The sequence below is a fragment of the Rutilus rutilus genome (genome assembly GCF_951802725.1).
Source record: "Rutilus rutilus genome assembly, chromosome: 8".
Classification (NCBI taxonomy): domain Eukaryota; kingdom Metazoa; phylum Chordata; class Actinopteri; order Cypriniformes; family Leuciscidae; genus Rutilus; species Rutilus rutilus.
The window spans coordinates 2,104,988-2,249,166 of NC_140222.1; the positions used below are offsets into that span (position 1 = coordinate 2,104,988).

A 144,179-nucleotide genomic window follows, 5' to 3' on the forward strand; every position below is an offset into this window, starting at 1 on the left:
GAGGGGATGGCCCGAACCTCCCGGTCTACCCAGCTCCGGAACAGCTCGCGGTCTTCATGCTGGGATCAGAGGAGCGCCTCGAAGCGTTTGTCTTGCTCCTCCTTGATCGCCAGCAGATGTTGGTGTTGCTCTTGGTGAAGACCGGCGAGCGACTGGATGATGTCCGCAAATGGCGTACCTGGCGGGGACTGTATGGCGGCGGCGATCTTCTTCCTTCCCGGGTTTCAGCACCAGTGTGATGAGGTTCAGTTCAGTATTAGTAAGGAAGGAAGAAGACTGGGGTCGGCTTGAGCTGGGACTCTCGCTTTATTCACGTTTCTTATAAAATAAACAAAAGGTGCGCACAAAGCGCGTTCACTGAATTCTTTCGGTGATTCTCTCCAGCTCTCAGCAGCACACAACGAGGTCCCAGCTCGTCTCTCTCTCTCCCTCTCTGTCTCGCTCCGGCTTATATCCGGTCTCTCCACGCCAATTACTGAAATCAGACACAGGTGTTCATCATCTGCACTTGACCTACTTACGCTCCGCTCTGCTCCGTCCTCTCTCTCCCGCTACAGACTCAGCAAAACCACGCCCCCCTCGCCACACTGTTGTTCCCAATTGGTTCCACTTTCTTATAATACCACTATCAGTTGATCATGGAATATTTAGTAGTGTGGAAATTTCACGAATGGACTTATTGCACAGGAGGCAACCTATCCCGGTCCCACGCTTGAATTCACTGAGCTGAGAGCGACCCATTCTTTCACAGATGTTTGTAGGAGCGTCTGCATGCCTAGTGCTTGATTTATACACCTGTGCCATGGAAGTGATTGGAACACTTTTGGAGTGGTGTCCCAACACTTTTGGCAATATAATAACTTTTTTTATTTTTATTATCTGTTTCTTGTTGTTGTCATTCTGTCTGTGCACTGAAAGCTTCTGTCACCAGGACAAATTCATTGTGTGTGTAAGCATACTTAGCAATAAAGATCTTTCTGATTCCGATAGAATATACAGTTTGTACAGAATAAAAGTCATTGTCAATGGAAAGACATGAAACCCTGATGTGTGTGTGTGTGTGTGTGTGTGTGCTCTTTTTCAGCGAGAGATCTGAGGATTGTTCTGCTAGGAAAGCATGTATCAGAAAACAACCAAGTGGAAAATGTAATCCAGGGTAATTCAGCGTTTGACAGGGAAGCTCCTTCATCTTATTCACAGCAGCAAAGTGAGAGAAACATCACAGTCATCAACACTCCTCACCTGCTCCAGCCACAGCTCTCACCGTATCAGATCACACAGAGAGTGAGAGAGTGTGTGTCTCAATCTGCTCCAGGACCTCATGTGATCTTACTCGTACTGCAGTTTAATGACTTCAGTGATGAGGATCTGAGAAGAGTGAAAACTGTGCTGAACATCTTCAGTGAGAAGGCCATTAAACACACTATAGTGTTGACTACTGATGAAGAGACACCCACATCCAAATTGACTTCTAAGATATGGGTTAACCCTATTCATAATTTAATAAAGGAGTGTGGAGGAAGACATCTTCAGTTTGATGCAAGAAACCCAGGATGGCGCTCTGAGATGATCAGAAGGACAGAGAAGATACTCCAGGAAGAACATGAAGAATTTCTCATCTGTAACATGTATGAGGCTGGAGGTGATTCAGTGGATGGAGATTCAGAGAATTTTGGGGAGAATCACAAAGGGGGTGAACAATTCTATCAGAGCACAAAAACAGGAGGTGGAGGAGGAGGTTTGTCAAATACTTTTTTTCAGGATAATACTAAGAATATGATCATGGACTACTTTTTTGTCCTTTAATTGTTATAGTACAGTACAGACTGTACTACTGCATGACTTGAACTATTATTTATTCTCTTTACTAATCTGTTTTGTTTTGGTTGGGAAAACTCAAAAGAAAAATGAGATATTTTTGTAAGGAGTATTGAAACATTGACAGAAAGATAAGCTATGCAGCTGAATATAGTGTTCAGACACAGTTTTAGTAATAATGTCATTTTTCACCTAAGGCATTTTACAATATAATATTGTTTAAGAAGTCTACATTTGGTATCAAAGCTAAACTGAGTCTAATGTCTCTTAATTTATGTTTCAGTGACTACTTCTGGCAAAACAAACCTGAACATTGTACTGTGTGGAAGTAATACAACCTTCAAGAACTCAGTGTCTAAAATATTTAGAGGGGTAACGAGTAAACCTCAGAACGAGATGAGTAAAGTGTGTGTGAAGAGAGAGGGGAAGATTCATGGACGGCAGATTACTGTAATAGAGCTTCCAGCTCTCACTCGGCTCTCTGAGGAGGAAGTGATGCGGGAGACTCTCAACTGTCTGATTCTCTGTGATCCTGGAGTTCATCATTTCATCTTTGTTACTCCTGTCAGTCCACTTACTTATGAAGACAAAGCAGAAATGGAGAAGATTAAAAGAATATTTAACTCTAATGAGCACTTCATGGTGCTTTTCACTACTGATCTCACTGTTGACCGAAGTGTGTCAGATTTTGTATTATCCACAGAATCTCAGAAGGTCGTGAGTCTCTATGGGAGCTGGTACAGTGTGATGGGGTTAAAGGACCATAGAAACTCCGGACAGATCTCAAAGATTCTAAATGGTATAGATGTCATTAAGATTGAACCCTATTCACTTCAGATGTATATGAGAGCTCAAAAGAGAAGAATCCGCCAAGAAGTAGAGGAGAAACTGAGTGCGAAAGGTAATGAAATCAAAGAGTTACAGGTTACAAGTAAAAGTATTTTATTTTTTTCTGAATAAAGAATTTTTGTGAGAATACAGTAATAAGCTTACAGTACAGTACATCTAGTGAACTGTACATTAAGAAACACCGTTTTTATACATAAGCTACCTATTTCAAGGAGATTTTTTTTATTTTTTTATTGTTGAATTGTTTGCAATTAATGACTGGAAAAAAGCTGTAATCCCAGACAACAAAGAGCTGGATCAAAACAAGACATCTCTCTATTGCATGCTTACTTAAAAACATTGTTAATTAATAACAAAAAAATATGAAAAAAAAAAACAATTTAGAAGGACACTAGAAGATGTCCTGTGTGAACGGCACACCCATAAACACTTCCTCCAAATTACAGTACAGTAAATTACAATACAGTCGTAATTACAAATATTCCTATGTGATGTGAATGCAGCATTAATCTAACTTTCACATTGAATCTTATTGTTAAACTAATTTATTCCTCTTGCAGAGAGTGTGAAACTGAACTTGGTTCTGTGTGGGAATGAAAAATCCCTTATATCAAACCTGATCCTGAACCAGAGCAAGAGAGGATCAGCGCTCAACACAGAGTATATGAGGAGGCAAGTGGAGCTTCATGGACGTCTGATCAATCTACTGGAGCTTCCAGCTCTCACTCGGCTCTCAGAGGAGGAAGTGATGCGTCAGACGCTCCGCTGTGTGTCTCTCTGTGATCCTGGAGTTCATGTGTTCCTCCTCATCATTCCTGATGCTCCACTTGATAATGAAGACAGAGCAGAAATGGAGAAGATCCAGAAGATATTCAGCTCAAGCATCAACAAACACACCATGATCCTCATATACCAGAATTCAGAAGACAGGACAGCAAAACTAAATGAAGAAACACAGTCTGTCATTGAGAGTTTTGGAGGACGACATCATTTCATTGGCCCTGACACAGAAGTGTCCATGTTGGTGGAGAAATTGGAGCAGATGGTGAAAGAAAACAGACAAGAGTTTTTCTCCACAGAGACATTTCTGGAGTCACAGATGGAAAAACTCTTGAAATTTGAAGAAATGAATAGGAGAATCCATTCACAAGGTAACTATCAGAAAATCTGCATGAATTAAAAAAATTTCATAACTGCAAAAGCCTAGACTTGTAAGACAAAAAAATGACATTATTTGCAAAATTCAGAACAAATAATGAGTAGCACATTATGCTTAAGCATAATTTACACACAATATTCTCTTATCACCTAGATGGTTGACAATAGGCCTTTATCACACAGGATTGTTGTGATTTATTTATGTAAAATTCAGCACAAATACTTACGTTATTTATATAGATAAAAACACACCAACCCTTACGATCATTATTTGGGTTAAATGGAACAGCAACAAAAAATGGTGTCATGATATTCCAACACATATTTCATGATTTAAATGGACAATGGCCTTCATTTACGACAATGTATGACAAAAAACGTCTCGTGTTACAATTGTAACCCTTGTTCCCGGAGAAGGGAACGAGACACTGCGTCGGTAACAACACTTTGGGGAAAGCCCCCAGCATAACGCCTCTGATGTATGAATGAAAATAATCGCGTCATGACGTAATGTGTGACGGCATACACAGAAGTCGCTCCCAGGCAGGGGGAAGCGTGGCAAAGGGATGCAGTGTCTCGTGCCCTTCTCAGGGAACAAGGGTTACAGTCGTAACCCGAGACATTCCATTTTGAGGAAACTCACACTGCGTCGGTAACGACACTTTGGGAAATGAATACCCACTATGCCACAACAAACCCTGCCTGTCCTTGTGTGATGCTGTCTCAGGCACAACTTAGCCCAACTTGTCACCCGGTGTAGATGGGAGGTCCAGACTGTAAAATCTTATGAACATGTGCGGAGTGGCCCAGTCAGCCACATCACACACCTCTTGGATAGGGGCCCCTGAAAGGAGGGCTCTAGAGGACACCATGCCTGGTCAAGGCAGACTGCACACCTGATAGGCCAGGGAAATAGCTTGAACTATTTAATTACTGATATGCTTAGAAGCAGGGAACCCATTCCTAGGTGACCCAAAACATACCAACAACTGAGCTGACTTCTTCCACTGAGATGACTTCTGAATGTAGATATTAAGCGCTCTGACAGGACAAAGCAGGTGAAGTCTCTCATCTTCCGCCATCAGATTAGGTGGAGGATGAAAAGCCTGCAGAACCATAGACTGTGCCATGCTAGAAGGCACCTTATTCCCATAGCCCGGTCTGGGATGCAAGATAGCCTTAACTCTACCAGGATCAAACTCCAGGCACTCAGGATATAAAGAGGGCCTGGAGATCTCCCACTCTTTTAAGAGAAGTGATGGCTAGGAGAAAAGCTACCTTGAGTGTGAGGTTCTTGGCCGCAGTCCAATGACCTTCCATTTCAGGCCGTACAATTTCCTCGTGGATGGAGCTCTGGAGCTGTGTATGGTCTCGACCACTCCTTCCGACAGACCGGCCTCTAGGTACTGGGCCCCCTCAAGGGGCAGACCCACAGTTTCCACAGCTCTGGGAAAACCCCTTGGCTTTTAACCACCACTGCAGGGCCCTCATGTGCAGCAGGCCAAAAGATATCGAGTTAGACGCAGCTGCCATGAGCCCTAATAGCCTCTGAAACTGTTTTACAGTGATGGCACAGCCTAGATTTATCCTGGTCAACATGGCCAGGATGGACTCGATATGCACAGGAGACATTTGTGCCCGCATCGTAGTCGAGTCCCAAACCACCCCCAGGAACATAGTTTGCTGGGAGGGTGACAACACTCTCTTCTTCGTGTTGAGTCTCAATACCAAATTTTGAATGTGACTAAGGACGACATCTCGATGTTGAACCACCGACTCTTGAGATTGAGCAAAAAGGAGCCAGTTGCAGATGCCCCGATTGTCTCTCTGCCTTTAGGGCAGACAGAGCAACATGTGTTCGCTGGAAACCAATGTGTCCCAAAGCGCACTTGACAGCGGTATACAGACACCGGCTTTCTGAGGGCTCCAAGGAGGAGGAGGGGCACCTTCAGAGGTTCTAGCACAACCTCTCACAACCAATATGGACATGAGCGTTGACTACAATCAAATACCTTGACTAATAGGTGCTCAAACTTCATTGGTTGTTGACGGCCTTGTTTTTTCGAGATAAGCAAAATGTCCTCATAGACTTTCATTGCACCTTGGACAAAGACACTGCATGCCAATTTAGTCAACCAAGTTAGTGGGTAATACCATCCATCAAAGCTTCAAGTTTCTGCGACTTACGGTTTGATCTGCCCTATCACTTTTAGGGCAGAATGTTGATCACTGAAAATTCTAACAAAAGTAATAGGATTTTAGTGCTACGCACTTGAACACCTAAAAAAATTAAAACATTCCAATTATTCCTCTGGCAGTAACTTGAACAGCATACTGCTATCCATTCACCACAGGCAGCGCTGACAATTGCTCAGATAATGAGCACATAAAAATGCACATGCACAAAAGACGATGCACATGTTGGGGAATAATGTAAGACTAAATAAAACAGTTTTGAATATTGAAGTTTATTGTTAAGTTCAACTAAATTTGTTACATTTTCTTATTAAAACGGACTATCTTCCATTGACAGTAATACAGGAGGAAAATCTTTTACATTACTAATCGCAGCTAGATGTGAGACTGTGAGAACACGCAGACTGTGAGAAAAGCCTAACTTCAATTAAAAATTCAGTATATTGTTTTTTAATTTTCATTTGATCTATCTTCAGATTCCAAAGAGGGAGCAGATGATCTGAGGATTGTTCTTCTGGGTAAAACTGGAGCTGGGAAGAGTGCAACAGGAAACACCATCTTAGGAAGAAACATGTTTACAGCAGAATCATCTCATGAATCAGTTACTGAAGAGTGTAAGAGTGAATCAGCTGAAATCAGTGACAGACACATTACTGTGATTGACACTCCAGGACTGTTTGATACTAAACTTAATAATGAGGAGATCCAGAGAGAAATCAGCAACTGCATCCCCATGATCCTGCCTGGACCACACGTGTTTCTCTTAATAATAGCACTGGGACGATTCACTCAAGAAGAAGCAACAGCAGTGAAGATCATTCAAGAGACTTTTGGTGAAAACTCTTTAATGTTTACTTTTGTACTCTTCACCAGAGGAGATGATCTGGATAATAAATCCATTGAACAGTGGCTTGGAAAACCTGGATCAGCTTTGAAGCAGCTGATTGAAGCGTGTGGAAACAGATACCATGTGTTCAATAATAAGAAAACTGGAGACCGAACACAGGTGACTGATCTACTGCAGAAGATAGACCACATGGTGAAAGCAAACGGAGATAGTTACTACTCATGTAAGATGTTCAGAGAGATGGAAAGAGGAATACAAGAACAACAAAAGAAAATGCTGACAGATACAGTGGAGCAACTGAAGAGAGAAAGAAAAGAACTGATGAACAAACATGAAGAAGAAACAAAGAAAGTGAAGATGATGATGGAGGAAGAAATACAAAATCAAAGAAAGAGAAGAGAAGAAGAGTTTAGAGAGAGAGAAGAACGATATAAAAGAGACATTAAAGAAAGAGAGGAACAAGAGAAAAAGATACAAGAAGAGCTGAAGAGAGAACGAGAGGAATGGGAGAGACAGAAACAACAGGAAAAACGAAGAAGAGAAGGAGAGGATGAAAAAAGAAGAGCAAAAGAGCAGGCAATGAGGGATGAATATAATCAAAGACTGGAACAAGAGAGAGAAAGAAGACTGAGAGAGAGAGAAGAAATTCAGTTTAAATACAAAGAAGAGAAAGGAAAACTTAAAATAATGATGAAGGAATTTAGAGAGAGAGAAGAACAATATAAAGGAGACATTAAAGACATAGAGGATCATGAGAGAAATATGCGAGAGGAGATGAAGACCGAACGAGAGGAATGGGAGAGACAGAAACAACAGGAAAGACGAAGAGATGAAGAGGAGAAAGAAACACGTAGATCTAATGAACTTAATATGGGAACTCCAGAGGGTCAGCTCACAAACAGTAAGTCCAAACAATAACCAGCTTATTATGAAATTAATTTACCAAAAAATAAATAATTGCTTGTAAACAATACCCTGCTTCGATTAGTCACAGAAATTATGAGCAACTTAAAACTTGTTTAAAATCTATATTTGCATGTGAAGCTGGATTGGTTGCTGATGAAGAAACTATGAAAGATACTTGTAATACTAATATGTTGTGCAGCTATCAACATATCATATACATGATCATTTTGATCTTCAAAATACCAATTTATAGAGACCAAACATTGTACAGGTGAGGTTACATTGACCATTGATTCTATTGTAAAATACACAGTATCAAAACATTTAAAGTATTAAAAAGCATTACACAAGATAGTAAATCATTCACAAAATGTTCTGGGATGCATGTTCATTTATAGATCAGTTTGGTGGTAAATTAATGCAGGAAAGTCTGTTTTAAAAAGGTTACAATTACAACAATTCAAGTGTAATCTTTCTTTGTAAAATCTAAAGTATACATTTTATCATACATATTTCAAAGTTAAGGATTCATTACTTGAATATAGCCTAGGCAACATTGGAACAAACACTATAACATATTATTTGATGACTTTATTTTTGACAAAACATACTATATTTAACATACAAGCAAAAATTGGCAAACAAAAGCTTATTTGAGGTGGCAGGTATTTTACACACTGCAAAAAATGCTTTTCTTACTTAGTATTTTTGTCTTGTTTTCAGTCCAAATATCTAAAAATTCTTAAATCAAGATGCATTTACTAGATAAGTAAAATTAGATAAGATATTATGTCTTGTTTTCCGGGGGAATTAATCAAAATTAAGTGTGTTTTTGCTTAAAACAAGCAAAATTATCTGTCCATGGGCTAAGAAAAATAATCTTGTTTTCTGTTTGAATTAAGATTATTTGTCTTACCCCATGGACAGATAATTTTGCTTGTTTTAAGCAAAAACACACTTAATTTTGATTAATTCCCCCGGAAAACAAGACATAATATCTTATCTAATTTTACTTATCTAGTAAATGCATCTTGATTTAAGAATTTTTAGATATTTGGACTGGAAACCAGACAAAAATATTAAGTAAGAAAAGCATTTTTTGCAGTGCAGTAAAAATGTATAATCTATCCAAAACTAGTCAACGAAATGTTGTCTTTCATATGTCTGTAACATGTCTTTCGTTTATATAAGAAATATAAATGTTAATTTGCAGTTTAATACGTTGTTTATACAAATACATTTTATTTCAACATATTTCAGTCGATTTTTACTCATCTCAGTATAGCAATACAGTTTGCTAAAAGCGGATCATTCATTCACACACAGAAACGCGATTCAAATTTAAACCGTCTTTTTGCGAGCTGTGGTAAACAGCGCCTCTCTGCCGTTCATTCATTCACACACACAGAAACGATTCACTTGAGAATGAAAAAAAACTTACTACAGTATTCCTCAGCTCAGCTGAATCCGTTGCTCCTCGAAATACCAGCACTTCTGAGGTACATTTTCCATTATTACTATAGTATTATTCCTCACAGCGCTGCGAGACGGTGTAAACAAGTACAATGATCTGAATAAACTTGATGTGTTTTCTCGAGCTGATATGGGGGCGTTCACAGTTTGCATGGATTGCCTCAGTCATTTGCGTTTGAATAGCGCGCGCTCTCCGTGGGCGGGATCACATTAAAAATAATGAGCTGAGAAGAGAACGACTGACGTCTCTCTCTTTTCATACATATTACATAAACTGAGAATATTTGTTTTTTATATAAATACTTCATTCAAAAGAAGAGAATTCAAGCTTCATGCCTGTGTGTCTGTATGCCTGTTTGACTGAGTATTCGCTGAGTTATGGTTCATTTTCGGACGTGTTTCAGAATGGACTTAACTGACAGAGAGAAAGCAGAACTCGTTTCGTGTTTGTTTTTCTTTATTTGGCAAAAAGCACAACACTTTGTTTTTATTGTGAGTATACACAAAAATAATACACACTTAACAGGATCTATTGATGTATGAAACTGGTTTGTAAAATCAAAGTCAACAGAGTATTTGGAGTCTCGTTTAAACTGATAAGAAAAAAGCGAGTAAATCACGCCGGCGTGATTGTCGACCCCAGGGGGTTAAGGTCTGTAGGTCTTTCCTATGGCCTAGGTCTTGACCACATTACCACATTTTTCACAGCAATAAAGACTTATCTGAACGTCGCCCTGGTGACTGAAATCTTTCCTGCTATGTTATGTGTCTGATTGTCTCAGTCGTTACATGGATTTAGACATATATTGTATTTATATAAAGCGTTTACTGAGAAATTTACTTTATGTATTTCCCCGGCGTCGAAATCTGGCACATATACATTTCAGGAAACACGATTACTGCTGTATGTAAATATCCATGGATTACTGGATCTTTGGCAAGTTGTAAGGAACACTATATCGAGTCCAAACTTTAGTTTAAACTGATACTCGCGATTTCGCAGTTTCCCCTTTTAAATCCAGTCACACAGAAGCTCTTCTGCCACTCAGTCGAGTGCTGATGGAGTGTATTCCCGTGCGAAAGTGACGTCCGTGCATACCCTCTATACCCCGCATTTTGAAAGTGGCTCCCTGATGCATGCGAATATCTCTCTATATGAAAGCTATCTTAGGCTAGTGTTTCTACTGCAATTCCAAGCGTGTTTGGATCCTCTTTCTCCCATGTCCTGGTTCTCTTGATTCTCTACCTGTTCCCTCGTATTTCCCTATTTGCCTGTGCCCCTGTGACCCTGTTATTGTTTGGACTGATTTTTCCTGTTACGGGCATCACCATCCGCTTAAGGACAAGTTAATGCACAATGCTCCTTGAGGGTCGTTCAATGACTTTTTGGATTATGCCCTGCTTTTGTGTGGTTCCTCCTTCACTGTTGGGGAGGTTGAGGAGGACATGTCTCCTAAACGATTTTTGGGGAGGGGCATCACACTCCAAGATCCAGTGGCCACGGAGCTTGGCCCACCACAATCACCAGCATGCCCAGGTCTCAGGCGAGCCTGAGCTTCTATACGTCATGCCTGCCGAGCCTGAGCTTCTTCACGTCATGCCTGCCGAGCCTGAGCTTTTTCCGGTCAAGGTCGCCCTTCCAGAGTCCTGAATGGGAGCATCTACGCCTGTGTCTTCGGACAAGATGGCAGCATCTATGCCTGTGTCTTTGGACAAGATGACAGGCTCCCTGAACAATCGCATCCGCCCTGGCCCCCTGAAGCATCCGATCCACCCTGGTCCCATGAACCATCTACACCTGCTCCGCCCTGGCCCCCTGAACCATCGGATCCGCCCTTGCCCCCTGAACAGTCGCATCCGCCCTGGCCCCCTGAAGCGTCAGATCCACCCTAGCCCCCTGAACGGTCTGCACCTGCTCTGCCCTGGCCCCCTGAACCGTCCGTGCCTGCTTCGCCCTGGCCCCCTGAACCGTCCGTGCCTGCTTCGCCCTGGCCCCCTGAACCGTCGGATCCGCCCTGGTGCCCTGAACCGTCCGCGCCTGCTCCGCCCTGAACCGTCTGCACCTGCTCCGCCCTGAACCGTCTGCGCCTGCTCCGCCCTGACCCTCTGAAGCGTCGGATCTGCCCTGGTCCCCTGAAGCGTTACATCCGTCCTGGCCCCCTGAAGCGTCGGATCCACCCTAGCCCCCTGAACCGTCCACACCTGCTCTGCCCTGGCCCCCTGAACTGTCCGCGCCTGCTCCGCCCTGGCCCCCTGAACCGTCGGATCCACCCTGGTGCCCTGAACCGTCCGCACCTGCTCTGCCCTGACCCCCTGAAACGTCGGATCTGCCCTGGCCCCCGAAGCGTCGCATCCGTCCTGGCTCCCTGAAGCGTCGGATCCACCCTGGCCCCCTGAACCGTCGCATCCGTCCTAGCCCCCTGAAGCGTCGGATCCGCCCTGGCCTCTTGAACCGTCCGCGCCTGCTCCGCCCTGGCCCTCTGATCCGTCGCATCCGCCCTGGCCACCTGAAGCGGCGGATCCGCCCTGGCCCCCTGATCCGTTGCATCCGCCCTGGCTCCCTGAACCATCGGATCCACCCTGGCCCCCTAAACAGTTGCATCTGCCCTGGCCCCCTGAACAGTTGCATCTGCCCTGGCCCCCTGAAGCATCGGCTCCGGCCTGGTCCCCTGAACTGTCCGTGCCTGCTCCGCCCTTGCCCCCGAAGCATCTGCACCTGCTCCGCCCTGGCCCCCTGAAGCATCGGATCCGCTCTGGCTCCCTGAACCGTCTGCGCCTGCTCTGCCCTGGTCCCCTGAACCGTCTGCGCCTGCTCCGCCCTGGTCCCCTGAACCGTTGGATCCGGCCTGGTCCCCTGAACTGTCCGTGCCTGCTCCGCCCTTGCCCCCGAAGCATCTGCACCTGCTCCGCCCTGGCCCCCTGAAGCATCGGATCCGCTCTGGCTCCCTGAACCGTCTGGGCCTGCTCTGCCCTTGTCCCCTGAACCGTCTGCACCTGCTCCACCCTGAACTGTCCGCGCCTGCTCCGCCCTGAACCGTCTGCGCCTGCTTCGCCCTGGTCCCCTGAACCGTTGGATCCGCCCTGGTGCCCTGAACCGTCCGCTCCTGCTCCGCCCTAAACTGTCTGCACCTGCTCCTCCCTGAACCGTCCGCGCCTTCTCCGCCCTGAACCGTCTGCGCCTGCTCCGCCCTGGCCCCCTGAACCGTCGGATCTGCACTTGCGCCCTGAACCGTCTGTGCCTGCTCCGCCCTGAACCGTCTGCACCTTCTCCGCCCTGAACTGTCTGCGCCTGCTCCGCCCTGGACTCCTGAACTGTCGGATCTGCCCTGGCCCCCTGAACCGTCTGCACCTGCTCCTCCCTGGCCCCCTGAACCATCGGATCCGCCCTGGCCCCCTGAACTGTCCGCGCCTGCTCCGCCCTGACTCCCTAAACCGTCAGATCCGCCCTGGTCCTCTGAACAGTCGTATCCGCCCTGGCCCTCTGAAGCATCCACGCCTGCTCTGCCCTGGCCCCCTGAACCGTCGGATCCGCCCTGACCCTCTGAACAGTCGTATCCGCCCTGGCCCCCTGAACCGTCTGTGCCTGCTCCGCCCTGGCCCCCTGAACCGTCGGATCCGCCCTGACCCTCTGAACAGTCGTATCCGCCTTGGCCCCCTGAAGCGTCTGCGCCTGCTCCGCCCTGGCCCCCTGAAGTGTCGGATCCGCCCTGGCCCTCTGAACAGTCGTATCCGCCCTGGCCCCCTGAAGCATCCACGCCTGCTCCACCCTGGCCCCCTGAACCTTCGGATCCGCCCTGGCCCTCTGAACAGTCGTATCCGCCCTGGCCCTTTGAACAGTCGTATCCGCCTTGGCCCCCTGAAGCATCTGCGCCTGCTCCGCCCTGGCCCCCTGAAGCGTCGGATCCGCCCTGGCCCCCTGAACAGTCGTATCCGCCCTGGTCCCCTGAAGCATCCACGCCTGCTCCGCCCTGGCCCCCTGAACCTTCGGATCCGCCCTGGCCCTCTGAACAGTCGTATCCGCCCTGGTCCCCTGAAGCATCCACGCCTGCTCCGCCCTGGCCCCCTGAACCTTCGGATCCGCCCTGGCCCCCTGAACAGTCGTATCCGCCCTGGTCCCCTGAAGCATCCACGCCTGCTCCGCCCTGGCCCCCTGAACCTTCGGATCCGCCCTGGCCCCCTGAACAGTCGTATCCGCCCTGGTCCCCTGAAGCATCCACGCCTGCTCCGCCCTGGCCCCCTGAACAGTCGTATCCGCCCTGGCCCTTTGAACAGTCGTATCCGCCCTGGCCCCCTGAAGCGTCTGCACCTGCTCCTCCCTGGCCCCCTGAACCGTCGCATCCGCCCTGGCAACCTGAACCGTCAGCGCCTTCTCAGCCCTGGCCCCCTGAACCATCGGATCCACCCTGGCTCCCTGCCCTATCTCCGTCTCCAGTCTTTCCTCTCTCCACTGACCTGGCCCTCCATCCCGCCCCCTTGTCCGTCTCCGCTCTGCCTCCCTCCTGGACTTCTCTATGTTAGGAGCGTCTGGGAGCTGCTCCTTAGGAGAGGGGCTGTGTAACGGTCACCAGCTGGAGTCATTCCCTCACAAACTACATCTCCCATAATTCTTTGCCTGGACTCATCAGCACTTATTGTATCCACCTGTATGTAATTATCTTGTTTATTCACCCTATATAAGCCCGGTTCTTTCTGTCATTCCTGCAAAGTCTTGTTTAGTCTACTGCAATTCCAAGCGTGTTTGTATCCTGTTTCCCCCGTTTCCTGGTTCTCTTGATTCTCTGCCTGTTCCCCCGGATTTCCATATTTGCCTGTGCCACTGTGACCCTGTTATTATTTGGACTGATAACCTGGCCTTTTTGACCATTTGCCTGTTTTCTAGATTACGTCTTTGGATTACCCTCTGTTCAATAAAACTGTGTTTGGATCCTCAACCTTCTTGTCTCAGAGCAGTACGTGACACTGTGTTATTAATTTTTATTTATACTGATTTTATATCTATGATCAATTTGTGGAAAGGAGTTCAGTTAGGATGTCAAAAGTTTTAGAAGCTCATAAATCACGTACAGTTCTAAGGTCAGAAGAGACTCATGAAATCAGGATAGAAAAAATCTGGGGACCCAAAAACTTGGAGAACCACTGAGGTGGACTGTTATAAATAGTTTAAATTTTAGGATTCAGTTGAACACCTTTTGCTCAGGATCCCATATTGAATAAGTTGTTATTAATCTCTAAACCCTATTATTGTCATTTTCAGATGATGAAGATTCACCATCAGATCCAGGATGTTTGAGAATCTTGCTGTTTGGGAGGACAGGAAATGGGAAGAGCGCCACAGGAAACACTATCCTCGGAAACAACACAGAGTTTCACAGTGAAGCCAGTTCAGATCCAGTGACCACTCTTTGTAAAAAAGGAGTTGTTGAAGTTGATGGTAAATCAGTAACTGTTATTGATACTCCAGGACTCTTTGACACCTCGCTGGAAAATGAAAAAATGGTTGAAGAAATAATGAAGTGTGTTTCACTGTCCGCACCTGGACCTCATGTGTTCATCATTGTGTTGAGTTTGGGAAGAATCAACCAAGAGAAGAAAGAAACTTTAGACATGATAAAGAAGATATTTGGCCCAAAAGCAGCAGATTTCAGCATTGTTCTCTTCACTAAAGGAGATGAACTGAAAAAACAAACAATAGAACAATATGTGGAAAAAAGTAAAAATGATGAACTCAAGAAACTGATCAGAGAATGTAGAAACAGATTCCTGGCTTTCAACAACACAGAAACACAAGACCGGAAGCAAGTTACTGAGCTGATAAACATGATTGAAGAGGTGAAGAAGTCTAATGAGGGCCGATACTTCACTAATGAGATGTTTGAGGAGGCAGCGATCTCCACTGAAAACAGAAGCAAAATTCTAGAAGAGAATAAAAGAAAAAATCAGGATCAAGTTGAAGAATTAGAAGCCAAATATGACCTGGAAGTCAAACTCATGACAAATAGACTGGAGGAGAAAAAACAAAAGACAGATGAGGTGAGAGAGAGGCTGGAGAACAAGTTCAGAGAAAAAGAGGAAACACTGAGGAGAGAGTTTGAGGAGAAAGAAAAATCAGACCAGAAGAAACGAGAAATGGAGGAGGATCGGGAACGATTAGAAGAGGAAGAACAGCGAAGAGCTGAATATGATCAAACAATAGATGAGATGGAGAGAGAGATTGAAAATCATAATGAAAAACAAAAAAAAGAGAGAGAAGAGAGAGAAGGCAAATACAGACAAGATCAAGAAAAGATGAAAAGTGAGCAGGAACACATCATGGCAGAGTTAAGAAGAAAACAGGAAGATGAAATAAATAAGAGAGATTTAGAGGAAAAGATGAGGAAGGAACAAGAAGAGGAAGAGAGAGAAGAGTGGAAGAGAAAAATAAAAGAGGCTGAAGATGAAAAGATTCAAGAGGGAATTAAACAACAGCAGAGAGAATGGGAGGAAGAGAAGAAAAGACAGATGAGAGAACGAGAGGAAGAGGAAAGAAAGATAAAAGAGAAACACAAGGAACAACTGAGAGAAAAACAAGAAGAACTGGAGAGATTTGAAACTGAGAGAGAAGAAGAAGAACAAAAACATATAAGAGAGAGTGAAGAAAAAGAGAGAGAATATGAAGACAAGAAAGCTGAAATAAAGAGACGTTATGATCAGCTGGAGCGAGAGAGAAAAGAGGAGTGGAAGAGGATAAAACGAGAGGATGAAGAGAGAAGAACAGAGAAGAGAAAGAGATGGGAGAAAATGATGGAAGATCTGAAACTAGAGCAAGAAGAAGAGATCGAGAGAAGAGAAAGAGAGGAGAGAGAAGGAATAGACAGAGAAGAAAAAGAGTTTGATGAAATGAAGCAGAAACATAAAAAGGAAATAGAGAAGATGAAGAAGAAACATGAAGATGAAGCCAGAAAACAAGAAGAAGAACTGAATGAGTTTGAAGAGAGAAAAACAAAGCATATTGAGGAGTTCAAGGGGAGGCTTGAAGAAGAACTAGAAAGAGTGAAAAAGTTAAGAGAAGAGCTAAAAGGAAAATGGTGTCTTGTCATGTGAAACAGTTTTCAACATTATTGATGAGCCTGATAAATGGCACTTGTCTTTTGTAGTGAAGGGTTTTCTGTATTTCTCTTTCTTTCTAGCGTAAGTGAGCTACTGTACTGTTACTCTTCAGATCAGCTCCTGTAACCCTGCACTTACACACCTAACACTCATTAAGAGCTTAATCAGTAAGACCTCGATGAAGCTGTTTAAGAACAGGAGCAGATTTGAATAGACCTGTACTAAAGCAATCATACAAAATGCATTTTCTCTTGGTAGATTTTGATGAAACAACATGAATCATAAAAGACCTTAAAACAGACCTTAAAAGAAAGGAAGATTGTTTAAGATGAATGTTATTATATTTTCCTTTGTTTTCTGTTTGTTCAGTATATTTGATCAGATCAGTTATTTAATGAGAGCAAACATTGTGAAAGTTAGTAATGGACTTCCATAAAGACCCGGAGTTGGACAGCTGTCCTCACATCCATAAATATGATAAATATAACCTGGTGAACATGCGTCTGAAAGAGTCTCTTTGCTCACCAAGGCTGCATTTATTTGATCAAAAAAACTTTAAAACTCTTATAACTTTTACTGTATTTTTAACTGTTCTGTATTTCTTTTTATTAGTTTTTCATTTACTTTGGATATTGTTTTTATTTAAATATTTTTTAACATGTTTATTGTAGTCTGAACATTATTCTAAAACTACACTGTACTTTCACATATTCAGTTATGTACTAGTGACAAATAAAAATAAAATTCCTCATTTACACAGATCATGTGATGCTGTAAGTCCTTCACTGAGATTCGGAAGAAAATGTACAACAGTAACAAAATAATACATATTAAAAACCATTTAAATTATTTCAATCATGACAACTCTCTGAATAGTTTTACTGTAGCATGTTCTTGAATATGGCGATGTTAATGTGTTCGGTCACGGTGGACTAGATCTGCTACACACACACACACACACTGCAAATTATTTGGTTCTTACCAAGATAAAAAACAAAGATTTAGAAGTGTTAGATAATTTATCTTGTTTTAAGAGTGAATTTCTTATTTCAAGTGTTCAACTTTATACTATAATCTTAAATCGAGCACAACCTTATCTTTTTTTGTCTCAAATAGGCAGGAAATCTTAAAATGAGGTAAATAACTGTTAAAATAAGATATATTACATCTCAACTATGTGTAAGACTTTGTAAAGTAAGTAGTTAAACATAAATCCCCCAACAACGCAGGAACAAGAAGAATGACACAATATAAGCCTACACACACCCTCTGGTGCGAAGTACTTAATGGGTCACGAAACCCCAAAACACATTTTTGTTACATAATACTTATATTTTATAACTGTCTTGTATGTACAGGTTGCACATGACTGAAAACACTAAAAGCACTCAAATTTTACCAAGAAGTGGAAATTGGTTATTTTTGTATTTTTCTGTCACGCGAGAACACAAGATCCAGTTACAAATTTAAAGACAGTTTATTAATTAAACAGAGAATATGAGCAAGGCTGGATGGTCTGATGCAGAGGTGCAGGACTGAGTTCAGGTCTTTGGCAGCGAGGAGACTGCAATTGGCTGAGGTCCGACGATCCACCTAGAAAATCCCAGAATTATCAAAGCAATGAGAGTCTAAACTCCAGCAGGAACTGGAGACTGAGAAAAACACTGAATAACAAAGTGACAAGACATGAACACCAGATCGATCTGACAATGAACACAAGACTATATTAGGAAACAATAACGAGCCACACATGCGGCTGATCTGATTAGCTTGTCAGCGCAGTTGGTAATTAGGCAACGCTGATAGGCAATCAGACCAGGACAGTACACACAAACTGTCTGAAAGAACTGGCAAACCTGCAAACCGTGACATTTTCAGAGCAATTTCGTTCTTCCGGGTTGAAAAGCAAAGTCGAGGAAACGTCAGGGAATGTGAGGTAGAAGCGTGCTTTCGGAGCGTGTGATTGGCTGCAGGTACGATTCTATGTCAGCTGACCCTAGAGCTAATCTGCATTTATTCATGAGAAAAAGCTTGTTTAATCCAATCACTTAGCTCAGGGGCGGATTAAGGTGGTCAAGGGCCCCTAGGCTGCTCTTTGTGTTTCGCGCGATAGTCAGCTCCCAAATATATTTTTAGGTTGCACAGATTAAATTTCAGGAGCATATGCGACCAAAATGGTCGCAATTTCGAGCCTTGTTGTTTATGTTTCTTGTAATGTTAGCCATAGTTATTTATTTCTTACCTTGATTTTGGTGTCTGCGTTTCAAAGCCATCTCCCGCGGGGACGTTTTTGGTGGAGCTGTTCGTTTAATTATATCTTTCAGTATTCTATGTCAAAGATTGCATCAGTCACGGAGAATGTATGTTATATTAATGTTAAAATGGGTTCTTTTTTTATTAGATTATGCAAGAACTTGCAGTGTAAGGACAGATCAGCAGGTGGCACCACTCTTCAGGATGGATAGATGCACTGTTATGATGGACAGATGCACTTTTATGGACTTCAAAACAGAACCGGCAATTCACTGCCATTATAAAGCTTGGAAGAGCCAGGACATTTTTTTAATATAACTCCAATTGTATTTGTCTGAAAGAAGAGTGTCATATACACCTAGGGTGACTTGAGGGAGAGTAAATCATGGTGTAATTTAAATTTTTGGGTGAACTATCCCTTAAAGCCTGATTTGTTACACCTGTATTTTGCCCTGTATTAGTGTGTTTGTTTACTTCATCATTTCAGTCTTGAGCTTACGTTTCCAGTTTCCAGCTACAAGCTAGACATCTATGTAGAAGCATAATTGTCATGTTAAGAAAAATCTATTTGAAAGGGGATTCCCAATTGGATATGAATGCAAGGCTGTACAAGAAAACTCAATGTTAAAACTGTAGCGCCCCCTGCCTGTCTCTCTTGTAATCAAGTAGGACAGTTCACCAGATTCATGAACTATATGCCTAAAGATGTTGAAGTTAGGCCCATCTGGTGTCACTAAATTAATTAATTCTCCTGTAGAAAATTACTTATAATAAAATCTACACTCACATTTATGATTAAACTGTCATCTATTAACTCTTTTGAAAGAATAAAACTCTTTGAAAGTAACAAAATGTAAAGGATTGAATTAGTATAAAATAAAAGAGGAAAATTATCTAAAATAAACAAATAATCAGAATTTGATTAATCAACAGTCACATCTCTTTTTTTTTTCATTACTGCATTTGTCTCTGTTACACAAATACACTTTAAATGAATGGTAACTCACTTAAAGGATAATTCCGGTATTTAGCACTTTGAGGGCCCTATCTCACACCCAGCGCAATTGACTTTGTACATGACGCATGTATCATTCCTATTTCTCACCCGCGCACAGCGGACTTTTCCCTCCACAGACGCATGTCGGTAAATTAGGGAATGAACTTGCGCTCCCGGGGGCGGTTCAGCGAAGAGGCGTGATCCGGCACAAACGTTCCCTGGTGCTATTTTGCAGTTTCAGAAAACAATTCCGCCACAGACCAGGAGAAACCTCGTCTAAAGTCAGTGGTGCGCATGTTATTCAGATGCTATTTTAAGGACGCATGCTTGGCCATAATCAATGTAGCGTGTGCACAACGCGCATACACTTTGCTTCTCTCATCTACACAGCAGCAGCAGTTTTCATTTTTGCAAATCATACATTATTATGATAGATAGATAGATAGATAGATAGACAGTTTATTATAAAAGCATACATCTAGCTTACACATTTACCCAAATTATTATACGCCTGTTTAACCGAAGCTAATTTGGGTGTGTTTCTCCATCCCCAATGTCACTTCTCTGTGTTTTACGGCCCTGACGAGAGCGTCGGTCTCCTCGGCTGTGAACCGCTCCTGGCGAATCCGCCGTTATAATAGCAAACCGCCATGGTACAAGCGCGCCTGCTCTTAAAGGGAATGTGAGATGACGCTCTGATTGGTTTATTTCACGTTACGCCCAAACCACACCTATGAGTAATGAAGCTACTTCAGACCAACACATTTTAGATTAGATACCCGCCCACAAAGTTACTTGCGTTTCGCGCTTGATACTTGCATTTCAGATCGTTAAAATAGGGCCCTGAGTCTCTTTTCTGGTTTGTTTTGGATGAACTAGAGTGGTGGACACAGAAATTTTGACGATGGTCCTGTCTCGACTTTTTGACTCGTTTAGAATCGCCTTTGACCGCTTCAGAGTGACTGGCTACCGGCATGCACAAACATGTCCTTAAACAAACCCTTAACGTTTGTTTCCAAAACTGTGCAACTCACCGAGTGGTTAGTGGTGTTCGTTAACCTTTAAAATTAACCTTCTTAATTTCTTCTTAACCTCGTTCTGACGTTAGCAGATACCCGCCAGTCCTGAGATCTCTCTCGCACATAATAATTGTATTATTTAATAATTGTATTATATAGCCTAATTTTATACATGGATTATATAATACAATTACTGCACCATACTTTCAATTTAATTATGGTTGTGTTAGAATGAAACATAACTTCTTAACACGATTATAAGGCCGTACACTACAGAGTAAGTGCTTTTTGCGTTTGTGTGGTTTCAGTTGTTCCTATATTTTTTCGTAAATTTAGAATAAATTATATTATGAAATTTTTTATGAATCAGCTTTGTTCTTATAATTGTTCGTATATGCACATTTAATGCACACATTTGTACGTATGCATGCTTCGTGAATGAGGCCCAATGACTATGAATTTCTTTACTTAAAAGATTAATACTTTTAGAAAGAAAATATTAACCATGCAAACATCTAATACAGTATCAAAATATGATTGGGGAATAATTGTATAAACTGGTCAAATCATCAAAATCAACTAAGTAAGTGAGTAAACTTTATTTATATAGCACCTATCACAGATATAATTTATGTATGAGATTATGTATGTATGTTTCTTTACAAACAGAACAAATTGCTGAACATATCTGCATGTATTGTTAAACTGTTTGTAGAATGTATTATCTGGTTACTGTTCAGAATAACAGCATCACACGATCTGTGTGAATGACACATTTTGTGCTTGTCACCAGTAAATTACTGAATATGTGAAAGTAAAGTGTAATTTCCAAAATAACGTTCAGATTACAGTGAATAACGTTCAGATTCAGTGAATAACGTTCAGATTACAGTGAATAACATTCAGATTACAGTGAATAACGTTCAGATTACAGTGAATAACGTTCAGATTACAGTGAATAACATTCAGATTACAGTGAATAACATTCAGATTACAGTGAATAACGTTCAGATTACAGTGAATAACATTACAGTGAATAACGTTCAGATTACAGTGAATAACGTTCAGATTACAGTGAATAACGTTCAGATTACAGTGAATAACATTCAGATTACAGTGAATAACATTCAGATTACAGTGAATAACATTCAGATTACAGTGAATAACGTTCAGATTACAGTGAATAACATTCAGATTACAGTGAATAACATTCAGATTACAGTGAATAACGTTCAGATTACAGTGAATAACATTCAGATTACAGTGAATAACGTTCAGATTACAGTGAATAACGTTCAGATTACAGTGAATAACGTTCAGATTACAGTGAATAATGTTCAGATCATGTTACAAATAATTAAATGAAAACAACATCCAAAGTAAATAATAACTTCCTTTATCTCTCAAAATAGTTATGATTTCTAAGTATCAGTTGTGATCAGTGTTTGATCGAGTCCGCCCATCAGAAATATTAGATCCGTCTGACAGAGAAAGCCATGAAATACCAGAAAGCAGGGATGAAGCTTGAGGCTCGAATGTTGTTGGCTTAGTCTGAACTTTATTTACTTCGTCTGAGTGTAGTCAGAACCTCGACTGTCCAGCATGCATCCAACAATCTTGTTTTACCAAAGCAAAATCAATGCTTCACAACACTGAAACGGAGACATTCTTCTCTTATCTCTGAATTTTGAAGACAAATATCCCTTGAGAACACACAATCGTAAGATTAAACAACAATAGCAAGTACAAGAGCAAGGAAAATGATACGTACGATTAAATGGTTCAAATGTATAATGAATGGTTTTATAATTAAATTGAATAATTAAATGAAAATTATTGTATGATTAGAAATTAACAAAAACATGAAATAAAATAAAATGTGTTTTCTCTCAGTAATTACTGATCTGATGAAAAATAGAGAGAATAAAAAGGAACAGCATAATGGATTAAGAAGGGTCAGATTACGCATGATATTAATAGCAGACTTTGAGTTTGTTTCTTTCTTTTCTGTCTTTTTTTGTCTTTTAAGGTCTGCTATAATTCATGTTGTTTCATCATGTTTTAAAATCTACCAAGAGAAAATGAATTCCGCATGATCACTTTAGTTCAGCTCTGTTAAACTCTGCGGGACAGGAGCGAATGTCAAGAGCCCTGATTAAGTGAATGGAGAGAAAGAGAAATACAGAAACCCTTCACATTCACTACAGAAGACAAGAGCCATCTATCATCTATCCATCCATCTATCATCTATCCATCCATCTATCATCTATCCATCCATCTATCATCTATCCATCCATCCTCTATCTGGCTCATCAATGATGATTAAAGCTGTTTCACATGACAAGACACCGTTTATCTTTCAGCTCCTTTTGAGACCTTTTCACTTCATATAGTTTTTCAAGCCTCTCCTTGAGCTGCTCTTTTCTCTCACTGATATCATTCAATTCTTTTTCTTGTTTTCTGGCTTCATCTTGATGTTTCTTTTTCATCTTCTCTATTTCCTCTTTATGTTTCTGTTTCATTTCATCACACTCTTTTTCTTCTCTTCTAATTATTTCTCTTTCCTCTCTTTCTCTTCTCTTGATCTCTACTTCTAGCTCTCGTTTCAGATCTTCCATCATTTTCTCCCATCTCTTTCTCTTCTCCATTCTTCTGTCTTCAACCTCTTGTTTTCTCCTCTCCCACTCCTCTTTTCTCTCTTGCTCCAGCTGATCATAATGTCTTTTCATTTCAGTTTTCTTGTCTTCATGTTCTCTGTCTTTTTCTTCTCTCTCTCTTCTCTGTTTTTCTCTCTCATCCTCTATCATCTGTTCTTCTTCTTCTCTCTTGGTTTCAAATCTCTTTCTCATTTTCTCCAGTTCTTCTTGTTTTTCTCTCAGTTGTTCCTCACATCTCTCTTTTATCTTTCTTTCCTCTTCCTCTCGTTCTTTCATTTGTCGTTTCTTCTCTTCCTCCCATTCTCTCTGCTGTCGTTTAATTTCCTCTTGAATCTCTTCATCATCTTCAGCCTCTTTTATTTTTCTCATCCATTCTTCTCTCTCTTTCTCTTCTTGTCCCTTCTTCATTTGTTCCTCTAAATCTCTCTTTTTTATCTCATCTTCCTGTTTTCTTCTTAACTCTGCCATGATGTGTTCCTGCTCACTTTTCATTTTTTCCTGATCTTGTTTATATTCCTCTTCTCTCTTGCTATCTTCTTCTTTTCTTTCTTTTTGCTGTTTTTCATACTGTAATCTCTGATTTTCTATCTCATCTATTCTCTGATCATATTCAGCTCTTCGCTGTTCTTCCTCTTCTGATCGTTTCTGATCCTCCATCTCTTGTTTCTTCTGCTCTGATTTTTCTTTCTCCTCAAACTCTTTCCTCAGTGTTTCCTCTTTTTGACTGAACTTGTTCTCCAGACTCACTCTCACATCATCTATCTTTTGTTTCTTATCCTCCAGTCTCTTTGTCATGCTGTTGACTTCCATCTTATAGTTGTTTTCTAATTCTTTAACTTGATCCTGATTTGTTCTTTTATTCTCTTCTAGAATTTTCCTTCTCTTTTGAATGGAGATCACCGCCTCCTCAAACATCTCATTAGTGAAGTATCGGCCCTCATTAGACTTCTTCACCTCTTCTATCTTCTTTATCAGCTCAGTAACTTGCTTCTGGTCTTTTGTTTCTGTGTTGTTAAAAGCCAGGAATCTGTTTCCACATTCTCCTATCAGTTTCTTGAGTTGATCATTTTTGCTTGTCTCTACATACTGTTCTATTGTTTGTTTCTTCAGAGCATCTTCTTTAGTGAAGAGAACAATACTGAAATCTGCTGCTTTTGGGCCAAAGATCATCTTTATCATGTCTAAAGTGTCTCTCTCCTCTTGAGTGATTCTTCCCAAACTCAACACAATGATGAACACATGAGGTCCAGGTGCGGACAGTGAAACACACTTCATTATTTCTTCAACCACTTTTTCATTTGCCAGTGAAGGGTCAAAGAGTCCTGGAGTATCAACAATAGTTACTGATTTACCATCAACTTTACCAACTCCTTTCTTACAAGTAGTGGTCACCAACTGCGAAATGGCTTCAGTGTGAAACTCGTTGTTTCCGAGGATAGTGTTTCCTGTGACGCTCTTTCCATTTCCTGTCCTCCCAAACAGCAAGATTCTCAAACATCCTGGATCTTCTTCATCTGAAAATGACAATAATAGAGTTTAGAGATTAACAACTGATTACATTTGGGACCATAAGAAGCATGTGTTGAACTCAATCCTAAAATGTAAACTATTTGCAACAGTCCAACCCAGTGTTTCTCAATGTTTATTTTTTTTGGCCAGCACCCACGTATAATAATAATAATAATAATAATAATAATAAATTTAATTTGTAATGCACTTTATATTTAAGAAAATCTCAAAGTGCTACATGATAAAAAAAAGGATAAAACAGAAAAAGGGAGTTCAATCAAAAGCTCTCTTAAAAAGGTGGGTTTTAAGGCCTCGTTTAAAAGCATCCAAAGTCTGTGGTGTCCTCAGGTAGTCAGGGAGAGCATTCCACAGACTAGGGGCAGCTGAGCAGAAAGCCCGATCTCCCATTGTACGAAGCTTGGTCCTGGGAGGTTTCAGGAGATACGCAGAGGCAGATCGGAGGGCACGTGTTGAGGTCTGTGGAGTAAGGAGTTCCTTGAGGTAGGGGGGGGGGGGGGGGGGCTTCACCATGGATGCACTGATAGGTAAGTAGAGAGACCTTGTACTCAATCCTGAGTGAGACAGGAAGCCAGTGGAGTGATTTGAGGATGGGGGTGATGTGGTCATATTTGCGTACCCTCAGCAGGATCCTAGCGGCGCTGTTCTGGATGTTCTGTAGCTTCTGAAGGCTTTTTTCAGAGATCCCGGTAAGGAGCGCATTACAGTAATCCAGCCTGGAGGAAATAAAGGCGTGGACAAGCTTTTCAGCATCTGCAGAGGTGAGTATGGAACGAAGTTTGGCAATGTTCCTGAGGTGGAAGAAGGAGGTCTTGCAGAGATGTTTAATGTGAGGCTCAAATGTCAGATGGGAGTCCATTTTAACACCCAGGTTTGTGGCTGATGTTAAAAGTGGAATATTTTGGCCAGAGAAGGTGATGCTGGTAATGTCAGATGACCGAACCTGGTGTGGAGTGCCAACTAAGATGGCTTCAGTCTTCGTGCTGTTTAGCTGCAGAAAGTTTTGTTTCATCCACGCCTCTACCTCCTCCAGGCAGGTGGTCAGAGTGGATGATATCAAGGCGGAAGAGGAAGTTGGGCTTGTCCTGATGTAAAGTTGAGTGTCATCAGCATAGCAATGGAATGAAATTCTGTGTCGGCTGATGACGTGGCCAAGGGGGAGCATGTAAAGAATGAACAGGGTGGGGCTGAGCACTGAACCTTGAGGGACACCACAGGTGACATTGTGTGACAGAGATTTAGTATTTCCCAAGGCGACATGCTCAGTTCTCCCAGTAAGGTAAGATGATAACCACTCAAGGGCAGAGTCAGAGACACCGATAACAGAATTTAGCCGGTGGAGGAGGATGTTGTGGTCCACAGTGTCAAATGCTGCAGTCAAGTCTAGGAGGATGAGAAGAGATGAAGAGCCAGAGTCAGCAGTCATCAGCAGGTCATTTGTGACCCTGACCAGGGCTGTTTCTGTGCTGTGGCCAGGGCGGAAACCAGACTGAAACTTTTCGAATAGGTTGTTTTGTTTTAGATGGTCCTGGAGCTGCGCGGCAACTACTTTTTCCATCACCTTAGAGAGAAATGGAAGGTTGGAGATAGGCCTGTAGTTGGCGAAGACTTCTGGGTCTAGAGTGGGTTTTTTGAGAACTGGCCTGATGACAGCGGTTTTCAGTGTTGATGGGACAAAGCCAGCCCGGAGGGAGTGGTTAATGACCTTTGTGATCAGGGGACTTATGGCATGGGAGTTGGATTTTACCAGAGCTGTGGGGAAGGGGTCCAGGGCACAGGTGGATGGTTTCATCTTTTTAATAATGTCCTCAACCTCTCGCTGTGAAATGGCCAAAAAACAACAGAGATGTTGGGAAATCTCGGGCTGTGGTTCAGCGGTCGGGGCAGGCAGTGTGGAGAAACTAGATAGCAGGGAGCGAATGGTGTCTACTTTTTTTCTGAAGAAAGTAATGAATTTGTTACACCTCTCCTCTGTTGCTTCTGAATGAAAGTGAGTTTGCGGTTTGAGGATGCCATGTATGGTAGAGAAAAGTTGCTTGGAGTTTCCAGGGCTGTTGTTGATAATGTTGGAAAAGAACAGTGAACGTGCATTTCTCAAGGACCTTGCATAGGACCTCTGATGTTCTCTGTAGGCCTGCTTATGAACATTGAGTTCTGAGGTCTTGAGACGACGCTCAAGGACATGCCCAGCTGTTTTCATTTGCCGGAGTTCATTGGTGTACCAGGGGGCTGAGCGTAAGAAGCTTACAGTTTTAGTTTTGACAGGGGCGTGGAGATCTAGGAGACTGCCTAGAGATTTGTTGTAGAAGTCAGCTGACTCAGTGGCTGAAGAGAAGTCGGCAGAGGAGAGATGTTGGAGGTCGATGGTCAAGGTGTCCAGGTTGATCTTTCTCAGGTCCCTATAACAGATTTGACGCCTGACTTTGTTGTGTGGGGACAGTATTGACAGCTCCATTGAGATGGCCTTATGGTCAGATACACCCAAATCATACACCAGAAGGTTGCTAATAGGGGCGGAGTTCGAAATGACCAGGTCCAGTATGTGCCCCCTGGAGTGTGTGGGGACATCGACATGTTGTTGGAGGTTGAGGCAATCTAGTACTTGCAGAAACTCAGCTGTAAAGTGGCAGGAGGGGTTGTCTACATGAATATTAATATCCCCAAGTATAGTAATATTGGTAGAGGTGGTGCAGAGTGTTGTGAGAAGGTCACGTATCTCTGGGATGAAAGCTGAGTTTGGTTTGGGGGGCCGGTAGATCAGAAGTATTGTCATGGGGAAGGGAGGTTGACATTTAAATGCAAGGCATTCAAATGAGGACAATGTAGGCAGGGGGAGGGGGGACAGCTCCAAGTTTTGTTGGTGTATGACAGCTAGGCCGCCACCCCGACCAGTGCTGCGTGCTCTCTCCAGGTAGCTGTAACCGGGGGGGCAGGCTTCATTTAGCGCTGAGTAAACCCTTGGCTGGTGCCATGTTTCTGTCAGACACATTAAGTCTAATCCCTTTTCCATGATGTGGTCTTGTATGAAAGCTGCTTTATTTGTAAGGGATTGTGTATTGAATAGTTCTATTTTGAGTGTTGATGCTGTAGTGGATCTTTGTAGAGGCCGTAGTACACCAGGATCCACTCCACGTTTTCTGTCCAACTTAATGTGGAGAGATCTCGCGATGTTTTCCGTGCTGCTCAGCTGAGCGTTCTGAGAGCTCGCGATGTTTCCAGTGTTGTTAGCACCGAGAGTGGCACTGCTCTGATGACGCGGTAGACGTGCACCAGTGGTCCAGAAGGAGGGAATGTTTGAAGCAGAATTGCCAGGCTGGTGGTAAACAAACTTTCGACGGGAACTTCTGTGGATGTATCGCGGATGGCGCTGAAGTCCAAGTTCTTTGATGGCTGCAATAGGCGTTGGAATGAAGCAGTTGTTGAGAGTTAGCAGCTGTGAGATAGAATACTCGAGCTTCATGCCGGTCGCCGAAAGTGTTTGCCTGGAGCTAGTCGCTAACCAAACACAGAGATGGAAGACTGACAGACTGTGGAAGACTGTCAAGCAAAGAGAGAAGATGGTGCATATCATTGCAACGCGGTGTTGTAGCAACGCTGGAACGACAGAGAAGTCCGGTTGTTCACCACTGACAGCGGGAGTGGACCGTCAATCCGTTGAGGTTGGAGAAGATGTCAGTAGGTAAGTAAAGCTTTCAGTTTCGTATGAATCCGTGCAAAACTCAAGAGAAAACGAGAAGTATCCATTATCTAGGTCTTTTACCTAATAATTATACCCTATTAAATAAAATGTAGGCTAACTGTCTTCCCTGAATATTCCTTGTTTATAATAATAATAATAGTAATTGTTATTATTGTTATTATTAATATTTATAATATATTATTATAATATCTTTCAAAATGTATTTGTCATTGAATGTCAAGATAATAATGAGTCAATATATGACTGAGCAGTTGGTATAGTATCAGTTTCACAGGGAGCCAAAAAACATTCCATGTGAATAGAAATGATACTTACGGGTGTTAAAGAAATGCAACTATTAGAAATTTGACATTTAAAGTTTAATTAGGTAGCTTATCACAAACAGCAGCCAATCAGCAAACAAGAAGCATTATTATTCCAATGTGAAAAAAGAACAAGAAAAAAGCAGTAGCCTAATATTTTTTTGTAACCTAATATTTAATGTTATCTGTTCTTCTGTCATACATTTCCCATTGAAGTTACTCATAAATCAGCTGTTTGCTATTTTGTATGCATTTTGTCATGTGGCAGGTGTCTGGATATAGTTAGTTTGGTTATAGTGTGTGTCTGGATGCTAGAGGTTAAGTTGTTTTCACTAGAAGTCCAACAGCTGTGCTACAGAAAGCTGACGGAAACACTGAAGTGAAGAGTCCTTGCTATGGAAATGATACACATCCCATTTAGTTGCATTGATGTAAACTGTCAGGTTTTCGAATGTTGCATTTTCTTTTCAAGCAGTTACACGTTTCAGCTTATCTCATTGTGAATCTTTGGCGTAAACTCACCTGAAACAAACGCCCCACGAAAACACCTCAATGCTCCCTTTAAAAATATTGTTTCCTGGTTTCTGAATGCCCCAGTTAAAAAAAAAATGGAGGTCTTTGCCAAAGAAACAAAAGTAAGTAAACAAGACTAAGCTGACTAATCAGTGATGCAAATTAAACTATATGAGGTTTTATTAACAAAGTTCGGGAAGAGCACGTTCAGATAATTAACACAAGTGAAGAGCACTCAGCAATCAATGGTAAGAGGTATACACTCGGCAGTCTCACCTCAATCCATTGACAGTTTTGCAGCAGTTTAGTAGCTTCTTGGTTCTCAGCTCTGCTAACCTTACCATGTCTCAACGACTAAGCTCTTCATCTGATGAAGAAGTAAACATCGCCAGGGATGCACCTTCTCTGCCGGTCCCACGACCATTCCTCCTACGCCGGACGTCGCACCTGAGCCCCAGGCTTCTTCACGCGGCCGCACACCGGCCCGAACAGCCCTACGCTCACCAAGACGCCAAGGCCAATCTTCGCCGCCCCCGGCAAGACTTCCACCTTCTTCCCCGGCCTCCTCCTACCACTCGGCCGTCCCGACGATCCCACCTATCAGGAAATGGACCGTAGCTGATTGAGGCAAGCGCTGGGCAACTCAGACATACAGGCTTCGCGAAAAATGAACAAAGCGGAGCTGTATGATCTGTACGTTTCCTTACAGTCAAATCCCAAGACGACCCACAGGCAGAGCAAAGCCCGCAGGGCCCAAAATTCACCTGCCCAGTCACCACCGTCGTTTTCCCGCACAGGATCCAGCTCGCTTCGCCCATCGAGCCGCAGCAACAGGCCTTCAGCGAGCCTGGGCCGGGCCCCAGATTCCGCCATGGCACTCTCCCCTCTCGATGAGGCCCAGTCCTCCACCACGGCTTCTACTGTCGCAGCGCCGCATGCAGCCGGGCCCAGCGGCCTCCCCACAGCCGCTCAGTTTTATAATCCCGCTGTTCATAACCCTTTTCCTTTTCAGTGGCCTCCAGCTCCCGTAGCAGACACTAGCGCGAGGCTATCGCCGCTAGCAACACAGGCCCAACCATGTCAACAGTTACAACCCCGCCCACTTCCAGTGGCCTGCAGCTCCAGTAGCTCAAATAAGTGCGGGCCCGCCTCCGCTTGCAGCTCAAGCCCACACTTCATCCTATCATCTTTTCCCTTCCTTCATATCCTCCAACTAACTTTCCTTTTCAAGCCACAGCGGCTCATCCAAGCGTGAGTCCGCCGCTGACATTCGCAGCCCTGGATTATACCCTTCCCAGCTCTCTCATACAAACTAAATCACCATATTCTCTCTTCACAGCAACTTCGATGCCCGTTCCGTCCAACGCAGTCGCCATGGAACCACCACCAGTATCCTAAAATATCCGCGCACAGATCCTCTCAGGTGCGGATGTAGACCTTTCTACTCTTCTCTCTCTACTCCCCGCAGCTGAACCAGACCGCCAAATAGATTGCGGTGATTTCTCAGTTACCCTGAAAAATACAAACACTCACTTCAATTGCTTTTTCCCGTTTCACTGAAATCATCTGTTCAGCTTTCCCCCACAGGCGGCGCGAACTGAACGATTATCAAGCAATCATAGCCGAGCTTGCGCTGTCCTATGGGGGTGGGCATTTCTACACGTACCATAAACTTTTTTCAGCCAAAAGTGCTGTGCGAGTCGCACAGTGGAACCAGTGCACATACTGGGGCACTCAACTCAGATCTCCACAGCAGGGTGTTTTTAGGTTGCAAAAACATTACTTGTGCAGTTTGAAGGTCAGTGACGCACTCAACTGCATCGTGCCCACAGGTTAACCCTTCCTCTCTTCCCTACGCGGGAACAAGCACCGCTAAATCCACCAGCTATGTGCCGCGTGCAGCAACCACCAACGCAAACCAGGACTCCTCTTTCGACGAAAGCAGACAGCCCTGTAATCATTTTAACGCGGGTAAATGTAACAGAGCACGCTGCCGGTTTATACACATCTGTTGCTTCTGTGGCGGCGCTCATGCCCGCATTGTATGTCCAGTTTACAAATGAAGCTAAATACTTGGTGTCTTGTAGTCATTTTAAAATTTTACTACATAACCTTGAGAGTAAATGAATGGTGTGTTTTAACTTTGATGTATAATTGTATATGCAAACTTGGCTGCCTATTTTGGCCAGGACACTCCTGAAAAAGAGATTTTAATCTCAGTGAGTCTTTTTTTCTCCTGGTTAAATAAAGGTAAATAAAAAATAATAATAACAGAAAGAAAGAAAAATGAAACCAAAAGAAAAGAAACTTGGTAAGACCATGACAGTGGTTATAGATGCCCCATATCTAAAGTTTATACATACAGTATCGCCCCAAATCTAAAGTCTATACAAATGTATACATTATTTGACAAATTAACACCGCTCCATGTACAGATTGTCTCAATCTACAATGTGTTAAGATAACACTGTAGCAGTTAATAAGATAATTATAGCTTTCCAACCCATTGCGGTGGCTCATCAGGATGATCTTGCTTAGCTACGTGATTCAGTTCGCCAGGCGTCAGCCTAGATACAGCATGTGCTCCACACCTAAGTGCAAGCCGAGAGCGCGGCTGTCCTTCAGGCGGAAATTATGGTCCTTCTGAGGATGGACGTCATAAATCCAGTCACTCTAGCCAAGATGAAAAAGGGGTTTTAAGCTGTTTGCCTTCCAGGAATCCTCCCATTGTGCTCTGTGGTATTCCCTGACCCAGGCTCACATCAGCACAGATACAGTTGCACACAGCTGTCCCCCAGACCTGCATAAGTACGCATTTCCCCCAGTGGGACAGGAATTCTAATTGTTGCGCCCTACTGGCCCAAACAGACTTGGTTCTCAGAGGTCATGCTGATGGCATCGGCCCCTCCGTGGCAAATTCCCCTGAAAAAAGGGAATTTCACATGTAAACACAACACTGACGTCTTCACTTCCAGGTCAAGCATCTGTCAATCAAAAACTCAGTAGCCAATGAGAACACACCGCTGTTAGCCGCGCCCCCACGAGAGTTATGTGCCTGAATGGCGAACGAAAACTCAGGGAGCATGAACGAAATCTTCAGAAGCGTAAACGAAAACTCTGGAAGCACATTTGTAAGTACAGATCAGCGAAAGAAAAAAGAGAAAACAATTAGTAAAACATGCAGTGTATTAAAAACGAAGTCAACATTTTTGCCTGCGAATATTTTTTTTCCAGTTTCAAAGACATTATATTAAGTTTCAATTTATATTTTCATTAATTTTTCATTGATAAAATCTCAAATCTTAGGCCCCAGATGATAACCACTTATAATGACCCTCTTGTTGTTATTCACCCATTAGCCTCTTGGGTGGCCTTCGATCCCATTTCTCTACAATCTCTAACTGAAAACTGAACGCAGTGCTGAAGTGCCAACTAGTCTCTCCCTATGGAGGATCCCTTTACCACTCTACAGATAAAGCGTCGTCGGGAAACTCAATTCGCGCATCTACCCCGAATTGATAAAATAAAATAAAATAAAATTCTGTATCAAAAATTATAAGGAAACACCAGTACTTTGTTTAGGTTTGGTCTGTAGGGAATTCCAAACCTGCGCACGTATATTCAAACGCACATAACTATAGAACCCGTTCTTAATGCGCATCTGACCGCCATCAGCGTTTCTCACAGGTTCGCGTTTAAAGTCTGTGTAGAGAGAATGGTGTCGTCTTAGCGGCCCCTAATTTAATAACAAATGATTGTTGCGACGGAAGCGAATCAATCAAAACTAACTTTAGCTGGAAAATAACTTTATTAAAGAACCGCTATAAAGCCAAAACAATCTCTGTTACCTTAAATTATACAGCATCCCTAAAATTGGCCTCTGTTACTCTTTTGTCCAAGAAGCCTTGCTTAGACACGTCCGTTTTAAATGACTACCAACCTATTTCTGTGGTTGTTGGAGAATTTCCCTTGTACATGTAAAAGTCTGAATGCAGTAATACCAAGCAGAAAATAGGTCACCGGGATAAGAGAATGGAAAAGTACCCAAAAATCTGTAGATGCAGGTGTTGGGATGCACTGGAAGAAAAACATGTTATATAAGATGTTTTTGAGATGTTCCACCAATAGAAGAAGGTCTAGGAGAAATGTTTCTAATGGTGGCAAGGCCACAAGGAGTGGCAAAGAAGAAGAGATAGATATGAGGGTGCCCATTGGGCACCTAGAGATAAGAAAAAGGTATAAGACATGAGGACTGGGAATGGTAACTTTAGATGGCCAGCTGGCATCTCACTTTGTTGCTTGTCAATAAAGTTAATTCTTCTGAGACCTGGAACTTCGACTCTGAAAGATTTCTTTGAGACCCGAACCAAAAAGACTTTGAATTTGCCACAACATTTTAGTTCCTTTTATGTTAATGGCGATTTCCTCCATTGTCCTGTGTGTGTGGGTAGCGTGTGTGTGTCGCGTAGAAGATTATGTCACGGCAGTTTCCTGCGGCGTCGCTATGACAACCAGGTACTATTGTGGAGGTACTATCTGCAATGGAAAACTGAGCAAAAAGCGAGCCGAGACGAGTCGAGTCGAGTTGAGCTGGTACTGGTAATGGAAAAAAGCCATAAGGTACTAGAAAAGGTTGTGTTGTGCCAACTACAGTCTTTTCTAAACACAAACCATATTTCTGAAAATTTTCAGTCAGGTTTTAAATTTTGTCATAGCACTGATATTTTAGTTACTTCCGACACAAGTGACTCAAGTGATTTGAGTGCTTTTAGACCTTACTGCTGCCTTTGACACTGCCAATCACTCTGTCTAGATTAGAATTCTATGTAGGCCTAAAAGGATCAGTCTTGAATTGGTTTAAATCTTATTGAACTGAGAGATATTTTTCTGTCAGGATTGGCAATTTTATCTCCTCTGCTGCTCATCTCGAATCTGGACTTCTGTAGTGCTCTATTTGGGCATCTTTGCTTTTTTATCTCTACATGCTTCCTTTAGGCTTGATTCTGAGAAGGCATGTTGTATCCCTCCATTTTTATGCGGATGATACCCAGATCTAGCTGCCTCTAAAAAGAAATCACCCTTCTGCAATTCAGTCTTTATTTGCATGTCTTGATGAGGTAAAGCTCTGGTTGGCAAATAACTTTTTAACGTTAAATGACTCAAAGACTGAGGTTGTAGTCTTTGGCCCATCTGACAAATTCGAAATTTAATAACTCTACTTTAGAAAGTCTGTGGCCTTTTTATTCAAAGTCTGTACGGAACCTTGGTTCTCTTCTTGGCAGTCGGCTAACACTAATGGCTAATATTTCCTCGGTAGTTGCCTCTAGCTTCTTCCAGCTCCATCTTCTTTCAAAAATGACAAATTTTCTGCCTGGAAGTCCCTTGAGATAGCTATACATGCTTTTATAACCTCTCGACTGGACTGTTGTAATTATCTGCACTCTGGCATTTCTAAGTCCCAGGTTGCTCATTTACAATTGGTTCAAAATGCTGCAGCCACATTTTTAAAGAATGATCATAAGTATGATCACACCACTCCCATTTTGCGAGCTCTTCATTGGCTTCCAGTTCATTTTAGGATTGATTTTAAAATTCTACTATTTGTGTACAAATGTCTACACAACCTTGCTCCACGTTACCTATCTGAACTGCTGCATCCCTACAGTCCTTCCAGAGACTTAAGATCTGGTTATCAAAACTTACTCATGGTTCCCTGTACAAGGCTGAAACACAGAGGAGATAGAGCCTTTTTGGTGGTGGGATCCAAGTTGTGGAACAGCCTGCCTGCACAACTTAAAGTAAACAAATATGTTTTGAAGAGAGATTTAAAAAATGATATGGAAGGAACAGCTGCTCCTTTCATATCAGTTTTTTAATCTCTCTTGAAAACTTATTTGTTTTCTTTAGCTTTTAAAATATGTTGATGATCTTATGTTATTTTTGTTTTGATTACTTGACTTTGTACAGCACTGTGACTGTTTTTAAATGTGCTTTATGAATAAAAGAACAAGAAGAACTTATAAACTTCAACACCAGGACTGATTCAGAACATTTGCAAGGATGTTCTTCCTGGATTTAGTTCCGCCTTCAATACCATCCAACCAGGAAGGCTGATTGTGAAGTTGACAGACCTCGGGATCCCATCTCCCACCTGTAACTGGATTTTGGACTTTCTTACTGATATACCACAGGTGGTGAGGATGGGTGGCAGGGTATCTCTGGGTATCTCCAGGTACCCCCCCCCCCCAAAAAAAAAAAAAAAAAAAAAAATAAAAAAAATAATAAAAGCATGGTATTGTTTGCACCCAGATAATTTTTTTTTGTGCAAAATAAACTGATTATTATATTGACTTACTGTTTGTGTGCTGAACCTCTGGAGTTCCTGTATAAAGTTCATTAGATCTATGCTTTTTTTTATTCTCTTCCTCTTCTTCTCTTTCCTTTTTTTTCTTTTTTTCCCAGTCGTCTCGTTCTCTCTTCATCTCCTTTCGCATCTCTGTTTCATGGTCCGCTATGAATTGTCTTTCTTCCTCCATCATCATCTTCACTCTCTTCATCTCTTCTTCATGTTTGACCTGAAGATAATCTCTCTCTCTCTGTCTTGTTTCTCTCTCTTGTTTTAGTTTCTGATAATATTCATCCCATGTTTCATGTTCTATCTTTCTCCTTCTCTCATCCTCCTCTTCTCTTCTCTTTCTCTCTTTGTCATGATTCAGTCGTTCTTCCTTCATCATTTCCTTCATTCTATTGTTCTCTTGTTGAAGTCTCTGAGTATATTCATTCCAAAATTCCTGTTCTTTGTTTCTTCTTCTCTCATCATCTTCATTTATTTTTTGTATTTCCTGTTGTTTCTGTCTCTCCCATTCCTCTCGTTCCCTCTTCATCTTTTCTTCATGTTTGTTCAATAGTTCCTCTCTCTCTTTGTTCAGTTTTTCCACTTCCTCCGTCAGGATCTTCATCTGCTGTTCTTGTTTCTCTCTTTCCAACTCTCTGAACATCTTACATGAGTAGTAACTATCTCCGTTTGCTTTCACCATGTCGTCTATCTTCTGCAGTAGATCAGTCACCTGTGTTCGGTCTCCAGTCTTATTATTGAACACATGGAATCTGTTTCCACACGTTTCAATCAGCTTCATCAAAGGAGATCCAGGTTTTCCCAAACACTGTTCAAGAGTTTTATTGTTAAGATCATCTCCTCTGGTGAAGAGCACCATTGTGAACATTAAAGAGTTTTCACCGAATGTCTCTTGGATGATCTTCACTGCTGTTGCTTCTTCTTGAGTGAATCGTTGTCCTAAATTGAGCACAATGATGAACACGTGTGGTCCAGGCAGGATCATGGGGATGCAGTTGCTGATTTCTCTCTGGATCGCCTCATTAGTAAGTTCAGTATCAAACAGTCCTGGAGTGTCGATCACAGTAACGTGTCGGCTGTTGATTTCAGATGTTTTTTTCAGACTCTCTTTAGTGACTGATTGTTGAGATGTTTCTGCTTTAAATGCTTCTTTTCCTAAAATGGTGTTTCCGGTTGAACTCTTCCCAACTCCAGTTTTTCCCACCAGCACAATCCTCAGTTCATCCGCACTCTCCCTTGAATCTAAAGATAGATCAAATAAAAATTAAAAACAATATATTAAACTTCACGTGAAGATTGCCAATCATCCAGGTCATCAGAGAATATTGTGTTTAATTTATACTGAAGCATCATGTGCTAATCATAGTATTTCATCTGAACTCTGCATGTAATGTTAAGGTTTTGTCTCACAAATCTAAGTAGACTTTTACAATCATAAAAAGTGTTTAAACATTCAGATTTTCTGATCATTACCTTTTGGCTGAAACCACGTCTCTAATGAATGGATTCTCTTCTTCATTTCTTCAAATGTCTGCAGTTTTTCCATCTGTACAGCCAACAATGTCTCTGTGGAGAAACAAACTCCATTATTTGCCTCAACCATCTGCTGTAGTTTCTCCATTAACATGGACACTTGTGTGTCGGGGCCAATGAAATTATGTCGTCCCCCAAAACTCTCAATGACAGACTGTGTTTCTTTATTTAGTTCTGCTGTCCTGTCTTCTGGATTCTGGTATATGAGGATCATGGTGTGTTTGTTGATTCTTGAGCTGAATATCTTCTGGATCTTCTCCATTTCTGCTCGGTCTTCATTATTAAGTGGAGCAACAGGAATGATGAGGAGGAACACATGAACTCCAGGATCACAGAGAGACACACAGCGGAGCGTCTGACGCATCACTTCCTCCTCTGAGATCTGAGTGTTGAACAGAGCTGGAAGCTCCACCAGAGACACCAGACGTCCATGAAGCTCCACGTCTCTCCTCACACACCCTGAGCTGAGCTCTGATCTTCTGTCTCCCTGGTTCAGGATCAGGTTTGATATGAAGGATTTTAATCTTCTGTCACTCCCACACAGAACCAGATTCAGCTTCACACCCTCTGGAACTGTCAATGGAATAAACTAATTTAACAATCTGGTTTTAATTTAAGATAGATTAATGCTGCATTCACATCATGCCAGAATTACTGTAATTACTGAATTACAGAAAAAGTGTTGGGTACAATGACGCATTCATTTTTTTTCCTCTTTCGCGCAAGTCATGTTTTGAAAGACGATGTCCTGTAGCTTACTAATGTAAATAAATAAAAATGTATACAAAAATGTGATGATGTCCGACTCGTTTTATGAAGAAGAAAGCCTTAAGTTTTCAAAAAGCATTAGACATATGACCCACTATTCTGCTTCATAATAATTCATTACATTTTTTTCATTACATTTATATAGCGCTTTTCTCGGCACTCAAAGCGCTTTACATAGAAGGGGCAATCTCCTCAACCACCACCAATGTGCAGCATCCACTTGGATGATGCGACGGCAGCCATATTGCGCCAGAACGCCCACCACACACCAGCTTACTGGTGGAGAGGAGACAGAGTGATGAAGCCAATCAGTATATGGGGATGATTAGGAGGCCATGATGGACAGAGGCCACTGGGCAAATTTGGCCAGGATGCCGGGGTTACACCCCTACTTTTTCGAAAGACATCCTGGGATTTTTAATGACCACAGAGAGTCAGGACCTCGGTTTTACGTCTCATCCGAAGGAGGGGTCTGTACCATAAGTACCATGTTGACAATATGACATGACGTGGTTCAATGTACCTAAGAGACTGTTCGTTTTTTATTTAAGGGGCTACCGGAGGAGTTTTGAGATCTATAGTCAAAATAGACTTGACCCTCTCTTCGCCAGCAATAAATGTTTCTGTGACCCTCCAAAATGATTGTGAAAAAAGGCATGACCCTCCCCGATAATTCATTGATTACTTCTGTACTGCTTTGCGCTTGGCAAAGATGTTCAGATAGCCATTGTTTTTTTTACAACCATGACAAACGACTTAAACTCTGCTTTCTCATACTAGGGCTGTAAGAGACCAAACCCACGATTCGGTTCGTATCACAATTTTTGATAAAAAAAAAATCTCCATGTTTTCGGTGCTGATGCGGTGGTGTGTTCATGTATGTGGGTGGCGCTGCCAATAAAGCACATAAAAGCTGTCACAAAGAACCGGCAAAAGTAATGATTATGAATATGTCAAATATAGCAAGGAGACATTTAAATTGTTTATTAATAAACAAGTGTTTTCTGTGTCAGTGTCATCTGCAAAGATGAAGTTGACGATGCTGACTCACGATCTTCGCAGTAGTGAACGCGCCAGAGAGAAATGCACATTTCATACGGATTACATAAGCAGAGAACAGTCTGTTTTCTTGCGTGTTGGATTGTTCTGTTTAAAAGCAGGCTACACATTTCAAGCTTTCTATATATTTCTCAGGTCTGTGGGCAAGTAGGCTACCTTATACGCCGTGTTTCAGTTAATTAATGAGACAAGCTCCAGTTCACGCGCCGGCGCCTTCATGTCATGATTATCTATTGTCTGCTATATTTACTTCTTATTTATTAAATCCATGCAATTGGTTCATGAAACATTGATTACAATTAAGATTCAATTAATACAAAATTAAATTCACTTTAAAGAAAGGCAGCTGTTCTGTTTGAGGTCTCTGTGAAAGTTTTAAAGCAGTCTTTTAGTGCCACTTTCAGAGCGGTCACATCCATAACCGAGAACTGACATGTTGTTTTTTCCCTCATAAATGCAAACACGAAACATAAAATAAAATAAATATTATAATGGATTTTTGTTGGGTCAGACCAATCTGTTAGCGATGGGGGGCCGAGACTGAGAGAGCTACATGGACAAATATGCACCAAACAAGCCACTTTGAAATGTTGCGGTTTTCATGAATACAAAAGTTGGGTGACCCTCCCCCTAGACTAAAAAAAGTTTGATGACCCTCCCCTTCAACAAAGAATAAAAAGACATGACCCTCCCCTATTTTCCTCCAGTGGTCCATTCCATAAATACCAAACGGTCCCTAAACAATGATTACCAAATTTCTCTCTCATATTGCTCCTCATAACCACTGAAAACGGTAAAAAAAAAAAATCTAACCAAAAGTCAAATTATTATGGACATTATCTGACATTAAGCGTTTCTGCTTCACATTTTCAGCAGGACATCGGAGCGGCTGTGGGTTGACTGCCCACGGTTCTCATGGGCTTTATATATAAGTCCTAACGTGAAAAAGCTTTATGTGGTTTAATGTACCTAAACAACGATCACCAAATTTCTCTCTCATATTACTCATAACCACTGAAAACTGTCAAAAAAAACTATTATTATATTATTGACGTTATATTATGGACGTTAAGTTAAAAGTGGTGGGTACAAAATGACTCATGACGAATTCTGGTGGGTACGCGTACCCACCGTCCCCACCGAAATCAACGCCTATGTTCACAGTGCATTAACTAATGTGGTAACACTTTATAATAACTGTATTAATCATTAATTAATCATTAGGCATTAATAATGAATTAATTCATCATTTATAAAGCAGTAATACACATTAATAAGCAGTTTATAAATACAGCTATTTATGCTTTGTTCTTGATTTATAAACATAACTATAATGTGTTTAATAATTGTATTTTCATATTTTATTATTGATCGATTAATCATTTCATAAATGAAGTATTGCATTATATACAAACCAGGTATTTAGGAGTTGTCAGTGGTTCATAAGATCACTTAAAGTGTAAGTAAATTATTAATAAACTATTTAAATGTACATTCACATCTTATTATTCAGACATATAGTAATAGTTACATAGTGTGTTAATAAATGCTTTATTAACATGTATTTCTACTGTAATTCAGGGTTAATTCAGGTAGTTATAAAGCATTTAGTAGTGGTCAGTTAACTATCTAAAGTGAGGACTAGTTCTCTTACGAGAGGTTCTCTCGTATTGCGTAAGTTGCTTACGCTACGGGTAAAGTAATCTTTTCTCGAGATATGAAGCCAAAAAAATTATCCTTAATTTTGTATATATTGTCAATGCGTTGCAGCAGCTGGCAGACCTAGAGCGGGCTGGCTAGCATGCTCATTGGCTGCTCTGAGGCAACTGCAGCAGCCTACCACTGAGCCCTGCGTGACGTCACAGCCCGCCAGCGTATAAAAGGCTTAGCGTATAAAAGGACGGGCTCGGGGGCTGCTTACCTAATTTTCATCTCTTCAGCGAAGCTCTCCGCATCGCTGGATTCTTGAGAGAAGCCGCCGCCGTTGAATCAAGCGACAGGGCAAGCAGAGGACAGTGCCTGAGGAAGCCGGACGATTCTTCGCCGCCTTCAGCCATCCGTGCCTGCCACGCTATCCGGCGTCATATCCTTTTTCTGCTGCTTCTGTGTGTGCTCGCCGCTGCGACACACACTCTAAAAGAGCGCGAGGCGTTTTTCTCAAAATGCCTCGTATTTCCTGTGGCTCTTGCCGAGCCCCGCTCAGCGACGGAGACCGTCACGTGATCTGCGCTCTCTGCCTGGGCCGAGACCACGCAGCCCTCGCCCTGCCTGCGGGCTCGACTCGACATGTTCGACGCTGAAGCTGCACCTCCGCCTGCCTCTGCTGGACCGTGCAGGAAGAAGCGTCGCTCCCAGAGTCCAGCGGAGCCTACCGCGGCCTACAAGTGCTCGCCGGGTAATTCCCCTCGAGCCTCGTTATCTCCTTCTCAGCTCTCCCTCACGGATGCACAGATGCCGGCCTCCGCCCTCACTGTTGCCACCTCGGGGGATGAAGCGTAAGGAGACACTGCCGATGACAGCTGTTCCCTCCTGGCTTCAGGAAGTGAAGACTGGTCTGGATCTAACATCACGGACCCCGGCCCTTCGCTCCAGGAGTCCGGTGGGACTCGGGCCAGCGTGGACGCGGAACTACTTCGCCTCCTCACCAAGGCCGTCGGCCAACTCGGCCTCGAGTGGTCCCCGCCTGAGGAGCCCGCGCCCAACAGGCTTGACGGGTGTTTTCTGCCTAGCCGCTGCCATGCGCCTGCCTCTAGGTCAGCACCCTTCCTGCCAGAGCTCCACAACGAGCTTGCGAACCTTTCGCCGCGAGACTTCACTCTCCCGTCTCCTCAACGCTCTCCCAAGTGGACGGCGCCAGTGAGAAAGGGTACAAATCCATTCCCCCTGTGGAAGAGGCAGTAGCAGCGCACCTTTGTCCACCCTCTGCGGGATGGCGTGCAAAGGCTGCCCTCCCCGCTTCCGCTCTACACTCTATGGCAGTTCTCCAAATTCTCCAGGCTGATCTCCTCTGTGAATGGGACGAGAAAGGCCCGGACCAGGCTGTCATCATGGATTTGAGGAGCGCGACGGACCTTTCCACTAAATCTGCGGCCCAAGATACAAAATCCAAATCGGATCCAAATCGGGAGATGCATCGCTTCGCTCACTGTGACGGAGAGGCACCTGTGGCTAACGCTCACGGACATGAGGGAGACTAAGCGAGCCATTTTTCTAAACGCCCCCCTCTCTCCTTCTGGCCTCTTCGGCCCCGTTGTGAGTGGGATCGTCGACCGCTTTTCTGAGGTTCAGAAAACCACGCAGGCCATGAAACTCTTCCTCTTCTCAATACAGTAAAGCAGGGCTATTCGCTGCAATTCGCCCGCTGTCCCCCGTGCTATCGTGCATGGACCGAGACGAGAGTGAATCAGGAAGTAGCACACCTACTTAGCGCAGAAATAGAAAAACTGCTAGGCAAAGGGGCCATAGAGTCAGTACCCCCTTCCCAGAGCGAGTCAGGCTTTTACAGCCGGTACTTCCTCGTGCCGAAGAAGGATGGAACTCTCTGACCTATCTTAGATCTGAGGTATTTGAACAAAACTCTCATGAGGCGACCGTTCAAAATGCTCACGACCAGACAGATCATCACGCATATGCGCCCGAGGGACTGGTTTATCTCTCTCGATCTGAAAGACGCCTATTTTCAGATTCAGATAATACCCCATCACAGGCCATTCTTGAGATTCGCCTTTGACGGTCAGGTATATCAATACACCGTCCTTCCGTTCGGCCTGTCTTTAGCACCTCGTACATTCACAAAGTGCATGGACGCGGCTCTCGCCCCCCTCAGAAGTCAGGGTGTGCGAATACTGAACTATCTGGACGATTGGTTGATTCTGGCACAGTCAGAGATGGAACTAATATCTCACAGAACGTTGCTTCTCAACCATCTGGACAATTTGGGTCTCACGGTCAACTGGACCAAGAGCTCATTACTGCCCAGTCAGACAGCCTCCTTTCTGGGAATAGAACTGGACTCTGTGTCTATGACGGCCCGCCTGTCATCACAGCACGCGCACTGTGTTCAACGCCTGGCCGCTTCATTCCAGACGGGCAGCCTTGTTCCCCTGAAAACCTTTCAGAGAATGTTGGGCTGTATGGCCTCAGCCACAGCAGTACTTCAGCTGGGCTTGCTACGTATGTGGCCCCTACAGCGCTGGCTGAACGCACGAGTACCACACCGAGCTTGGGCTTCCGGCGGTCTGCGTATCAGGGTGACTCAGAGCTGCGTTTCAGCTCATCATTTGGCATCTGGTGGCGAGCTCGTTGTTAACCTCCTCTGCCCCGTTAGAGCTTTAAGGATTTACGTCACGCGCTCCGCCGCCTTCAGGCGCTCAGAGCAGCTCTTCGTTTCGTTCGGTGGGCGCGTCAAAGGTCTCGCCACCTTGAAACAGAGTCTGTCCAGATGGATAGTGGACGCTATCGTGGCAGTGTATGCGTCTAAAGACCTGCAGTGCCCTTTGGGCATCAGGGCTCACTCCACTAGAGGCATGGCCTCTTCGTGTGCTTGGTCCAGTGGGATTTCTATTCACCACATTTGTATGGCGGCAGGCTGGGCCTCCCCCTCTACATTTGTTAGGTTCTATAACCTGGAAGTCCCTGCCTTGCAGGCTAGACTTTTGTCAGTCTAACTTATGAGTATGTGCTGTTCAGAATTCGTTCATGCGCAGGCTACTCTCACGTTTATCCCAGCTCCCCTGGTTGAGCTGCACTATGAGGATTGATATTCTCTTCTCAGTATGGACCGGCGGCGTCGCTCTGTACGTTTTGCCACATGACACTGTGTGCTTATGTATATGTACTGGCCCACTCTATTGGCAGTCTTACTCCCACTAAATATATGTTCCCCGGGTGTGCCCTTGGGACTTATGTGGTGGATGCTTGTCGCGCACGGCGTTGACAAAGGGTTCCCGTAGCGTAAGCAACTTACGCAATACAAGAGAACCTCTTGTAAGAGAACATACTTGGTTACTAACGTAACCTCGGTTCTCTCTAGAAGAGGGAACGAGTATTGCGTAACCCGCCGTGCTCACACCCCGAGCTGATCTCGCTTCAGTCGATGAAAATCAGGTAAGCAGCCCCCGAGCCCGTCCTTTTATACGCTAAACCACCCCCATTCTGGCGGGCTGTGACGTCACGCAGGGCTCAGTGGTAGGCTGCTGCAGTTGCCTCAGAGCAGCCAATGAGCACGCTAGCCAGCCCGCTCTAGGTCTGCCAGCTGCTGCAACGCATTGACAATATATACAAAATTAAGGATAATTTTTTTGGCTTCATATCTCGAGAAAAGATTACTTTACCCATAGCGTAAGCATCTTACGCAATACTCGTTCCCTCTTCTAGAGAGAACCGAGGTTATGTTAGTAACCGGGTACGTTATGCCTCGTAAAGCTTTTACAAAGGAGATTTAAAGACTCAGTTATCTTCTAAACAGAAAAAGGAAACAAACACAACACAGTGATACAGAACATAGAAATATTTAAGACGTATGAATGAAGTTTATTAATTATTTACTTACACTTTCTAAGATCTACACAGTAAGAGTTTGACCCTGATAAAACAAACATTAGATTGTATTTAAAAACTAACTTGCCATCAACTACTTCTATTTTTTTTTCTACAAATACACCATTTTATAACCTCAACATTTTCTTCATAATAACCACAATTGTCCTGAATATCTGGTTCATGTCCCACAAACAACACCACCAACAACTTACAGCTAAATGGATTACCTGAATGATCTTCACCTGGCTCCTTTTTACCTTTAACTGTAATAAAAGAAAAGGCAAAAGTGAATAGATTGAGTGCAGACCTGCTACAGATTTAGCTCAGTACTAAATCCTGCTCAAACTGTGATTTATTTAGATGGGTCACTTTGAGATCTGACATGCATTTAAAAACTAACATCAGGGTATGTACTGTATACCTTTTTGATTCCAGTCCCAATATTTACTGTTGAAATATTGGGACTTTTGTTGGCAGAATCAGCATCTTTTTCTGCTTTGGCTTTGAAACAGTCTTAACATTCTCTAACTAATTGCTGGAACATTATAACTACTGCATGTCTGCAAAATGTAGTAACTCACTCAAATCATTTAATTCATGCTTCAAAAACTAGTTATTGTGTCATTAAATTGGCCAATGCCACCAAAATAAAAAGTGCTTTTGTCAAATAAAAAATGTTTAGATGTTTTTTCATCATGGAAATATTTGTTATTAAATTTCATATTTGTTCAGTGCTTTTGTTGACACTGGCTGCTTTTTACACGACACACTAATGTCAGTTTTGTCCAGCTGAATGCTCTTGTTCTCACACTTACCTTTTTAGATACAGATTTCAACAGCATGTAAAAATTTACTTGTAAAAGTCAACAGTTCACAGAACAAGAATATGCACATTTGCGCATATATACATTATATATATATATATATATATATATATATATATATATATATATGCGTATGCATGTTTTATAAATGAGGCTCCTGACCTTATTGTTTTGAGAGAAAAATCTAATTCAAGAACTGAGCCAAAGTTTTGTAGGTGGGATCTGAATAAACTAATCCCATGCAAAATGAGGGGGATTTTTCCTCAATTGACAGCATCTTCTCTTGTAACTAAAGCTTGTGATGGTTAACTGTTGATTTGACCACAATCCCTAAATATTTTTGACAATAAAAATCTGAAAACTTACGTTTTTTGAATACTCCTGTTATCCCACGAATCAAATGATTTTTTTCTTCTTTCTGACTCTCACTGTGTTTGCTCTCTCTTTTGTGATCAGATTTCAGGTCTGTCCTTAATGAAGCTACAGGTCCGATGTTGTCTCCATCCACCGATGTTCCTTCTGTAGTCATCTGTATTTCACATTTGAGATATTCTTCATTTCCCCTGATCATCTCCTCTACTCTTCCGAATATCACAGAGCAGAATGCCTTTTGGTTTTCATCAAACTGAACATGTCCTCCTCCACACTCTTTAGTTAGTTGATGAATAAAGCCATTCTCTATCACAGTGCTGTGTTCAGTAACCAGTGTTCTTCCATCAGTAGTCAGCACTATAGTGTGTTTAATGGCCTTCTCACTGAAGAGTTTCAGCACAGTTCTCACTCTTCTCAGATCCTCATCACTGAAGTCATTATACTGCAGGACGAGTAAGATCACATGAGGTCCTGGAGCAGACTGAGACACACACTCTCTCACTCTCTGTGTGATCTGATACTGGTAGAGCTGTGGCTGGAGCAGGTTAGCAGTGTTGATGACTGTGAGATTTCTCTTCTCCACCGGTCCACTGATTTTCACACTGTGCAGCTGTGAATAAGACGATGAAGCTTCACTGTGAAACGCTTCTGTCTCCAGTATAGTGTTTCCCACTCGGCTGTTTTCTGACACATTCTTTCCCAGCAGAACAATCCTCACTGAAAAAGAGCACACACACACACATTGGGTTTCCATGTTTTATGGGGACTCTCCATAGACGTAATGGTTTTTATACTGTACAAACTGTATATTCTGTCCCCTTACACTAACCCGACCCCTAAATCTGTCCATCACACACACACACACACACACACACACACACACACACACACACACACACACACACACACACACACACACACACTGTAACCCGACCCCTAATCCTGGCCATCACACACACACACACACACACACACTAACCCTACCCTTAAACCTGACCATCACTCACAACTTTCTGCATTTTTACATTTTAAAAAATGCAAAAAAGCTCGAAAGTGCAACGCACAATATGGCAGAGTAATTCCCGCCTTCTAAATAAAAGAGCCAATCGTCAATTCAAGCCGCGGGCCATCTGTAAGAGCAGCCAAAATATTCATCCAAAACATAGACCTCTAAACTTACAGTTTTTCTCGATTGCTTAAACACTATAACCAGGCTTTTGAACTAAAATTTCAAAACCATAATGCCATTTATCAAAAAGCACACCCATTTCACTAAACTATAAACACTATTCCCTGTTTTGACACATGAGTCAAATTTCACTAGTTCACACTTACAAATAAGTCAGATAGAATAAATGCGTATTTGGCGTGCTGTCCGAGGAGAGGGCTCCGGGCTCGGTATTCGGCCCGAACCCAGAGTATTCCCCCCGTATTCCTGGCTGTAAAGATTGAGCCAAGGGTGAGGAGTCGGGGTGGTGGAGGGATGCTGGAAAACTGTCAAGGAATATTAGGTGAATTGACAGAGTGGATATATATATACTTCTTGTCATGCTGATTAGGGTAGACATAATTGTTTGATGACGAGTAGATTGGATTGATTATTTGAACGTGCTCCTCCCGAACTTTGTTTATAAAACATCATTTGTTGAACTGTCACTGCAAAACTCTACACACAAATCCCTTCATTTCTCATTGCCTACACCATGTTGTCATGTATAAAGCACTAGCACTCAATATTGTTCACTCAAGTCAGCACAGCTTCAGCTCAGTTAGCACACAATTATCCAGGTGGAAACACTAAGAGTCAAAATTTAACACACATCAATCAGATCCTTCAATAGATAGATAAAGGGGCCCAAATCAGTTTATTGAGTTTTGGAACAATGGATCCAGAAAGACATGAAGGAAGAGATCGAGGAGGGATAAGGAGGAGGAGGAGGAGGACGATGAAGGACAAGAAGACAAGCAGTCTCAGATGAAATTCAAGCCACTCTAGTTGCCCATGTCTTTGTCAATGGTATGACTATGAGGGAGGCTGGGCTACGAGTAAGGCCAAATTTGAGTCGCTTTACTGTCGCCTCGAGAACCTTCAGGGAGGTGTGGTGGCAAACAAAATTCTATCGCTGAATAAAAGACAAACATTTCCAATAGTCTTTGATGAGGTTTATTTTCTTGCAAGAAAAGGCCAGCAGTCGTACAGTCACACAGAGTGGCTGCAGAGTGTAACAGTGAAGGGAGGGCATCCTTCATCCTTTATAGTCTTGACTCCCAGAATGTTATCTTTCTAGGCAAATGATGGTATTTCAAGCATATGAGGAACATTCTTAGACGTGTTCATCATATTGTCTCCTTGAGTGGATCGAGGCCCTCCTGTCACCTACTAACACTCTTTACCATTCCAATACAATTCCACATAGAATAAGGTTTTGTGTGTGCTCTTTTACTGTCATATGATGGTCACACACATCTTACTGTAAGTAAGTAAATACTGTAAAAAAAAAATAGAGGAGAGAGTAAAAAAAATAAATATTTTTGTGTGTGTGTGTGTGTGTGTTGTACTGTGTAGTACATGAATGAATAAAAATGTGCCAGTGTATCCATTGGTTGTGTCTTTTGTGTTCATCATGTGAAAAGGTTTGTGAGGGGGGGAACCACAAGCAACACAACTTACCAGTTTTGGAAATGTTGTTTTGAATTTATTGCACCAGTGTGTTAGACTATGTTGTAGTGTGTGTGATTTTGAGGGCTTGTGTGTCCAGTGTGAGGGCAAAGTTTGGTTTTTCAGCAAGAGTGAATGGTTTTGAGTGTAGAGCTTCATTTTGACCTGAAAATAGGATGTTTGGGGAATTGGGTGAGACGTTATGGATTTGTGTTTACTGTTTTGAGAATATGAGGCATAGTTTCAAGAAATGTGTTTAAGCAATCGAGAAAAACTGTAATCAATATTAAAATGTAAAAGTGTTCAGCATTCTGTAACAAATATTTTGTGATTTTCTGGACTATTTTAAGTAGGAAAGTGAGCAGGATATATTCAAATGTAGCACATGGATTCGGTAGGCATGTATTTATTATAGTAAGCGGAGCAGCCATCGGTCCTCCTGAGCTCTACAGCGCCCCACAGTTTTCTAATGTAAATGGAACTGCAGCATGCTCTAATAGCTGGGTTTCACTCACGTGATTATGATGACGGGCAGGAAGTAAACATGGAGAATATGTCTATGGAGGAAACCGTTGCGGAGTGTCCATATTGTACCTTTATCCGATTTTTTTTACCGTCCGTTTACACGTTCTTTCAACTCTGACCCATATCCAATTCATGTGTTTACACTTGCCATACTATCTGAAACATTGCGCATGCTTAAAGGGTTCAATTCTCTTGCACAGATGGGTGGACGCGAAATATGCTTGATCCTAGCTCTGCAATATATGCTAAGTTCGCCAAACATCACCATGATCTTGAGGTGAAAGAGGACAAAAAGTGCCATCATTGCACATATGCTTTATTTATTGTGTGTGAGAGAGATCTCGGGACTGGTGGGAGCATATTGTGTTTACAGTTTTTTACAATTGCTATGACAGTTTTTTCAATACATTTAACAAGTTTCCTAAACTCTTAACGCATCAACACACCTAAAACACACAATTGGCAAAACGGTTAATTTCATGCTCAAAATCACACATTGTAAACTAAACTCCAAAACTAATTTTCAAAATACAATAATACACTAACACAATACACTATGTCTAACAAAACACTGCAAACATGTTTCAAAATCAAATAATTATTCAAAACATTAACACATGTTCTCTTCCAACAGGAACATTTAGTCAATCATAACACAATGACAAAAAAAACACTATCATCAGCTGAAATTACAGAAACTGCATTATTTTATGTGTCAATTCTGCCCTTATACAACAGACAGTATTGTATTGATCATAGATTGTGTTTTGCACTGCAGTTTTTTGAAGTTGCTCTACATTTTTGTTTTGTTTGTAATGTAAATGCATGCATTTTGTTGTAGTTTTTTTTGCAGCAGAAATTCAATACAACAAAATAAATGACCCTTCTTAGAGTAGCTTTATAGAATGTATGGTTTATGAAAAAAAGAAGACAGAGACAGAATTGCTGCAGTAACGGCTTTATTTGCAACAGGACATTTCTGCAAGATAACAAAAATATGCAATATAGCTGCCATTTACAGTATTACTGTATGTGAAAATACAAAATATACAAACAGAAAAAGCCATCTTCTAATCTGCATTAGGCCATATGTTCTCATCCACATCACACCTGATATCTTCCCTGGCAAGGCATCTTGGGAAGAATCTTTTGGCATGCCTTATCCACCCCTGGCAGTGTTCAGCTGTGATGTCTTGGTATGCAGCATCTTTTGCATCCAGGAGGGACATTTGGTCCTGTGGACTATGGTCAAAAACCTTTCATCTCCAGGCTGAGAAAACTCCTCAATGGGGTTGAGGAAAGGGAAGTAAGGGGCAAGGAAAATGGACATCATCCTCTGATGGGCGTCAAACCAGGCTGTGACTAGACGGAATGGTGGAATGCCACATTGTCCCATATTTGCATAACTTCAATCAGCTGTTTCTCAGTAGCAATGGAATAAAATACAATTTCAATTCACAATATAAGCAGCTGTTTATCTTGACTTTAGCCTGTAAGGTTAGGTTTAGAACATGGTGTTATCTGTTCTGACATACAGTGTTAAAGCATTGGTAAATTTGGCAGTAAAAATCCATTGTTTTGGTCTTGTTTGAGCTTGTGTGTAAAAGAAGTTCAAGCATTTTAAATTTGTGTTAATTGTATGCATTTTGTGTTAAAGCAACAAGAAATGTGTTAATAGTATAGCTTACACAGATGGATGTAGTGCTAACTGTGTTAAGAGTTTTGGAAAATTGTTAAAAGTATTGAAAAATCTGTCATAGCAATTGTAAAAAACTGTAAATATTGGCTTTAACCGTGGAGACGTCGCCTAATGCCTCAGAAAATCCGATCTGCCTGTTTACATGACAGTCGCATTGGCACATATCCGATTTATTTACACATGTGAATGAGGCCTGAAACCGATCTCGAAATATCCGAATGCATGCGTTTTTTTCCTGTTTACACTGTCATAGAACACATCGGATCTGTGTCACATATGAGCAAAAAATCGGAATTGGGTCACAACAGTGTAAACGAGGCCAAAGTAAATGAGCATTTAACGACAACCTAATGCTATATAAACACAGACACAAAAAACACGTTGGCTAGCTAACATACCTCCGACGAAGTGGTCGCTGCAGACACGGGCATTAACAGACTCTGCTCCTCCCGACCGCAGACGTAACTTACGTTAAAAATCCACTTTTTATGTTGTTCTGTGAGCTTTTTACATTTCTCACCTTTATGAGTGACAATCTTCGGTACTCTATAAAAACCCTTTCCCTTTTCCCGATTAGAACGATTGGACAGCCGTAAACTACACAAAACATTGGCATTATTTCAGACAGCAGATCCTCAGCTATTTCACTTCCTGCCCTCCATCTGAATTTCGCGCTCTCGCGATGCAGCAGCGTGACGTCACGTGAAACCAACCTATTAGCCGCGTTTCCACTGTCAGGCCCAAAGTATACCTTGTATACACAAATACCTTGGTCCAAAGTGGGCCAACTCAGGGTTGAGAAGTGGTCATGAACAAAGGCAGAGTTTACCGGAATCAGGAGACGGCAGTGCCGGATGATTCCATATACCAGCTAACATCAGTATGATAAAGACTTCTAAAATCATTTTAGCTCAAAACTCAGTCTGATATCCATATTTAGCTCTGCATATGTCGTAAAATAAAGCAACTCCGGTTTTTCAGGAGCTTCCTCTGTTTCTCTGACTGAAAATATAACGGTACTGGGAGAGATGCTAAAGCTCCTCAGGTCGAATTTTTGGTGGCATATTTGTAGAAATTATCGTTCTTTCTGAATGTGATGTTAACATACTGTCCTGTGACTACAAATAAACAGAAATAGATGCGACTGAATAAGTAGTTATGTCCTCTTTCTTTTGTGAAATAACGGTAAACCACTTTATTTCTGTGTGACTAAGGCCTCGTTCAGATTGTCAATCCAAATCCGATTGGAATATGATCAGATTTAGATAGTGTGAATGGTTAAAAATCACATGAAATCTGATGTTTACAAATCCGTTTCAAGCTACATTCATATGTGGTCTGAAATGCTATTTAAATCGCATTTCTGGAAATCTGTCTCAGTCTGAATGATCTGATTGGATTTTGCGTGGTTTGTGTGACTTTCTCACAGCGCGTAAAACATAAACGTCAGACGTTGTTATCAGAGGTGGGTAGTAACGAAGTACATTTACTTCGTTACATTTACTTGAGTACTTTTTTAGAAAATTTTTACTTTTAAGAGTAGATTTGAATGTGGGTACTTTTTACTTTAACTCGAGTACATTTCTAATGAAAAAACTGTACTTTTACTTCGTTACATTGGGCGACGTTCCTCTCGTTACTTTATTTTAATGCAATATGTGTTGTTAAATGCGTAGTTTATTCCAAGCGCACTGTATCTTTTTTTCTGGACTTGAGCGATGCTCAATTCACAAATGAATCACTCTTTTGAGTCGATTCTGTTCAAAGACTTCATCAAACAAGTTGGCAGATCTGTCTAAGTCGGTTCGCGAATCAGTTTGAATGATTCAGTTCCGGATTCTGTTCAGTTCCTGCACGCACTGAATCATCTGAAGCGATTTCAATTCACACTAGACTCGGAGTCGTAACAGGAAGATTTAAGCACATCAAGAGCGTTAGATGAAGTGGCAGTGGACCTACAGTACAGTCAAGTGAGAGCTAATCTTCAAATGCATCATATTTTTGCCAGCAATGAAGATCTTTATTAGTTGAACATCTTCGTAAGCTGTCTGTGAATGAATGACTCCACAGGAGTCAGGACGATATATTCGATTTCATTTCACTCAGGTAATACATTTTACAACCAAACAGATTACATTTACATTTACATTTACATTTAGTCATTTAGCAGACGCTTTTATCCAAAGCGACTTACAAATTAGGACTAAATTAAGCGAGTCATCGTGAAGAGGCAAAAACAACAACAACGCAAGAAGTGCTCAAAATACGAAGTTCAGGCATTATTCAGAGTAGCATAAGCCTGATAAGTGATGTTTGAAAGGGAAAGTTTTTTTTATTTTTTTTTTTTTTTTTTTTTTTATGAAGTTAAGTGCTCACGGAATAGATAGGTTTTCAGCTGTCTTTTGAATGTTGTCAGGGATTCTGCATTCCGGATGAGGGTGGGGAGAGCGTTCCACCAGCATGGAACTGTGAATGAGAATGTTCTGGAAAGTGATTTTGTGGTTTTCTGTGATGGAACCACGAGACGTCGCTCGTTGACCGATCGTAGGCGTCTGGTAGGGATGTAGGCTCGTAGGAGTGAGTGAAAGTAGGAGGGAGCTGAGCCTGTGATAGATCTGTTGGCAAGCGTCAATGCCTTGAACTTGATGCGAGCAGCGAGAGGTAGCCAGTGCAGAGAGATGAACAGAGGAGTGACGTGGGCCCTCTTGGGCTCGTTGAAGACAAGACGAGCTGCAGCATTCTGGATCATCTGTAGAGGTTTGATTGCACATGCTGGAAGTCCAGCCAGAAGAGCATTACAGTAGTCAAGCCTAGAAATGACCAGGGCCTGGACGAGAAGTTGTGTTGCATGCTCAGTTAGGAAAGGCCTGATCTTCCTGATGTTGTGCAGCGCAAACCTGCATGATCGAGCTGTTTTTGAAATGTGATCTGTGAAGGTCAGCTGGTCATCAAACGTTACTCCAAGATTTCTGACCGACCTTGATGGGGTGATTGATGATGAGTCTAGCTGGATGGTGAAGTCGTGCTGTAGAGATGGATTGGCAGGGAGGACGAGAAGCTCAGTCTTTGGCAGGTTGAGCTGCAGGTGATGTTCCTTCATCCATGTGGAGATGTCTGCCAGACAGCTTGAGATCCGTGCAGCTACTGTGGGATCATCTGGTTGAAATGAGAGGAAGAGCTGTGTGCCATCAGCATAGCAGTGGTAGGAGGAACCATGTGCCTGTATGATGTGTCCCAGTGATGTAGTGTAGATAGAGAAGAGGAGGGGTCCAAGAACTGAACCCTGGGGAACCCCTGTGGTCAGTTGATGAGTTCTGGATACCTCGCCTCTCCATGCGACCCTGAAGGACCTACCTGTGAGATAGGACTCAAACAAGTGGAGTGAAGTTCCTGTGATGCCCAGTGATGAGAGGCTGGACATAAGGATCTGATGATTCACAGTGTCGAAGGCAGCAGACAGATCCAGGAGAATGAGGACTGAAGACTTGGAAGCAGCTTTTGCGATCCGTAGGGCTTCTGTGACTGACAGTAATGCAGTCTCAGTTGAATGCCCTTTCTTGAAGCCAGATTGGTTGACATCCAGCTGGTTGTTTAGAGACAAAAAGGATGTTACTTGGTTGAAAACAGCTCTTTCAAGTGTCTTCGCAATGAATGGTAGGAGGGAGATAGGTCTGTAATTCTCTACAAATGATGTGTTTAGTGTTGGTTTTTTAAGCAGTGGAGTAACCCGAGCCTGCTTGAATGCTGTAGGGAAGGTGCCAGTATGGAGGGATGAGTTGATGATGTGTGTGAGTGATGGTAGAAGTGTGGGAGAGATGGCTTGTAGAAGGTGTGAGGGGATGGGGTCTAGAGGGCAGGTGGTAGGATGACTGGAGAGGAGAAGTGTAGATACTTCTTCCTCGGTTAGCGAAGAAAAGGAGGACAGAGGGTTATTGGCTGTGGAAGGGGTCAGTCTGGGTTCCTGTGTGTGTGGAGCTGAGAACTGACTGCTGATAGCTGTTGTTTTGTTGGTGAAGAAGTTCGCAAAATCGTCAGATAATGTCTAGAGAAGAGGTTAGAGTGGAGCATAAGGTGTCCGTTGCAGTATTCACATCCAGAGATGAGAATTGTGAGGGTGGGGGAAGAGAGGATGACACGGCAGAGGAGAGATGGGAGGGAGAAAGTGAGCGCAGGTTTCGTCTGAAAGTGACTGGTGGTGGGGGTGGTGGTGCAGGGGTAGAGAGTTGTAGACTGAAAGTAATGAGGAAATGATCTGAAACATGGAGAGGTCTCACCAAAATGTTCTCTGTGGTGCAGTTGCGTGTGTAAACCAGGTCCAGTTGGTTGCCTGATTTGTGAGTACCTGAGGTGATGAGTCGTTTGAGATCGAAGGAGGCTAGGAGAGAGATGAAGTCTGTTGCATGCGGCTTTTCGAGATGAATGTTTAAGTCACTGAAGACTGGAAGTGGGGTGCCGTCCTCAGGGAAGGAGGACAGCAGCACATCCAGCTCATCTACAAAGTTTCCCAGCTGACCTGGGGGGCGATAAATGACTACAATATGGATCTTAATGGGAGTTGTAAGTGTAATAGCATGATATTCAAATGAGTTGTTGTTGCATAGAGAAGAGAGCGTGGAGTATTTGCAATTGTTAGAAACGAGAAGCCCTGTACCCCCACCTCTCCCAGACTGGCGAGGGGAGTGAGAGAAGGAGAAATTGCTAGAGAGAGCAGCGGGGGTTGCTGAGTCTTCTGGACGAATCCAGGTCTCAGTCAAGCCCAAGATACTAAGAGTAGAATGAGATGCAAAGGCTGGAATGAAGTCAGCTTTATTGACTGCTGACTGACAATTCCATAGACCCACGGAAAGAGAGAGAGGAGGGTGTGAGGATGAGAGAATGGGACGCAGATTGGCAGTATTGCGCTGCCTTTTGCGCGTGATGAAAGGGCGTTGCCGAGAGATAACAGGAATGTATTGAAAGCACGTTGATTAAGGTGAACAATAAGATAAAAAGAGGGAAGGAAAAGGGAAAAGGAGATACTTAAGTGCCTTTCTGGTGTCCTTGCTCAGTGGAGTCGCGCAGGTAGAGTCGATGGTCTTTACCCGAGTAGATCTGAACACGAGGAGGCTGAACACGAGAGCTGAACGCTTCCGCTGATGCTTCCGCGACAGCGCGCAAGTTACACAGATATGCTTTCACCGCTTGAGTGAGTACAGCTGTTTCGGTCGGGCAATTAAGTGAATAACGCGAAAATGTGCCAAATCGAAACTGCTAGGAGCAAAGGCTTAAGTGCAAATTAGACTGCAATAATAATTTTCACTCGCGGCTGTTGTTTAATGTGGCAACGCGTCTAACTAAAATACAGAATTATGTGAAGTTAAAAATACAAAATAAGCAGAGAATCGAAGATGGGCTTACCTTGACTAAAATGCAGCCCTGAAATAACAGGAGAACAGAGTATTCTAGAAAAACACACTTGCGCGCTCTTGCCGTGCCTCTTGTATGCTGCTCGCTGGTCCTGACGGAATCCTGACGGAAGATTATTACGCCACGATACTAGAAAGTATGACATTACCCGTTTTTTTGGACATATACATTAACAGTTAACCAGTTTAAACATGCTTGCAGAAATATACATTTGATTATATTTTGGAGAACAGTCAGAAGAAGATCCGTCGATGTACTTTTATTTGTTTTTTTTTGTGTGTTCAGATGTTCAGTAGCAGTCATGAGCGCGAGCATGTGAAGAGTTTTTAACTCTTCACTGTCAATACATGCCTTTGAATGCAACACTCTGCAGATTCACTTTATTTCGACATTGTCTAATAATCCAAATGTAGTTGTATAAGTTACTATTATACAAACCAGAGGACAGGCAATGATTTTCGAGCTATGCAGATGGCAGAAATAATGCTTACGTCACTCTTCTGTTTTTGTTGCAAAGATAGCTGATAATAATAGTAATTTAAATAAACAAAATCTAAATAATATCATTTTATATATATGACGACTTCAGAGGCAAAAGCCTCTAAGTACCATCTGAAATTTTCTTCTAAAAGAGCATTTTTATCAAGCTTGTATGTTTATGTTCACACTTAAAGGTGCTCTAAGCGATGCCACGCGTTTTTTAGGCCAAAACATTTTTTGTCACATACAGCAAACATCTCCTCACTATCTGCTAGCTGCCTGTCCCCTGAACACACTGTAAAAAAACGCGGTCTCTCTAGACACCACAGGCTCCACAAACGGCAACAAAAACAAACTGGGCTCACCCGCACCATGAAACACAACAAACAGTTCTCCAGCCAATCACCGACAAGAAGTATTTGAGGGTGGGGTTTAGTGCGCGTGCACATGAAGTGGGTGTGGAGCGTGTGGAGGAGAGAGAAGCATGAAGAAGGAAGTTTGAATTATGGCCGAAACACGACCAAAGAGACGGCGTTCCTATGAACAAATTGCAAAGAAGAGGTACAAGGATAAGGAACGCGCGAAGTCCCGAATTTACATCGGAAAAACCTTTTAAAGGTGGCGAGAACTCCGCCGGCAAAAGGGCTTCCGATCCGACATAGTTGCTCTGTTTTTGCAGAACAGGTAAATCCATCTTTCTTTCTAAACTGACGTTCATGTTCGCCAAACCAACACAAGGATGTAATTAGCTAGAACTATGCAGTCAGCGTTAACTTTGGTGAATACAACATATAACGTTATGTTTCTAGCAGCTAGCGATCAATCTCTATTGTAAATGATCAAGCAAATTCACAGTAGGTCGACAATTTGTGTGAATGATTGTTTTCATCCACTGTTTGTTATGAATTTGAATGTTTATTTATAGGCTATTAACAACTTTGACTAAATTTGTTTACAACGCCGCCGTTGTTTATGCTCACTGGGAAACGCGAAGCTAACGTTATCTTGTTATTATTGCGTCCTTGTATGGGAGCTATAGTTATAACCTCAGGTGGCGAAATGATTTTAAGATAATGTTTCTCTTTTTCTGCATTCTGTTCTGCAATATATAAAATCCTTTATCTAACTTGGCGACATTACACATTGAATGAAGTATCAGTAAAACTTAACTTTGTTTGTGACTACTTTGACTTTCCTTTATGCCGGAAGGGAGGGGAGGAGGGATGGGGAGGAGGGATGAGGAGGAGGGAGGGTCTAGCTAGCCTCCGTTTTGATTGACAACAATTCGAATGTCAACAAGAAGTTTCGACTCCCGGGATCGCTTAGAGCACCTTTAAATGGCAATGAAAAGTAGCCTACCTATTAATTGTCATTAAAGTGAAATTACTGAACTTAAATATACGAGCTTGCTAAAAATGATTGTTTTAGAAGAAAATTTCAGATGGCACTCAGAGGCTTTTGCATCATGAAGTCTTCATATATATATATATATATATATATATATATATATATACTGTATATATATATATATGCCTATATGATCCAAAGTAACTAGTTACTCGCTACTTGAGTAGTTTTTTTAATTGGATTCTTTTTTACTCTTACTCGATTAACTATTAAGATTATTACTTTTACTTTTACTTTGAGTAAATATTTCTATAAGTACTTGTACTTTTACTTGAGTACAGTTTTTGGATACTCTACCCACCTCTGGTTGTTATAGGAAACATGTTGAAAGTCGCTGCCGAAACAATGCTGTGTTGTTGGAAAGTGCCAGATGAGCAGAAAATTACAATATAACCGTAGTATCTTCAATATAAGTCAGACTGCTACATGCATTGAGTGTAGTTATTACTTTACTTCCGTTTGCATTGGTTCCAAAGGTTGTTACAGCCAGGAGGTGGTAGTGGGGATAAGCTCCCACTACCTATAAAGTGCTTCCTATGGCGTGCGTGTCTAATAGCGTCTGACAACCAAAGTCCAGCTCCTGGCCTTCATGTGTGGCTTAGCTTCTAAGCCCGGCGGAACTGTTTCAACTAACAGGAGAAGGGTCGTAGGCGGATCACTGGCGCCTTAAAACCAGTTTTAAGAGTAGAGTGGGACGCCACGGGTTGTCTTTGACGGTGGGAGGAATCTTAGTATTCCACTTGTCAACTACTGCCTGCCTCAAGCCGGGCAGCCCCGGCCAGTTAGGTGTTGACACGCCACGGTCTGCCTGCTCCAGTGGGTGCCTGGAGATAAGAGCACTGCTCAACAAGCTGACCGTTAACCTTGCACCAAGCAATAATAAAAAGGATAAACCGAAGATTCCAGCTCTTCGTATCGCAAGCTGGAATGTAAGCACTATGCGTACTGGATTGACCGAAGACCTTCAAGCCATTGATGACACTCGCAAGACAGCAGTAATTGATCGTGAACTGCTAAGGCTAAACATCGACAAAGCAGCTCTGCAGGAGACGCGTCTGCCAAAAAGTGGGTCATTGAAGGAGGGAAACTATACCTTCTTCTGGCAAGGGAAAAGAGCAGAGGAAACCAGAGAATATGGGGTGGGGTTTGCTGTCAAGAACACTCTACGAAGTATGATTGAGCCACCAACAGGTGGTACAGAGAGAACCCTTACCCTACGTCTCTCAACAGTCCAAGGTGTTATAAATCTTATATGTATTTATGCACTAAAACAGTTAGCCTCAACTGAGACCAAAGACCAGTTTTACGAGTTACTAGACCACATCATCAAGGGCATATCATCATCAGAACAAGTCTATCTTCTGAGGGACTTCAATGCTCGGGTTGGTGCAGACAGAGAGTCTTGGCCAAGCATCCTAGGTCATCAAGGCAAAGGAAACATGAACGAAAATGGTCAGAGACTTTTAGAACTCTGCTGCTATCACAACCTCTGTGTGACTAACACCTTTGTCCAGAACAAGGCCTGTCACAAAACATCTTGGAGACATCCCAGGTCAAAACACTGGCATCAGCTAGACCTGATTATCACTAGGAAGGATTCCCTGAACAGTGTCTGCAACACCAGAGCATACCACAGTGCCGACTGCGATACTGACCACTCTCTGGTAGCCTCCAAGGTAAAACTGAAGCCCAAGAAACTTCACCACAAGAAACAGAAAGGTCAACCAAAGATCGATACCTGCAAAACTGCCTACGCTGACAAAAACCAGGAGTTCATCAAGCGAATTGAAGAGACTCTGGCCAAAAGAGAGGGGCTGAATGCAGAAGATCAATGGAATTTCCTAAGGAATACCATCTTTGACTCTGCACTCTTGACATATGGAAAGAAAGAACCCAAGAGCACGGACTGGTTTGAGGGGTGCAAACGGGATGCACTGATCAACTACAAGTGAAACCCCAGCCAGCAAAATATGCAAGCACTGAGAACTGCTTGCAATGAAGCACAACGAACAGCAAGACACTGTGCAAACGATTACTGGCTCCAACTCTCAGACAACATCCAGGAAGCCTCAGACACTGGCAACATTAGGAAAATGTATGAGGGGATCAAGCAGGCAACAGGCATACCAACAAGGAAAACTGCGCCCCTGAAGTCCAAAACAGGAGATGTCAACACTGACAGGGACAAGCAAATATGTCGTTGGGCTGAGCACTACCTGGAACTCTTTTCCAGAGAAAACATCATTACCCAAGAAGCCCTCGACAGCTTTGAAAACCTGCCAGTGCTGGATGACCTGGACACTGAGCCAGCTTTGGAAGATCTCAGCAAAGCCATCAACGAATTAGCCAGTGGCAAGGCACCAGGTGAGGACAGCATACCACCGGAGATCATCAAGTGTGGTAAACCAGCTTTGCTGGAACCGCTACATGATCTCTTGTGCCTCTGCTGGAGAGAAGGGATGGTGCCTCATGACATGCGAAATGTTAAGATCATTACACTCTATAAGAACAAGGGCGATCGCAGTGACTGCAATAACTACCGGGGCATCTCACTGTTGAGCATAGTGGGCAAGGTGTTTGCTAGAGTGATCTTAAAACGACTGCAAGTCATTGCTGACCGCATCTATCCAGAGTCACAATGCGGATTCAGGGCTAAAAGGGGTACAGTGGACATGATATTCTCTGTGCGTCAGCTTCAAGAAAAATGTAGAGAACAGCAGATGCCACTCTTCATCGCCTTCATCGACCTCACTAAGGCGTTTGACCTAGTGAGCAGGAAGGGTCTGCTCCAGCTGATGCAGAAGATTGGTTGCCCCCCACAATTGCTCAACATCATAGCCTCTTTTCATGATGACATGAAGGGGATAGTAAGCTGTGATGGCGAAACTTCTAAACCCTTTGAAATCAAGAGCGGCGTCAAACAAGGATGTGTCCTTGCCCCAACCTTGTTTGGCATCTTCTTCTCCATGCTGCTAACATTTGCCTTTAGACACTCCAAAGAAGGTGTTCATCTACACATCAGGAGTGACGGAAGGTTGTTCAATCTGACCTGCCTGAAAGCCAAGACTAAAGTCCGCTCAGTACTCATTAGAGAGATGCTGTTTGCAGACGATGTAGCCCTGGTGGCGCACACTGAAGAAGAACTACAGCAGCTGCTCAGTCAGTTTTCCCATGCCTGCAAAGAGTTCGGGCTCACAATCAGCATTAAAAAGACCAATGTCATGAGCCAAAATGTCCCTTCACCACCATCAATCAGCATTGACAACAAGGTGCTAGAAAACACTGACCACTTCAAGTATCTGGGCTCCACCATCACCAGTCACTTGTCGCTTGACAAAGAAATAGACACACCTATTGCAAAAGCTGCTGCAATATTGTCCAAACTCAGCATGAAAGTGTGGGACAACAATAACATCTCATTGAATACCAAACTCAGAGTATACCAAGCATGCGTTCTCAACACCTTGCTGTATAGCAGCGAAACCTGGACGACATATTCCAGACAGGAAAACCGCTTGGAACGTTTCCATCTCCGCTGCCTGCGTTAAATCCTTGGTATAACCTGGGAAGACAAGATCACCAACACATCTGTCCTGGAACAGACAAATTCCCACAGCATGCACATTTTGCTAACTCAACGTCGGCTCTGATGGATAGGTCATGTGCGCCGTATGAAGGACGGCCGTATTCCCAAGGATATACTATGTGGTGAACTAGCTACAGGACACGTCCTCTAGGCCGACCAGCACTGCGTTACAAGGATGTTTTCAAGCGTGATTTGAAAACCACTGGTATAAACCCAGATACCTGGGAGTCACTTGCAGAAAATCGCAGCGCATGGAGAACCACAGTAAGTGATGGAATCCAAAGGGGAGAAGTGAAGAGACTCCAGCAGTTGAAGGACAAAAGAAGTCGCAAGAAGGAGAGGAAACCAAGCCATGACTCCAACCCGCCATCCAGCTTTGTCTGCCTAAATTGCGGCAGAGACTGCCATGCACGGATAGGACTACTGAGCCACTCCAGATGTTGCCAACAACAAAATTGACTGAAAAAGATAAAGAAGGCGCAGCCATTGTCTTTCGAGACAGAAGGGGCCTGCTACTCTGTTTGCAGCAGTTACAGCAACAGACATAACACTCCATACCTCACACATGGGGGAATCTTCTTCAACTCCCTTTACAGGTCAGAACACACAACACTTTTAATACAAACACCACACCTAGTGGTTACTCCAGGATACTACAATAAAGGAGACTTTTGATATTTTGAAACCGGAGGAGACGACAGTGCGGAAAAGGCCGTACATACCAGACTCCGGTTCTGAACGCTGCCTCAACATCTCTATTGCAAACCCCTCAATGTTTTGGTTGTTGTTGTCTTTGGCGTATACCTACGAACGCAACGTCACAGTTGCAATACACAGTAGGTTTGGGCGATGTCCCCTAAATTGGCAATTGACGATGTTTACAGTAAAACATTGCGATGGACGATTGTAGGGGGGTTGCTCTTAATGATACGGAATCGTGCTGACCATCACAAAAAAAAAAGAGAGAGAGAGAGAGAGAGAGAGAGAGAGAGAGAGACTTACATCTACTGTGTTTACGTGAATACTCGACTTGGCATTTTGATATATTTCTGTGTTTATTTGGGCGTTTAGGTGCGCAACCGAAGACAAAGGCTACTTTGCTTGTCCGTGTTGCGCTCGGAGCACGCGCACAGCATCCTGTCGCGCTTTTAATATTTCTTTTCAATATAAAGCACATCCTGCTAATTCATTCATGTTTTGTTATTAATAACTTTAAACAAAATCGTCCACTGAAATCTGCGAGGATTATCAAAAATACGACACATTTATAGGACATAAAGGGTCTCTGCGGCAAAAGTTAAAGTACCAGCGGCCAGTGGGTGAAATGTTTCGAAATGTCTCTTTGCACAGCAAAACACCCGTTTCAATAAAAGGATATATTAAAGCAGCACTAGGTAACTTTTCAACCTTCATAGTATATTTCCAAGACTCTTGTGATGGTACATCGACTTAAAATAGGTTGAATGACACGTCTGCCATAGCCTGACGGGGTCTGTATCGTTTTTAATCGTACTTTAAAACTTCGGGTTTCGGGTAGTAACCCGAGCAGCACAAAAAGAACTACAAAATTCGACTGCTTTACGGCATAGGCTACCTCACTTCCCACAACACGTCCTCACATGCTGTTGGACTTGTAAATAACGTTATATTGCTTATATTGTACATCACTCGGACAAGCTTTCACTGGTTGGTGTGAGCTAAAAAGCACCTGGCGTTCTTGTTGATGGATTAGTAGACATCTTCAGAGGCTAGCTGTGCTTGTTCGATAGTCCGACGATTTGTAACGCGTTGTGTTTATTCCCCAATCGAACTCGTGTAACTGTCTGTCACATGTTCTACCGTCCACAGCATTACTTGATAGACAAAAATAGGACAAGAATGAGCATCAAACAGAAACAACCCGCTTACGGGGTGTTCGAGGCGCACATACAATACAGACTGCCAGTTCAACAGGGCGCGCGCAGCTCTTAAAGGGGCCACACCTTATTTCCACTCGTTATAGCTTCCATCCGACTGAACAGGGACCGGTATACAGGGGATCAGGCCGTGAGTGAAGAGACTGCTGCGTGAGTGGTATTTACGACAGTAACGTTAATTACAAGTATTCCACAGCGACTGTAGGGGTCGTTGTTTGACCAAAACGGAAATCTTACCTAGTGGGGCTTTAAAGCTTATATAGCCTACTTTTACATTTTCGCTGCTGTTCTAAAATGGTTTTCACCATTACCTTAAACAAGCTGCAGCTGTTTGAATTCAGTGCTGGAGCTGGAGGTTACAACTTACCACAGAAACGTAAGTGTTAGTTGATTGCTGTGGTGATTCGTGACACTCGCGAACAGCACTGAACACGCACCTTTGCCTGTACAACTTGAATATTATTATTATCATAAACTTTTCATCAACTTCGGTAGGCTGTACAACAAGGGAATTGTAATTGGCTGCTTTTTCTGCAGAGAGCCGATCTCTGTTGATGTGTTTTTTAATTTTTTTATCGATCGTTTGTTGGTAAAGGGTGAGAGACCTCGCGGGCCACATGATTTTTTCCAAAGAGCTAGGTGTGGCTCGCGAGCACAGGTTCCCAGCCACTGGTGTACACGAATCAATAGATTAAATTACGTGACCTTTCACTAACTGCCGTGAGACTGGGCTGGTCTGACAGGGGCATCACGATGGACGATGATATCGATGATACAACCCTAATACACAGTGTGGACATCAATCATTTTAGATCAGATTCCAGTTAGATACACAAATAATCGGATTTGGACTGAAAATCTGAACGAGGCCTAATGTTCAATCTTGACAAAAAATAATTCATTATGATGAATGTATCACGTATTATTGCAAAACTGTGGTAAAACATCAATGTTTTGGTTTTAAATATTCAAGTAAACAACAAAAATGCATGTTAGTTTTGCGATCACGCTGTTTCCAGTGATTTCTTTCTGATTCGTTTTCTGATTAAACTTCCATTTGTTGGTGAAATGATAGGTTTGTGAGATGTTGTTCAAGAGAGGCTTGTTTTAGTGAAGCGTAGTGGAGCTTCTGGCCCGACTCTGGAAACGCAGCATGGTTTTGGGCTCAGTGCTCCAGGCCCGAGGTTATTAGCCCCTGCCCGGTCCGACAGTGGAAAAGTGGCTATTGAGAGCCATTGGGGAAGATTTCAGACTGCCCCGCTTATTTTCACTTTACCTTACGTAAACCTCGCTCTAGACCAAGATGATATCAATCCGCTTCAGCATTGTGTCTACTATTAACTATTTGTCTGCATCAGGTCAGTAACTATTATTATGTCTCGTCTTCCTACACTCTAAAAAATGCTTGGTTGTTTCAACCCATGTTTGGGTAAAATATGGACAAACCCAATCGTTGGGTTTAAAAATGTAATAAAAAAATTTATTTGCCCATATTTGACCCAAACATGGGTTGAAACATCTGAGTGTTTTTTAGAGTGTATGTGGAGTAGCATGTGTCAAAATAATGAAAGTATTATGTAAATAGCCTTTATTCAGTGGTGGACAGTAACAATGTATTTTTACTTCGCTACTGTACTTAAGTACATTTTATAAGTATCTGTACTTTATCAGAGTATTTTTATTTTGGGAAACTTTTACTTTTACTACATTCCAAAGCATAATATTGTACTTTTTACTCCACTACATTTCATAAAAACATTTTGTTACTTGTTATTTTGAACTGAAGAAATTGTCACATGCTCCAGGACGCGATAGTGGTGTCTGATTTGTGAACAAGCTGATTCGATCCAACCAGTTAAATCAATTCATAAATGACACTGAATAATTAATTAGCAAATAGGACAGATATGATTGCATCTGTTCTCGAATAGCCTTTATAGTTCTGTTGTTTGTTTTATTTGTTTTAATTATTTTTTTTATTATACCTTTATTTAACCAGGGAAGAAAATCACATTGAGATAGATATCTCATTTACAAGTGAGCCCTGGCCAAGGTAGCAGCACACAGTAAACATAATAAAAACAGACAAAGTAAATTTCTCTTGGCTGACTGTGAAAAACAGGCACTATTCCAAAAATAAAACCCCAGCTGTAGCCTTAACTTAGATAGCAATTGTTTAACATGTAACTTGAATGATAAGTCCTCCTCCAACACAAAGGGCCCTATTTTAACGATCTGAAACGCAAGTGTCAAAGCGCAAAGCGCAAGTAACTTTGTGGACGGGTCTCGGCGCTGTTGCTATTTTCCCGGCGGGATAAATGACTCTTGCGCCCGGCGCAAATCTAAAATGGGTTGGTCTGAAGTAGCTTCATTATTCATAGGTGTGGTTTGGGCGTAACATGAAATAAACCAATCAGAGCGTCATCTCACATTCCCTTTAAGAGCAGACGCACTTTTTCCTTGGCGTATTGCTATTATAACGGCTATTATCTATCGTTTGTAATACAGTTTTTCTCGATTGCTTAAACACTATAACCAGGCTTTTGAACTAAAATTTCAAAACCATAATGCCATTTATCAAAAAGCACACCCATTTCACTAAACTATAAACACTATTCCCTGTTTTGACACATGAGTCAAATTTGTTGAACTGTCACTGCAAAACTCTACACACAAATCCCTTCATTTCTCATTGCCTACACCATGTTGTCATGTATAAAGCACTAGCACTCAATATTGTTCACTCAAGTTAGCACAGCTTCAGCTCAGTTAGCACACAATTATCCAGGTGGAAACACTAAGAGTCAAAATTTAACACACATCAATCAGATCCTTTAATAGATAGATAAAGGGGCCCAAATCAGTTTATTGAGTTTTGGAACAATGGATCCAGAAAGACATGAAGGAAGAGATCGAGGAGGGATAAGGAGGAGGAGGAGGAGGACGATGAAGGACAAGAAGACAAGCAGTCTCAGATGAAATTCAAGCCACTCTAGTTGCCCATGTCTTTGTCAATGGTATGACTATGAGGGAGGCTGGGCTACGAGTAAGGCCAAATTTGAGTCGCTTTACCGTCGCCTCGAGAACCTTCAGGGAGGTGTGTGGTGGCAAACAGAATTCTATCACTGAATAAGAGACAAACATTTCCAATAGTCTTTGATGAGGTTTATTTTCTTGCAAGAAAAGGCCAGCAGTCGTACAGTCACACAGAGTGGCTGCAGAGTGTAACAGTGAAGGGAGGGCATCCTTCATCCTTTATAGTCTTGACTCCCAGAATGTTATCTTTCTAGGCAAATGATGGTATTTCAACCATACGTGGAACATTCTTAGACGTGTTCATCATATTGTCTCCTTGAGTGGATCGAGGCCCTCCTGTCACCTACTAACACTCTTTACCATTCCAATACAATTCCACATACACTGTAAAAAATTTGTAACACTCCCCAATCAAAAATTTCAATTGACCGATAACATCTACATTTTTCAATTGGCCCAAGTGAAAATCTGTACATTTAATTTTAGAATTTACAGAATTTCACTTGGGCCAATTGAAAAATTTAGATGTTATCGGTCAATTGAAATTTTTGATTGGGCAGTGTTACAAATTTTTGACAGTGTAGAATAAGGTTTTGTGTGTGCTCTTTTACTGTCATATGATGGTCACACACATCTTACTGTAAGTAAGTAAATACTGTAAAAAAAAAATTTGAGGAGAGAGTAAAAAAAAAAAAACTTTTTTTGTGTGTGTGTATGTGTGTTGTACTGTGTAGTACATGAATGAATAAAAATGTGCCAGTGTATCCATTGGTTGTGTCTTTGGTGTTCATCATGTGAAAAGGTTTGTGAGGCGGGGAACCACAAGTAACATAACTTACCAGTTTTGGAAATGTTGTTTTGAATTTATTGCACCAGTGTGTTAGACTATGTTGTAGTGTGTGTGATTTTGAGGGCTTGTGTGTCCAGTGTGAGGGCAAAGTTTGGTTTTTCAGCAAGAGTGAATGGTTTTGAGTGTAGAGCTTCATTTTGACCTGAAAATAGGATGTTTGGGGAACTGGGTGAGACGTTATGGATTTGTGTTTATAGTTTTGAGAATACGAGTCATAGTTTCAAGAAATGTGTTTAAGCAATCGAGAAAAACTGTAATATGATTTGCAAAAATGAAAACTGCTGCTTCTGTGTAGATTAGAGAATCAAAGTGTATGCGCGTTGTGCACGCTATACATTATGGTCAAGCATGCGCCCTTAAAATAGCATAATGAACAACGCGCCACTGACTTTAGACTAGGTTTTTTCTGGCCAGTGGCGCAATTGTTTTATGGAACAGTAAAATAGCACCAGGGATTGTTTGCGCCGGAACACGCCTCCTTTTTTGCGCTGAACCGCCCAGGGAGCGCAAGTTCATTCCCTAGTTTAGCGACGTGCGTCTGTGGAGGGAAAAGCACGCTTTGCGCGGGTGCAAAATAGGAATGAAACATGCGTCGGTGTACAAAGTCAATTGCGCTGGGTGCAAGATAGGGCCCAAAGCCTAGGTATCTGTAGGAGGAGACCAGTTCTATAGATTTACCCTGCAGAGTGTAAAGAGGTGGTGGAGAAGATTCACGCTTATGTTTCCTAGAAAAGACCATGCATTTTGTTTTCTTATCATTCAGAACTAGTTTTAAAGAAAGGAGGTTGCGCTGAACTATTACAAATGCTTCCTGCAACTTTGAAATGCAACTATCAATGGAGGATGCAAAACAATAAATTATGGTGTCGTCTGCATATAAATGAATACTTGTGTCTGATAGGTTATCACCAAGATTGTTAATATATAGTGTAAATAACAGGGGACCCAAAATGGACCCCTGTGGCACACCAGATTCAATACTGAGCCTATCAGAAAGAGACCCCTCAATTTGCACCCTTTGGCACCTATTCTTTAAGTAGTTCCTAATCCAACCTAATGCGGTTTCAGAAAGACCGATACTGTGTAAACGCGATAGAAGAATACCATGATTGACAGTGTCAAAAGCTTTAGTCAAATCAATAAACACTGCAACACATGATCTTCCATTATCTAGGGCGCAGGTAATGTCATTTAGAACTTTCATAGTGGCAGTTACCGTACTATGACTCTTTCTGAAACCGGACTGAAACCTAGACAAAATGCTGTTACTAACCAAAAATTCCTTTAGCTGTTCGCTGACAATAAATTCAAACATTTTGGCTATAACTGATAGCTTAGAAATCGGTCTATAATTATTTAAGTTGGTTGGATCACCACCTTTCAACAGGGGTACAACCAGAGCAGATTTCCAGACATCAGGGACAACATTCTGTTCTAATGGTAAATTGAAAATATAAGCTAGTGGGCCAGCAATGATCTCAGCAGCCACTTTCAAAAAATATGGCTCAACTTCATCAGGCCCTGCAGACTTCTTAATGTCCAGGTTTTTTAAGGCCTTTAAAACGTCACTTCTTAAAATTGGAGAAAAGCTAAAAGTAGGGCTTATCTTCTCTCAGAAGAGGAGATGGATTTGGTATATCACTCACAGAAATTTCATTAAAAATAGAACCTGAAGAAATTAAATGTTTATTAAAGCTATTTACCATATCCGTCCTGTTAGTAATAAGACTATCTTTTACTAAAATTTGATCAGGAAAATCATTAGATAATGTGGAGGGAGAAAGTGATTTGATGGTTTTCCAAAATTTAATAGGATTATTTAGATTTTGTGAGGTTTCATTTAGATAGTATTCAGATTTTGATCTGCGTATAAGAGCTGTACATTTGTTTCTCAATTTTCTAAATGCTACCCAATCTCTTTCTGTATCCGATTTCCTCGCTGTGACCCAAGCCAAGTTTCTTTCATGAAGGAGTTCAGATAATTAATTTGAGAACCATGGATTATCACAGCCTTTTACTCTGAATATCCTAACAGGTGCATGCCTATTCACGATCTTCACAAATAAAGTGTGAAAATACTGCCATGCAGTGGTCACATCAGGTATTAAAAACAATCTATCCCAGTCAGATGCAAACAACTCATGCAGAAACCCTTGAGTATCAAACAATTTAAAGCTCCTTTTTGTAATAATTCTAGGTTTTACTTTGGGAATTTTACAATTCCTTATAGCAACTACAGTACAATGATCACTGACATCATCAGGAAAAACCCCTGTATAGGTGTATTTATGGGGTTTATTTGTTAGTATAATATCTATTAGAGTGGACTTGCTTGGGTTCTTACAGTATGATTAGGTCGTGTAGGTGATTCAATAAGTTGAGTAAGATTCACAGAATCACAATATGCTTTAAACTGATCTGAGTTTGATGTCAACCAATTCCAATTCAAATCACCCAATAATACAAGATCTTTAGAAAGCAGATCAATTAAAACAGCTGACAGTGAGGTGAGAGCATCACTGATAGCTGCAGGTGGTCTATAGCAGCCAACTATACATAAATGACAATCCTTTCCATATTCCAGGTCGATAGCCAGAAACTCAAACTGTTTAGGGAGAGAAACTGGTAGTGCAACAGGTAAGCGTGCTTCACCCAACGCAAAACAGGTTGTAGATAACTAAAAGTCTGTTAAAACAGGTCTGACTTTAATCCAGACTCAATGCAAGATAGAGCCCGATTTTAAAATGCCTTCTTGAAATAAAACACGCAACATTTAAATGTACGGGAGAAGACTGCAGATCAGACAAGACAAGACACAGTGCTGGTTTACACATCTTGATTTACAAGCATAGGTGTAGAAGGTTGTTAATCCAGTGACATCATTGAAGCATTTAGTTGTTCTGAGAATTCATCCTTCTAAAACAACATTCGGAGACAAAAAATACTACATTAAGGCAAATTTAAGATAGCATATGCGTGTAAGTGCGTCACTGCAGATGCCGTTAGAAGCTCTGGTTACTTAGAAACAGACAGTGTTCTCTGATGTTGTACTTGCATGACTAATAGCTGCCCGAAAGACATTTCAAAGATTGCCTTAAAGGGACTTTGCCTGAAACAGGGCCCTCTTCGATTTTTTTCGACATCCAACTCGCTTTCAGAATATCTGACGTGTCCCCTGAATCTGGAAGTTCCCTTTGACGATTTTGTCAATCTTTGGAAATATTACATTTTGTGACAAAATAGACGATTTTGTCAATCTTTGGAAATATATGTCCTTGTGTTTGAATGACACAAAACACAGGAACAGCTTCAACTGCAATATGCAGAGATATTTTTTGCTCTGCCCCAAAACCTTACACTAAATAGAATAAGCTACTGTATCAAAACTACTTTTAACCCCCTGAGGTCGACGCTTTTTTTCTTATCAGTGCAAAAGAGACTCAAAATACTGTTGACTTTGATCTTACATACAAGTTTCATACATCAATCGATCCTGTTAAGTGTGTATTATTTTTGTGTATACTCACAATAAAAACAAAGTGTTGTGCTTTTTGCCAAATAAAGAAAAATAAACATGATGCGAGTTCTGCCTACTCTCTGTCAGTGTAGTCCATTCTGAAACGCGTCCGAAAATGAACTGTAACTCAGCGAATACTCAGTCAGACAGTCACACAGGCATGAAGCTTGAATTCTCTTCTTTTAAATGAAGTAATTTATATAAAAAACAAATATTCTCAGTTTATGTAATATGTATGAAAAGAGAGAGATGTCAGTCGTTCTCATCTCAGCTCATTATGTTTTAATGTGACCCCGCCCACGAAGAGCGCGCACTATTCAAACGCAAATGATCTGATACGATCCATACAAACCCGTGAACGCCCACATCAGCTGGATAACACACACCGTGAGTTCACTTTCAGACTCATGTACTTTACGACGCTGTGAGGAATAATACTATCTTGATAATAATCCTGGAAAATTTACCTCAGAAGTGCTGGAAGTTCAAGGGCTTAGGACGTTCCAATTCTGCCCATTGCAGTTTCCGGCAGTAGTGGGCACTCGCAATGACGTACATCCGAGTGAACGAGATGGAGGGAAGTTAGCAAGTGGAGTCCATGACAATTTTGGACTGGAACGCAGCCATTGTGGTTAGCCCTGCACTATGGTACAGTTAATAGAGCCCGTTACACATTTATACAGACAGTATTCGAGACGCTATCCACCTTATTTTCCAACGGGTTCACGAGTTCACACTGGTAAACGTATTTGGCGTGCTGTCCGGGGAGGGGGTGAGCAGGGACGATGTATTCTTTGTTGACCACTAAACTTTGTAACATCAAGAGACATCGGTCTGTGCAATAAAAAGTTTATTCTTCAACGATGTTTTATTTAAGTCCCTGTCTTAGTCTCTCAGCGGTTTGATAATTGGATTGAGTAGCTGCTATAAATATATATATTCAAGGATAGATGTAAACAAAATCTTAAAAGGTCAATATAAACCTTCTCTTTAAATTATTTTTATTGTGCTTTATTAGTGACACATTTGGGTAGAGAATATATTCCAAATCTGAAAATACAGTATGAGACCAATTAACTGCACTATTACTAGAAATGTTTACCTTGGATATTATACAATTTGCAAGCACAATTTGCAAGCACAACTGTGTTTCCAACTGTTAACCAATTTTATATTTTATATATACACATATATATATATATATATATATATATATATATATATATATATATATATATATATATATGTATATACATATATATATATGTATATATATATATATATATATATGTATATATATATATATATATATATATATATGGAGAAGAGAAGAGAGCAGGTACTGACAAATAATCTACTGCCCGCTGACATGGTCTTAAAGCTGTTTCTTAACAAAAAATATATATATATATATTTTGTTAAGAAACAGCTTTAAAACCATGTCAGCGGGCAGTAGATTATTTGTCAGTACCTGCTCTCTTCTCTTCTCCATCACTAGTTCTTTCTCTCAGTCTCCTCATCTTGCCCTGTCTCTTCCCTTCCTAAAGCTGTGCTTTTTTAATTTACTGAAGGCTACAGATTGTATTATATTAATTCTCAATATGTACACATTCATACTAATCTTGTGCCTAACATGATGAAAACGGCTTTGTTAATGCTTCTTTTCCCATCACAATGACAGTAAACTAATTATTACATTACATGAATCACATTACATAGGCCTATTTCCAGTTCAAAATTGCGCAATTATTATTGATAACGGTTTCAAATTCTGGCATGCATAATATAGCGTTTTTAGTCATTGCCACAGATCCGTGTGTGGAATCATTTTGATAACGTTTTCTTTTTGTTATCTTGGATAGAAAAAAACTTTTGTTGTGAAAAAAAAACTTTTGTTGTGTCAACGAGGCCTTCGCAGGGGATAGTCTAGTTGACACAGTCACTGCTGCGTTGAGGTCGTGTCTAGGTGCAGGTCGATCTCGAATCTACCTTTTCTGTCAAAGATACTAGAAAAGGCAGTATCTTCACAACTTTGTTCCTTTTTAGAAAGAAATGATATCTGTGAGGATTTCCAGTCAGGATTTAGACCGTACCATAGTACCGAGACGGCTCTCGTTAGAGTCACAAATGATCTGCTCTTATCATCCGATCGTGGTTGTATCTCTCTATTGGTGTTACTCGATCTTAGTGCTGCATTTGACACTATTGACCACAACATTCTTTTGAATAGACTTTTCAAAGAAAATTTTGTTGGCATTATTGGAATTGCATTAGCATGGTTTAAATCATACTTATCTGACCGTTATCAGTTTGTAGCAGTAAATGAAGAGATGTCTTATCGATCACAAGTTCAGTATGGTGTACCACAAGGCTCAGTACTAGGACCGCTGCTGTTCACTCTGCACATGCTACCCTTAGGAGATATCATTAGGAAGCATGGCATTAGTTGTCACTGTTATGCTGACGATACTCAGCTCTATATTTCTTCAAGCCCTGACGAAACTTACCAATTCACAAAATTAACGGAATGCATAGCTGATATAAAAAACTGGATGACTAGTAATTTCCTACTACTAAATTCTGAAAAAACAGAGATTCTAATTGTTGGACCAAAAACCTCTGCATGTTTTAGGAAACTCAGAAGCGAAGATCAGGAGACTTGGTTGTATCTTCAACAGGATTCTTTATTGAGAACACAAGCTGTCGGTAGCTGCCGTCATCAAGTCTAACTAAGGCAGTGTACATTGTACTTTATATACATTTCAAGGGGGAGGGATTTACATAGAGGTGGAGGATCTTACCTCCTCACTCTCTTCTAATGTTAAACTGACGCTTTGTGCAGAAATTCATGCTCTGTTTCTGTGAACAATAAACCCCGCCTACTTTTATTTGATTGGTCATCTCAATCATTTTGACATTGACGAGCACTGTTGGACCGCTGAGGCAGACTAGACTAATTTCTTTTTAACTTTTAAACCTTTTTGTCTGTGTAATGAAGTGCAGCAGAGCAGTGCAAGAATTTCAAGTATTGGGAGGGACAGTTTGGCCATTTCTAATTATTGGAGGGACTAATTATAATGAGGGTCCCCCTCAGTGTATATGTGCTGCATTCCAGTTCACTTTTAGACACGCACTTGCAAACTTTCCTAAGCACTTCCCCTCAGGGGAATCCCCGCCGCCATTTTGAAGTGCGTATTACTTCGTGAAGTGGACGAGGGAAGTTTATATGGACAGACCCTCGTTCCCTCGCTTTTCTACTTCATATGTACACTTCAGGCACCTATATGTCCCACAATGCAGTACGATTGTGACGTCACCACAAATCTCGTCTAATCACCACCACAACAAACAACTCTATGATATATTAATTATAGATATTTTTTTAATTTAAAACAACCCACACACACCTATATACATTTGGATGCTGCATTAAACAAATTCTTAAAGGGAAAACAAATGTAAATAATAAATAAACTCCAAAGCTGATTCCAAGTGATCAAGGGCTTAGGACGTTCCAATTCTGCCCATTGCAGTTTCCGGCAGTAGTGGGCACTCGAAATGACGTACATCCGAGTGAACGAGATGGAGGGAAGTTAGCAAGTGGAGTCCATGACAATTTTGGACTGGAACGCAGCCATGGTGGTTAGCCCTGCACTATGATACAGTTAATAGAGCCCGTTACACATTTATACAGACAGTATTCGAGACGCTATCCACCTTATTTTCCAACGGGTTCACGAGTTCACACTGGTAAACGTATTTGGCGTGCTGTCCGGGGAGAGGGCTGGGGGGGGGGGGCAGAACTGTCAGGGCTTTATTCCACACCATAACCCTCAGACAACAAGCTAGGCAGCGATTGTGCCCATCAGATGGCGAAACGAACCGACCGCACCCAGAAGTGCACGGACGAGACATCTTTAAGAAGACGTGCCAGGCGCAAGCTCTTTTAGAGGAGAGGAAAGCTCAGCAGAGTGCTGAAGAACATACACTGTTGGCAGATCACTGCACAGATCAGCAGCAGGCAATATGATCTCGCTGGAACGCGCCGTTGCACCAACACACTAGAGAGCCGCTAGTGAGCCGCTAGTCTCGTAGTCTCTCGAAGAACTCAGAAACAGGCTTGTGAAGAGAAGCTCTTGGCTCCATAGCAAAAACAAAAAACATGAAGATTGCCAGCGTCCTCCATTTATACCCACATGGTGGGTCGGAGTTGCGCTATGCAAATTCCGCAGACCCATGGCATTTCCATTGCCATTGGCTCGTTTTGTAGAACTCGAAGGTGATAGGCTTCTAAGGGAAACCCCCCATTTTGTCATTCACTGACGTAACTCAAAGCTACTGAATGAAAGGGAACACAAAAGTCCTCACACAAGACGGGAACACAGACTGAGATCGTGACAGTGAAAAAGGTCAATGGCACAGTATTTTTTGTTATTTTAAGGGCACATTAGTATTATGAGCCGATAGGCGGGTCCACAATGCCCATACACTCTGCTTATTACACACACAGGGATGTGCAGCGGCACACAAACATGCCAAATATTAAAAATAAAAGGATTACAATGTAAAAGATTAATATTGTGTACATAAAGATATGGTGGAATACGGCTTGTTCCGTAGATGTTCTGCTTGTGCGCTTTAACCTCGCGCACAAGCAGATATGTTTGATCTCTGGCGACACGTCCAGTCTTTCGCCTTGCGAATTCCACCATGTAAATAGTGAATCCGCCATGGCGCGAACACAACTGGCTTTTAAAAGGAATGGGAGATGAGACTCTGATTGTTTTTTTGCACGTTACGCACAAGATACACCCATTACTCATTAAGAGAATAGGGAGGGACCATGCGCTGGGCGCGCGAGCATTTTTCCCATCGTTAAACTAGCAGAAGGGGATTTTAGTGCTCTAAAGCGCCCTAAGTGGTAGGTAGTTTTATTTCATACCCGTAGGTAAATTTATTATGCAGTAAAAAAGAATTCAGTTGTCCACACATAATAGACATAACAACATACAACTAATACACATACAAATTTACAAGTAAGCATCATGACAAACTGCACCGCAACACATAAATCTTTGCTATCCATATTAATTTACAAATCCTAAAACTTCTCTCGTACTAATATTATTTAAAACTTCAATTGTGGCTGGGACAAAAGTATTCCTGTACCGTCTTGTTTTCCATCTTGAGGCTGCAAACCGGCGACCAGACGGAAGTAACTTAAAATCAATACGTAAGGGATGCGACAGATCACTCAAGACAGTACTTGCTTTCCGATACAGCTGTTTTTTATAAATACATCCTAAATTCCTTTGATTTACACCTATTATTATACTCGCCCACCTTACAATTTGGTTTAAAGAGTTTTTGTTCTTTACTGACAGGCTTCCATACCACACCCCAATGGAGAATGACAGAACTGATTCAATAAAAGCAGAGTAAAATAATGTCAACATGCGTCTATCAATATGAAATTTTGCAAGTTTCCTAAGGCAACTCAAACGTTGGTGACCCTTTTTACATACCATTTCGCTATTCAGCTCGAATGACAATTTAGAATCTATAACTATACCAAGATATTTAACATTCTCTACCTGATCCACAGCCTCCCCTTTAATAATCGTAGTGACATGATTAACAGGCCGTGTTCTAAAATCAATAATCATATCCTTCGTTTTAGTAATATTTAATTTTAGATAGGAATCATCGCACCAGGTTACAAAATCCTCTACAACTGGACCATGGCCAGACTCATCCCCCTGTAGCAGGCTCACTATCACTGTATCGTCAGCAAACTTGATAAATATCCTATTTTCGTGTGAGCTTTGACACATGTTGGTGTATAGAATGTATAATAAGGGCGAAAGAACACAGCCTTGTGGAGATCCTGTGGATAAACTTAGTACATCAGAAAAGCTACCATTTACTTTTACCCTCTGCGTTCTATTGGTTAAAAAGTCTAGTAACCATCCCACTAAATTGTGGTTCAACTTAAAATATTCTAACAGTCTCCTAGCTAATATGTGGGGTTGAATAGTGTTAAAAGCAGACGCGAAGTCAATGAACAACAATCTTGCGTGAGTATTTTTCCCCTCTAGATGCTTAGTCAGTAAATTTAATAACATAAGTGAAGCATCCTCAACACTTCTATTTGCTCTGTATGCAAATTGCAAAGGATCGAGGACTTGTCCAGTCTTACTTAAAAGCTCAGATTTTACTAATTTCTCGAATGATTTCATCACTAAAGAGGTTAAGAGGTGCACTTGTGTCATGCGCTTTAGACCATGCACTTAGATGCGCGTTAAAATACTGTAGAGCCCAAAGGCTTCAAAAACATATATCATCTTTGAGTCTGTTGTAAGGAACCTTTCATTTAAAAAAAGCCTATAGACTAAAGCCGCTTTCCGACCAAGTAGTTACAGGAACTTAGTTATAGGAACTGTCCACTTCTAAACAGTTCTACGAACTACTCTCCCCCAAACTCGGTTTTGCTGTTTGCGTTCGCACTGGCCAAGTGGCCATAGGAACTGGTAGGAGGGGTAAGGGAGTGATGCAAGCACGGCCGTGTGCCATGTGGTTGATGTCCAGTGTTGCTAGCTGAGCAGAAATACATAATCATGTTTGGCTTGGTCCCCTCAAAGTTGCGTTGGATTTTCTCTTCAGCATAAAGGTTAAGAGGCCCATCTATCACTGTTTTCCATGTTTGTATCTAGTTTCTGGAGTAAATATATAGGCTATAATCTGTGTGTTTACATATAGCTGTTTTAAAAATGGCAGGTGCTGGTGTTTTGCGTGCGTTCGGTCATCAGCGTACACTAACGTCACGGATAGTTCCTATAGTGCTGGTTTAGACCCTACTCTGAAGTAGGAGCTAAATTAGTTCCTCCAAATGGAGTTCCTAGAACTAAAGTCGTTCCTAGTTGGCGTGTTCGCACCGCAGGAACATACGGGTACTTTAGCCAATAGTTCTAGGAACTGTGAAAAGGTTCCTCCGGTCGGAAAGCGGCTTAATTATGTAATAGCCTACGCATGTGAATGACGTCACCGTTTTCACAGATACACGTTTTTATAGTTTACATATGATAAGGGTGTTTGCGTAAGTTTGCATTTTCAGGCCATCAAAACAAAGACTCTAAAACCTAGAGGCATTAAATGTATAGTTGTTCCCCAGGATGACACAGTTAACACATGAACTAAAGGAACCACATGACAAGATCACATGACTGGATCACATGAGGCAAACAGGGAATCACAAGACATGAACATTAACCAAAAAACAGAAACCAAAACCAAAAAAATAAACATGACACAGTGGTGTCAAACTATGCTCTTGCTGGGTTAAGGTCCTGCAGAGTCTAGCTCCAATCTCCTCCACCACACCTACCTTTTAGTGATGTTACGTATGACACTGAAGCTTCAAATCATGTATCAAGTACACAGCGGAATTTCTCATAAAGCTCCGAGCCGGAGTGCGTATTGTTTTCAGAGAAACACGTGATCAACGAAAAGCCTCACCTTCTTTCCAGTCACGTGAATGCTTCACTTTGCGTGTCGAAATGTTTGAACCCAGACCACTACTCTACAGGTTTTTGAAAGTTTAAGTCCATTTGCTAACATTTTTTTAAATAAGCCTATAGCCTATGTCCCATGATCATATATTCTGCCATATAAACAGCATAGAAACCATAAAATAATTAGACCACCATTTACTTGCATCAAGCAACTCTGCTGGTATTTTTATAATTAGTATTAATATAATTGTTACATTTAATTTATTGCCACACTTTAATATGTGAATTATATATTCTGAAAACTGAATATTTAGTTCACCGCTGTATAGTCTACACAAATCTTTTCAACAATAAAAAATTTAGTTAGTCAAAAATCAAAGGAATCATAGATTAATAGAGGAAGCCTCACATACTCTCTTTCTGCAAAAGACCATCAGCAACACAGAAAAACACCAATAAATGTCCAACAACAAGCACAAAGACTTCTCTGTGAACACATTTCAATATTTGCATACTTTTATTATTCTCAACATACTTTAAGTCACTAAGCTTAAATTAAAATGTCTAGCTTCGGTTTGCACTCTGGAAATGTTCTATTAATTTTGCTAAACTTTAATTACTAAAACTAAAACTGACACACACACACACAAAAAAAAAAAATATATATATATAGGCTAAAAAGTAAATAGAAATGTTTACACAAAATAAAAACTAAAGTAAAACTAACAAAATAATTAGTAAAACTAATAAAAACAACTTAAATTTATAGCAAATTTGAAAAGGATATTTAAAAATAATATTTCATAAATCATCGAGGAAACGTTGCTGCATATCTTTGTATCTAATGTGATTCTTACCAGAACTTGACGCCATTTCAACACCAACACCTTCAAATTAAAATCAAAAGAAAAACACTGAAAGACAAGAGCTCATCTGTGCCACGCCTGCAGAGGGAGGGCAAAAATACATTCTATATTTATAAAGACAAGAGCTCATCTGTGCAACGCCTGCAGAGGGAGGGCAAAAATACATTCTATATTTATTTGAGTCAATTAAGTGCACTTTTGTGTCCATTTTTTTTAACTTTTTTAAACCAGAAACTAAAATCGGAAAATTATTTTGTTGTTCTGATGAATAGGATAAGCAGATACAAACTCATCTCCATTATTCAAAATTTGTATTTCATTCAAAATAATATAAATTATATGTCATCTTTTTTAAACATTTTATATACAGTGGGGAGAACAAGTATTTGATACACTGCCGATTTTGCAGGTTTTCTCACTTACAAAGCAAGTCTGTAATTTTTATCATAGGTACTCTTCAACTGTGAGTGACAGAATCTAAAACAAAACTCCAGAAAATCACATTGTATGATTTTTAAGTAATTAATTTGCATTTTATTGCATGACATAAGTATTTGATACATCAGAAAAGCAGAACTTAATATTTGTTACAGAAACCTTTGTTTGCAATTACAGAGATCATACGTTTCCTGTAGTTCTTGACCAGGTTTGCACACTGCAGGGATTCTGGCCCACTCCTCCATACAGACCTTCTCCAGATCCTTCAGGTTTCAGGGCTGTCGCTGGGCAAAACGGACTTTCAGCTCCCTCCAAAGATTTTCTATTGGGTTCAGGTCTGGAGACTGGCTAGGCCACTCCAAGACCTTGAGATTCTTCTTACGGAGCCATTCCTTAGTTGCCCTGGCTGTGTGTTTCGGGTCGTTGTCATGCTGGAAGACCCAGCCACGACCCATCTTCAATGCTCTTACTGAGGGAAGGAGGTTGTTGGCCAAGATCTGGCGATACATGGCCCCATCCATCCTCCCCTCAATACGGTGCAGTTGTCCTGTCCCCTTTGCAGAAAAGCATCCCCAAAGAATGATGTTTCCACCTCCATGCTTCACGGTTGGGATGGTGTTCTTGGGGTTGTACTCATCCTTCTTCTTCCTCCAAACACGGCGAGTGGAGTTTAGACCAAAAAGCTCTATTTTTATCTCATCAGACCACATGACCTTCTCCCATTCCTCCTCTGGATCATCCAGATGGTCATTGGCAAACTTCAGATGGGTCTGGACGTGCGCTGGCTTGAGCAGGGGGACCTTGCGTGCGCTGGAGGATTTTAATCCATGATGGCGTAGTGTGTTACTAATGGTTTTCTTTGAGACTGTGGTCCCAGCTCTCTTCAGGTCATTGATCAGGTCCTGCCGTGTAGTTCTGGGCTGATCCCTCACCTTCCTCATGATCATTGATGCCCCACGAGGTGAGATCTTGCATGGTGCCCCAGACCGAGGGAGATTGACCGTCATCTTAAACTTCTTCCATTTTCTAATAATTGCGCCAACAGTTGTTGCCTTCTCACCAAGCTGCTTGCCTGTTGTCCTGTAGTCCATCCCAGCCTTGTGCAGGTCTACAATTTTATCCCTGATGTCCTTACACAGCTCTCTGGTCTTGGCCGTTGTGGAGACGTTGGAGTCTGTTTGATTGAGTGTGTGGACAGGTGTCTTTTATACAGGTAACAAGTTCAAACAGGTGCGGTTAATACAGGTAATGAGTGGAGAACAGGAGGGCTTCTTAAAGAAAAACTAACAGGTCTGTGAGAGCCGGAATTCTTACTGGTTGGTAGGTGGTCAAATACTTATGTCATGCAATAAAATGCAAATTATTATTTAAAAATCATACAATGTGATTTTCTGGATTTTTGTTTTAGATTCCGTCTCTCACAGTTGAAGTGTACCTTTGATAAAAAATGATAGACTTCTACATGCTTTGTAAGTAGGAAAACCTGCAAAATCGGCAGTGTATCAAATACTTGTGTATCTCCCCACTGTATATATATATATATATATATATATATATACACACACAGTAGCGGCTCCTGACCATAAAGGTGAGGCAGATTCTCTATGTTCTGATTAATAGTAATTTTTCATTCTAATCGCTGAATACCTGCAGACACACCTATGAAAGACGTTAAGTGATTCAGCCAGAGTTCAGTGTTGAATAGGCTCTAAGTCAGGATTGTGAAACTCTTCCTGGAGGGTCAAAGAGTTTAGCTCTAACCTCTACCACACCTGCCTTTATCAAGTAATCCTGAAGAGCTAGATTTTCTGGTTCAGTTGTGTTTTTAGTTTGCCTGCCGCCCTCCAGACTTTGACCTCCCTGCTCTAAGTGCACACGCATAGAATGTTATCTTATAAATCAAGCGTAGTGTCAGTTCAGGCAGGTCACATTAGTCAAGCTCACATCAGTGACTCTCAGCTGATCCATGTTTACCTATAGGAATACTATGCCTATCACTGTATTCATATATAAGCTCCTTCAGTATTATCAGCAGCTATCGTGTTTCTCAGGAGCGAATTACCCTCCTCCATGTGCTAATTACTAATCAATGTGCTATTCCACACTCACAAACAAGTTGCTTAACTGATGCAGACTGATATACATGTTGCTGACACGGATTTATTAGTCCAGAAGTTTTATGTAAGGCCAGGGCCAGTTCTAGACATTTGGAGGCCCTAGGCAATATAGATGGGTAACTCTTTATATTAACTTTCATTAATAAATCATTAACAATCATTATATAATGCTTAAGAGATCATTAGTTAATATATATTCACATAGCTAGTGTAATCAACATCCACTTGAGGCAAGCTTTGAGAACCCAAGTGCAGCTTTATTTCCAAAATATCGACCCTCAAGTTGGGCCTTCAGGTCAACTGGGAAATGAGCAAACTCGCCCCCGTGCAGAGGATCTCTTTTCTCAGTATGGAGTTGGATTCGGTATTGGATACAGACAACGCGCCTCACAGAGAAACGCGCTCATTCGGTGCTGAGCTGCTTGAACACGTTCAAATGCAGGACCGCGATCCCACTGAAATATTTTCAGAGGCTCCTGGGGCATATGGCAGTGGCAACTCTGCTCGGGCTGCTCCATTTGAGACCGCTTCAGCACTGGCTTCACGACTGAGTCCCGAGATTGGAATGGCATCATGGCACTCACCGGGTGACAACCACACAGGCGTGCCGCCAGACCTTCAGCCCATGGTCAGACCCCTCGTTCCTTCGGGCAGGAGTCCCCTTGGGACAGGTGTCCAGGCATGCTGTGGTATTCACAGATGCCTCTTCCACCGGCTGGGGTGCCACGTACAACGGGCATGCAGTGTCAGGGGTGTGGACGGGCCCCCAACTGCATTGGCACATCAACTGCCTTAAGTTGCCTCAACATCTCGCTCTGAGCCGCTTAAAGAGGCTGCTACAGGGCAGAGACATGCTGGTCCTAATGGACAACACTGCGACCGTTGCATACATCAACCGTCAAGGTGGTCTATGCTCCCGTCGCAACTCACCCGCCATCTCCTTCTCTGGAGTCAGAAACATCTGAGGTCGCTTCGAGCCATGTTTGTCCCCGGTGTGCTCAACCATGTGGCCGACAAGCTGTCACGAGCTGTGCTCCTGGGAGACTCCACCCCCAGGCGGTTCAGCTGATCTGGAGAGAGTTCGGGGAGGCTCAGTTAGATTTGTTTGCCTCCTCAGAGACCTCCCACTGCCAGCTGTTTTACTCCCTGACCAAGGGAACACTCGGTACGGACACACTGGCACACAGCTGGCCCCTGGAACTCCGCAAATATGCGTTTCCCCCAGTGAGCCTACTTGCACAGACCCTGTGCAAAGTCAGGGAGGATGAGGAGCAGGTCCTTCTGGTGGCTCCCTATTGGCCCACTCGGACTTGGTTCCCAGAACTCATGCTCCTCGTAACAGTCCCTCCCTGGCCTATTCCTCTGAGGAAGAACCTTCTGACTCAGAGACGGGGCACCATATGGCACCCGCGTCCGGACCTCTGGAAACTCCATGTGTGGTCCCTGAACGGGACAAGGAGGTTCTAGGTGATTTACCCCCAGAGGTACTTAACACCATCACTTCTGTGCGAGCGCCGACTACGAGACGTGCATACGCCTTGAAGTGGAACCAGTTCATCGAGTGGTGTTCCTCTCGCAGAGAGAACCCCCGAAGATGTTCGATAGGGTCAGCGCTTTCCTTCTTGCAGCAAGGGTTGAAGCGAAGGCTGTCTCCCTCCACCCTCAAAGTACATGCTGCCGCTATTTCAGCTTATCATGACCACTTAGATGGCAAAACAGTAGGAAAGCACGACCTGGTCGTCAGGTTCCTTAGGGGGGCGAGACGATTAAATCGTCCTCGACCCCCCCCCTCCATACCCTCTTGGGACCTTTCCCTGGTGCTTCGAGCACTTTAGGATGCTCTCCTTGAGCCCTTGCAGTCAGCAGACTTAAAGGTTCTCTCCATGAAAACTTCGCTGCTGATTGCACTGAGACCCCGGCCTGGCTATGTGCCCAAGGTTCCTACCACCCCCTCAGAAACCAGGTGGTGAACCTGCAAGCGCTGTCCCTGGAGGAGGCAGACCCAGCCCTGCATATGTACGTGGACAGAACTCAAAGCGTCAGGACCTCAGACCAGCTCTTTGTCTGTTACGGAGGCCAGCAGAAGGGAAAGGCTGTCTCCAAGAAGAGGATGGCCCACTGGATAGTGGATGCCATCGCCTTGGCTTACCAAGCTCAAGCCGTGCCCTGGTTGTATGCACACTCCACGAGAGGCGTTGCATCCTCCTGGGCGCTGGCACGTGGCTCCTCGTTAACAGATATCTTTAGAGCTGCGGGCTGGGCGACACCTAACACGTTCGCTAGATACTATAGCCTACGTGTAGAGCCGGTCTCCTCCCGTGTTCTCACCCTAAACGGGTAGAAGCACTGAGAGGCCCCGCTCTGTCGGCTTGCTGCACCCTATTGTGAATTATTGCACCTTATTGCTCCAGAGTCAAACCTGTTGAGTCCTCAAACACCCTCAGCCCGGAGTGTCCAGCGCCAGGCCTTATCCACTGAATCCTTGAGAACCGGGTCTAGGCTGGGTCCCATATGTGTGACCCTACAGGGATCCCATATGTGTATATTTCTCCATGGATGCTCTTAATGGAAGTCACCCAGTATTTATATGCAGTACAACCTTAGAGTTAGTCCATATGTATATCCCCACATACTCCTTCAGGGAAGACTGGCTTCCGCAGCGTTCTCCTTCCCATAGAAAGGGCACGCTTTCCCATTATTATCCAATATCTCACTATATTGGTTATCACAGAACAACAGTGACAGATACACTCTGTGTAAGCCCTCTGGCTCAGGGCGCTGGATGGGGTGCAGCAGCTGTGGCGCTTTGGTAGGGATTCCTATAAGTCGGTCACGATGTACTTCCCATACGCCACATCTGCTGTGACCCACCAGGGCAGCCGGCGTACCGGCTCGGTTCCAAAGCAAAAAACTGAAGTGCAATCAGACCTGCTGCTCATTATATATCTGCACTGCGTGGCTGAAAAGCTGATGCAAATGATTGCATGCCAATATGCATTGGCTCGTTTTAGTTTCACTCGAAGTAGATTGGCCTCTCTAGCGAGATTCGTATCAGTCGGTCATGACGTATGCCTCCGTTCCCTCCCTCAGGGAACGAGGGTTACCATATGTAACCGAGACGTTCACCCAAAAATGAAAACTCTTTCATTAATTATTCACCCTCATGTCACTCCAAACCTGTAAGACTTTCATTCCTCTTTGGAACTCAAATAAAGATCTTCTTAATGAAATCTGAGAGCTTTCTGTCCCTCCATTGACAGTCTACGCAACTAAAACTTTGATGCTTCAAAGAGTTCATAAAGATATAGTAAGACCAATCCATTTGAATCGAGCAGTTTAGTTCAAATTTTCTGAAGAGACACGATCGCTTTATATGATGAACAGATTTAATTTAGTCTTTTCTTCACATTTAAACATTGATTAGCGAACAGAAACAGAAACTCAACCGAACATGCTTGACACGTGAGAGCAAACCTCTTTCTCAAACATGCTGTGCAACACACGAGAATGAACCTCATTTGTTCTCGCATGTCAAGCGAACATGCTTGAGCTTCTGTTTACCGTAACTGGTGTGTAAATTGATGAATGTTTATATGTGAATAAAAGCCTAAAATCTAACTGTTCATCATTAAGGAAGTGATCATGTCTTCACAAAACTTAGACTAAACTATTAAATTAATTTGGATTAGTTTTACAATCACTTTATGAACTTTTTAAAGCGTTAAAGTGGTAGTTGCTTAGCTGTCTATGGAGGGACAGAAAGCTCTCAGATTTCATTATTAAGATCTTCATTTGTGTTCCAAAGATGAACGAAAGTCTTACAGGTTTGGAACGACATGAGGGTGAGTAATTAATGAAAGAATTTTCATTTTTGGGTGAACTAACCCTTTAACATGTTCAAGCTAAAATTGAAGCAAAATTATCATTTAATTGCTATTTTTCTTAATTGCATTAACACTCACAGTTAAGACACTTTACGATTGCATTTTTACTAAATACCTGCGATGAACGTGGCAAAATTCAATGTGGATTTGAAAATGCATTCCGAGCCAATTACATCTTCGCCCCGCCCTGTCAATCATTGAATCAAGTGCCTTAACTATGAGTGTAAATGCTAGGAAAAATAACTTAAATTATCATTTTGCTACAATATTTGCTTGAACATGTTAAACATCTCATTTCTGTAATACATTTTAATTGTAATTTTTAAAAACTTATAAAATGTTCAAATGTATGTTTAAATTATATATTAAAGTTAGTGTAGTAATGCAAATTATTATATTATTGATTTTGAATAATTTTTTTGCTCCAGATGTTGCACATATCGTATGGAAAATGTAAATTCAAATACAGATATACATTGCCATTTTACACATTGCATTGTCATTTTGCATGTTACATTTCAAATTGACATTTGGTACCTGTATGCTACCATACTGTCAGAGTTTTATGGGAATTAACTTTCAATTAGGCTTTCATCAAGGCGAGGGCCTCAACAACCCGATCCCTGGACACGGAAACTAGCTCTAGGGACGTGGAACAATCCGGCAATCATGCGGCAATCCCCGAACCTGGTGGTGGACACCGGAAGTAAGGGATGCCGTAAAGCTGAAGAAGGAGTCCTATCGGGCCTGGCTGGCTTGTGGGACTCCTGAGGCAGCTGACGGATACCGGCAGGCCAAGCGGACTGCAGCACGGTTGGTTGTGGAGGCAAAAACTCGGGCCTGGGAGTTCGGTGAGGTCATGGAGAAGGACTATCGGTTGACCTCGAAGAAATTCTGGCAAACCGTCCGGCGCCTCAGGAGAGGGAAGCAGTGCCCTACCAACGCTGTTTTCAGTGGAGGTGGGCAGCTGTTGACCTCGACTGGGGATGTCATCGGACGGTGGAAGGAATACTTCGAGGATCTCCTCAATCCCACTGACACGTCTTCCATTGAGGAAGCAGAGGCTGAGGGCTCGGAGGTGGACTCGTCCATCACCCGGGCTGAAGTCACCGAGGTCGTCAAGAAACTCCTCGGTGGCAAGGCACGGGGGTGGATGAGATCCGCCCTGAGTACCTCAAGTCTCTGGATGTTGTGGGGCTGTCTTGGCTGACACGCCTCTGCAGCATCACGTGGCGGTTGGGGACAGTGCCTTTGGACTGGCAGACCGGGGTGGTGGTCCCTCTTTTTAAGAAGGGGGACCGGAGGGTGTGCTCCAACTATAGGGGGATCACACAGACCATTTGTCTAGAAGCCACCTTCCTTTGTGTGTCAGTTATCCATAAACTCTTAAAAACCTTATTACCTTTTGTTTTACTTATTTGGAAATGAGACATTTGTACCAGTCGCAATGATACATTTCAAATGATACTAAATATGTATAATACTTGATGTTAATCATTCACATTAAACTATACATTTTCTTGGGTGAATTCAGATGATCTGAGCATGAGAGAGAGGGGGTGAGAGAAGGGGTTTCCTTGAAGATTAGGATGACTCGGAGGTGAGACTTTCGTCTCGATACTGCACGAGGGCTAGTTCAAATGTTAATTTCCAGAGAGGTCCTTTGTTCTCTCAGGGTCTGGTCGCTCTTCAACCAGACTGTCCGGCATCTCCTAATTTCTCAATTCTTACCGGTGGCGTTCAATCACGTTGTTCAACAACTGCATACAGTATTGTGGACTAACGTAAAGTACACCAACATGGCACCTCTGGTTGAGCAATCATTTACAACAATTACGTATTAAATGTGTACTTACGACACAGAAACTCAATTGCTTCAAAATATATTTGCAGACGGCTAATAATATCACTGACTGGATTCGTACCTAATTAAGCTATTTACACTCGCTATTGTCATGTTGAGTAGCTGTAACGTTTTATAAATTTTTTATTTGGTTAAACATAAAACCCACCTTTGAATTTCCTCTTCTCTTCGTCTTATAATTCGAGTCCAGTCTCTAAAGTTCTGACGTTAAAAAGGGTGAAGCCATGGTTGTGGTGGGGCTCGTAATCTGAATCAAATCATTCTCATCAAATTCAATGATTCTCATCATTCATCAAATCAAAACTGAATATTACCGCCTGGCCGCGCCTTCACAAACACGCTTCCCGACGTCACGTTCTCAGTCACGGTTCTCCTGTCTGATTTGAGTGCATATGCGGTTCACGCCTCCCCTCCCCGCTGAACGCCAGCGACTACTAATGCGTGATTGCACTCACAGGGGTTGAGCGCGGTAAAGTAAGTTTTGAGTTCGATATTCGCCGGACATTTGTTTTCCCTTGTAATATATTTTATTATTTATTATTATATTATATATTACATTATACCTGAGAATGCTTTGACGCGTTTCCACAGCGCATGATACTTAAGGGAACGTCTGCCAATTCCACCAACTGCGTTAAACGTAGACTATAATTTGTATTATTTAAAATTACTTTTAACATTTAAAAACAGACGTTTTCAAATTCCTAAGCTTGTAGAAGGTTCCTATTGCTACAGCTTTCCTGGTAGCCTTGAGTGAATTAACTTGTCTCAGAAAATGATTCATAAAACATATAAACATCAGTTGAGCCTGTTTACTTTCTTCACTGACACAGACGAAAATGAAAAGACTATCAGTCAAAGTTCAGCTTTAGAAGGGGAAGAATTAGGGAAGAAGGAGACTGAGAGAAAAAGAAAGATGAAGATGAGGAGAGAGCAGGTATTGAAAAATAATCTAATGACAAAGTTTTAAAGCTATTTTTTATCAAATTTTTTTTTGGCCTTCAAAAGCCCTAAATTGCACATATGTTGGTCAGAGAAATCCAAATTTTCCCGGGGTGCATGCCCCCAAACCCCCCTAACTACCGTACATTTCTGTCAGTTTTGGACCACATTTTTATGTTTAAATTTACATTGTGAAAAACAAGGTTGTGTTCCATATTGTGGTGTTCAGCAATTTTTGCATAGTATTGTCATCATATCAGTGTAGATGTACACTGTAAAAAATTTGTAACACTCCCAAATCAAAAATTTCAATTGACCGATAACATCTACATTTTTCAACTGGCCCAAGTGAAATTCTGTAAATTCTAAAATTAAATGTACAGAATTTCACTTGGGCCAATTGAAAAATGTAGATGTTATCGGTCAATTGACATTTTTGATTTGGGAGTGTTACACATTTTTTACAGTGTAGATGGACCAAAATAAAAAACATTAAAATAAGTATTAAATAAGTATTGTGATACTTAGAGACACAGTGACAATCTTGTCCCAAAAAGTATTGCTATACCACGATACTCAATATGTTGTCCCACGGCGAGTCATTTTTCCCTATTGCACCAACACAAAATTTGAGGGTTCCCCCACCTGCCAAATCCCACTTTAACCACTGCATATATATATATATATATATATATATATATATATACAGTGAGGAAAATAAGTATTTGAACACCCTGCTATTTTGCAAGTTCTCCCACTTAGAAATCATGGAGGGGTCTGAAATTGTCATCGTAGGTGCATGTCCACTGTGAGAGACATAATCTAAAAAAAAAAATCCAGAAATCACAATGTATGATTGTTTAACTATTTATTTGGATGATACAGCTGCAAATAAGTATTTGAACACCTGAGAAAATCAATGTTAATATTTGGTACAGTAGCCTTTGTTTGCAATTACAGAGGTCAAACGTTTCCTGTGGTTTTTCACCAGGTTTGCACACACTGCAGGAGGGATTTTGGCCCACTCCTCCACACAGATCTTCTCTAGATCAGTCAGGTTTCTGGGCTGTCGATGAGAAACACGGAGTTTGAGCTCCCTCCAAAGATTCTCTATTGGGTTTAGGTCTGGAGACTGGCTAGGCCACGCCAGAACCTTGATATGCTTCGTACAGAGCCACTCCTTGGTTATCCTGGCTGTGTGCTTCGGGTCATTGTCATGTTGGAAGACCCAGCCTCGACCCATCTTCAATGCTCTAACTGAGGGAAGGAGGTTGTTCCCCAAAATCTCACAATACATGGCCCCGGTCATCCTCTCCTTAATACAGTGCAGTCGCCCTGTCCCATGTGCAGAAAAACACCCCCAAAGCATGATGCTACCACCCCCATGCTTCACAGTAGGGATGGTGTTCTTGGGATGGTACTCATTATTCTTCTTCCCTCCAAACATGTTTAGTGGAATTATGACCAAAAAGTTCTATCTGACCACATGACTTTCTCCCATGACTCCTCTGGATCATCCAAATGGTCACTGGCAAACTTAAGACGGGCCTTGACATGTGCTGGTTTAAGCAGGGGAACCTTCCGTGCCATGCATGATTTCAAACCATGACGTCTTAGTGTATTACCAACAGTAACCTTGGAAACGGTGGTCCCAGCTCTTTTCAGGTCATTGACCAGCTCCTCCCGTGTAGTTATGGGCTGATTTCTCACCTTTCTTAGGATCATTGAGACCCCACGAGGTGAGATCTTGCATGGAGCCCCGGTCCGAGGGAGATTGACATGTCATGTTTAGCTTCTTCCATTTTCTAATGATTGCTCCAACAGTGGACCTTTTTTCACCAAGCTGCTTGGCAATTTCCCCGTAGCCCTTTCCAGCCTTGTGGAGGTGTACAATGTTGTCTCTAGTGTCTTTGGACAGCTCTTTGGTCTTGGCCATGTTAGTAGTTGGATTCTTACTGATTGTATGGGGTGGACAGGTGTCTTTATGCAGCTAACGACCTCAAACAGGTGCATCTAATTTAGGATAATAAATGGAGTGGAGGTGGACATTTTAAAGGCAGACTAACAGGTCTTTGAGGGTCAGAATTCTAGCTGATAGACAGGTGTTCAAATACTTTTTTGCAGCTGTATCATACAAATAAATAATTAAAAAATCATATATTGTGATTTCTGGATTTTTTTTTTTAGATTATGTCTCTCACAGTGGACATGCACCTACGATGACAATTTCAGACCCCTCCATGATTTCCAAGTGGGAGAACTTGTAAAATAGCAGGGTGTTCAAATACTTATTTTCCTCACTGTATATATATATATATATATATATATATATATGGAGGACAAACGCCATATAATGTACACGCGATGACTTAATACTAGTCAATAATTGCATAAAAAAGATTAAAAAGTGTATACAAGTCAAATGGCTAAAAAGTAGTTTTTGTGCAAAGCTAATTTAACTCGCTAAATTAACGTTAAGTGGCTGAAACATTTATATTTTCGACTTGTGCACTAAATATAAACATAAATGATCAGAACTCACCTTTTAATTTCATCTTCTTCAAGTTTGATATTTAAAATAATCTCTGCGCGTGTGAAGATAGCCTGCTTCCCAGCTGTCAGTTCGGAAAATTCTGTGGCTGAAGCAATTTCGACCAATCAGCATCTTGTTGCTATGCCAAATACTCTACACAGCAACCAATCATGAATGAAACAGTAATTTGACCTATCACTGTAACCTTGATGTGAGAACAATTATGTATCTTAATTTTAATTGCACCTTAAAAGGTACCAAACAGTATGAGAAGGGTCTGACTGCAGAGCCACAGTTTTACCCCAACTACAGTTTTACCCCACAGCAGTTTTGCCTGCGCATGCGCATTTCTTCGTAAGAGTTTCTGTGAGAGAGTTTTATTGCTGCGTTGCAGTCCAAAATTGTCATGCCCTTCACTCGCTAACTTCCCTCTGTCTCGTTCACTCGGATGTCATTGCTTACGTTGCACGAGTGCCCAGTACTGGCGGAAACTGCAATGGGCTGAACTGGAACATCCTAAGCCCTTGATCACTGGGAATCAGCTTTGGAGTTTATTTATTATTTACATTTGTTTTCCCTTTAAGAATTTGTTTAATGCTGCATCCAAATGTATATAGGCGTGTTTGGGTTGTTTTAAATAAAAAAATATAGAATTAATATATCATAGAGCTGTTTGTTGTGCTGGTGATTAGACGAGATATATAGGTGCCTGAATTGTACATATGAAGTAGACTCGCTCCCTCGGTCAAAATCGAGGGAACGAGGGTCTGTCCATATAAACTTCCCTCGCCCACTTCACGAAGTGGAACGCACTTTGGCGGCGGGGATTCCCACGAGGGGAAGTGCTAGGGGAAGTTTGCAAGTGCGTGTCTAAAAGTGGACTGGAATGCAGCCTATGTCGTCGAGATGCATGTTACGGCGCTGGAAGGGAAAAATTTCCCTCAGTACTGTGACCAATTTCAATGAAAGCTTTAGCGTAAGTTCTGCCAGGAAGACTCAATCAGCGCGTCACGTATTACCTCACTTCTAACCAATCATGTGCTAAACCTCGCAGTATAAAAGATTGGTACTTACATTTGTCTGAGTTTGCAGATGCTGACGCTGCCAATTACCTCCATCCTCCCCAACCACCACCAAGATGGTACCTTCCCCTTCATCCTCCCCATCACCACCAGGATGGTCCCTTCCTTTACCTCCAAGGGGTCGGCTGCGGCCCTGCCTTCGTCTTCAGGCAGGATATGCAGCTTCCGCTACCCTCGCATTGCGCGCTAAGGACGGGGCCTACGCCAAAGAACTTTATAAATTTATGCTTGCTGGGCTGTTAATAAATATACGCTTGTTATATCAATTTATCTCCCGAGTCTTTCTGGTAGAACTGTCCGTTCTGCTCGATTCAATATTATAAACCGTCAGGAGAAAGTCACCTCAAGCGCCATCTTAAATTACATTTTACTTGGTGTAATTGCGCTTTTGTAATTTTATAGTGAATGATCAATGGTAATATGGTAATGGTAAAATAATGGTATGTCCGCACTGAAAGGTAAATGTAAATTCAATTGTATTCTTGGTTATGTCTCCAACAAATTAATAATATGCTCACACTTTCAGCCTGTTTGAAATTAAGTTTTATTTGTTTAAAGTTATATTGACTAATAATTACCCTTTGAATGTCTATTCGAAAGTTTATTTGTTACACCAGGCTTTGAAAAATAAAGTATGTTTATTACACCAGGCTGTTAGTTTTATGGAGGAAAAACATAATGATTAAACTGTTCATGACACAAACATTGTTTTATTTCAGTAAAGGAGCCTGAAGGCCTGCGAGCAACAGCAGGACTAAAAAAATAACAGCAGGAGTAACAATAACCATTAGATAGTTTTAGGACAGAACAGTTGCTACAATTTAAAAATGAAATGTGACGGCGCATGCACGGGCAAAACCATGGTTCATTTTATGGTTATGTAAGAACTGATTTTCCTGCTATGACAAAACTCACTCTGCAATAAAGCCATAAAACACACCCTGGACAGAAGATAGCAAAGACAGAGCACATTGTCCTGTCCAAAGTTTTCTTCTTCCTTATCTCTGCATCCCCCTCTCCCTCCTCACTTCCTCTTCTCGCGAGTCAAGTCACCAAAAGTTCACTAAGAATGTCTTTATGTGTATCTTGTGAATCTATTGTTTTTCCTTTTCACGTTTGGTATCATTTTAAATGTCTCAGTGCGATTGGTAAAATGGTCTTAATTGCATTGCAGTCATTGGTTTAATAAGAAAGATTGAGAACTTAGGAGAATCCTGTTCCCCTCTCTGGGTGATGTCTCTTCAAGATATCTCCCGAAACCAGGTGCTACCCCCTGGGGGACATGAATTGACCCAAAAATATTGGTACAACCCTTTTGTTCTGGTCTGGGTATTTAAGGCTAGGTGACAGAGCAATCTTTGGGAATCTGTAACCAGGAACATCCCCCATACAGTGCTGTTTCAGTGTTTTCCTGTTGGAACACACTCACACACACTGTCAGGAATGCATTGCTTACTTTTAGAGTCATCTTTGAGTAATTGATGTCATGTATTTATTATTTCTGAATTGGCTTTTAATCACTTGTGTAATTGGCATGATACATTTTACCTGACAAATAAATGTTTCATCTTGATTTATTCTGCATTTTCAGAAATCATTATTACTAGTAGATTAAAGTGCAGTCTGGTGTTTCCGCAAATCTCTGTCCAGGATAGATCAAACCGAAGGTACTATGAATGGAGCATGGGGGCACATCATTAGGGAGACCTTCCGATTTCTGACTATCACTGACTTAGCACGTTGCAAGCTCGCAACTATTAAAAAAAATGACACCTTTGTTATGAGTCAGCAGTGAGCGGCCGCTTAGGGTAAAATAGTTTGTGATCGTGAGCACACATTCGCGACGTGACGTCTCAAAGCGACTCTGGGTCCTTAATGATCGAATATTTGAAATTATGAGATGCTCAGAATAATCAAAGATCTAAATTAATTAATAATCAATATTTATGACTATTTTCTAATCAGAAACACAATCTAAATTTGATTATCATTTGAAATTGGAGTCAGATTAAGCGTAGAGCTAAAGTAATATTGAAACTAAATTCCAATAAATTAAGTGAACTTCACTGGAGCGCTGAAAAGACATACATGCATTATCCCTTCACCCAGGCCGGTGGTCCTTACAGTTACTATGGTTTTACTACAAAAAAACATAATTATGACAGTTTTGAGAGCGTTTTAAAGCAAGTTTTTATTTTACTTTGGATTTTGTCATTTAATTATTTGTAACATGATCATTGTAATCAACATTATTCAGAAAGTACACTGTACTTTCACATATTTACTGGTGGTAAACACATTAAAAATAAAATAACTTATTCACACAGAACATGTCATGCTTTAAGTTCTTCATCAGGGAGATTCTGTACAGTAACCAAATAAAACATTTTACAAACATTTATTCTTCATTAAAAGTATCCCAAAACAAGCTGCTCATGCAGAGCAAAAAACAAGTCCTGCATGTGTTGATCACAAATGCTACATTTAAAACTATACAATTGCTTTCTACATATTGAGTAATTATACTGACCATGTAGAAAGTCATTTGTAACCTAAATAAAATACAGAACATTCACATGTTCCTATCTTGATGTCAGATATCTATGGGCACTTACTCAATATTTGATGACAAAAAGTGTGCACAGACACACAGAGTACACTCAAAAACATAACTTTATTAAGGGTACGTTTACACAACAAAGATGTACTAAAAACTGAGAAGTTTTCTGTGTACAGACGACAACGTTGACAAAATGATTCCAGTTATCTCGGATCCGTGAAAATGACTAAAAACGCTGTATTCTGCTGCCAGGCCAGTAGGTGGCGATGTCACTTTGTAAAGAAGCACTATGAACCATATAAACTGAACACGTAATACACATGATGTCATCATTTTCACAAAGTCACTTTTTTTTTGTGAGGAATGTTTGCATTTTCAAGCCCCCAAAACGCCATTGTTGTTTAAATGAACGGCTAAAACGCATACGTTTTCTATTTTTAGTGGAAAACGATGTCATGTAAACAGCTTCTAAAACAGTAAAAAGTCTATTTTTTTATTCTTAATTTTGTTTTCTAATCTAACCCTTTAAATACTTCAGCAGTAAAAAAAAAAAGTTAAATCTGACAAAACTTGGCAAACTGTGATTGACTAACTCAATTGAACTCAATTGAATTTAATCTATTTTAGTTACCCATTAACCACCTATGGTTTTAGCCTGTCCTCAACATAACCTAAAGCTCTAACTGAAACTCTTATGACCAAGGCTACCAATACAAGTAAATGTATCAATACATTAGTACATACTGCGCTGAGAGTTTGACTTTTAAAACGGTCTTTTGTTCAATGTGACATTATTTTACCAGTTAGGTGTGTTGTTCCCATTAGAGATCTTTTTTTTTTTCTAATAAAAACCCATTTAAAATAGATTTCCTGATGCTCAGCCGAAAAGCAATTTAACGTTAACTAAAGGAGGACTGAAGGAGTTTTTTGTTATTGTGCATGATTATACAGTAAACCAGTAGGCTTCTTCCCATCATATTGATAATTATTCATATGAATCTAGAAGGGATATATGTGGGATTTGTTTTTCCTTTGGCAGCTGCCACAGCAAAATCAGCAGTGTTGCTTAAACACCCCTGGTTTTCATACGGATCTCACCCACCGGTGTACAAACTAACACTGAAACTCTCAATATCTCATGACAGGATGCTTAAAACAGCTTAAAACAGTGTTGCCATAATAACTTATTAAAAGCAAATTTGGGTGTAAAAGTTGTTCATTTAGAGTTAGAGGTTGAGCTCTAGTTAGCTAGTTTGAAATGTTTCAAATGTGAAGTCACCATTATGATGATCAGTGTTCCTGTTAGTAGTATGCGATAGTGTTGTGGTAAGATTAGCACGTATTGCCTCCTCTTGTTTTCTGTGAATCATTGTGATACTGAGTGTAAACGCTAGAGGGCAGTAAAACCTAGTAATAAGAGGACCTAGTGAGATGATGAAGAAGTTCCTACATTAAGAATGCTTCCTACATAAAAGACAGACATTTGGATTCAGCTTTTGTTTTTGTTCTTTTACATCTTACAACATCACAAACTGGAGACGAGGAAACCCTGCACTGCACAGTGAACTGGTTTGCTTAGTGCTGGTTTGAATGGACTTAAGCTTAAAGGCCTAAGTGCATATGGACTCTGATGCATAAGCTACTATGAACTCAGTCAAGAACTGGTAATATAAACTGCATGTTTAATTAATTCTGAAACTGGTGGTTTGCACCCCAAAAGAACTGAATTTGAATGAACTGAATCAAATTTTTGAATTAACTGATTTCTTTTTGTTGATGGGTTTTGTCATACTAAATGAGCCCCGGAATTTGGAATTGAATATTTGAATTTCTGGGATATTTTTCCTATAAATTTGTATTTTCACGTAAATTGAAATAACGTGAGACCCAATTTCCACTGTAATGTAAAAACAACATAAAGACAGTATATTTTAAATAATTGTTTAAAAGCATCTTTTTATCAATGAAGGCCAGTATCACTGATATTAATATAGCTACTGATGTCTCGATGAATTTTTTTTTTTTTTTTTTTAATTTTAAACATTTACAAGGCTTCAAAAATATACCAACTATTATTTTAAGTGACCTTTAAACAATCCTCACATAAACCCAAAATATATGTCATATTTACCTGTGCCCTTCCTGTCTAACAGGTACGAAATATACAGAAATTGAATTTGGTTATCAAATAGTCTGCACTGCATAAATTATAAATTAAATATAGATTAATCCTTATTAAAGCAACAAACGTTATTTAGTCAAGATCAGTGAGTAATTTGCTCTGTTCCCTTTGTTCTTTGGTTAACTTTACTGACAGACAGAATTAGTGGCTGCTGTCCCTTTAAGATCTGCCGCTGCTGACAGGCTCTCACGCATCTCATTCTCTCACTACTCTTTACTTTCATTTAAGATTTTATTTAACTAATTTAAGACTGTTCTTGTGAGGATACTCGACAAAACGAACATTTTGGCATAAATGTGTGTATTATTGTTCGTTCAACCGCGAAAGAGAATGTGTCCCCCCTGTCCCCATAGGAAATTACGCCCGTGATCCTTTGTATGGTTGACTGACTCAAAGAAGTTTAGTAGGTTTAATCGCCTGCTTGACCTCCCAATTAATTAGGTCAATCCATGACATTGTTTTGCTGTTACTTTCAGAATGTCTGTTAATCCCACCGATGCCTCTTGACATGAGGCTGTGTATGTTTAACAACTATTTGCTAGTGATTAATTTGACGGGCGATGCTTGGCCAGACGTCCTCAGAAGTGCCACATTACTCCATAGTTTGGGAACGGAGGGACAGCGGATATTTTACACTATCAGAAACAGGTGAAGCGCATGCCTCTGCTGTCTATGCACCAGAAAAAAACGTTTTACTTCAAAAGGCAATGTTGTTGAACGCTGTGCATTCAGAAAGCGAGCCTAATTTCCACATGAGACTATTACGCAACATGTTTCGACAACAAATCTGATTACATGATACGTGATCAACTACTGAAATGCTTGTTAACCAACAGTATTAGAGAAAGGTTGTTACTGGAGTCAGACCTATGATTGGGACAAAAGTCAAAACAAAAATTATTCAGACACCAGATATAATTTTTTATATATTTGTTTTACTTGTGGGTGCTATAGTTCATTTCTGTAAGTGAGGAGAGCAAAATAAAGTAAACTGTGACATATTATACCCAATAATTCTTCATACAGCGACTACCAGTAAAATGTCAGACTGATCTCATGAAATGGCGTATGTATGACACGCCAATTCGTATTTCCATTTTTAGCGTGTTATCAACACGCATAATCGCTTTTCAGCGTGTTTATCAACGCCGTTGACTTAACGTTACATTACTGTATATTTATATATGACCTACCCCAACCGCGTCCCTAAACCTACCCGTCACTGGGGTTAATACCATTTATGAGTGTTCCCCTACCATCCTAGGAAAAAAAATATCGCTCCCCAGATGTAGATATACATTTTGCTCCGTTTCGCTCGGACATTTAACGGCGTACACATACACGCGGAAGATGACGGTTCGTTTCGGCGTGGACATACACGCGGATAGCTCAAAATGCGTATAAATAACACGCCACTTGACTTGAAAGTGGCGTGTATGTTTACGCAAAGTCATGATGTCATGTTGAAAATGTCTAAAACTTTGGGACCAACAATTATTCCGACACTTTGAGCTGATCATGTTTTGCTGAAGTGTGTTTTCTTTAATTGCTAATGCTCTTTTTACACACAGACTGAACACAATGAAGCATTGCTTGGTGATTGGTTGAGCTAAACTGGTATTATCTAATTGTGTAGTTAAATTTAACAGCTGACAGATATTCAACATAATTCATGTGTGAGACAGTCTAACAGAAGGACGGACAAAACCAGTCAAATATCAGCTGAGTTCTGCTCATATTTTATAACCATTCTCTAAACTATAGCGAATAAACTGTGATAATGTGAGAAATGTTGAAGGTGTCTGAATACATTCTGGTTTGACTGTAGCTGTAACTCTTGCAACGCAGATGAAAGCTGATGCTAATCGAGCCAAAAAATGCATTTCAGACAGAGGTGTTTTGGACAAGGGAATTCCAGTACACTTTAAATCGCACAAAACTACAAACAAACAGCACCAGACACAAGCTGCAAAACTCATGCTCAATCGGGGAATAAGAGGCACTTGCATTCGTGTGGGCCATAAGTGTTGCACGTATTTGTGGAGCCGATGCTTTACTTTGCAAAAGTGGAAATGAAAGCTTAGCGTAAAGTTCTGTCAGGAAGACTCAATTGTTGCGTCACTTACTACCTTCTCATCTATCCAATCACGTTCTAATACTAGAAGTATAAAAGACCCGTACTTACACTTGTCTGAGTTCGCAGATGCTGACGCTTTCACTCGGTTGCAGAAACCGATGCCGGCGTTCACTCACCCGCGTCTTGATTTCAGTTACAACTCAAAATCATATCGTTGATTTTACCAACTCTGACGGCGCGCGAGTGCGAGACCCGCGTAGGAACCAGGCAGCGCGTGGCGGCTTTAAAATACTAATCTCATGAGAGATGATTGATGATTTCAAGTTCAAGTTCAAATTTCACTTTCAAGGCTTTCAAGTCGGCTTTCACGTTTGGTAGGCGCTTCCAGCAGCCACGTTAACATCCTCTCTCATGATCAAACATTCAAACTTCAGTCAGGTAACCTAAGTAGGCTATATTCATTTGGCTACTCTGCTGCTCCCTTCACCAGCAATTCATTCGCGACTGTGGTGACGCGGTAGTTTTCTTAACTGCTGATACAGATTGCAATCTGCAAGGCAGCATACTGTAAAGCTATACAGTAGGGCCGGATTGCTCGTTTGAATGGTTGTAGCATATGTTAGCAATATTCACGTAACCGATATCCCACAGGCAGCGCAGTGTTAGTGTATTTTCAGCGTCGTCGATCCCACACACACATGAGCAGTTTGCAAATACTCCACGAACAACTGCGTTACTGATTCGAAATAAACCAGCATGAGTAACAAAAATATTAACCGGCTTTCACTTATGCTATATTCACAGATCGCGCTCTCATACCGTCTGCCCACTCACCAGAGAGTGCGTTCCACTTAAAGGAGCAATACCTAATTCAACTCGTTATTTGCTTTCTCTTAATTCATCATCGCATTTACACAGATGTCCGGCTATTTTTACATGTTAATACATGACTACCATATATAAAGGAAAAAGCTGAGCTTAAGAGAACAGTTGGTTATTATGTTATGCAAATGCAGTAGTAAATGTGGCTATGTTGGGTATGTGTATACATAGTAGGAGTATATTATACAAAGACAGTAAATTATACATTTACAAGTGCTGGAAATTCTCTAACAACCGTTTTACACTATTTTGTAATTCATAACTTGTAATAATTAAGTCCTACAATAACAGAAACATGGTACAATCTTTGTAACACTAATTTTCTTGGCGACTACTTTAATCCACTGATGTGTGTCATAAAAATATTTATGTTTTAGGTATCAATATCAATTACAGAGAAAGCAATCTAAGGATGCTCAGGTCAAGGTCAACGTGCTTAACACAGTAGAACTAACAGTTATATGTTAGATTATATCATTCAAACAAATCACAGTCAAGAGACTCATCTGTATGATCTGTATCAATTTAAGGCCAGACAAGTAGTTTAAGGCTTGGTTAGTTGGGAATTACAAACCTGCGTACATATATTCACATGCGCATAACATAGAACTAATTCTTAATTAATGCGCACGTGAGCGCCATCAGCATTCTCACAGGTCGCGTTTAAAGGCTGTGTAGAGAGATCGATGTTGTCTTATTTAATAACTAATAATCCGTGCAACGGAAGTAAATCAATTAAAACTAACTTCAGCTGGAAAATATCTTCATTCAAGAGCAGCTATAAAGCCAAAACAATCTGTTACCTTAAATTATCCGTCTATTACTGTAAAGACTCTTTAAACAGTTTACGTTACATCGTTAAAAGCGCTATATAAATGAAGATGACTTGACTTGACTATGATTAAATGTTCATGTATTTTTCTATCCAAGGGACTCACTTGGTTGTCATGGACAGCGATCTCCCGGTCACGTATAAGACTTAATCCCTACAAGAGCAACTCGAGAGTAATGTCAGGTACATGCTGCACAGCTGAGAAATTGCTTCCACGCTTAAGTCAACAATAGAATATCAAGTGTATCGAGGTAGTATCTTATCGGTATACCGTCACCTTACTTCAGGTAAGTATCGTACTAAGATTAAGATTTAGTGGATAAAAATAAATATAAAAATAAAAAGTATTTGTATTTAAGTAGTATATGATTCTCTGCTCGGTCATCAAAATTCACTATGAGTATCTCTCTTCAAAGCAGGGCAATTATCTTGTCTGTTAACGCTGGCCCACTCAGTGGCTAATTAAGCGACCCGATCCAGCTAGTTAGGTGAAGGGTGCATGTCAAATCCCAGATTTGGACATCCGGCACAGCAAAGGTCAGACGTATTACCAAGCCTGCTCAGGCTTTGTCATCCACACTTCACTGAATTATCCTATAGCGGCTGCTACGTCCTTTTGGGTCAAAGTGGTGGCAAAACTTGTGTTGTATGTGCTAACGAAGCTCGGTTGCATCACTAAGGCAGATCTTCTCGTCAGACGGTCATGCTATTTCCAAACGTTATCTGGTAATCCGTAGTCTCTAATTTCATGATTAAGGTTGCGCACATTCCTAACCTTTCCTATTTTCTATGCGGGTTTGGCTCGGAAAGCCCCACAGATATTTCCGTATAGTATGCCGGAATTGTCATTTGAGGGTGAGTAAAGCGCATAGTTCTTGTCTATCCCTTGGATGCAGTCGGCTACTGCTCCCGGCACAGGGGGTGGAGATTCAACAGCTCATATTACAGCTTCGCTTGCCTCTCACAGACAAATTCCAAAACTTTCGCTCGAGTCAGTTAAAGTTGGAGAGACCCAAGATCACGTAGACCTCATTTCCGGACGGTTAGTTGATGTTTATGCAGCTAATGCGTAGTTCTCTTCTAGTCATTGATTAGCTCATTCTGTCTTGATATCCTTTAATCTTATTCCAGGGGCTGGATTTATGTAATTTTACGGTTGTGATGCCTCTAACCTGGGAGGAATGCCGCGCAGTCCCTCTTAGCGTTTGGCGTAGTCCTTAAAGCAATCTCTTTGAATGAAAATCTTCCATGATTGAACTTTGAGTGTTGTAACTTTGCAGAATGTACTCTAGAATGACTCAAGTTCTGGTATCACATAAACAATTTCTTAAATTTGCAATAAATTCTGTTCCTTCTCATCTATGATTAAATTCCTAAAAATCTGCCCTAGATTCTCAGATCACTCCCCCCTATTATCCTACCTAACGAAGCACCTCTCTCTAAAGCCTGGATCAGGAGACTCTAGTTTCTGTCCTCAAGCTGCAGTTATCTCCCTCCCAGTATACTGGTCATTCCTTCAGGATCGGGGCAGCCACTACAGCAGCCACACGGCATTTCTACTTCAGCCATCAAGATCCTGGGCAGATGGTCTTCCTCTGCATCCGAGTCTTATATACTGTAAGACCTGATTCAAAAACAATCCTTGAAGCTCAGCAAGCTCTCCAGCAATGTCAGGTAAATTATTATGCAACTACTGGTGGTGGTGTCATCGTCTATGTGTGGCTCAGCGTGGCCTCGTCTATGTGTGGCTCAGCGTGGCCTCGTCTATGTGTGGCTCAGCGTGGCCTCGTCTATGTGTGGCTCAGCGTGGCCTCGTCTATGTGTGGCTCAGCGTGGCCTCGTCTATGTGTGGCTCAGCGTGGCCTCGTCTATGTGTGGCTCAGCGTGGCCTCGTCTATGTGTGGCTCAGCGTGGCCTCGTCTATGTGTGGCTCAGCGTGGCCTCGTCTATGTGTGGCTCAGCGTGGCCTCGTCTATGTGTGGCTCAGCGCGGCCTCGTCTATGTGTGGCTCAGCGCGGCCTCGTCTATGTGTGGCTCAGCGCGGCCTCGTCTATGTGTGGCTCAGCGCGGCCTCGTCTATGTGTGGCTCAGCGCGGCCTCTTCTATGTGTGGCTCAGCGCGGCCTCTTCTATGTGTGGCTCAGCGCGGCCTCTTCTATGTGTGGCTCAGCGTGGCCTCTTCTATGTGTGGCTCAGCGCGGCCTCGTCTATGTGTGGCTCAGCGCGGCTTCTATGTGAGGCTCAGCGCGGCCTCTTCTATGTGTGGCTCAGCGCGGCCTCGACTCACATTTTACATTATTACTGTCCCCTCGATGATAAGTGGAACTCTATATTAAGCTACCGGCCTATGAGAATTGTTGCATTCCATGTCTATCTTGCTTGCTCGCTAAGTTTATTTTTCTTTCTATACTTTAGGAACTTCACGATATATGGCTGGTGGGTATACTTTTCTTCCGTTCTTTGGGGGTGGGCCCCGTCCCAGTGGAATTACTCTTCCACTTTTTTTGGGGGGTCGGCTGCGCCCCTGCCTTATTCTTCAGGCAGGAAATGCTGAATCCGTACCCTCGGATTGCGAGTTACGGACGGGGCCTACGCCAAAGAACTTAATTGCATACATTGCTTGCTGGGCTGTCAATAAATGCATAACTGTTACAAGTATTTATTCTCCCGAGTCTTTCTGGCAGAAATGAAAGCTTAGCGTAAAGTTCTGTCAGGAAGACTCAATTGTTGCGTCACTTACTACCTTCTCATCTATCCAATCACGTTCTAATACTAGAAGTATAAAAGACCCGTACTTACACTTGTCTGAGTTCGCAGATGCTGACGCTTTCACTCGCCACCATCCACCCCACCACCACCAAGATGGTTCTGCCCTCCACCAAGACGGGTTCTTCCCTCTAATCTCCTCATCACCTATGATGGTCCCTTCCCCATCAACCTCCCCACCACCACCAGGATGGTCCCTTCCAATACCTCACAGGGGGTCGGCTGCGCCCCTGCCTTATTCTTCAGGCAGGAAATGCTGAATCCGTACCCTCGGATTGCGAGTTACGGACGGGGCCTACGCCAAAGAACTTAATTGCATACATTGCTTGCTGGGCTGTCAATAAATGCATAACTGTTACAAGTATTTATTCTCCCGAGTCTTTCTGGCAGAACCTGAACTTGTAGATGATTTCTTCCACACTGAGTTCCCTTCCAGACTCTGACTTTGACAGTGCTTGTAATGATAGCTCTTCATGAACAGATTAGCCGTGGCTGGCCTCCTTCCATGCAGAGAATCTAATGCCCTACTACAAAGTGAGGGATGAGCTCTCAGTTCTGGGCTATCTCCAGTGGTTCCAGATTAGTGGTGCCTGTCTCATTGCGTCATACACTGATCACCCTGGCCCATGAGAGCCACCGGGGGATTGTAGCCTACGCACTAAACAGCGTCTGCGTGACTTTTACTGGTGGCCTCGAATGGACTCTCAGGTTCAGACCCGCATATCTGCCTGTGCCCTTTATCAGTCTGACGACAAAACAACCATCACTCATCCAGCGCCTTTACGACCTGTTAAGACATCTGTGTACTACCCTGTAGCCAATGAAGCTATTGAGATGTTCCACGACAGACAGACAGGCAGACAGACAGACAGACAGGCAGACAGACAGACAGGCAGACAGACAGGCAGACAGACAGACAGGCAGACAGACAGGCAGGCAGACAGACAGGCAGACAGACAGGCAGGCAGACAGACAGGCAGACAGACAGGCAGACAGACAGACAGGCAGACAGATAGACAGACAGGCAGACAGATAGACAGACAGGCAGACAGATAGGCAGACAGACAGGCAGACAGACAGGCAGACAGACAGATAGATAGGCAGGCAGACAGACAGGCAGACAGATAGACAGACAGACAGGCAGACAGACAGGCAGACAGACAGGCAGACAGACAGGCAGACAGACAGGCAGACAGACAGATAGATAGGCAGGCAGACAGACAGATAGATAGATAGGCAGGCAGGCAGACAGACAGGCAGACAGACAGGCAGGCAGACAGACAGACAGACAGACAGACAGACAGACAGACAGACAGACAGACAGACAGACAGACAGACAGACAGACAGACAGACAGACAGACAGACAGACAGACAGACAGACAGACAGACAGACAGACAGACAGACAGGCAGAGACAGATAGCTAAGTAGAGGTCTTGATCTCAGGCCAGTGGGTCGTTCTGACACATTCAGCTCGGATTCCCTGTAAGTAGGCATTAATTCACGGTAATTTCCAGAGCGGAAAAGAACAGCCCAGCGAGTGACGTCAGTAGTAATTGGTTGGGATACACTCGCCTGTCCTGCATGCTGAGCCGGTGTCTCAGTGTGTGTTGGCGTGAGGAACCGATGAGCGACCTGTCCTGAAGCATCATGGGGAACCAGCCCGGCATGTCCTTGCAGGAGCTGACCGCCTGCCACTCGCACAAGTGGTACCGGAAGTTCATGACCGAGTGTCCGTCCGGTCAGCTCACGTTCTACGAGTTCAAGAAGTTCTTCGGGCTGAAGAATCTGTCAGAGTCCTCAAACGACTACGTCGAGACCATGTTCAAGACCTTCGACATAAACGACGTAAGACAATCTGTTTTTATTCTATTTATTATTTACAGTTCTGCTAAATGTTATCGTTGTTGTTGTTATTATATTATCCTTTTTTTTTTTTAAGTGTGTTGAAGTTAATCAGTTCTCATTAAAATTAAGTATAAACCTGATTCGGTAACACTTTACAATAAGGCTCATTATACATTAGTTAACTACTTCTACAGCATTAATTAATCTTAGTTATAAATTTCAACATTTACTAATGCGTTATTAAAATCAAAGGTTGTATGTTAACATTAGTTAATGCACTGTGAACTAACATGAACAAACAATGAACAGCTGGATTTTGATTAACTAACATTAACAAAGATTAATAAATACCAGAGGTGGGAGTAAGTCACACATGTGCAAGTAACAAGTAAGTCTCAAGTCTTAACCTTCAAGTCTCAAGCAAGTCCGAGTCAATTTTGTGAAAAGCAAGTCAAGTCAAGTCAAGTCAAGTCACTGCTTTATGTCAAGCAAGTCAAGTCAAGTCGTAGCTTGGGTCACAAGTCACTGGCAAGTCATACAAACGTTTGATGATTTCACTGAATTTATATATTAAAATAAGTTAAAACTACATAAGCTGTGGACTATAGTTTTATTTGCAACATTTTTTTTAAATATGCATTTCCACATACAGCTGAGTGGTTAGGCTACTACAATAAAAAAAAAAATTCAAACTACATAGCCTAAAATGTAAATGTAACTGAAATTAGGCTAACATTAAAGCATGAAAAATAAATATGCCTCAAACATTGCAGAAGACCATTAAAAGGTATTAAACAATTCACAATTCAAGTATAATGGTTCCTATGCCACCAAATGGCATTCTTCAAACTGGCATCCCCTTTATGGAACATGAACACATCCCAACAAGTTAGATCTTTCCTTTTTAACAAAAGAATAACAAGAAAAAAACAGTAATAATTGAATTGACACAAAACGTACACCTGTCAATCAGGTGGATTGACTATTGTACATTATTAATCTGTGTGAGTGAGTGATTTATTAATATTTGTGAATGAATGTGTGTGCATGTGTATGTGTGAAAAGTGTATTGTTTGCATGTCCATGGTTGTGTTTGACTGTGTGTGTGTGTGTGAGAGAGAGAGAGAGAGAGACAGAGAGAGAGAGAGAGAGAGAGAGAGAGAGAGAGGTGATTTGATTGAGTGTGATTGATTCATTAATATTTGTGAGTGAATGTGTGTGCGTGTGTATGAGTGAAGAGTGTATTGTTTGTTTGCATGTGTGCATGGTTGTGCTTGCAAGTTTGAATTTTTGTTTTGTTTATTTGTGTATGCATGGTTCGGTTCGAAAGTCTTTTTCTTTGTGTGTAGGTGTCTTTTTACAATCTTTTAGTGGTATTAACTAGCGATTTCTTTTTACTTACTCTATGCCCTATATACTAGCGTTATAAGCTAAACAGTTTTTAGAGATAAAACTCTTTACATTCTATTATCATGAAAACAAATCCCAGACTGTACCAATGCATTATTAATTATTATTAAATTACAGTTACATTTTTTTATATTTCTTTTAACATTCAAGTCAACCCTGGGATAGCAGACTATATTGGTAGCATATAGACAGTACAAAGGGATGCATGCAGGTAAGAAAAACTGGAATATGGCATATTTTAACATATTTTAACCCGATTTTCATTTTCATTTTCAAGAAAATATTTTTTCTCTGTGCTTTTGTATGTAAGGGATTATTCAGATAATAAAAAAAATCATTAATCCAAGGCACTCGAATATTATTAAAAATATATAGAAAGCCTTTATTTTATCAAAGGCTAATGAGCCTTTGTCAGGGTGTGTGACCAAAACCCCTTTCACACAGAGATTCCGGAAAATACACGGATAAAGTGACCCAAGATTTGACCCGGGTTCGTTTGATTTAGGTTCATTCACACTGCCAGTCTGGCAGTGCCAGTGATTTCCCGGAATCAGAGATTGTTCACACACAACCCGTAAAGACATGTAATGTCTTAGCAGCGTCTTAAGTTCGCTTATGAGCTGCGACCACGCGTGTGCATTTTTTTTTTCTCTGATTCGATCATAAACTTGCGCATTACATACCGTTTCACAGCAGGCGAACGATCCCGCGCTTCAGCGTCATCACTACGACACTGCATTATTACGGCTTTTGTTCACACAGCGCGCGTTCCTGCTGCGTCATGTGATTGTTGCGGTGCGTTCAAATACAGATATTTATTTTTAAAAAGACAAGTTATTTCGAGTCATTTACCTCAAGTCCGAGTCAAGTCTCAAGTCATGAATATCAAGTCAAAGTCAAGTCAAGTCTTTTATTAATATTTGTCAAGCAAGTCTCAAGTCCTAAAATTTGCGACTTAAGTCTGACTCGAGTCAAGTCATATGACTCGAGTCCCCCATCTCTGATAAATACTGTAACAAATGTATTGCTCATTGTTTGTTCATGTAACATTAACTAATGTTAACTAATGAACCTTATTGTAAAGTGTTACCCCTGATTCTTCAAAGTACCAAGAGCCCAATCAGATCATAAGAGATATATAGAGACGCTAGTGTTGGATGAACTCATTGGTCAGAGATGGCCTCGCGTCCCTTTTGCTTCATTTCTCTTGATGATGATGATGGGTAATGAGATCTGTGTCAATACAGTAAACGCAGATCAAACAGCAGCGCTGCACGAGATCAGAGGTCTTGACTAAGACCCATTAAAGCCGGTAATCTGGTTAACAGGAGTGTGTAAACTCCTTATTGACTGCTCTACTTTGTCTAATCATGGCTTTCATTCACGTCACAACACTTTCCATGAACGCCTCTAAAGTCGTTTTATTGATTAGATTCCCCCATCTAGCGGTGAAATTGTATATGACTACCCAGTGAATATTAGTTTCTGTTCCTTTCAATTTTGAGGCTGTTTTAACTCCTACGGTGGCCGTATTATTCCAAAATTAACATGGCTTCCAGTTCGACTTCGTCCAATTGCGCCTTTAAAACTATCACCTGTGATCCGCACAGATTTATGTTAGAAGGTAAACAATACTTTTTCACCATTGACGTGAGGAAAAGTAACGCAAGTTATACTAGAGGTCGTTCTGGCGTTATGCACAACCATGCTACGGTTAGACAAGCAACTATAAAACTTCGAATTTACACAAATAGGCTGAATTACCTGTCGAGAAGAAAGCAGGCAACTTCGGCGTCCGTTTTAAAATCTTTGCTCCTCATGAGCTCTTTCCATCTGGGAAAAGTTACTCCAGTATTGACTTTGGCTGATTTGCCTGTCGCGTTGACGTTTTAATTCTCTCTTTCGCTTCCTTGGCGACTCTGCTACATGTCCTCGAGAATAGGCGTGATCCTCCATCAGCAATCTTTCAAATCTGCCGGCAGTCGCGAGTAATCTCCCCCTCGCATTCGTCTCTGTGTCACTGAGTGTGAAGCGCGAAAGGCGAAGCTTGAATTTACAGGTATGTCCCTCTTTGGCTAATGTAGTTTCAAGATGGAGGGGCAACATTGCGACCGGCATTCGAACCCCTCACCCGTATGTACTTTCAATGGCAGATTATAAACTTACGAGAATACTTTATTACTTGAAAGAATATACATTAATGAGCACATATATTTTTGAAAGAACTAAGTGTTTTTTGCTAAGAATCAACTAAAAAATTACACAGTGTAGCTTTAAAGCTTTTCAAAGTTATTTCAAACATGCATGCAAGGCTCTGTCAAGCCAACATCAAAGTTTGTCATCTTCATATCTGTGTCCGTGGCATAAATAATCAAACAGACAAAATCATGCAAGTGTGAAACGACATATATTATATTATAATTTGATATGGTGCTATGTTGTTCAAGAGTATTGTGTGTGTGTGGTAAGGACGGCTTTATAGACTTCATGGAGTACGTGGCTGCTCTGAGTCTGGTCCTGAAGGGAGGCGTTCAGCAGAAGTTACGCTGGTACTTCAAACTCTTCGACATGGACGGCAGCGGATGCATCGACCGGGACGAGCTGCTGCTGATCTTCAAGGTGTCGTGTTTAATTCAGCGGCATCTGAGTTCCTCTTCAGCGCCTCCTGCTGGCTCACTTTCGTCTCAAACTGTTTTTCTGCTCTAGGCTGTTCATGCCATCAATGGAGAAGACCAGGAGTTTACTCCTGAGGACTTGGCCGACATGGTGTTCTGTTTCGGAACTCTGAACTAAACCTGTTGATTCAGCACTGACTAAAGAGCTTTAAACCATTAACACATCAGATATTATCAGTATTAAAAGAATTGTGCACTGCATTTCACAAACCTGATTATTCCCCTGTAATCTCACAGAATGACTGAGACTAGATCAAATGTTTTATTTAAGTGCACTTATGCATGTCGAATCGAAATTAAATTTCTATTAAATAAAAGCTGTTAAATGCAAAATTTCTTCAGTACTGTGATGTATATCAGGTAAATAATCTGTCATGCAAGAACGGGCTCATCACTGGACTGCTAGAAACCCTATTCATCAGCATCTTAGCACTACCACACGCGTATCCTCCAGATCAGCAGGGGGCGCCACTCTCCAGACTCCCGCTGAACACCACTCATAAGCCTGATTTGTTACACCTGTTTTTTTGCCCTATATTAGTGTGTTTGTATCACGCCTGTGGCTGCGTCTGGAATCGCATACTCTCTTGTGTCGGAACTTATTTTGAATAAGTCATAACTTTTCATAACTAGTCATCACTATTATCATGTGACCTACCAGCGTCAGTTCCTTCGCTTTACTGCCATTCACAGATCCTCTCCCGTGGCCTCATGGGATGGTAAAGTGTCCACCGAATGCACATTCCAGAATCTCGATGGAAGTAGATCACTGTCAAAAATAATACTGTAAAAAAAACGGTAAGCTACTGGCAGCTGTGGTTACCAGCATCCTACCGTAATAATATACAGCTGTTCAAATTACAGTTTTATACTGTAGCTGACAAAACTGTGTTTAGCTGTTAATTTCAAAAACAGTAACACACCGTATTTTTGCTGGCAACCACAGCAGCCAATAGTTTACCGTTTTTTTCTACAGGATTATTTTTTACAGTGTAGGTCATTCGGGTTCTTCTTGCCCACTCTTTTATGGGTGCTTCTCAAATGCAAGACTGTATCTTAGGCTTGTAGGCTAGAGTCAGCATTGAACACTAGAATGAGGCGGTCTAGTAAGTGTGCATGGCTACATCGCGTTTTCACCGCGTGAAAATACTGCTTTACATTAAAAACCTTTGTATTAATTGCTTTTCTATTGCAGTACAGGTAATGACAAGCTTCTGTGGTCTCTCAGTGGTTTGCGTTACTCACTGTTTAACATTATGGGCCCTATTTTAACGATCTGAAACGCAAGTGTCAAAGCGCAAAGCGCAAGTAACTTTGTGGGCGGGTTTCGGCGCTGTTGCTATTTTCCCGGCGGGATAAATGACTCTTGCGCCGGGCGCAAATCTAAAAGGGGTTGGTCTGAAGTAGCTTCATTATTCATAGGTGTGGTTTGGGCGTAACGTGAAATAAACCAATCAGAGCATCATCTCACATTCCCTTTAAGAGCAGACGCACTTTTTCCTTGGCGTATTGCTATTATAACGGCGGATTTGCCAGGCGCACGCGAGGAGCGGTTCACAGCCGAGGAGACCGACGCTCTCGTCACGGCCGTAAAAGAGAGAGAAGTGACATTGGGGATGGGAGAAACACACCCAAATTAGCTTCGGCTAAACAGGCATATAATAATGTGGTAAATGTGTAAGCTAGATGTATGCTTTTATAATAAATTATTATATTTATAATAAATTATCTATCTATCTATCTATCTATCTATCTATCTATCTATCTATCGTTTGTAATAATATGATTTGCAAAAATGAAAACTGCTGCTTCTGTGTAGATTAGAGAATCACAGTGTATGAGCGTTTGTGCACTCTATACATTATGGTCAAGCATGCGCCCTTAAAATAGCATAATGAACAACGCGCAACGCGCCACTGACTTTAGACTAGGTTTTTTCTGGCCAGTGGCGCAATTGTTTTATGGAACAGTAAAATAGCACCAGGGAACGTTTGCGCCAAAACACGCCTCCTTTTTTGCGCTGAACCGCCCAGAGAGCGCAAGTTCATTCCCTAGTTTAGCGACGTGCTTCTGTGGAGGGAAAAGCGCGCTTTGCACGGGTGCAAAATAGGAATGAAACATGCGTCGGTGTACAAAGTCAATTGCGCTGGGTGCAAGATAGGGCCCTATGTGTTTAATTTACAAAAAAACTAAAGTAAACATAATGCCTTTTTTCTCCATCCTTGCATCATATAGTGAAATTAGACAAGCTCAGTACCAATTAATTTTATGCTAATTCTTTGTGAATTGGAATTGTGGGCATTTGGAGGACGCGAAGGATGCACTCGATGCTTCCTCCGTAACAGACCGAGTGAAGGATGCGGAACGAAGGCTGTCTTCAAAGAGACCTATAATTTGAGATGTCCTTGATGACATGGCTGTCGAGATATGCAGCTTTACTAGTTCTGATTGAAAAGCACCCCATGAGTACTGTGAATTTCCACATACTTCTTTTGTCACACACTGTTTAGTCACGCCTACTGTATAGTAAGGATGTATGCGAGTCCGAAATTCACGTCCGAAATTTTCGCACGTTAAAAACTAAATACAACCTCATGTTTGGTCAATCACATTTACACACTGCCTCCGAAACTTTCATCCATCATAAGAAAATTCAGATCGAAGAACGAAGGCTGTCTTCAAAGGGACCTTGACAAAAAAATGAAAATTCAGATCGGGTTCGATTTTCTGTTTCTGAGGTGTTTTGACACTTCAGAGCCACCGAATGACGAATACCAAAAAACGCATACGAAAATTTCGGACTCAGTGTGCAAGGACCTTAAGAGTTCAGAAACTTACGTTTCCAGTTGCCTACTTATTACCTTGTCTTATAATTACTCAGTAAAATTATTATTTTTAATATTACTATTGATATAATGTATTGTAGTGTGTATTTGTAATGTCACTGTAATTTTACACCTTCCCCATTTCAAAATAAAAAAATGAAGCAACCTTCATATATATTTTGACATGGACCTGTACATTGTAGCAAAATAAATATATTTAAATTAACAAAATGTAAATAATGACATCATCAATCCTTCTTCCAAAATGTATTTTTGATTCACTATGGTAAGCCTGTTATAAGTGTTTATATAAAAAATCTGTCAGGATGTTTTTTTGGCGTACATACGTCGCATGTCTCGTCATATCTGTAAATAGAGGAAAGTTGACGCGTGTCTGGTGTGGGAATGTCAGAGGTTAGTCGTCACAACGAACAAGAAAGAATGACATCGAGCCCCTAAATCTCCAACCTCTGGGGAATCATTCGTTTTAAATGGATATTCCCCATCGTCCAAATTAAACAATTCCCCATCGTAAGTACACATTGATGGCCTAAGACACGAAACGAGCGTTTTTTGTGAGAAAACGAACAGTATTTATATCGTTTTTACCTCTTATAACACAGCCACGTCCAAGTGATCTGAGGGCGCGGGCGCGGGCACTTACTGCTGTGTGACATGTGCGCAGACTGGTGCATAGATATATATACACTAGAGTATAGTCCTGCGAGTAGCGTTATGACAAAGGCTACCTTCGATTCCTCAGTAGGAAACGACGATGGTTGCAGAGAAATATGTAGAGAACACTTGGCAGGGAAAGAGCCGCATTGCTTGGGCTCACCAGAGTAAAAGGCTGGCGGCGGAAGGCGGGGTTCGGTGAAACGAACAGTCCGATCTGGGTTAGAAGACACAGGTGGATTAGACGCAATGAGTTGCTGGATAGACTCAGGCTGGAGACGCTGTAACTGGGTAGTCAGCTCCGAAACTTAAGAGACAAGGGCTTGAACAGCACGATTAGAAGCTGCCATCTGTTCCTCCTGGCGATCAATACGTGAGTTACTGTGCATCTGAAAGTCTCTAAAATCTGATGCACTCGCAGGATCCATTGCGATCGGATCGTTCTGTCACAAAACAGAAACTCAAGATGCAATTGCGAGTCAAATTAATATTTTTTATTAGACAACTCCAAACACACGTCTCAGTAGAAGTGCAGAATAATCCGGCCATGCAAAGTCTTCAGCAAAGACAAGGAATAACTCCATCCAGTCCTCACCATCCAGAGAATGAGAGAACAGCAAGCAGTTGAATACAGACTCGAGCCACTAGAAGAGCTGACGGAGAGCAAGACAAGATATGAGCAACAACGATCCGATAACACACACACAGAACGAGATAAAGACAGTGCAGATTAAATGTTCCCAACTAAGCAAGCCAAAAGCCAAGGCAACAGTGGCAAGGAACCAAAACTCCATCAGTGACAGAATGGATGAAAAAAACCCTAGGGAGAACCCAGGCTCAGTCGCTCAGTTCTCCTCTGGCCAACGAGCGAACAGTGTAAGGCAAGGCAAGGCAAGTTTATTTATATAGCACATTTCATACACAATGGCAATTCAAAGTGCTTTACATAGAAGAAATTAAAATAATAAAAAGAAATAAGAATAATTAAAACAGTTTAGAAAAAAATAAAAATAAATACAGTACAGATAGTCGGATGAGCATTGGCACAGTGCTCATTCAGTAAATGCATAGCTAAACAGAAGTGTTTTGAGTCTGGATTTGAAAGTGACTACAGTAGGAGCACGTCTGATCTCCTCTGGAAGCTGGTCCAGCATGATAGCTAAAAGCGGACTCGCCATGCTTTGAGTGAACCCTTGGTATTTCTAGCTGATATGATCCTAATGATCTGAGTGATCTGTTGGGTTTATATTCAGTGAGCATATCTGCAATGTATTGAGGTCCTACCTAGGCCATTGAATGATTTATATACCAGTAATAATACTTTAAAATCAATCCTAAATCTAACTGGGAGCCAGTGTAAAGACCTGAGGACTGGTGTGATATGTTCATATTTTCTGGTTCTGCTCAGAATCCTGGCGGCAGCGTTCTGTATGAGCTGCAACTGTCTTATGGTCTTTTTGGGAAGGCCAGTGAGGAGTCCGTTACAATAATCCACCCTGCTGGTGATGAAAGCATGAACAAGTTTCTCTAAGTCTTGTCTGGAAACAAAGCATCTAATTCTTGCAATATTTGTCAGATGATAGTATGCTGATTTAGTTATTGCTTTGACATGACTACTGAAACTAAGGACTGACTCTAGTGTCACACCAAGATTCCTGACTTGATTTTTAGTTGTTTGACCCCTAGAGTGAAGGTATGCGTTCACCTTGAGAACTTCATCTTTGTTTCCAAACGCAATGACTTCAGTTTTTTGTCTTTGTTTAACTGAAGAAAGTTTTGGCACATCCAACTGTTGACTTCATCAATGCATTGGCACAGGCAGTCAATGGGGCTGTAATCGTTAGGCGATAGGGCTAAGTAAATCTGTGTGTCGTCTGCATAGCTGTGGTAAGCAATTTGGTTCTTTCTCATTATTTGGCTCATTGGGAGCATATACAGGTTGAACAGGAGTGGTGCAAGAATTGAGCCTTGAGGGACTCCGCATGTCATGGATGTCCACTCAGACTTATGATCTCCTATACTCACATAATAACCTCTCCCATCTAAGTATGACCTGAACCATTTTAGGATTATCCCAGAAAGCCCCACCCAGTTTTCCAGCCTGTCAAGAAGTATGTTATGATCGACAGTGTCAAATGCAGCACTGAGGTCGAGTAGTACCAGCACTGATAATTTGCCTGAATCAGTATTTAAGCGAATATCGTTTATTATCTTTATGAGCGCTGTCTCTGTGTTGTGGTGCGGTCGGAAACCAGATTGAAAATTGTCAAAGTGTCCATTCGAGCATAAGAATTTGTTCAGCTGATTGAAGACAACTTTTTCAATGATCTTGCCTATGAAAGGAAGATTTGAGATCGGCCTATAGTTGCTTAATATGGTCTTATCCAGATTGCTCTTTTTCAGGAGGGGCTTGACAACTGCAGTTTTCAGGGAGTTTGGAAAACTCCCAGAGAGAAGTGAGGCATTTACCACTTCTAGGAGATCTGCTTCTAAACTGTTTAACACACTTTTGAAAAATGATGTGGGAAGTGTGTCAAGAGCGCAGGTTGATGTTTTAAGGTGCTGTACGGTTTCTTCCAAAATTTTGCCATCAATTTCTTTGAAATCAGACATAGTAACTACTTTCTCTGGTGGTTTGATCTGTCTGACCCCAGGGCAACTCAAGGATGTGCTGATCACCTTTCTGATATTATTGATTTTCTCAGAGAAGAAAGAAGCAAAATCACTGCACTTGCTGTCTGAGAGCATTTCACTGGGAATCTGGCTTGGAGGGTTTGTCAGTCTCTCTACAGTAGCAAAAAGAGTGCGTGTGTTGTTTAAATTACTGTTTATAATATTTGAGAAGAAAGTCTGTCTAGCTTTGCCTAGTTCCATATTAAAAGCATGGATGCTGTCTTTGTAGATGTTATAATGGACTACAAGTTTTGTCTTCCGCCACATGCGCTCTGCTTTTCTGCATTGTCTTTTCATATTTTGCACTGCTGTTGAGTTTCTCCAAGGTGCTTTTTGTCTGCCATTCTTCTTCCTGACTTTGACAGGAGCAATATCATCAATTACACTTTTAACTTTTGAGTTAAAAGAATCAAGGAGAAAATCAACAGAGTCTGCAGATATGCTTGGTGTTAAAGATATAGCCTTCATAAATAGGACACTAGTGTTCTCATTTAAGCATCTCTTCTTGACAGACACAGATCTAGCTTCAGTGGCAGGAGAGATCAATATATCAAAGAAAATACAGAAATGATCACACAGCGCTACATCCTTAATAACAATCGATGAAATGTTTAGACCCTTACTGATAAGTAAATCTAGAGTGTGTCCACGATTGTGTGTGGGTCCATGTATATGCTGAGTCAGATCAAAAGTTTTTAAAACACTTTTGATTTCTTTACCCATGTTGTTTTCTGCACTATCGATGTGGATGTTAAAATCTCCAGCAATGGCAAAACAGTCAAACTCTGATGTAATTGTTGATAATAGTTCTGTAAAGTCCTCAGCAAAGGCTGGAGAGTATTTTGGAGGCCTGTAAATAATGATAAGTAAAATGCGTGGAGCACCTTTTAACACAATACCCAGATATTCGAAAGACAAGTAATTCCCAAATGATATTTGCTTACATTGATAGATATCTTTAAGAAGAGCAGCTACACCCCCACCTCTCTTAGCAGCTCTGCAGACACTCATAAAAGTAAAGTTAGGAGGGGCTGCTTCATTGAGGACTGTTGCACTAGAGCTGTCTTCTAGCCAGGTTTCATTTAGAAGCATAAAATCCAGGTTGTTTGTGGTTAAGTCGTTGACTAGAGGTGATTTATTTTTAAGTGAGTGAATGTTTAGAAGTGCTAACTTAACAGTCTTACTTTTCCCCACAGCAATATTAGTTTGATGTGTAATAGGCATCAGATTAGTTAGGTTTGCTGTACGGCTATTGAAGGCCTTAGACTTTCTATCTTGTAATAAAACAGCAATAAAGAAAGATACAAGCACACTGGGTTCCCGTTTGTTCTGTAAACATTTGAGAAAGTTACTGTTATCAAAACGGGGACCCGACACATATCACTGAGAGCTGGTATCAGTTGTTTTTGGTTCACCTCGAGCTGATGGAGAAATGTGTGGGCCCTGGCGTTGTGGCAGAGGCCGAAGAGCTCTCACAAGAGGGGGAGGGCGAGCTGGGCCCGCAGGCTTTGGTGTTAATGGTGCCTGTCTTTTTTGGGTTGGTATCTGGGGGCTTGCAGCAAAAGAGTGGGATAGTCTGGTTCCAGCATGCACCAGTTCTTCCATTTTCTGTGAGAAACACAGAAGTGGCGATGCTGGGGAGAGGGTTAACGTGTCTGGTGAAAGGGGCTGTTGCTCTGGTGTTATCGGAGGATGTGATATGCTGTCCTGGCTTTCCTGGCTGTTTTCCAGGAAGTCGTCCTTGGGTGTTGAATCAAGCAGTTCTGATATGTCTGTCTGTGGTGAGCTCTGTGGGCAGGGCTCAGCTGAGATTGAGTCCGTGAGCAGAGGTTGTTGTGGCGGAGTGGTGTTATCATGTCCATTTTGCTGCTGAAGTGAAGTCCCGTGGTCATTCATACTGTGTCCAGGTGTGTGTGTGCCGTTCAGATTGAGTGGATTGGCACAAACCGCAGAAGGATGATTTAGGGAGAAGTAGATATTGTCCTTTAGCACTCTTGAACCAAGTTTGTTTGGGTGATGGCCATCCCGATGAGACAGTTGTCTCTGACTCCAGAAAAGACTGAAATTGTTAATGAAGTTCACTCCTTTTATATTGCAAGTTTTTTGCAGCCACGTATTAAGCCCAAGCAACCGTGAAAACCTGTTTGTTCCTCTTGCTGGGAGTGGTCCACTGATGAATGTTTGGACTTTCAGTCTTTTAAGTGTTTCAAAAAGTTCATTGAAATCCTTCTTAAGGAGTTCTGACTGCTCTTTATGAATATCATTCTTCCCCACATGAATGATGAGTCGATTTGCAGTCTTATGTTTCATCAGAATGTTCTGAAGTTCCCTGTTTATATCAGAAGTTGTTGCTTGTGGAAGGCAGCACGTAGTTGTATCCTTGCTGCTAATGTTTCTGATTATGGAGTCCCCCACTATCAGAGTCCTGGGCTCGGCTGAGCTCTGAGCTGAGTGCCGCTGTCTGCTCGACCTTGAGCGCCAGTTAGCATCAGTGTTAGCTACTGGCCCATTCAGGCTGTGTTTGATCACATTCATCACGTTTGGGGATTCCTCATTTACATTCATTAGTACTTCAAATCTGTTCTCAAGATGTATAGGCGGTGGTAGGAGACCAGTGTTTGCAATCCTTGTCAGAGCTGTATCTGGGGTAGAGGATGCTACTGCGGCAATATGTGATGCTCGTGACAATCTGATGTCTCGAGTGCCTTTGGGTCTCGCTCCCTGTTTGTGCCATCGATTAGTAAGTCGATCGGCTTGTTTCTCTACCTGTCGAGGAGCACTAATTTCATGGGACTCACCGGCTATATGCTGAGGGTGTCCATGACGAAGCTCTGTTGTGTGCTCCGTCTGGTTTGGTGGTCCCGTAAGTAACTTTGTTTCAAGAACTGCAATCCTTTGTTAAAGTCTGTGGCAGTTAGTGCAGCAAGTAGATTCTTGAACCAGAAGAAGCATTTTCTCTTATCCTTGTAGGCAGTTGTGTTTTCCTTTCCCGGAATGTAAGCTGGTCGGGTAAAATAATTCTCAGTTTTTGTAGTAATCCAAACTTTGTCGTATGAGCACTGTGCTGATTTGCTGAAGTTAAAATTAGTTGATAAAAGGAAATAAAATAAAGGAAATAAAATATAAAAAAATAGGAGATAAAATGTAAAAGCGATAGAGCAAAGCGCGGAGCAGTAAGCAAGAGCGTCCGAACAGTAGCTGAGCAGGAAGTCATATCCTGTATGATTATGATCCAGGCAGCATTACAGGTCAGAAGTCAGATTGGATCAGAACATTCAGAATATTTATCCAGTTCCATCTGGTTGGAAGTCGGAGTCATCACGCCGGTCTAGAGACGAGTTTGTTGAGGATTAGTGCCGATGGCTGTGGTGTCGATGAGGCCTTCACAGGGCTGATGAGACTGGCACTTCAGGGATGCGTCATGGATGGGTCCAGGAGCAAGTCCACCATCTGATCTGGATCCAGCCGTGATCCGGCTGACTTCAGGAGACAGGGGAGAGATTCTGTAGGATCAAGTTGGGGTTTAACGAGCGGTTTAATCATAGCCAGCTTTAAAGTTGTTGGTACGTATCCTAATGACAAAGATGAATTAATGATATTAAGAAGAGGATCTGTGACCTCTGGGAGGATCTCTTTCAGTAGCTTAGTCGCTATAGGGTCTAACATACATGTTGTAGATTTAGATGATTTAACGAGTTTAGTAAATTCTTCCTCTCCTATAGCAATGAATGAATCAAATTTTTCCTCAGGGAGACTACAATGCACTGCCTGATGCGATACTGTAGTAGACAGTTGCATAGTTATAATTTTCTCCCTGATATTATCAATCTTATAAGTGAAGAAGTTCATAAAGTCATTACTGCTGTGCTGCTTGGAAAATATTAATTTTTCGTTAGTTTAGCCACTGTGTCAAATAAATACCTAGGATTATGTTTATTTTCTTCTAATAGGGTTGAAAAATAAGAAGATCTAGCAGCTTTTAAGGCCTCTCTGTATGCAATCGAGCTCTCTTTCCATGAAATGCGAAATACCTCTAGTTTTGTTTTCTTTAGCTCCATTTTTCTGGCTGCTCTCTTAAGGGCCGAGTGTGCTCGTTGTACCACGGTGTCGGACTATTTTCTTTAATCTTCTTAAAGTGCAACGGAGCAACTGTGTGTAAAGTGCTGGAAAAGAGAGAGTTAAAAGTTTCTGTCGCAATATCAAGTATTAAACCAACAATAGTACAACAATATAAAAGTGCTGTGACCTTTCCCAGTTTCGTCTAAGTGACCGGCCCACAAAGCCTTCTGGCAAGTGATTTGACTCTTAAGCCTAGAACACACCAAGTCGACTACGACGAACTAGCGCTGATGAAAGCCAACTGTGTTGTCGCCTCGCGTCGGGGTAAAAAGCTGCACTTGAACACACTGAGAGAACTACAGCCGACTGTCAGCTAGAATGCGCGTTCTGCGCCTGCGTGTAAATGAGACAACTGTCTATTTCTGCAGATATATTCGTCTATATTCGTCATTCAAAAAGGGAAACCGACGCTGCAGAGGGACGTGCACAGGGGGGTTGCTCAGGTTGCCCGAGCAACTGCCCATATGCCCTTCTCAACTCACGTTGCCCTTACGCAATCATACTACAAATCATGCGTAGTTGCCCAGTTACCATACGTACCATCAGAACTGAATGCGACCAAGAAGCACAACTGAATGTACGGGAAGCCAAAAGGTTCAAAAAGGATTGTATTTTTTCCCGAAATATAAGCGTTTATTTTATTTTATTTTTATTAGAAGTGAGTTTTTCCCCATCTGTCAATTCAATCCAGATTATTTCTTTTCAAATTTAAAACATAAAAAACAAAACAAAAAAAAACAATAAACAATAATATGAGGAACTCTTTTTCTCATGTGTATTTTAGTGACATTTAACATATTGTTAATACATTTTGTATACTGTTTACAAAGTTGTATATCATAAACCTGTCATCTCTGACGTTTTGCAATCTTTATAAATAATAATAAGACCATAAGAGGCATTGAGTTTGGACATAAACACGGCCAGATAAGGCAATTTGTATGGGCAAAATTCAACTGAATATATTCAGACATAATACAAAAACTATGAACAAGTGCAAGATTAATTCACTTCACAGAAATATTACTGGAGTGTGAGAACCATTTTATTATGCTGCAGTATAGCAAGACAATTAAAGGTCAGAGCAACTTTTTTTAGGTCAGAGCAACTGCCTGTGCACGTCCCTGACGCTGCAGATACACGAACCGTAAAACAAAGCAGTGCGTGCTTACCGTTTTGAATATCAATCCTGCTAAACACTTTCTTTATTCCACTCCTCTCGTGTTAATATTGAAATATTCGCCAAGTAACTGTTAGATTTTGGTGTATTTGGCCGAGCAGTGGTTTGGGTGGCTCGCCAATGTATTAGATTTCTCCAATACATAAAATAAGTATGCTTGACCAGAGTTCTTTTGGGGAGAAGAATTTATTGAAGGTTTGTCGTGTAGCAGTCCGTCAGCAGCGATGTTAGCATGTCGCCCTTCAACAATCTTAACCCAAAGTTCTGTGTCTTGAGACAGAACTTTATACATGAAGACATACGTCTCATTTCATAGGGGTATGTTTTCAACCCTAGCGCTTACCACTCGGTTTCGAGGGACAAGGGCTAGGGGTAAGCCGAAGGGGAAGGGGTAAGACAGAGAATTGGGATTCAGCCATAGCCTATGGGCTACAAACAATAGAAACCTGTTAGGACCTCCCACAGGAGATCGATCTAACTTGCTAATCCACTCTGAGCAATGCTGATTCTTTTTATTCATTCACACCAATCAGTTTCTATGGGCCATACATCTAAATGGGCCATTTGGCACACACCTTTGCAGACACAGACAGAGTTGATTAAATCTAATGCACAGTAACCATGTAAATGCATCTTACTAAAGTTAACTGAAAATACACATAATCTTTCAGAACACTCAGGTAAGATGACGTAACATTAGAACGGTCTTCTATCTGTACCGGTTTGACTTTGCTCGCAGACGAAGACCAATTTCAGCCGACGGTGCAGAACACACTGAGGAAACTTAGTTGGTCGACGCACAAAAACTGCCCGAACCGACCGTTAGCTTGGTGTGTTCCAGGCTTTAGATATCCTTTTCTTTATTTTCTGGTTAAGACAAGCTAATAGGAAAGAGAGGTGGCATCGCACTTTTTTTTTTTTTTTTTTTTTTTTTTTACCTTTATTTAACCAGGAAAGTACTCGTTGAGATTAAAAATCTCTTTTTCAAGAGTGTCCTGGCCAAGATAGGCAGCAGTACAACCATACATACAACACAGAATACACAATAACATAAAACAACTAAAATAGCAGATACATCAACCACAAATCCTTAGCATATCATGCAGAACAACTACAGCCAGATGTGGCTGCTTCCAAGTCAGTTAATATCCTCTTAAAAGTAACCAATGAGACAAGCTTATTAAGTTTCAAATTTTTCTGTAACTTGTTCCATGCAGAGGGAGCAGCAAAGTTAAACGCCTTTTTCCCCAGCTCAGTTCTAACATTTGGTACAGACAGAAGAACAAGATCCTGGGACCGAAGATTGTAAGTCCCAATATTTTTTACACTGATGTAGATCACTTGAAAGTGAACTGAAGATAAGCAACTTAATGTGAGTTTTTTGTATGTCTGTGTAGAGCAGATGAATGAGTGAAGCTCTTCCCACATGCAGTGCAGTGATACGGTTTCTCTCCAGTGTGGATGATCATGTGTTTTCAGGGATCCTGACTGACTGAATCTCTTGTTGCAGTGTGAACACTTGTAAGGTTTCTCTCCAGTGTGGATCCTCTCGTGTTTTTTCAGGGATCCTGACGCACTGAATGTCTTGTCGCAGTGTGAACACTTGTAAGGTTTCTCTCCAGTGTGAATTCTCTGGTGCTGTTTCAACTCTTTAGCTGTGATAAAAGTCTTCTCACACTCAAAGCACATATGATTTCTTACACCAGTGTGTATTTTCTGATGTCCTTTTAAACTCTGCAGACGTGAAAAACTCTTTCCACACAAAGAACATGAATGTGGTTTCTCCTGTGAATGAACTAACATGTGGATCTTCAGGACTGAAGCCCTCAAAAATGTTTTACCACACTGATCACATTCATGCAGTTTCTCTCCAGTGTGGATGATCATGTGTTCCTGAAGGTGTCCTTGATGTCTAAAACTCTTCCCACACTGATCACATGAGAACGGTTTCTCTCCAGTGTGGATCCTCATGTGAATCTGAAGGTTTCCTTGTTGTGTAAAACTCTTCCCACACTGATCACATGTGAACGGTTTCTCTCCAGTGTGGATCTTCATGTGAACCTTGAGACTCTGTTTGCGTGTGAAACTCTTTCCACACTGAGTGCAAGTGAAAGATTTCTGAGATCTTCTGTGATGTTTCTCCACTTCATTCACTTCTTCATTCTCATCCATCGGGCCTGAAATTAAAGTTAAAAAGTGCTCAGTAAATCAATAAAATAACAATTATGTAGTGAAAAAATCGATCACAAGTGGACGTGCTAAACACTGGTGTAAACAGGGTCTATAACAATTTGAGCTTGTCCACTTTTGACCACTTCCAGAGGTAGTGAAAACACATTCAACCGGATTGCTTTGGTAGTGTAGACGCTCATGTGGTCGAGTGTGTTCAAACAGACACAAATGCGTAAACATTATGGGAAGGGCTGTAGCCAGACGGCATTTAAACTTTGTTGGCTGAAGACCCAAGTTTGGTTTGAAGAAGGAAAACTCTGTGTTTGACGTGGACTTGCAGCTTTAAGAGCAGAAACAAAACTCTTTGTATATTTTTCTGTCCGTCTCTGGTCATGCTCATATGCAAATTGCATGAGCTTACTTCACCCATTATATTGTAAAGCTCCTACATTTACCAGCCTCTTTCTTTTACACTATTGGAGATGCGGAGAACTTGATGGAAAGTGCTGTCTGTCGTGTCATTCGGAGTTTACCTGCCGCTTTTTGGTTTAAAAAACAGTTTTAGGTTTTTTTTTGTGGCATTTCCAAGCCACTGAAGACCCAATGTTGTAAAGCAGTTTTTAGCGCAATTTTCCACCGGACAAAATTGCGCTTGTTAACTCATGATTTCTGTTCTGTCTGTGCGCACCAATCTTGCACTTCTATCTACTCCTCAACCAGACCACCTAGAGACTTCGGGTTTTCGGCATTATGTTAAAGGGTCATTTCACCCGTGGAGACATGAATGTGTATTGAAAGTGGGTCATTTATGTAGAAGAAATGTGAAATCATTTTTGAATTTGGAGCTTTCTAGACTGAGAAAAGCCAGAAAATGTATTTTTGGCTTATGTGGATGAAAGACAACAACTCCCAGAATGCACTTGCTTCGCTGCCCTACAAGGCCACTCCCAAGCCACGCCTACCGGTAAGACAGCGCAGTTGAAAACAAAACCATCAAGGCAAGGCTAGGCTACGAGTGAGTCTCCGTGACGAGTTTGCCCAAAATGTCCGGGATTTGGCTTTTGCGTTCTACAGTCGCCATTCATCATGTTTACTGTGGCGAGCAGGACGAGGCTGAGGGGCGCGGGAGAACGGCGCGAGGCCGGTGGCGTGATTACTGACGACCGACAGCTGTGAGGCACTGTTCTCGTATCTCGCACGGAGGAGCAGGTATTTTCTTAGCAATGGTAAAACACACATCAACCGATCACGCCACCGGCCTCGCGTCTTTCTCCCGCAGCGCTAGCCTCGTCCTGCTCCCTGTATTACTGTGATTACTGATGAGCGCGCCTGTGAGATGCACCGGTCTCATGGGCTATCTCTCACGGAGGTGCGGGTATTTTCTTAGCAATGTTAAAACGCAAATCAACCGATCACTTGTTTAGCATTCATGTAAACATTACATTCAGATTCACCAATCAGGGTGAATTCAGTTAGATTGAAACAAAAGGTGAGCATGTAAACAATGGATGGCGACCGCAGAAAGCAAAAGCTGAATCCCGGACATTTTTGTCGATCTCAACGGCTGGACATGTCCGGGAAATAGAGTATGGTAACCCCTAGTACTCAGCTTTCTTCGTCCCTGTTTTCTGCAGGTTTCTGCCGTTGAAATCAAACGCAATCGCACTGATCTGTGATAGGTCTGTTAGCGCATTAGGTCCAACCCCCTATGGGCGGGATCTAGTGCTTGTAGTCTTAACAGAAATCCCCCCCTCTTACACTTCCTCCTACAATGACGCAAAATGACGATTTTTGCGTCATTGTAGGAGGAAGTGTAAAGAGGTAAATACAGATTTCTCTCGTCTCGGGGGAAAATGAAAAAATGTTGCATGACCATTCAATAGTATGACTGGATTTCTAACAATGCAAAGCTTAATGCAAATGGGTGAAGTGTCCCTTTAAGGAAGGTCTAATCTCGGGAACGCACAAAAAAAATCCAGGAACAGATTTACTATCTCTTAGTGTTGTGATCCCATGAGGTGAGAAAATTGCGCTAAAACACTCACCGAGTTTTTATTACTTGTTTTTTCTAGGCTATCATAATTTTTTATGAAGATCATGCAATCATGACCATGCCGATTACAGATATGTCACTCAGGCTTCACTAACATGATTGGTACCATAGACTATAGGCTAGACTATAGACTGCCATCAAGGCCTCAATGAAGGGGATTATGTGAACTAGTGTTGTCAAAAGACCCGGTACTTCGGTACCAAGTCGGTACTATTTTTTTTTAAACGTCACGGTACCAGGTTTTCTCAAACCCGGTACTTGATGCGCGTGCATGCCCGAAGCGTGTGCAGTTGCGTCCTCTTCATAAAAGCGCTGATGGCGATCGGCGGTGCTGCTGCTGATGTGGTGCTGATGTTTTTTGCGCGTGCAGATACGTTATTTCAAATGGCGCGCGGCAAGCGCGCTCATAATAGAAGCGGCGCGCTCGCTATTCCATCCGCGTTCATGAATGCATAGCAACGACAGATGCCACGGGAGTACAAACGCTTGTGCGAACTGCGCTCTCCATGACGACGAGGAAGTGTGACATAGGCCTATTAATTGATTTCTAGCCCTTGCATTAGCTTTACTACTAGATATATTTATGGAGATGAGAAATAAAAAGCCGTCATTAATATCAGTCTGTCAGAAAAGCAGTTAGTCTTATTCTTGGCTGGATAACTCTTAGCAGGTTTAAAAAGCCCTTTTAAAGTTAAATATGAAAACAGTTTTGGATTAAATAAAAGTATAGTCAAGTCAAATAAAACATTTTATCTCCTGTATAGGCTAGTTTGGTAATGCTACAATAAGATACCATTCATTAACACCACTTAATGCGTTAGATTGAGTGAACAATAGCCTATATTTTTACAACATTAATTAATGTTTGTGAATGTTATTTTATACAAACACTTGATTGGTCATGTTTGTTCTTCATTCATTGTGCATTAAATAATGTTAACAGAAATAATGTTAACTTTTGATTTTAAAAATGTATTTTTAAATTAACCCCTAAAGGAGAATAATTGCGACAGTATATAACTATTGTTTTTTTTGTTAGGTCATTTTATCTAATGCTATCTAACAAATGGAATCTTATTGTAAAGTGTTTTTAATACTACATTTTCCATCTTTGTAACTGTGATATACACTTTAATATAATTATGTAAATTTAATCTAAATTAAACTTTGGTACCGAAATTGGTACCGAGAACCGTGGATTTTCACTGGTATCGGTACCGAATACTGAAATTTTGGTACCGTGACAACACTAATGTGAACAGAAAGGGGGTTCACAATGTAAATGTGCTGCCCAGTTACTATTGTGATTCTTAATATTCCAGATTAGTAATATTATATCAAATTAAAAAAAGGCAGTTGACTAAAATCTTCCATATCACAAAAGTGAAAGCAAAATGGCCAGGATCTGTGCATGACTTAAGACTTTTCAGAGATTCACATTTATGCACATTATTTGAAAGTGGTAAGAAAAGTTCCACAATTAAATATCAAGCTCACTGTATTACACACACTTATGCTGATCCTAACAGAACTGCATTTCTTCATAGGTGATCATGACATGTGACCCCATTCCCTGACCCAAACCAGTTACAATGCAGCTCTAGCCAGGAAGAGGGCACACAATGAAATGAGCTTTGGCTAACTAAAGGGAAGATGTCAGTGTCTGAAAAGTCTGAAAAGTCTCAAGATTTAACCGTTGAAATGACTATACAGCCTTAATTTAATGCAGCAAAAATCCAGCGATACTAATCATATCCGCCGGCAAGTGTGTTCGAAGAACCTAATTAGCCAGATCATGATTAGCACGATGATATCATCTTGGATGTGTCATTTGATCTCGGATGTTTTAAACCAGGGGTTCCCAAACTTTTTCAGTCTAGGACCCACCTAGACAAGTATAATCAATCTCAAGACCCACCATAAAATGTTTAAATGGAAATAAGGGGGAAAACGCATCTTCATTTAGTAGTAGAGAACAGTTTTTATTTTCCTATTAATTTAATTTATTTTCATATGAATGAAATATATAATTGATTGCAATACCAAAAGGCTTGAAAGAAATACAGAAAGTTATAACCACTCAGATGTCAAAACAGCAGCCTCATGGTTATGTTAAGGTTATGAGAGGAATAGCTGAGTACTACAAAAAACATGTACAAATCTCAAGAACTGAAATATTGTGTTTAATAACTACTTCAAGCTTAAGAGTAAGCAAGTTAAATGTATTAGTGTGAAGGGTGTGCCTGCTTCTTTGAACACAACACATCGAATCTAGGAATTATTTTCGACAGACTGACACGCATGTCTTGTGATGGTTGTAGCTGTGATCTGTATTTTGTTTTCATTGCAGTCAGAGCAGAAAATCCACTCTCACATAGGTAGGTGGTAGAAAAGGGTACCAAAACTTTGAGTGCAGCAGCTCCTAATGTGGGGTATTCCTTGGAAACAAACACCCAGAACTGTCCGAGACTCTTTGACTCTCTGAAAAGCAGTTGAAGGCTCCTGTCTGAAGCCACATCTATCAGCTCCTCCTCTGCTCTTCCTGTTAGGACACAGTGCTCTCTTGCCTCACTACAAAAAGGATCCCGTATCCAGTCCCATTCTGTCATATCTACAGATGATTGATTTGATAGAAAAAGATAAAATTACTATTTCAATGAAGTCAACTGATAAGAGTGTTTAACATGTATAAAAAAATTAAAATAAAATAATAATAATAATAATAATAATAATAATAGAACCAAAAATATATATCTTACCTCTAATATCAGGAAAATACTCGTGGAATTTCTGAATGAGTGCGCCGAGGTGAGAATGCACAGTGTCTCGGATGCGTTCGCCGTCATTGGCGCACACCTCACAAAGTGATGGAAACATGTCCCACACTCCTTTTTCCACTCGGGATCTCCACAATTTCAGCTTGCTGGTGAAAGCTGTGATCTTGTCCATATAGGTCAGGATGGATGATGATGGACCTTGCATGCTTTCATTCAGTACATTTATATGAGTGAATATGTCCGACAGATAGGCAAGCTTCGCGCACCATTCTTCATCTGACAGATGTACAGCAAGAGGAGAATTAACATTTGCTAAAAACTGTGAGACCTCTTCTCGCAGCTCAAGCAGACGAGTTAACACCTTACCCCGTGATAGCCATCTGACCTCGGCGTGAAGTAGGAGGTGCTGATGTTCTGAGCCCATTTCAGTGCATAGCGATGTAAAAAGTCGTGAGGAGAGTGCCCCGGCCTTGATAGCATTTACTATTTTGACGGCAGTCTGCAACACATCGTTTAACTCCGGGTGCAGTTTCTTACTGGCAAGGGCTTCTCGATGTAAAAAACAGTGGGTAAAAGTAGCTAATGGGGCCAGCTCCCTTACTCGAGCAACAAGACCACTTTTCTTTCCTGTCATTGCAGCCGCACCGTCCGTGCAGAGGCCCACACAGTTTTCCCACTGGAAGCCCTCGGACGTTATGAATCCATTTAAGCAGTCAAAAATATCTGCCCCTGTCGTTCGTTCTTTCAGTTCTTCACAAAATAAGAAGTCCTCAACGATGTCAGTGGAGTCAACGTACCTGACATAAGCCAGTAACTGTGCACATTTTGCAACATCTGTGCTTTCGTCCAGTTGTAGCGCAAATGCAACACTACTCCGGATTTTGTCACTTGTCTGTTCGCGCAAATCAGAGGACATTTCCTCAATACGTCGTTGTACTGTGTTATCAGAAAGTGGAACTTTAGCGATCTTTCCTGCAGCTTCTTTACCCAGCATTTCCTCAACGATGTCTATGCAGGCTGGCAGCAGAAGCTCCTCGCCTATGGTGTGTGGCCTTTTGGATTTTGCGATTCTGTATGCAGCTAAAAATGAGGCTCGCATTGCTTTTTCAGGGATGGTGGCTGTACCTTTAATCAGTTTTTGCTGACGAAGATACTCTTCTTTTTTTAGAAGAAAATACGATCGCCCCTTGTTGGCGTATGCAGAGTGTTTTGTTGTGAGGTGCCGTTTAAGTTTTGAGGGTTTCATGCTAGCACTGGCCAACCTTTCTAAGCATAAAAGACATTGAGGGACTTCCTCGCCGTCTGGACCTCCGCAGGCAATAAAACCAAGATCAAGATAGGACTGGTCATACTTTCTTCGTGGCTCCTTTTTAGATTGTTTTGTTTCCGACGACTTTTCACAGGTCTGTGATGCCTTTAGTTTTAAAAACTTTTCCATTTTTTTACGCTACGCGGAGTGCGTGGTCATTGAATGCTGTATTTGTACTGATGTAGGCCTAGAGACACGTGACAGTTCAACTCAAATGAATCAGACGATTTTATTCAGCGAGTCATTCGTTGATTCAGATTTCTGATTCTTATGTAGTGTGTGTGTGTGTGTGTGTGTGTGTGTGTGTGTGTGTGTGTGTGTGTGTGTGTGTTTAATTCCTTAAAAGAATCGTCACTTAAGAGCAGCTGCGGCACTACCATTGGGCCGGGTGGGCATTTTAGGTCTGGGCCCACCCAATTTCTACTATGGTTTTGTACGTTTCTTCATTTGGATCTCTTTGCGATCCATTCCATTCTAAACAAACAACGTAGTTCACATGCTTCGTCCTTACATTATTCATTAAGATAATAATTAATAAATGCACGCATAATTATCAGTGAACTTGATAAATGTTGCAGATATATTTTACTATGCATGCACAAACAAATGCCTTTCAACTTGTGTGCAAAATTCAGAATAAAATGAATGTGCAGCAATTTGTACAAATAGAGTGTATGTAGGCCTACTATACGTGTTGTAGTCATTAAATAAGCTCACTTAGTTTCATATTTGTTAAAATATTATAATGTAATTTTTTCATCCATGTTGATTATGAAAAGTGAACCGCACGAGTAAGATAGGATGCGCAATATATCGAGAGACATAGAGTGGGTCAGACATGATTTTGACCACTTAATTAAGTTTTGTTTTGTTAAAAAAAAAAATTTTTAAGTGAATTTCGTTTTGTATAAATTGTATCTTCATTTTAATATATTTTTTAATATATGTGACGATTCACTGAAAAGTGAACCGCACGAGTAAGATAGGATGCGCAATATATCGAGAGATATAGAGTGGGTCATACATGATTTTGACCACTTACCGGTAATTAAGTTTTGTTTTGTAAAAAAAAACTTTTTTTAAGTGAATTTCGTTTTGTATAAATTGTATCTTCATTTTAAAATATTTTTTTTATATATTTTTTAAATCAACGATTGCCTGTATTTAATTAAGCAAATATAGCAGACGACAATCATGGAGACCACTTGCATTGCTGCTCGTGAACTGGAGCGCATATCATCCTAACTTAACGAAAACTCAGCGTATGCCTCACTCACAGACATACGAAAACGAAAAGAAAAAGGCTACTCTCTGATAATGTAGCCTAATCCATGATGTGCATTTCTCTCTATATAGGCGCGTTCACTAGGGAGATGGCGATCGTCAACGGTCAACTTAATCTTGTAGCTGTTGTTGCTGTTAATAAACTAAACATTTGGCCTATAATTTTATTAAACAATAAATTAAATGGAATTGTAATTGTATTAACAAAAGCAACAAAAAAAATCCTGTTTAAGTTTTTTTTTTTAAACCTATGCTAATTATGCATTAAATTCAGGTAGGCTACTGAGTCGCTGTCCTCAGTGCCCAGAAAAGCGCTGACACGGAGATGAAGGGGAACCCGTTTTTATTTATTTTTTATTTTTTTTGGCTTATTTTAACTGGCCCATCCAGCTTTCTGGAGGCCCACCTACAATCAAAATCCTGGCGCCGCTAGTGCTTAAGAGTCGTTTGGTCATTAATCGAACTGGTTTTGTTTCACTCATCGTAACGTAAATTTAGCTGCAGCTAAGTGACTTTGTGCGACCCACCTTTTCTCACTGTGCGACCCACTAGTGGGTCGCGACCCACAGTTTGAAAACCACTGTTTTAAACAACGTACGAAGAACAGGCCTCTGCTGTAGACAAAGCCTCACAATCTTCTTTAATCCTTTTAAACATGTGACTGAAACCAAATGTGAGACATTTAAACTGACCAATCAGCAGATTACAGCTTTCCCACATCGTACTGAAGGTGTGACATTTAGCAAACCTCAGATGTACACACACATCTTGGCCGACAGACCTTTATCACTATCAGCACTTCTTTACGGATCACTAATGGCCCTTGTGGTAAGAAAGAGGGGGTTGGAGCCGGAAAGCAAACATCTTTGTTCATTTGCAACCCTAAAGAACGCAAAAACAATGAAATATAGTTTTTCCATCACCATGTCCCTTTAGGGGCTCTGAGTAAATCACATTTTTGTAGTGAGAACTATTAAATATTTGATAAACTATGCAAATACCTAAAATATTAACATTTTAAAAATACACAATAATGCTATAATTTTAACACTCCCTGTTTTTACACAAACTAAACCACGTGTAGCAAAGTCTATTTATTTGATCATTGTTTTTAAATGTTGGTGTTTTAGCAAGATGATAATAATATTTTGGAATGTGCAAAAACTGTATTAAGACATATCCATAATTTTGGTAACATGGTTGCAGTAATTGTGAACCAGATGTAAAATAAACAGAAAAAAATGCTCAGATAATACTTATATTGACTTACAGATAACAAACATCCTTGTTAAAAAAAAAAAATAATTGCACCCGGTTCATATTATTTGCTGCTTTAATTATAATTCAACTATTTTTCCTACTATAACAGAGCTAAATCTGATGAACTGCTTTATAACCTTAATGTTCTTCAGCCTCACTAATGAAGAATCAGGAATAAACACCAACCTCTTTGTTCTTCAGTGTGTTTCATTCTGCAGTGTTCTGGATCTCTCATGTTCTCACTGTCCTTCAATAAACTCTGTCTTTGCAGATTTCAGCTCTTCCTGATGGTTTGATGCTCGTCTTCACTTGTAGCTGATGGGAATATTCCAGCATTTATTGGTGAATTGCCGTGGGAGGAGCTTCACTGAAGGAGGAGGAGGAGTTTCACTGAAGGAGGAGGAGCTTCACTGGAGGAGGAGGAGCTTCACTGAAGGAGGAGGAGCTTCACTGGAGGAGGAGGAGCTTCACTGAAGGAGGAGGAGCTTCACAGAAGGAGGCGGAGCTTCACTGAAGGAGGAGGAGTTTCACTGAAGGAGGAGGAGCTTCACAGAAGGAGGCGGAGCTTCACTGAAGGAGGAGGAGCAGATCTGGCAAAATCAAGAAGAAATCACTTACTGAGTAAAAAAAAAAGTCCATCTACTTTAAGTATTTATTACTTAAAAATTAAGTAATTTAATTAATTATTTATCCCCTGAGGGGACCTTTGCAAAAAAAAAAAAAAAAATGTGGAAACTATTGCGTGCGCACGAGAAACTCATGCGTTACAATTTCCGGTTTGCGTTCAATTTGCGTCACTGCCATCTATATAAGAAAACAAGAGCATGGATGTGGATGCACATGAATTAATCGAAATCTATTTTAAATTAGGACTTCAATATAAAGACATATATAAGATAAGATATAAGATATAAGGCCCACTACCCAATCACAACTTTTCTGACATGTTTTGTAAACATAATAAACATTATAAAATACATTAAAATCAGCACATTTACTCAAAGGCAAAAATTTGTTGTTGTTTTGAAGTGTCTTTTTTAGCAAGCAAGGTGTTACTAAAGACAAGACTTAGAGACATATTTTAGTCACAATTCAAATAATTGTATTAACTTTTAATAAACTTTGTATGTGTATTGATAAAAAATAAATAAATAAACAAGTAATAATCTTCTGCTATACTGAGATGAAGGGAATTTTTTTTAAGAAGTTCACAAGATTGCTATTTATCTTGATCAAACTCGTCATCAGCTCTTCCTCAGTTCCGCACTGCAGAATAAAATAGTCAGCCTCACCTAAATGACAAGCTTGGTTGTGTAAATCATTATATATCACATGTAACAAGTAGCCTACATCATGACGGTAGATCACATGTACAATTAAACTCGATGAAGCGCTATCGGAAGACATGTTGTCAAAGATTCTTGACGCATTTACCAAAGTTGAAAAAGCGAGTAGATGGGAGAACCGCTAGAAAGCACTGTTCGTTTAAATGCAAAATAGAATCTCACCGCTAGATGGGAATCTTTTTAAATCTTTAATAAAAAGGCCTGCAAAATCGAGGAGGTCAAAGGGCATGCTTCCTGCTATAGCTCTCCCCAAAGTCTGTTCATGCGGCCACCATCACCAAATGCTAACATTTGAAACTTCTACATGTAGTTTGAGTAGATGGCCGGTGGTATATTCTCAGTAAAGGGTTTCACCCTAGTTTGGGAGATACAAGTAAAAATTATCTTATACGATCTGATACTTTGAATTTAGACGATGTGTGATTTTTACTTATCACACATTGCGTCTCTCAAATTGTGTGGTGATTTTTTCAAATGGTACAACTTAGTCTAAATAAGAGCAATGTGGAGTCCTCGGATTTCTTAAAAACAACGCAGCAGCAAAACATTGTGACAAACATGTTTCATAGGCAAAAGATCTAAGTACAGTTTTTCAACAATCTAAAGTTTTTGGACAGACGCTGTTTAGTAACAATAAGTCTTTTAAGAAGATAAATGGAAGAAATATGTTTTTAATAAAACTTTAAACTTTTAAGGTTATGCATTTAAATGAATTTAGTATAAACTCTGGAACGCAGACTAGATTTACTGTGACTCATCTGGGGCCTCATTTATAAAGCTTGCGTACGCACAAAACGGGGCTGAAAACATGCGTACGCCAGTTCCTGCGCAAAAGGTGGGATTTATAAAGAAAAACTTGATGGGAAAATTTGCGCACCTGCACGCAAACTCTTAGTTGGGTCATATATAGCAATTCCGTGACCGTGGAGAGGGAAGGTTCGTTTCTCACTGGATTTGTCATCTATAATGGTTAAAGAAAAAAATGAGTCGGGGTGCCCCTCACAAAAATGTGGGGAAAATCTTTGAGAGCCCTATATCCAAAATGGCTGCCGTCAGCCAAGCTGGAAATGAACTTTTTAATGGTTTTGGCCACAGTTCTGCATAATACATGGTTTCTGAGGCTATTTGGGTCATGCAATTCATAAATTATGTAGATTTATTGATTTGACCTATTTTTGACCTTCAAATTCAAGATGGCCGCCAATTTTTGGCTCTTTAAGGCGAGACACTACAGGTGAATAGGGTACATTTTTTAACTTGCAGATATCACCATGAAACTTTGCCAGTTGATTACTCGCATGAATAGGAGGAAAAAATGTATTGCAAGTTTTCTGTAATTTTTTGTTTAAATATGCTAATCAGGCTATATCTAATTAAATATGCGCTAATTTGCATATATTTTGAAGTGACAAATCTGACCATTGAAAAAAACAAGGTTCAAAATTATTTGTGCATTTTGTTGATATATTCAATGAAAAGACATTACAAGATACATTACAAGAATATCTCCTTTTGAACCCTGTAAATCAGAAAATACTGCCAATAGCCTTAAATTCATTTCGACCAAATTTTTAGCCATAAAATGTCATATAAATCAGGCCAAGAATGATGTATCAACAAATCCCTCTGGACAAACCACAATATAGTTGCGAATACAACTGTAAAGTTTGGTATATGTATATTCACCTATATTAACTGAACTAGCTACCGGATGTGCCGTGTTAGTTTAGCGGAAGTCGGATGACAAAATGATATTAAAAGTAAATACTTACCTCAAACAAAATGTCTCAATGCAAAGTGTCTGTGACGGTGGCAGGTTTTTTTTTTTTAAAGTTTTTAAAAACAAACTGCCACCGTCACAGCCCTAATGTTTACGTTTCCACGGTTACATGTCACTGGAAATTTCCTTGCTGCATTGAGACACTTTGTTTGAGGTAAGTATTATACTCAAAATTATTTACTAGTCCAAAGAAAATTTTATCATTATGAAAGTATGACAGTTAAGAGACAAAGTTATGTGCAGAAGTTATCATTGATTATTAGTGTCATCTAAGTTAGGTAGCTAGCTTACATGATTCTGGATACACTGCTAGTTTCAGCTCTAATAGGCCTACCCTATCTAGATAGCTGATGACTAGCTTCTATTGGTTCTCTACAGTATTTTTTTTTCCCCTTTTTTAGGTTTATGTGAAAACAAGGCACAATGTCCTTTGAATGTGTATTGAAATGTGCCAAGCCTTGTGAGTCATCTGATAAAATCAACCAAGGAAAATGGGACAGCTTAAAATCCAAAGCTAAAAATTGGTCAGGGCTTGACAAATTTGGTCATGTTCACACCACCACTTCGTGGCAAGATGGGCCAGGGAATCATTATATACATCAGTCATGTTATATCTCCATCTCATCTTCAGACAAGCTTGAAAAAGCCAGACGACGCAAAAACAAAGAAAATGATTTTGCTCAGTGTTCAAGTACTGAAATCCCAGTTCAGAAGGCTCTGTGTGACAAAGAGTCAGAGGGACCATCACCAAAGCGCCTGCGTTCATCTGTGGGTGGGCCTCTCCATGACAAGACAAAGTGTGTGTGGTGCATGCAAGGTGAGGACATGAGGCACCCAAATAGAGTGCGAAGCAAGCTCTTCAGAATCAACACACAGTCAGCATGGCGCACCTTCAAGCGCTACACAGTCCTTATAGAAGATGAAGAGTTGAGGGGCCGTCTCACAAGGCTAACTGAGTCAACATCAGCACTATCAGATCCTTTTGCAAATGACATCATGTACCACCATGTCTGTTGGATGAAGCACATCCACCATGCCGATTTCAAGCCAGATGATGCAATGCATCTACAGAGTGTGTCGCTCTCAGAGGCAAAGAATTTGTTCTTTAGACATGTTGATTCTGTCATATTTACTGAGCGTGAGATCCGTTCACTACAGTCTCTTTTAGCAGACTACAAACGCATAGTCAGTGAGTATGGCTATGCAGTGGGCGATGTGAAATCATCTTATGTCAAGGACCTGCTCATTAATGAGTATCCAGAGAAAATTGGCTTCAAAGATAGAAGTGTGCTTAACAAATCGAGTGGGTCTATGATGTTCGAGGAGGAGGTGACTATATTGAGGCTGCAGTCTCATCCCTTGGCATCAGCGATGAGCAGCTCCTCCAGAACTTGGCACCACGGCTATCGAAGATGATCAAAGACACACCTACTGTTCCCTGGCCACCTTGCATTGATCATCTTGAGGATGATGAACAGTTGTGTGAGTTGCTGTTGAAGCTTTTGACTTGGCTAAAACAGCCTCAGAAAAAACTGCCGACCTCAGCCCAGCCACACTCAGTCTGGCCTCCATGATCACCTACCATATTACTGGACAGCGCACTACCACTGCCATCAACCTGGGTGTAAATATCCATGGCATGACTCGGAGTAAAGATCTCTTAGATACTCTACACAAGAGTGGTGTCTGCATCAGCTATGCAGACACGCTGCTCCTTTATGACCACTGGGCTTTGATGGATGTAGAGGCATCAGCAACCTGCCCACAGGAGATTGCAGATGGCAAGCCAGCTATTGTTATTATCGACAATGATGACTTCAAGATTGACACCCTGACAGGCAACTCAACAGGAGCCCATCGAACAAATGTTATGTATGTGCAGCCAGAGAGCTATAACAAGAAACCAGATGAAGTTCCTGCTTCAAGGCACTCCAAGAAGGAAAACTCTGCACAGTTGATGCAGAAGTGTGCAGAGCTGACAAAGGTCCATCAGTACAGATGTCCAGCTGGTAGCAAGAGTGAGCCACCAGCTCGTCCCATGATAGATCTACCAGTGAATGGCACAGCTCCACAGCGTGCTCGCTCTGTCATACATGCACTGTCTCGTATAAACACTGATGGTTCAAGACCACCACCTCAAGAGCAGCAGGTTCCGGCATACAGTGGTGCTCAGTCCTGCCATCATCTACCACACAAAAAGAGCAAGCCTTACTACCACACAACCTACAATGAACCTCCAAGCAAGTCAGTGGTGCATGACATTATGGTTAAACTAGTGAATGCCATGCACAAGAAGAATATTCCATTCTCCTTTCTTGTTGGTGACCTGCCCACATACAAGACGATTGTTCAGCTCAAGGCAGAGAATGCACAAATGTTCAAGGACATTATCCCAATCCTCGGGGCTTTCCACCAACAGATGTCCTACATCTATGCCATCTACAAGAGATTCAAGGGGTCTGGAATGGCAGACACTCTGGTTACAGCAGGGGTAGTAGTGGAGGGGTCTGTAGACCAAGCACTACGAGGGAAGCACTACAGGCGGGGTGTGCGCTGCATCATGCTCTGGAGAGAGGCTCTAATTCATAAACGACTAGCAAAGATTCTTGAGCATGAAGAGCTATCAGATGACATCAAGACACATCTCAAGACCCTGCGCAATGCACTCACTGAAACTCAGGAGGCTCTACAGAAAGCTCACAAGGATCTTGAGGATGGTGATGTAAAGGAGCTGATTAACAGAGTGTATGAGAAACCTGGCACAGACATGGGGGACTTTTGGGTCTCGTTCCTGGAGATGACCGACCCACTTGTACAATGTATTGATGCATGTCATGCAAGAAATGGTACAGAGTACTTACTTTCAACATACAACATGCTGCCTGGACTGATGGCATATGACAACCATGATTATGGAAGGTGGTTGCCAGATTATTGGGCAATGCTCTCTTCGCTGTCAGATGAGAAAAGGGTATTCTTCAACATTCACTTCACCCAGTCAATGACCGGGCTACCTTACTCCTGTCAGCCACTTGACCTTTGGATAGAAACAACTATGAATCTGAACTCAAAGCTAAAGCAAGGATGGATTCAGCTTCTACATAATGAGAAGCAACTGTTCTCAACAACAAGAAATGCAAACAACGTTGCAAGGGTGAACTCTACTGTAAAGAAGAGCCTCAAGTGCCAGCGCCGCCATAGGCAGCATGTTGAATGCCAGCCAGCAAGGATGAAGAAGGATGAGCAGGCAGTTCAGGACCTGCTGGCATGCATGAAGGATTTTGAAGCTGAGCCCTTTGACATTTCTTCACCTACACTGAGGTCGCTACAGTCTGGCCTGGTCGCCTCAGCAGAGTTAGTGCATGACCTAAAGACTGCACTTCCAGATGGCCAATCTCAGGTTGAAACCTTCCTGCAAGATCGAGTGTTCACAAAGATCAAGCCTCTCACTGCGACCATCCACAGGAATAAAAGGCGAAATTTCGCTGGAGAAATGATCTGTACACCATCTGGTGCTCATATGAAGGTTGCCGATATGGAGAGATTGGGGCTGGCAGCCCTTGTGGACCTTGCAGAGGGATCAGGAATGATCCAGCTTGAATCAGCCCTTGAGAGGAGAGTGACTCAGGAGTGCCTTTCACTCTACAATGTAGATGGGTCAATGCGCAAGACTGTGAAGAGCAAGTTGTTAGAGGTCTTCAAGGTAGACCCAGTAAGTGAAAAACCAAGAGACCACGTTAGCCTTGTGGACATGGGGCTGATCTGGCGGCTTGCCACCCCCACACCTGAAGACCGTGAGTCTCGGAAGCGGGACGGTTCAGAGTACCACTGGGGTGACTACTTAGATAAAATTTGTGCTATGATCTTCTCACGCCACGCCAACGCATACCTCATCATCCTTGTCAATGACATATATGACCTTCCTTTCAGCATCAAGGATGATGAGCACAATCGTCGGGCAGCAAAATATCCAAAAGGACCAAATATTTTCCCTAAGCCCGAAGATAGGTTCCCAGGTGCTGCTGAGTTCAATCAACTCATGGTTAATTCCGGAAACAAGGTCAGACTACAGAAACTTGTAAAGGATCAGCTGAAAAGACAAGTGGGTCAGGTGCATGGTGACATCATATACTGCGAGAGAGAAACGTCAACCAACCTGAGAACTGGTGTGGCTAATGGGGACTATGTCTTCAGACATCCAGAAGCAGATACAATGCTTCTCTCTGCCTATGCAAAGGTGAGAGCCAGTAAGTACACTGGGCCTGTTGTTCTAGACTGCGAGGACACAGATGTGTATGTCCAAGCAGCTTACGTCTCGCAGCAAGTCAGAGGTGATCTTCTGATTAAACGTAAGCATGCGTTAATCAACTGCCGTGCCATGCTCTCGGAAGAGGTTGCAGATATCATCATACCTCTCCATGTGATCACTGGTAGTGACCACACCTCAGGGTTCTATGGGCATGGGAAGAAGAAGGTGTTGGAGAAGGTGAAGATCAATTCTGAGGCAAGAGAGCTCCTGGGACGAGTGGGTGAGAGTCTGGAATTAAAACATGAAGTCAGAGCAGATATGAAGGCATTTGTCCTCTCCATCATTTATGATGAGAGTGCAGATGTGAGCTGTGGGCAGGCCAGACTTTCCAAATGGCACAAACTGAAGAATAAGTATACAATCCGTCTCCCACCTGATGAGGATTCTTTGAATCTTCATATGGAAAGGACAAACTACCTTACATATTGCCAGCTCCATTACAACCTGCAAGAGCATCCTTCTCCCATTGGTCACGGCTGTGAGCTAGTGAACGGAAAGTGTCGACCAGTGCGTCACACCCTGCCCCCCTTGCCCCAGCAGCTCACACCTCATGACTGCTCAGATGAGAATAGCAGTGATGATGAGAGGAGTCAGTGTGGAGATTCAACAGATTCAGATGAAGAGTCTTTTTGTTAAAATGATAATAAAAAACAACTCCAAGCTAAATAATCTCCTTTGTCTTTTATAGGTGAATATACATACACCAAACTTTACAGTTGTATTCGCAACTATATTGTGGTTTGTCCAGAGGGATTTGTTGATACATCATTCTTGGCCTGATTTATATGACATTTTATGGCTAAAAATTTGGTCGAAATGAATTTAAGGCTATTGGCAGTATTTTCTGATTTACAGGGTTCAAAAGGAGATATTCTTGTAATGTATCTTGTAATGTCTTTTCATTGAATATATCAACAAAATGCACAAATAATTTTGAACCTTGTTTTTTTCAATGGTCAGATTTGTCACTTCAAAATATATGCAAATTAGCGCATATTTAATTAGATATAGCCTGATTAGCATATTTAAACAAAAAATTACAGAAAACTTGCAATACATTTTTTCCTCCTATTCATGCGAGTAATCAACTGGCAAAGTTTCATGGTGATATCTGCAAGTTAAAAAATGTACCCTATTCACCTGTAGTGTCTCGCCTTAAAGAGCCAAAAATTGGCGGCCATCTTGAATTTGAAGGTCAAAAATAGGTCAAATCAATAAATCTACATAATTTATGAATTGCATGACCCAAATAGCCTCAGAAACCATGTATTATGCAGAACTGTGGCCAAAACCATTAAAAAGTTCATTTCCAGCTTGGCTGACGGCAGCCATTTTGGATATAGGGCTCTCAAAGATTTTCCCCACATTTTTGTGAGGGGCACCCCGACTCATTTTTTTCTTTAACCATTATAGATGACAAATCCAGTGAGAAACGAACCTTCCCTCTCCACGGTCACGGAATTGCTATATATGACCCAACTATCTGACCCATGCGTACGAACGTTTTGGAGATGGAGCAGTTTGGCGACACCGATGGTGAGCTGGAGTTAAATGTATTTTTGGTCACTTTTATACAGAAAATCTAAAGAAAATGAAACATATACAGAAAGATTTTACAAATACAATTTCAATCACCAAGCCTGTCATTTGAAGCAAATATCCATTCCTTCTTAAATGTCCGCGGCAGCGAGCGTGTTGAGCCGTTTAGTGAAACTGACGCAAATAACAGTTTAAATAAATAAAATACTTCTGATATAAACATTTATATTAAACATGCCATTCAAATTAATGGAGTTAAACACTTAAACATGAAATCATTGCTGAAGTTACAACATTTTTTTTTAAATTCAATCATTAGAAATATTTGTTGTGGATGCGATTGTTTTTGAACACTTTTCCTGTGGCGTGCTTTAATGTTTTAACCACAGAGATAATTGCTTATCATGATAATACCAGATTGTCTGAGAAAATAGTTTCGTGCAAATAATGCCCAAGGCCTATCTGTTTCCATTAAAAATATAAATCAATTAAAAATGCAATTCGGCAAGTGGAAAAGATTGAGAAAAACTTTCTCTGAAATGTATTTTACACTATTTGATTTATGTAGGCTATTCAAAAACAAGGCAAGGATAGACAACTAGGCCTACTTGATTTGTATTAATGTAATGTTTCTTGTACCGTTTATATAATTTGCAATTGCATATGATTATTCATCCACTTGATAACGTTTTAAGTTATCACGTGGATGAATAATCATATGCAAATGATATGCAGATGAGGATCTGCATAGTAAAACTAGGTGTTGTAAGTTCCATATATGGTTATTTCGGGGAGGAGACTCATGTGCGCACAATCTTCCGCTGACTGGGGATTTATAAAGGGAATTCTGTGCAGGTTCTGGCGTACGCACAGTTTTATAAGTCTGAATATTTTATTGCGTACGCCATTTTTGGCTTTCGGGCGCACGTACACTTTTAGTAAGGTTCCTACGCACAGTTTTATAAATGAGGCCCCTGGTCAGTCGCCCTATATCCTGAAGCTTCAGTTCACACCGTAGTTTATCACTGAAGGGTCTGGGGCTGTTTTATGAAAAATATAAACTATTTGCTTTTTGGATTGTTGCATAAAGAACTACTTTGACTCTCTGGAATGTAAGGTGTTTTTAATTAGCTAAAACTTTGTTTACATTTTAGTAACATAATATGTTATTATTCGTTGGATATATATTTTATTAATAATTTTTAATTAAATTTAATATAGAGCTTAGTTCATTTTTTAGAACCATGTGTGTGCACGTGTGCAAAACAGCTTAGAAATGATATTAAATGATTATTTATTTAGATGTACGGGAGGATAGTATATGCAGTGACGGTACAAAAATCATTATGGGTGTGGAAAACCATAAATTTTTTATCTTTTTCATATAAATGAGATTTAAGATGACTAAGTGCAGTTTTTCAACAGACATTGTTTAATAACAATTATACTTTAGGTCACCGTTAAACAAAATAATTTATATCATAAGTCTTCTAAAAGATAAATAGAAGATATTTTATGATATCTTTTAAAGATTTTAAAATCTTTTTAAGATAAAAAAAAAATCTTTTTAAGATATAAAAAAAGCGTCTGCTAAATGACTAAATGTAAAATGTAAGATATGAATGTATTGAAACTTTAAAGATTTAATCAATCTTTTAAAATATCTAATGCAAACGTGTAAGGTTATGCTTTGAAATGAATTTAGTATGGAAAGGTGTTAGCAGACTAACATGACATACGCTCTGACACGATGCACAGAGGCTCGGTCTGTCACTCGATATCCTGAAGCTATCATTATGGTCAAGTAACTTCTTTCTCAGCGCTGATCGGAAGGACCTTATTTCTGGAAGATTCCCAGTCTCTAAATGTTCTCATGGTTGCTCTCTCTGAAGATAGACCTATGTCGTTGTCATTTTCTCACAGATACAACTTAAGAAATTATTGAACATTTCACAGGCGTGAGATGACTTGTGACGCTTCAAAATATTTTACATACCCGATAAAAAATATATATAATTTAAGTTCAAGTCGAATTTTTCCACAGACCATCGTTGTAGAATATTTGTTTTTATTAAGACTTTTAATAATTTATTTAAATTTTATTTTTAAAAGATTTTTAAACTTTTAAGATTTTTATTTTGAAGTAAATTCAACACAACATTCACAATGTCTCATCCCATCACTGAATACACTCCTCTGAGTCAAAGACGCTGGTGTGAGAGAGAACCACTGTGATTTATGTCAACTCTCTTAAGAGCTTCTTGAACATGTAAGTTCAAGAGTTGTAAGTTTCTAAACATGTAAGATGAATTTGATTCTTTTTACAAGCATTTCAGTAGATTTTTTTTAGTAAGATATTTATTTTATATTATTGTATAAATATAAAACATTATTCTCACTTTAAATGAGATTTACTTTACTGGCTTTACACTTTACTGGCTCAGGAATGTGGAGTGGGGTCCTGTTTCATAATGTTAGAAGCATGCAGGAATAGGGGGGCGCGCATAGACACACACACACACACACACACACACACACACACACACACACACACACACACACACACACACAGAGAGAGACGCAGACACGTGTGTTTTACTTTTTGACGCACATACATTAGACGTGCGCTCCCTATGTTTTGAGACAGTTTTGTTTATCTAAAACTGAAATACTTGGTTCGGTAGATTTTATAAGTAGCCTATTTCATTATATACTTTTAAAAAGAACAGAATATTTTTTTCAACTTTAGTTTAATTATTTTTGTGACCCATTCGTATGGACAATGATGTGTTAGGAGCTACTTCTTCAACTCTCTCTAAAATGTAAGATGATTTTTATTTTTAGCAAGCTTTTTATTTTATATTCTTCTAAAATAATTGGTTTTAAGTAAGATATAGTTTATAAGCATTCAACTTTTTGCAAGATGTATAAGCATTTCATTTAAACTGAAATGGCTGGTTCAGTAGTTTTTATACACTTTTATGTGTGTTTTCAACTTTAATTGTTTTATATCCTTTATATTATATAAATTATATAAAGGATAGAATATAAAGGATAGAATGTTTTATGTAATTTTTATCTAAAACTAAAATCATTGGTTTTAGTAAGCTTTTTATTTTATATACTTTTATTCATCTAAAATAATTGGTTTTAGTAAGCTTTTTATTTTATATTCTTTGATTCATCTAAACTAATTGGTTTTAGTAAGCTTTTTTATTTTATATATAAATGTGAAATAACTGAATGTCACATTTATGAAATAACTGACCCCTTTGCTCAGGAAAGCAAGGGTGGGAGGGAGCGCGATGCCGAAGGCATCTGTGACACTATATAACCACACGCGCACACACACATAACTGGGACAAACAAGAAGTTCAAACAACCCTCAAAAAACATCTGTTCTGTTTAAATAGGTCAAAACTACCCTTCAAAACTATGATTTAGGACTAACTAGGTTTAAAAGGGATTAACTAACTGTCAAAACTACATGATCCATGCGTGGGAGAGGTCAATAGGTTAATCCCATAACCCCCATTCAGGAAGTTCTACCCATCAATCAAAAAAGGTCACCGGAAGT

At 41.3% G+C, this 144,179-nt stretch overlaps 3 protein-coding genes across 4 annotated transcripts in view; 2 read left to right on the forward strand and 1 right to left on the reverse strand.

The window, feature by feature from the left end:
• The window catches only part of LOC311295717 (uncharacterized protein), a 40,297-nt gene extending 23,205 nt beyond the window's left edge, over positions 1-17,092 (forward strand). For both annotated transcript variants that reach the window (XM_084417206.1, XM_084417207.1), the window contains exons 3-7: positions 1,085-1,738; positions 2,102-2,719; positions 3,228-3,818; positions 6,498-7,769; positions 14,502-17,092. In XM_084417206.1, coding sequence (XP_084273332.1) covers positions 1,085-1,738; positions 2,102-2,719; positions 3,228-3,818; positions 6,498-7,769; positions 14,502-16,327 — 4,961 coding nt within the window. In that variant the 3' untranslated portion in view covers positions 16,328-17,092. The remainder of the gene's footprint in view (positions 1-1,084; positions 1,739-2,101; positions 2,720-3,227; positions 3,819-6,497; positions 7,770-14,501) is intronic.
• Positions 17,093-21,678: 4,586 nt separating this feature from the next.
• Positions 21,679-103,905, reverse strand: LOC311295721 (uncharacterized protein). Its single transcript, XM_084417212.1, has 6 exons — positions 103,403-103,905; positions 45,748-46,470; positions 44,785-44,820; positions 37,130-37,762; positions 35,657-36,898; positions 21,679-24,773 (listed from the first exon to the last, which is right to left on the reverse strand). The coding sequence occupies exons 2-6, from the start codon at positions 45,950-45,952 to the stop codon at positions 22,936-22,938; spliced, it is 3,954 nt and encodes a 1,317-aa protein (XP_084273338.1). The 5' UTR covers positions 45,953-46,470; positions 103,403-103,905; the 3' UTR covers positions 21,679-22,935.
• A 933-nt stretch (positions 103,906-104,838) lies between these two features.
• Positions 104,839-109,630, forward strand: LOC311295739 (guanylyl cyclase-activating protein 1-like). The gene is made up of 3 exons (XM_084417244.1): positions 104,839-105,216; positions 109,096-109,245; positions 109,333-109,630. Exons 1-3 carry the CDS (start codon positions 105,019-105,021, stop codon positions 109,417-109,419), a joined length of 435 nt encoding a protein of 144 aa, XP_084273370.1. The 5' UTR covers positions 104,839-105,018; the 3' UTR covers positions 109,420-109,630.
• The last annotated feature ends 34,549 nt before the right edge of the window (positions 109,631-144,179 follow it).

Excerpts from the sequence above, each read along its gene's own strand:
- LOC311295721 (XM_084417212.1), bottom strand. The coding sequence starts at position 45,952 with ATGATCAGGGGAAATGAAGAATATCTCAAATGTGAAATACAGATGACT. Across the intron at positions 44,821-45,747 it reads AACAGGAGTATTCAAAAAAC|TTAAAGGTAAAAAGGAGCCA; the intron begins GTAAGTTTTCAG and ends CTTTTATTACAG. Across the intron at positions 36,899-37,129 it reads GACGTGGTTTCAGCCAAAAG|ATTCAAGGGAGAGTGCGGAT; the intron begins GTAATGATCAGA and ends ATCTATCTTTAG.
- LOC311295739 (XM_084417244.1), top strand. The coding sequence starts at position 105,019 with ATGGGGAACCAGCCCGGCATGTCCTTGCAGGAGCTGACCGCCTGCCAC. Across the intron at positions 105,217-109,095 it reads AGACCTTCGACATAAACGAC|GACGGCTTTATAGACTTCAT; the intron begins GTAAGACAATCT and ends GTGTGTGGTAAG. Across the intron at positions 109,246-109,332 it reads AGCTGCTGCTGATCTTCAAG|GCTGTTCATGCCATCAATGG; the intron begins GTGTCGTGTTTA and ends TTTCTGCTCTAG.